Here is a 144179-nt window from a genome sequence, read left to right as displayed (position 1 = left end):
TCTTTGGGTTTTAGGCTATTTTATCAATCCTTCTAAAATTGTCCAGAATATACGTACTTAACCTAGACAAAACAAACCTTAAAGTATAACAACGCAAATAGAATTATGGATAATCTGGTCTATAATTGTAGATTTTTTTGAGACCGAGTCTCACTCTGTCACCCAGGCTGGAGTGCAGTGGTGTGATCTCAGCTCACTGCAACCCTCCGCCTCCCGGATTCACGCCATTCTCCTGCCTCAGCCTCCCTAGTAGCTGGGACTACAGGCGCCCGCCACTACGCCCGGCTAATTTTTTATATTTTTAGTAGAGAAGGGGTTTCACCGTGTTAGCCAGGATGGTCTCGATCTCCTGACCTCATGATCCACCCACCTCGGCCTCCCAAAGTGCTAGGATTACAGGTGTGAGCCACCAAGCCCGGCAACTGTAGATGATCTTAACAGCAGTAGGAAGTAGGAGACAAGAGGACAGAAAAAGTGCATATGCTCTTCTTTAGATTAACTTTAACACCACGTTAGAGAATCATGAGCTTATGCACTGATCTTATGTATTTTCAAAAAAAATTTAGGGTGACCTCTAAAAGAAAACTGGAGCATGTAACTTTCAAACAGCCAGAGGAAGTTTTTTTTAACAGATGTAATTAAAACAATCCACAAAAGGCAAGCAGATAAGGAAAGTAAGGAAGAAGGAAATGGAAAAACATAAGATAGAAAATAAATCCAGGGTGAATATACTCATTCTTTAAAGAATGACATGGGAAGTCCTACATGGACAAACTGAATAGTCAACCAGCCTTCAGTCAACATCAACTGGCAGACATGAGTAAGCAAACCTGCAGAGGATTGTAGCATCGAACTTTTGAGTCTTGCAGATGTCATGGGGCAGACAGAAGTTTGCCCTCTTGCTCTACACAAATTTCTGACCCATAGAATCCGTATAAAATGATTTTTAGTGTCACTAAACTTTGCAAAAATGTAGTATGTAGTTATAGCAACTGAAATACAGACACATATGTATACAAAGAAAAAGTAGTCATAATGCAAATGGGTAAAAAATTATAAGCAATTATTGAAGCCTGGTAAAGGGTAGAGAAGAGTGAATTTTACTATTAGTAATTTTTTGTAGAGATATGAGCTACATCAAAATTTAAAGTATACTAACACCCAAGCTGAAAGCCAAATCAGAAAGGCAATCCCACCCACACATGGCCACGAAAACAATAAAATACGTAAGAATTCAGCTCACCAGAGGTAAAAGATCTCTACAATGAGAATTTCAAAACACTGCTCAATGAAATCAGAAAACAAATGGAAAAACATTCCATGCTCATGGATATGAAGAATTAGTATCATTAAGATGGCCATGCTGCCCAAAGCAATTTAGATTCAGTGCTATTCCTATCAAACTACAAATGAGTCTTTACAGAGCTAGAAAAAACTATTTCAAAATTCACATAGAAACCAAAAAGCCTCCTAATAGCCAAAGCAATCCTAAGCAAAAGGCATAAAGCTGGGAGCCTCATATTACCTGACTTCAAAATATATTACAGGGCTATAGTAACCATAATAAGCAAGGTAGTGGTGAAAAAACAAAAACAAGCAAAAGAAGCAGCAAAAGAAGAAGAAAGAAGAAAAAAAAAAAAAAAAACAGGCATAGACCAATGGAATAGAATAAAGCCCAGAAATAAGGCTACACACCTACAACTATCCAATCTTTGACAAAGCTGACAAAAGTAAGCAATGGGAAAAAGACTTTCTATTCAACAAATGGTGCTGGGATAACTGGCTAGCCATATACAGAAAACTGAAGCTGAATGCCTTCCTTACACTATATAAAAATCAACTCAAGATGGATTAAAGACTTAAATGTAAACTCAAAACTATACAAATCCTGGAAGACAACCTAGCCAAAACCATCCTGCACATAGAAATGGGCAAAGATTTTATGACAAACACCAGAAGCAATCGTGATGAAAGCAAAAATTGACAAATGAGATCTAATTAAGAGTTTCTGCACAGCAAAAGAAACTCAGAGTAAATAGACAACCTATAGAATGGGAGACAATATTTGTAAACTATGCATTTGACAAAAGGTCTAATATCCAACATCTTAAATTCACAGGAGAAAAAAATTAAATGGGCAAAAGGTATGAAGACACCTTTCAAAAGACATACATGTGGCTGACAAGCATATGAACAAAAGCTTAATATCACTATTAGAGAAATGCAAATTAAAACCACAATAAGACACCATTTCATGCCAGTCAAAATAGCTATTACTAAAAAGCAAAAAAACAACAACAAAAAAAAACAGATGCTGGCAAGGTTGCAGGGAAAAGGGAACACTTATATACTATTGATGGGAGTATAAATTAGTTCAGCCATCTTGGAAAGCAGTATGGCAATTCCTCAAAAAACTAAAAGCAGAACTACCATTCAACCCAGCCATCCCATTACTGGGTTTATACCCAGAGGAATATAAATCATTCTACCATAAAGTCATATGCATGTAAGTGTTCATTACAGCTATTCACAATAGCAAAGACATTGAATCAACCTAAATGCCCATGAATGACAGATTGGAAAAAGAAAATGTGGTGTATATGAATCATGGAATACTATGCAGCCATAAGAGTAATATCATGTCTTTTGGTGGAAGATGGAGCTGGAGGCCATTTTCTTTAGCAACCTAACATGGGAACAGAAAAACCAAATACCACATGCTCTCACTTATACGTGGGAGCTAAATGATGAGAATCGTTAATGCAAAGAAGGAAACAGACACAGGGGTCTGCTGCTGGAGGGTGGAGGGTGGAGGGTGGAGGGTGGGAAGAGCCGAAAGGTAACTATTGGGTACGTACTGGGCTTAATGCCTGGATGATGAAATAATCCGTACCACAAACCCCAGTAACACAAGTCTACATGTGTAACAAACCTTCACATGTACTCCTGAATCTAAACAAAGGTTTAAAACAAATGCAGAAATTTAAAGTTACTGATAGAGACAGAAGAAATAGACATAGGTAATAGGATGAAAGGGTATACATATGCCTGGAAATTGTTTTAATGAGGAAAACAGATGCAGGAGGGACAAACGTGGTCAGATAAATAAGAGGAAATGTTAATTTCCTTGACACATTAGAGTGAAACAGTAAAATACCAAAGACAAAAAAGCAACCAGAGAAAAATAGGTTAGCTAAAAAAGAAATGACAAAGTGACCAGAATTTCTAAATAGTAGCAAAGAGGATAATGAAGTATCTTCAAAGTGTAGGAAAACAAAACAAAACTCAGCCAGACTTTTGTACCTAATCTACCTTTTAAGAATGAGGGTGATATAAAACATATTTGATTAAATGTACCTTTACTGAAGGAAATTCTAATTGATGCACTTCAAGGGAAAAAAAAAAAGACTCCAGAAGGAGTCTCATAGGAAGAAATGGTAAGCAAAACAAATGCTAAGCATGTTTTAAACTGTGGTAGACATGGTGATGCACTCCGAGTCCCTTTCAAGGAAGGGCTGCTTACTGGATAGCAGTCAAACAGCTTTATTCTATCAGCCCCTTCAGAGTGCCTCACGTTAAGCAAAGAACTTTGCTCAAGGTCAAAGAACAGCCCACACCTGATGATCAAGGCAGGAATACAATGGCCCAGTCATTTTGGTCAAACTTGGGACAACTCTAGCTGACCATGTTTGCTCCCAGTGGGGACAGCCAGGGCCCTGCATTACAGCCTAACTTCTCTCTCTACCCTTTTCTGCTTCCCTTCCTTCCCCTTCTGCAGGTGTTGATCCCAAGGACACTCCCCCTAAAAAGCCTCCTTCAACTCTAAAAATATAAGAGGACGGGAATGACGGGAATGACGGGAATGACGGGAATGACGGGAATGACGGGAATGACGGGAATGACGGGAATGACGGGAATGACGGGAATGACGGGAATGACGATAGAAAGATGGATGGAGGAAAGGAAGAAAGGAGGGAAAAAGAGGGGAGAGAGAGAAGGAAAGAAATAGAAAATCAATTAAAAATAAATGCAAAATGAGAACACTGCTTATCAAAACTTGTGAGATGTAAGTCCAAGCAATAATCTGTGGAAGATACCCTCAGTTGTACTTGCTGCAAATCAAGAAAAAAAATTAGTTGGAAATCTTAACAGCTAATTCTTAAAAAGTAAAGAAATGGAATAATAGAAGTAGAAATAATGACATCAATATAGCCAAAAGCCACATTTTAAAAAGCTGGATAAAATAATCCTTACCTGTGGGATCAAAATAAAAAAATAAAAACATTAATACATAATACAAAAGAAAACTGCAGACATGAAAATATATTTCTAATAGTAATAAAATTCGATGTACCACCCATTAGATTTTACCTTTAAAAATCTGTATAAATATGTACTGTCAAAATTATGCCAATCCAATGAAAAAATTCTGAATATATCAATAATCAAAAAACTGCAAAATGTTCAGATGAGGCCGGGCGCGGTGGCTCAAGCCTGTAATCCCAGCACTTTGGGAGGCCGAGACGGGCAGATCATGAGGTCAGGAGATGGAGACCATCCTGGCTGACACGGTGAAACCCCGTCTCTAACTAAAAAATACAAAAAACTAGCCAGGCGAGGTGGCGGGCGCCTGTAGTCCCAGCTACTGGGGAGGCTGAGGCAGGAGAATGGCGTGAACCCAGGAGGCGGAGCTTGCAGTGAGCTGAGATCCGGCCACTGCACTCCAGCCTGGGGGACAGAGCGAGACTCCGTCTCAAAAAGAAAAAAAAAAAAATTGTTCAGATGAAGGAAGAAGGCTCAGGTAGTTTTAACAAATCTTCAAGAAACAATTTCTATGTAAATAAACTTTTTTCTGAGTATAAAATAGAAACCTTCTTAAAGCATTCTTTAAGGTATTTCACAATTCTTATGAAGCCCAAAGATAGCTCAAAACAAGGAGGCTAACTTAAAAACATAGGTACAAAATTAATAATCAAATTATAGGTACATCAAATCCAAAGTGCAGATTTTTAAAAATCTTGACCAAGAAATGCTAGGGTGGTTCAAGGTAGCCAAACTATTAATGTAATTAGTTATATTATACTAAAGCATCAAAAAAAGGAATCATGTCAAGAAAAAGCTTAATTTGTTAAAAACTTTCTTAGTAAAATACACTCACATCCATAATGCCAGCACTTAGGCAGGCTGAAGCAGGAGGTTTGCTTGAGGGCCAAGAGTTTGAAGCCAGCCTGGGCAACAACAAGAGACCCTATCTCTACTTTTAAAAAAATTAATGCATGGTGGTGTGTGTCTGTTGTTCCAGCTACTTAGGAGGCTGAGGGAGGAAGATCAATTTGAGCGCAAGAGATCAAGGCTTCAGTGAGCTGTGATTGTGCCACTGTACTCTAGCAGCCTGGGCAACAAAAGACACTGACTCAGTAAATAAAATTTGGTAAAATATAAATTGAAAGCCCTAAACAAGATGGAGTAATTTTTTTTAGATGGAGGGTTGGAGTGCAGTGGTATGATGTCGGCTCACTGCAACCTCCAACCACCAGGTTTAAGCGATTCTCCTAGGTCAGCCTCCAGACTAGCTAGGATTAGAGGCACCCACCCTCGCCCGGCTAATTTTTTGTATTTTTAGTAGAGACAGGTTTCACCATGTTGGCCAGGCTGGTCGCAAACTCCTGACCTCAGGTGATTCACCCACCTCTTGAAATTTAATAACTATCAAATATTTCTAGCAACACTGCCTTACAAACTGTATTAGAAGTCCCCAGTGTGATGAGACAAGAGAAAAATTACAAAGAGGTGAATACCATTATTTATGGAAGAATTTTAGACAATCAGCCAAGAAATAATAAAAACTAAGAAGAAAGTTCTGTAGGGAACCCATAAAGATTAAAATATAAAGATCAATAGATCTCTAACATATTAGCAATGGTCAATTATAAAATAGGTCCCACTAATAGAATAAAGAGATATCTAAGAAAGATTCTAATAAAAAGTGAAGACAGGTCGTACCACTCTACTTATTATATCTGAAATTTTTTAGCATGAGGTAGACAACTTTTCTTTACAGTATTCAATTGTACCAAGAACATAAATTGAAAGATATAAAGTTTCTAGATAAGACTTAATGGTTTAAGTATGTACTGTCGTGCCAAATATAACAATTGAGACAATGAATAAGATTTTAACAGGATATGTTTTAAAAACCAAATCTGAATCTAAAATTTCTATAGAAAGAAAAAGTAACTTGGGTGGCCAAAATACTTTAAAAATAAAGAATACAAAACTTGCCCACAAGATATAAGAAGCATCTAAAAACTATTATAGGGTAATTTGGATCTTGAGATACTAGTACCATTTTCAAATCAGTGTGGAAAAGGTAAGCTACTGAACATTTAGACCATTAGCCATTCATTTGGGAAGAAAAGCAAATGAAACCATATAGTATAAAAAACATTGGATGAAAATTTTATAATCATGGAATGGGGAAGATCTTCCTAAGGAAGATGAAAACACAGCTTCTGTAAGATTAATGTATTTGAATATAAAAATTTAACTTTTGTCCAAAAAAGGATCTAACATTAAGAACAATTTACAATGCATAAAATACACAGTTAAAACCCTGAACTACTCTTACAGATCAACAAGACAGACAAGAACTCAATAGATAAAAGAACAAAAGCAGTGAGCAAGCAATTTTCAGAGGGGAAAATATAAATAGTCAATACATGTTAAGACTCTTCACTAATCAGGAAAACAAAACTAATGACAAAAATTTTCACCCAATTGGCAAAAATCATAATATTTAATATTCATAAAGATTTAGCTTTTAGGAGGATGCTGGGGAATGGACACTCTTGTCTGTTATTACTTAACATGTAAAAAAATGCTACACACAGTATACATTAATGTTCTTACTAAGTGGGATTTACTATGCTTAACAATTGAGAATTTAAGGACATTTTTATTTCTTAAGTTACCCTCATCCGATGGTGTACCACATTATGCCACAAGGGGACAGTATTTCTCTAAAAAAAATTCACTGTTAGTAATGTAATTTACTGGAGGTAGGGAGAAACAGCTATTAATGATATCAAGATTAAAATAATTTAGCCTCCATGTTCAACCAACTCACACTTTTTGAAAAAAAGTCTTACATTTCTGGAAACATGAATAATTCCTAAAATCAAATGTTCATGGGTTAACACCCAGCACTAGAGATGGAATGTTACCAACCAGAACAGAAATGAGTAGTGCTGGCCCCATAAAGCTGTCTTCATGCTAGAAGCAGGTTAGAGAGCACGCTGCCGCCTCAACAGTAGCAATTAGGTGTAAAAAAATAGTGTTAACCTCAACAAGCCAGCAGAGTCCATCTGGAAAATATCAGGTAGACAAAATGGTTTCCTCAAACAGGCAGCAGGATTCCTTGCAAAGAATTCCCCACCCCATGCTTAAAGCCCTGGCTTATAGGAACTTCAGTTTACTTATACACAGTACCAAAGATATACAGGCCAATTCCTTTCACGGCAGCCCTAATGGCATTTTATTCATGGGTCGAGTCATAAGCCAATGAGAATGACCGCTCTAATGGCCTGAAAAAGTAGAACACAAAACACTATAGCATGAGATGAAACTACTAACGGCTTCAATGATTCTAAACATAGTTCAAATATAGCAAAGCAGACCAGCCCTCTTAAGGCAACGTGGTGTCATTAACATCTATAGAGCTCTCACTATGTCAAGCTATCTTAAGCTTTATTTAGCTCAAATATTCTAAGACTGAGATGTTGGTACTGAGGCACAGGTTAAATAACGAGGGCTGGATGGAACCAAAATTAAACCTAGAAGGTCTACCTCCAGAGCCCATACATTTAAATACATGTTACACTACTTATCTCACGAGGCTGAATTCTGGACTAGTATTTTTAGGTAGCCTGGATTCCGAATCCTCCACTGCCACACCACCTCTGAGGCTGGAAAAAGTGCATCGGTTTTGGGTCTTAGGGTCCCCCCTACACGGCACTCACCAACTGCCCACCACCTTCACCCCCATAAAGGAACTGAACTAGATAATGTACAATGTCTTTCTCTTTAGTTCATCAACTCATTACGATATTATGAAAGCAGCTATCAGATTGATGCAAAGTGTAAGGTCTTGTATGTTTAGATATCTGCCTTCTGTGATCGCCAATAGCAGCAAAAAAAAAAAAATTGTTTTTTAATCTCTGTCAAAGGCATACAATAAGTCACCAGTTTGTTTAAATAAAAGTATAGTTGTCTCTTATCTGCAAACAGGTTTTTATGTAGAGGGCTATATATAAGCAGTATATGCCTATAATTAGATAAAGAGTGGGTGTACTGCCATCAAAGTAAGTGGAAAACCAAATATAGAAGTTCTAAGCAGAACTTCACAACTGTGACTTTAGCTGGCTCCAATCCCTCCACTGTGACTTAAGTAATGTGATCGCTTTGAGAAGCTTCATAACATAACAAATTGCATGTGCTTTAAAGACATTTGACTACAGCCGGGGGCGGTGGCTCACGCCTGTCATCCTAGCACTTTGGGAGGCCGAGGCGGGTGGATTGCCTGAGCTCAGGAGTTTGAGAGCAGCCTGGGAACACGGTGAAACCCCGTCTCTACTAAAAATACAAAAAATTAGCCGGGTGTGGTGGCGGGAGCCTTTAATCCCAGTTACTCGGGAAGCTGAAGCAGGGGAATAGCTTGAACCCGGGATGCTGAGGTTGCAGCGAGCCAAGATGGCGCCATTGCACTCCAACCTGGACGAGAGTGAGACTGTTACACACACACACACACACACACAGATCGACTACAATTTGCTGACATTTTCATTAAAATTTACAGAAATGTAATGCAAGAACACTGGATTATTAGGTGATCTTACAGTCATTTTAAGAGGCCTTTGAATTTATGATTTGTTTTTTAGATTCAGGGTACATGTGCAGGCTTGTTATTTGGGTATATTTGGGTACTGATTTTTGTACGTTAAAGTTTCAGAATACAAAATTAAAGTTGTTTATCTGTTCCAGGAGTTATTTGGCAGTCTTTAGGGTTTTCCAGGCATACAATCATGTCAGGAAAGGAATAAATCAAACTTTTTCTCTATTTGGATGTCTTTTCTTTCTCTTGCCTGGATTGCCCTGGCTAGGACTTCCAGTACTATGTTGAACAGGAGTGAGGAGAGTGGGCATCCTTGTCTTGGTTCCAGTTCTAAGAATGCTTCCAGTTCTTGCCTGTGGTCTTCAGCTATTCTAACATACTATCAATTCAGAATTATATGTTTCACATTTATCGTATTAACATTTAAATCTGTAATTTCAAACTAGACATTTCTACAAATTGAAGGAAACTCTTTAAATACATTTTTTAACTTTCACTATCTTAAAGTCTTAAGATTTTTATACGTTAAGTCAATTTATTTCTGCCATATTCCTATTCTGGTCTCAGACGTTGCCAGCGGCTTGTTCAAAAACAAAAAACCATTTTCAAATAAAATTGAGAGCTCAAGTTTCAAAACTGCTAAAATTTCAGAGTTGAAATAAATTCTAGGAATTAGAGAAAAATCCAAGGAATAATGGTTTATTTAAAAATCTTTAGTATTTACTACTCGATGTATCAAGTAGCAATATAATCACAGTAGACTTTATAGTTTGATTTATAAATTTACTTTGGCTTTTTCCCCAATAAAACTACCATTGAGAAAACTAAGTAGAGGGCAACTAGCTTCATTAAAGCTGAATAAACTTATCTATATTCTCAATAATTCACTTCTTGGTGTTTGGTGCATATACAAAAAATCAGGAGCTAGCTCCATAAAAATTAGTCCTATATGATAGCTGTAAGTTAAAGACGTTCTTTCAGAGGCTAAATAATATCAATAGAAATTTTGCCATTCAGATTATGTTGTATTTTCCTAGCTGTAAGTAAGCATATTATCTATGACATAAAAGCAAAAAGAACCTTATTATCAGTATAATCTTCTGTCAATCCTACAAATGTTAGGAAATGGTCATTTTACTTATCTTATAAATTTGCATATATGTTGGTGCCTTTTTAAGAGTAATGAAGAACTATGGTCAAAATGTTCACAGAATTCATCTCTGAAATCCATGTTTCCGGTTAGTTCTCAAAAGGCACATTAGACCAGACCATATAGCTTTTTCCAGAGTCAAACTAAACTAGCAAACAGGATCCCAGAGAGTAAGGATATAACGAGCAAACTAGCTCTATTTGTGCCAAAATGAATTGAAAAAGTTTAGATCGATTCTTAGCTTCATTTGAACTACATTTAAAACAGACAAAAACCAAAAGTATATTCTAGGCAAAGAATAATCAACCTTAATACACTTCAAGCCATTTTAAATTTTATTAGCATAGTCTACAAGATGAGAAGATTTTTTTTCTTAAGTTATGTTTGAAAGGAGAAAAGGAAACTAACATGTTTCAGCAAAGTGTCAAAACTGAATTCTCATTTAACATGCAACTTTCCAGCAAGGAATACATTACCTTTCAGAAACTTCTGATGAGGGACTTCACATTTAAAATCATGGTGCTATACTATTTATTGATGTGACTAAAAAGACTGACCTGGGGACAACAATCTTTCCATAGCGTATTTCTGAACTCTATGTGGGAAAAAAATGCCTGAACCAAGCTATTAATTCAAACATTAAAAGCCATGGGATTCACTGACAAGAGCTTACCATTCAACAAATGTCTATTGAATGCCCACAGAAGCCCTTGGGCCGGGAACTGGAACCAAAGGTAACATGTGGTCGCAGCCCTTAAAGGGCTTATAAGTTAGGATATGTGCATAAGCTTAAGACTTACGCACTTAGGTTACCATAAACATGTGTCCCCAGGAATGTTCTAACCCAAATTTCTCCCAAGTGCTTTCTAACTACAGATAACTAGAACAAATCTGAGACTTAATACTAAAAACCAGTAGTATCCTTCTAGATCTCTTACATATCACTATAAGCTGCCTCTTTTGAGCCCTGTGCTATTCCTTAGTGGTTGCAGAGACTGAGGGGTGATGGGGTCCAGTTATATGAAATCAAGGCTCTCTGAACTACAAAAAAGCTTAGTACTGCTGCTGGTGTCATACACAATTTGGATATTACATGTAACCGAGGTTGTGTGGTATCATTTGAGGACTACCACAATAGGTTTTCTAGTTCTCAGAGAATTCCTCAATTTGCTTTTAACAGTGCCTGCAACTGCAATTGCAGCCATGCTTTTTAGTAGGCCTAGAACAGAGAGGTATACCTGTTCTTTGACCCCTGTGCCACAGCAGGCATTATTCATTGTAGCACTCCCTCCAGATGAGAGAGGATTCCACCTTAGAGGACTTCCCAGTATAGCATTACACCCATCTATTGAAGGAGGTTCCTAGATATATCCCCAAATGTGGATATTGTTATCTACAAGACCAGCCCTGGCTGAAAAACACATGTTAAAAATGTAAATCTCGAAATCCAAAAGCGAGTTGCCATAGAAGACTCCAAATGAGGGCAGTGTTGCCAATGAGAAAGAGGGCATTGCCCTAGTTCACTCCAGACTGGCACAAATAAGCAGAGATCCAAAACTCATTTTCTGACCAGATCTAATGTTTTCCTCAGGACCCCAGAACTCCAATCTCTTAGCTCAGGAGCTTGACATGAGGACTGGTCCTAGGGCAGTTTTGAGGGGCAAAAGGTCAGCCCTCCTTAAAATTCCAGAAGAATAATTGGAGTCAGCACAAGGAGTGCTGGGGGTCCCACTTGGGGAAGGCAATGCAAGATCTCATTTGCCATAACAATTAAGTAATGCTTTATGATACTGCCTCTGGCTCTAAACAGCCCCCAATCTCGTTCTCCCCTCCTCTCACTGTCTAGGCAAAAAAAAGCCTTTAATCCATCAAAATAAAAAGTTTAAAAATTTTATTTGGAACCAAAACTCATTAGAAAGTCACACAATCTCAGTAGAACCGGTTGTGATTCCCACTAATAGGTATCTCTCCATGGAAGGATGAACACTAGCATATGAAAAGCTTTATTAAATGAAAATAAAAACATTGCCTTTTTGACCACATCTCCTTCACACTGTTCCAGGAACATTGTTTTCCTTGCTTCCCTTTGAACAGAGCATACATGTTTCCCACCCTGGTTCCTTTGTAGATGGCTCTTTCTGTAGCTATCCACATCATGGCCCACTGCCTCACCTCCTCCATGCCTTTGTTCAAATACCTCCCTTCAAAAGAAGCCTTCCTTGAAAAGCTACTTAAAATTATAATCTCCCACTGCCTCCCAACCTGGCACCTCCAACACCCAGCCTCTTATGCGTCATTGTTTCATGACATTTGCATTGAACTAGTATTTGTTAATTGTACAGGAAACAGTTGACATAGAAGATCTGATACTGTCCTATCAGAAATACCTGCTTGGTGGGGACTAACCCTTGGCTGAGCCTAGGAACTTGAATTTTTAAATGCTGTTTTACTAACTGACAAGGCTGCTTTATGAGCCCAAGGCACTGAGCTTCTGTTTGCCTGAGCTGTTTGTAAAAACAGTGATTTATGGTGAACATCTACTTTCCTTCAGGGAGTCTAGAACCTCTAATTGTGGCTGGTTGCACAGGCAAATGAACCCCTAATAAAAACTCTGCACTCTTAGTCTCAAGTGGGATTATCTGGGAAGAAACAATGCCACTCAGCATGTGTTGCTGCATTTCATTGCTACAGCAGGAAGTGGGTCCTGTGTAACACCTTGTACCTCCCATCTATTCTACCCCTCCCACTAGGCAACCCCTGTGGGAGAGAATGGTGGGAGGCTGTGTCTGGACTCCTACAGGCTGTTTTTTCTTCTTGCAGATCCTGATATTAATCCATAGCTATGAATAGTTACCTTCTTTGTCCTGTGAGGCTTCCAGCAAGTCAAACTTGTTGAGTGATCATGGAACCCTAAAAAAATTGTTTATTTTTCATCATGTTTCTTTCCCTATTAGAATAAGCTCCTCAGGGCAGGGATTTAAGATTCTTTAGTTCACGGATATATCCCCAGTGCCTAGAGCAATACTTGACATAATAAGTATTTGAATGAATGGATAAAGAATAAAGCATATATTCTCCAATAATTAAAATATCAATGTTTCCTAAGATGTGTAAGAGGATATTTCATCTACAATAGGAACACATTCTGCTATCAAGAAAAGCTGCTTTTAAGTGAAAGGCAAGAGCTGAATTACAAATGTTATGGTGACAGTAAGAAGATTGCACATTGCAGAAATATAAGAATGAGATCTGAAATTACCTTTAAACTCAGGATGGGAAACAGTTAAAAAAAAATAGACAATCAAAATCAAGAATCCAAGGAGAGATCCAGTTACCTACGCTATACATAGGCTCACAGCAATGGAATGAACTGAATGAAATAGAAAAAATAAAGTTGGTATTAATATCTCAAACATAAAAGCAATTGGAATGTTTTAGGGAAAAATAATGAAAATTCAGTAGACTCACAAGAGATATTTGAGGACAACAAAAAGATTCTCAGATATTTGGTAATACAGAAAGTATAATTAAACTCTTTAAAACATTCAAATAATCCTGCTAAAACATTAACCAAATAACAAGTCACAGAATAACCAGTACCAAGATAAAATTATGAAATAGTGCTTGTCAAATTAAGGGATAAGACAGGAATTTAACTATCATGACTATTTGGTTTTGGCCAGGTTTTCACCTTCGTAGGGTATTAAAATGAGATAAAATGAGGCTTATAGACCATATGACTAAATAATTAGCATCATTTGTTTGATTTGTAACTCCTAATTCAAATATTTGTCAAGCTATGGGACAGAACATACCACACTCCAAGGGAGTGAGGTCTCTGGCTTAGGGTGCTTTTTAAACAATGTTATAGTTTATTAAAAGTGACTCAGGCATCCATAGTCTAGAACCTATTTTGGGGTACCATCTACTTAGCCCTGGTGACAAGAAATATAAACTGGTGATTTTATATAAGTTATCAAAATATCAAAGACAGTTGAGCTTTATAGCTATCTTAGTATTCTATTGGTGAAATAAGATTTAAATGAGTAAAAAAATACATATAATTTATAAATTATGGGTTTATTCTAAAAATTCACTCTAATTTCAGTAAATTACTAATTACATTAGGTTTAATATTTTAATATAATTTGTATTCTATTGGCAGTAATACCAAGTTAGACAAACTTCCTCGAGTCACCGTAGATCTTAGTTTTTTTGCAAAAATTTCAGTTTGGAGAATTTCACGGCAACTGCAAGTGTCAAAAATCTTAAAACAATGTTTGGATTCAGAAGTGTCCATGAATTCTACACATTATGTTAAAACATTGTAATGGATCACATAAATTAGTGTCAATACTAGAAAATATTTTCATCATTGCAACTCACCTTTTAATTGTAATTTTCACTATTTTTAAATAGCTGATGTAAAGAATTAGTGTTCACATTATATCTAGATCTATACATATAGATGATTTAGAGTAATTGCTTAATATTGTAAAATATCCCTCAGCTGCCATCAGCAACTACAGCAAATATTGTGCTAATTCATAAGTACCTCCAGAACTGTGAATCAAGCTAGATACTTAGTGATTTATTAGTGGTACTGAAAAATTCGTTACACAAAATGCAATTGTATGTTATAATGACAAAAGATTTTTTAATGAATGTGTCCTTTCTATGACCAAGAACTTACACTGTTCAAAAGCCTCCTTTCACTACTTTGGAGTGTTAGCAGTGGCATAATCTTCAACTTTGACTTTTAGCTTCAAAAAGACATGAAGCAGGAGTTGGGGAGAAGCTTTTCTCTGCTAATTGTGTTAGAAAAGTGGGCTGCTATGGTTTTGGACATGGTTTGTCCCCCCCCAAAATTCGTGTTGAAATTCAAACCGCAATGTGGCAGTTTTGGGACGTGGGGCCTGGTGGGAGTTGTTTGAATCTCTCATGATCAAGTTAATGCCCTCCCGATATGGAGATTTGACCTCCCAAATAGCATATTGAATTGTAACTCCCACTATTCCCACATGTCATGGGAGGAACCTGCTGGGAGGTGATCGAATTATGGGGACAGGTCTTTCCTGGCTGTTCTGATAGTAAATGAGTCTCATGACATCAGATAGTTTTGAAAATGGGAGGTTCCTCTGCACAAGCCCTCTTTGCCCAATGCCATCTATGTAAGACGCAGCTTCTCCTGGCCTTCTGCCATGATTGTGAGGCCTCCCCAGCCACGTGGAACTGTAAGTCCTTTAAACCTCTTTTAGTAAAGACATACCTGAGACTGGGCAATTTATCAACAGCATGAAAACAGACTAATACACCTCCCCCTTCAGGGTTAGGGAGTTCCCACCCTCACAGGAATAGACTAGTTCCCAAGAGAGTGGGTGTTAACGAGTTCGGCCCCTTCAGTTTTTTAAAAAACTATGGACTTATTTACTTCTTGCATTTGAAGTACTCTGATGACATCCCTTAGCCTAAGATGCTTTGCCATAATTCTTTATTACTTACACAACTGCAACCAGTCAACTTTACAAGGTTTGCCCACTCTGTCCATTTTTCAGAGGTATAAGGATTTAGATGAATTTAGTGCCAAGCCCACCTTTGTGTACTTTTGTCTAACTATAGAGAGCCTTGGTTTCCCCCTCTCGCTTTCTATCTCACTAGGTGATCTCTCTGCACACAACCAACTCCCCTGCCATGAGTGGAAGCAGCTTGAGGACTGCACCAGAAGCTGAGCAGATGCCAGTGCCTTGCATCTTGTATTTCACAATTGTCAAACTAAGCTAAATAAACCTCGTTTCTTTGTAAGCTACGAGATAAACAGAAGCCTGGGACTTTCACAAATTACCTAGGTTTCGGTAATTCTGCAACACAAAATGGGCTAAAAACATGGGTATTTAAGTTCACAGATTATACTAAATAAAAGCATTGAGTGTAGAATCTCAAGTGATGGTGGCAATCAAACTCTTCAGTAAATTTATTCTTGTGTGTTCTTGAGATAGAGCCACATCAAGCACGATTCTTGAGAGGGCTTCCTTGGCAATGGTAACTGGTGCATCCAAACTTAAAAAAAAATTCATTTATGTTTTTCCTAAGTGAAATTCTCAATGTCTACACATGATTGACTAGAAAATACAATTGTACTGAAGACAATTATTTCAATGACCTGCTTAGTTGTATACATTTTGAATAGCCCTACATAAAAATGCTATTCACAGAAGCAATAAAGAAAACCTTTTAAATGTGTGAATAAAGAAGTTATGTGAACAAAGCTAATAGAACACTTCTAAATGGTATAAAAGTACACTCGAATGGAAAGATGCCATATTTTTTAATAGTGTACTAGTCCACTATTTTTAACTTGGTTAAGCTGAAGTCATGTTCCCAGATTAGAACTGGCCAAGTGAGGTATTTGCATGGGATTTGGGAAGTGGAAGTGAACCAGCAGCTATTGCTCTTTGAAGTTGGCAATGGATTATTTGCAGTGATGGGCAGAGGTTTCAGTGAGTTTCAGCTTGTCCTCTCTTCTGCTCCCTGACCTGCTCTTTGACTGATCCTACTAGCCAATGAGTCTCAGCCTATCACCAGACACCTGGATGTAGACCCACATGACTGATAGGTAGTCCCAAAGAGAGCCATCATCAATTCTCCCCTCCCTGAACATGTTATTTTGCTCCTTTAATCAACAGAATTTATTTCTTCTCCCTTTGGCATTGGGATAGACTTGTGACTTTATTTGACCAATAGAATGCAGTGAAGGTGATGCTTTGCAGCCCTGATCCCAGGCTTTAAGAAACCCATGACTTCTCCTCCCTTCTACACTCTTAGAAGCATGCTGCCATGCTTTAAGGAAGCCCAAGCTACCTAGCTGGACAGGAAGGCCCTGTGCAGAAGACTTGAGGCATCTGCCTTTGTCAGTTCAGGCTTCTATAACAGAACACCATAGAGACTTGATGACTTATAAACAGGAATCTATTTCATACATTCTTGGGGATGGGAGTTTGAGATCAGGGTGCCAAATATGGTCAGGTTCTAGTGAGGGCCCTCTTCCAGGCTGCAGACTGCCATCTCTTTGTTGTATCTTCACATGGTAAAAAGAATGAGAAAGCTTATTGAGGTACCTTCATAAGAGCACTAATCCCATTCATGAGGGCTCCACCTGATTAGCTCCCGAAGGCTCTACATCCTAATATCACATTGGGGATTAGAATTTTGACTTTTAAGTTTGGGGGGCATACAGACATTCAGTCTTTAACAGCATCCTAGCAACAATGAGCACGAAGGCTCCAGATACGTGACAGAGGCCTTCTTGGACTTTCCAGCCTAGCTGCAGCAGAGCTCCAAGTTTAATACAACTGCATGAGCATCTACACAACATGGAACACTGTATTGAATGAATTTACAAGGTCCATACATTGTATTGAATCAATCATTAGAACTGAAGAGGCTTCAGCCTTTTGAAAAGTCTCCCAAAGGATCTAGAACAATCTTGGCATTCATCTTAGGGGGAACAACAAAGAAAAAAAAAGATATTAGGACATCTGAAATCGAGTATTTTGCTGAGTAGCGTAGAAGAAGAATCACCAGGGCAGGTAAAGTATGATTTCTCTGCCTAGCACATACATTTTGCTTTCAGTGTTAAGAAAGCTCATTCCTTGGGCAAACAGGTCCCCTACATTCATAACTTACAGCTGAAGAAAATCCCTTTGAGCTCAAAGAAAAATGTTTATTTCAGATGAACTGATGCCCAATGGGTCATGTGATTTGTGCAAGGCCACATGGTGCCATAGCTATTCCCAAGACCCAAATTCCACTCTATTATCCCAGGGTAGTTCCCTCCCTATACTTTCTACACCAAACCCACTTAAGAATCAGCCTTCCCCAAGCTCCTGCAACTTTACTTTTATGAACTGAAAGCAACTCAGGAGGTAAAGTGCAGAGGCAGAGTGTGGTTCACATTGACTTCCAGCGCACTGTCCTTCTCCATAGAACACATTCAAAAAGCATTGATCAAGAGAAGTGAAGTGCTTACTTGCCAAGAGTTTAACTCTACTCAGCAAGGGCAATTTACAAAAGTAATTTTGTTGAATAGCTTGACATTTTACATGTTGAATCTGTTCACACACAATTATTGATTTCTATGCTACCAATGTACAAGATTTTATTCTTTGAAATTAAAGACTTATTTTTCCAGTATAACTGAGGGGGTGTGTTTGCTTCCCTAATATGGTCATAAAGTAGGAAGAATTTCTTCTATTTGTTACCAAAAAGCAAAGTGTTTACTTATAATAAAATGCTCCAAGGTGGACAGCCTACACTTTGAAGTGCCATTTCATCTGCAGGAATGTGACTCCTGTTTCAAGCAGCCAGATTAAAGCAATGTTTCTTTAAAGATGCCTGTTCACAAAAGGCAATGCCAGCATAAAATTAAAATTCAAAAAGATCAGAATGTATTACTAACAGAAAGGTGCTCCGAGGTCAACAGGTTTTTTACAACATCTTAAAGAAAATTCCCCCCTGAAGCCTTTAGACTGGTGAAATTATGCACCATGTTGGAATATTCTCTAAATAGGTATACTACTCATGTTTCTGGAAATTGTTCTGTCAGCATCACAGTGTCAAAGTATGGAGTCTCAGACATTTGCTAACCCTCCTTGGCATTCTCAGCAGTGAGTATCTTTCAGTATTTCTCACCAGTGACACCTGCACAATTCCACTAGAAAAAGTCTTTATTCAGGACTGTCCCATCAACTGCTGTCCACTAGATGTCTACAGCATCCTCAGTCATAGAGGCAACCAAACATTCTCATTCAATTCAGCAGTCTGCCAGACTATTTCAGAGTTCCACCTTACAGCATGCCATGACCTGGACACTCTCTCAAGGCAGTAAATTAGGGCAATTGTAGGGCTCACCTCATTTGTTTCCCGTTTCTCAGAAATTAATGTCTTGTATCATCTGATGTCTTGAAAAAACATTTCATATTTTTCCAAGTTTATTTCAGGCATAACTATAAATCAATCTGTTACTTCACCTTAGCTAGAAGCAAAAGTTTTTAATACAAATATGACTTTTTAAAAAGCAAGATACAGGCTGTGATGAAGATAAAAAGCCTTGTGGTTCAGGGTGAGGGGGAGAGGAGACTGGGGGTTAGAAACAAAGAATAGGAAGGCATTGGACACTAACCTGCTCTATCCCACAAATTTTTTCTAAGCATAGCCTGGAAAAAAGTTCAAGAACTTCAGGGTTTTGTCAAGGCTTGTTTGTGATTCAGCATTTGCAGTAATAAAGTGATCTCACTTTCTAAGACTACCCCAGCTTATGCTACACAAACAAGAAACTTACATAAAGCCACCTTGTTTGTGACTGGAGCTCTAGTCAACTGTCAATCTGCACTTGCAGATAGGCAGCTCCCTGCAAGGCATCAACACTTTAATGTGGAGACAAGGCCCACCAGCTCCCAGAAAAAATGAGATTTACAAGCACCTCATGTTCTGCGTCCTGACTGCCACCATCTCCTCCCAACAGCCTTCCTCAGGTCACAGAGCACGGAAGTTACTTACCAACCAAAATCCATCCTGGAAAGATGACTGTCATTCTATCCTCCACGGACTCATATCCCATTCTCTTGAATTAAGTAGGTATGGTATGAGTTAAGATGAACCTATATATTTCCAAAAGTAGATTTACCCAGTGCAGTGAGCAGAGGGAACATTTGAGGCTACTTTTTAATCAGCTGAGTGCAATCTCTAAGAAACTGTCACATACCCTGTGATGTTTTCTTTATAAAGATACTAGGGACCTTGGCTTAAATACATTGTAAGGCTAGATGAAAAACCGTTGGTAAAATAATGGACACTGATTAATTCCAATGAGATGTGAATCTTTCACTGGCCTGTGTTTAAAATGAACTAGTCCTTATTTATTTGAATAAAAACTAGGTTTCTGTCATCTGAATGTTAATCCATGCAAATCTCAGGTGTTATTCAAATGAATAGGAAACTTTGAATGGCTGCATTCAGGACAACCCATTTCTTGGACTTTGTGCATGAGAGCAGGGCTGTAGTGTGATGGATGTGACTACACCAGATGACACAGACCATGCTCAGGTGATAGGTCCAATGATGTCATTGAGAGGGAAGAATACCAAATATATGTTCTCCTTAAAGCACTCTTCATCACTTAGAGAAAAAGATCATGCTAAAGAATTGGGTTAATCGAGAATCTGCTGGGAAACAGCATGATACGAGGTCTAACCTGCTCTTCAACTAAGGAGTACAGCAGTGCTTACTGCACCATTTCTGTATGAAGTGGCTTAATGTGTGGCCTTTTATGTAAGGGAAAGAGCCTCTTTCATACCTTCCATACAACTGAACCCAAGTGCATATCCAGAAATAAAATGTACAAGCACCATCAACTCTCCTTCTCATCTTCAGTCATACTGAACTGCAGTCTCTGAAATTCTTTACCTACAGGTTTTTAGCTCAGGAATTACCAAGACAAGTATAGCCAGGGCATGAAAGTGCTTAAAGAATATCCTGGATCATTGTAAATCTAGTTTGCTGCCAAAAGTATGGTATATGACCAGCATAAACCTTTAGCTTCATTTGCCCTCCAGGTAGCACATATTCTCCAAATCCCTGCTGGGTTAGGCCAGGTTAGAAGATTTGGCTCGATTTCCTGCTTTGTATTCTAGTCAACTATTAGGGCTGTCCCGTTTAATGATTGTGTACTGTTAACTATTTGAAGCTGCTCATTTAGAGAGAAATGGAGCCCAGTCTCCTCCAGTCTCAGCTGCAGTCTGCAATCTGATTAGGAATATCAAATGATCTAGAGAATTTCACACATGTCTAGCTATGCATGTCAACACTGCCTACCTTCTTCCTGTCACTATTTTCCATCTTCCAGAGAATGGACCACCATGGACCAAGTGTATGCTGGGCATTCGACCAGCTTTGTTGGTGTCATCAGACCCAACACCAGGTCGTGGGGGTGACAAAGTCCAGAGTCAAAAGGAGAAAAAGTGAGAGAAAAAGGTGGGACACCAGGGGGCCCATCAGTATTACACAGAGGCTGCGAAGGCCCTGAGCTCTGGGAGCCCACGGTATTTATTGGTAATCCAACAAGAAACAGGTGGTGAGAACATGGAGGTCAAAAGGACACGCTACATTAAGCACACGATTTACAGCTGTGATGGTTTAGCATTATAAGGAACGTGTTCTGCTACTGGAGATAATGGGAGTGGGAGCCTAGGAAGGCTGGAAACAAGGAGCCAGCAAGTCTAGACACATTCCAAAGGATGTCATATGCAAGCCCTGCCTCAGTTTCCCTCCCAACACTCAGCTTTTTTGCAACATGTCCTTTTTTTGTAAGGGAGAATGTATCCCTTATTAACTAGGTATAATTAGCAAGGCGATTGCAGGCTTACAGCCTTTAATTGCCGGTGACCCAGCTTTTAGCCATTATTCAAACTGGAGTCACTCTGGTTCAAATGCTTCCCACATACCTCCCCCCGTTTCCGTTTTACAAGCGGACCCTTACTCCTAAGGGGTTGCAGAAGGATGAAGTTCCATCTTCTGTAACTTCATGCTGAATAGGGGCGGATGATACTGCTGCCTAACTATTAGGGTCTTGTATTCAGGTTAGAGGGGAGTTGAGTCAAAGCATTGGGGTCCGTTAAGCATCGCGACTCTGGTGAGTCCTCTGTTCTTCACATTCAGATTCAACCGTCTCATGGCTCGTACTAGGGGAACCTGGTCCATCCATGCGTCCCCCACTCCAGTCTCTGGTTCCATGGTTGTACACACATCTTGAGGTCATCCGCACGGTTCCTTCATCTCCTGCAAAAACAAAAAGCATACCCTCACCCCTAACACATTAGTAAATCTGAAACAGAAGCAAAAAAACTTTTGTGGTTGTAGCCGGGAGGCCACTGATGAGAAACAGGCTTTTTCGGATTAGGAGAAAGCAAATCGAGGCTTTTCAAACCTTCAAGTCGCACTGTACAGGCGGGTCCACTAGGATGCTGTGGCTCACGATAGGTCTTCAGATGTTTGCTGGGCACCCACACAGGCACCAGATTGTCGCCTGGACAAGCAAATCCTCTTTCACCATAAAAAATTGTCTTTAGGCACGGATCTGAGGAAGCAGACTCAGGGGTAAGGAGAATTTTGGGGCCTAATGGCTTCCTGATGTTTGATAGGCGTTCCCTTGGAAAGTAGGAATTCCCTTTCTCTCCACATTGCTGCATGGGCATGAGGAGGGACTAGGTAAGCATACTTAGAGTCTGTGTTATATTTACCCTTTTTCCTTCTAATTCTAGTGTATAATGGCCCCTGCCTGTGCTAGGATGTCTCTCCCTAACAAAGGAGTAGGGCTTTCAGGCATAATTAGAAAGGCACTTGAAGAGAGTCAAGTTCCCCAGTTACAACTCAGTGGGGCTGGGAGAAGTATCTCGTGACTGCCTGTTCTAGGACCCCTCGGATAGTGACAGATTTGGGGGGCAGTTGTCCAGGAGAAGAGATTAAGAATGAGAAGGCCGTGCCAGTGTCCAGGAGACAGTTAACCTCCTGGCCCTCAATGGTCAAGCATACGTGGGGAGGGCGATGGTATGATACCCTAGCTTGTTTTGACCTGATTGACTCTTAGCTGAGAGCCGGACAGACTTTTCTTCGCTTGCAGCCCCTTGTCCCCCTTTCCCTTAAGGACGTAACTGGTGTAAGCTGACTCCAAGTACATCCAGGAATGTACTTACTGATAAGCTACTGAAGCAAGCTGTACCAGCAGCTCCCGGGAATGCGCTCGGTTGATAGTACACAAAGCCGCTGCGTTTATCCCTTTGTGATAATTTAAAGCCCCTCCACCTGGAACTATTTTCCTGTAACTTTCTGTAACCATCTTTTCCTGTTCTGCTTCTATTTTTTTAAAAGATTGCTTCAACTAGTACTCCCCCCCCGCTCCCCTATTTTAGACCAAGGTGTAAAGAAATGTAGCCCCGTCTTCAGGGCCAAGAGAACTTCGAGCTCTAGCTGTCTTCTCGGTCGCCAGCAACAAAGGACTCCTGGAATTAGTCTCAGTGTGGTGTTCTCCAATTCAACTCGCGGTTACAACAATGGCATGGGCTGGCGCTTGTCCTGGGCACTCTCAAGTCCTGCTGCTGGATCATCTGGTTAGGGGCTTCTGACTCAGGACCTTCATCCCCTGGGGTAGTGGGCCTTCCAGCGATTCCCTTAACATAAGGGGCATGGACGAGGGGGCGCCTTATTCCTATTCGGACAATTTTTGAAGCGCCCTTGCAGATTGCACTGGAAGCAAGCCCTATTGGGCATTCCATTTACCCAGGCTTTCCCTTTTCCAGAGCCTCCAAAGTCTGCGCTTGCCTGAGGGCCATGACTAAAGCGGTGGCCTATTTTTTATCCCGTTTGTCCCGTTCTGCCTGCTCCTCCTGAGCTCTTTTAAAGAAAAAACAAAAAAAAAAAACCGAGGTTACAGAGTTCAATCGGGTTTCTAAGTTTTAGCTCCAGGCCTAAGGCGGACTTTTGAAGTTGTTTCTAATGTCTGCAGCTGACTGAATGATAAACTTATTCATTCTTTAAGACTAGTTGGCCTTCAATAGAGTCAAGTGACAGAGGTCTGCTTCCTCAATGCCTCCCTTTGTTTCTCCAGAAAAGCAGGATTTTCTTCCTTTCCTTGTGTTATATAGTGGACATCATCGAATAATTCATAGGCTTTTCCTTCCTACTTTTCCTTAGTCCTTCTGGCAAGCAAGTTAGTAAATGTCTGCAGCACCAATCTCCATGTAACGATCCTGAGTGCCAGTGAGGGTCTACACTGGGAACTGCCTGCTGGCCTGTGGGGGAATTGTCCTTTCCTCTGTTGTCATCTTATCGTTGACCTGAGATACCAGAGATCGCCAAACTCTCGGGCTGCAGTTATGACGGCACTTCCCTCAGTGGGGGTTAGTGTCTGATCCAGCAGTAACATATCTTTCCATGTCAGATCAAAGGATTGTCCTAACCCTTGTAAATCAGTGTAACCATCAGGGTTATCGAGAATTTACTTAGGTCTATTTTAATTTGTTTCAAGCCTGAGGGAAAAAGGTACATATGCTCTGGGCCAAGTTCTCTAGGATACATCTTAGGGCCATTTTTGCTTTGTGGGGAACATTTCCCATCTGAAAATAACATAGGGATGCCAGCACCTTAGTCATTTTCCAATGAGCATTGGTCCTAGAGCATCCTCTATGGTCCTAATGCTTATTCCTTTCCAGGGTGCATAACCACCCATGGACCTCAGCTTACCGGATTAGTTACACCCGATGTAACAGTCCTGCACCCGTTTTCCCACCTTGACCACAAAGAAAGGGGTCCAGGCTGCTGGATTCTAGTGGTCCTTTACCAGCATGCCCAACATTGTTTTTGCACTCAGAGGCGAGTTCTAGAACTGAGCTGGGTTCCTGAGTGTTTCATACCCACCCCAGCTGCCCCATCAAGATGCACTCCATGAACAGTTCTTACGAAAACTCATTTCAGAGAGTGCAGGTAACCGAGTCATGATTGAGTTTTGATTCTGTTTGAGTACTTTAAGGCTTTGCTGAGTGCAAATAGCTCACACGTTTGAACGGACCAATTAGGCAGTTTTCCTAACTCTGCTTTCTACGTGAGTTTCTCTATCAATTACTGAATACCCATTTCGTTTTTTTCTTTTCTGCCCCTCTCAGTCACCCTGGAGGAACCATCTATTTTCCTGTCCTGAAGGGAGTTCCTCCTAGGTCTGGTCAGGCCTTTGTATGGTAATTAAGGTTTAAATTCATCCTTAGGAAACCTGCTGGGTTAAGGTAATTTTTGGTGGTTAATGTTAAATCACTTTTCGAACCGAATAGCCCTATACCTTTAGATTTTTGAGTAAGCTACCTTTTTGCTTTTGACTTAAGACAGTTCTGAACTGGTGAGGTGTGCTCACAATGAGATTTCCTCTAAAGGTTATTTTTTCTACTTTCTTCTGTTAAGCAAAGCAGTTGCCGCTACCGATGGAATGCATTTGGGCCATCCGCGGGTTACTGGGTTGAGGATTTTTGATGGGAAGGCTACTGGTTATCAGTGGTCTCAGTGCTTTCAAGCACTGTTTACACTGACAAGGTTAAGTATTGGAGTGTTATATAGGGTCATGGAGACGACCTTCAATTATCAGTTATAGGTTTTAACTTTACCCTGGCTTTTAAACAGCATACCGTATTCCTTCACTTGTGTCTCTTTCTCTCCTGTGTAGACGGAATTTGGAAACACTGGAAAGACGTTTAGCTGTCCTCCCTGCTGGATTATAGTTACATGAAGTTGCCATGCTTCGAGGTCTCCCCCTCGGCTCCAGCCTTTTGAGTAGAATTTTGTATAACACTAATTGCTCCAGGTTTTAACATTGCAACTACAGGAGTAGTACATTTTGTAGGTAATCTTCTCGCCCATTAAGGTGAGACAGGAGGTGGAGCTGACGGGCTAGTAAGATTTTTTCAGTTTCCCTTTTAATTTCCTCCCTTTCCCGTTCCTCACATTCAGAATCTGAAATTATTTATACTCATCCTCCATCTTCATCTGACCCTGCCTCATGTTTGAAAGGGCTCAAGAGCTGCCTTTATTAGCGCCCACGATGACCAAATGGAAACGGATTTCTGTTCTCCCTCTTTATACGCCTTTTTAAAATCTCTTCTGATTTCCTCCCATTCATCCAACTCCATAGTCCCTTGTTCTGGGAACCATGGGCAAAACTGCTTTACTGTACTCAAGAGTGGCAAGTTCTGAGTACTGACGTTCGCTCCCCCTCTTCGTAATAAATGCTTTAAGAAATTTAAAGTAGAATGGCTGCTTTTACTTTGTCCCATTGTTATCCTGGTTCTATCTAAGTGCTCAGTTTTCCTACTGAGCTTCTTTTAGACATCCTCCGCTTAATCACACGCTCTAGCTATTCCTTCACTGGAGTCTTTGTCACCCCATATTGGACAGCCAGGAATGTTGAGGTGATCAGACCCAACAACAAAGTCTGACGGAGTCAAAGGAGAAAAAGAGCGAGAGAGAAAAAAGGTAGAACAACAGGGGGCCATCGCCATTACACGGAGACTGCGAAAGCCTTAAACGCTGGGAGCCCACGGTATTTATTGGTAATCCAACAAAGAAACAGGTGGTGAGAACGTGGAGGTCAAAAGGGCATGTTGCATTAATCATGTGATTTACAGCTGTGGTGGTTTAGCATTGTAAGGAACATGTTCTGCTACTTGAGATAATGGAAATAGGAGCCTAGGAAGGCTGGAAACAAGGAGCCAGCAAGTCTAGATACATTCCAAAGGACATTATAGGCAAGCCCTGCCTCCGTTTCCCTCCCAACGCTCAGCTTTTTCCCAACAAACTTCCCAGCTTAAAGGCAAACCATAGAGCAAGAGATCTTAAGACAAAGTCGAAAAAGCTTTAAATGACCCATTAATAAGTTTCAAGCAACCCCTCAACCCCGATATTAATTTTATGTATGGATCGTTTAGGTCATATGCAAATGCATTTTGATCAAAGTCTCTTAGAATCCATAGCCCCAAAAAAGTTTATGTCCACCATCCAAAAGACAGATATACTTTTCCTGTTCTGATCCTGCCCAGTCTTTCTCCTCCCTACTATTAAGGGCCACTAAAATTGCAGTAAGTATCATAAATGAGCTGGATAGAATTATAACAATTTCAGAGTAGGTTTCATAGGTCAACCACATCATTCAGGAATGTCCCCTTTACTTCAGTTTCTTGTTCACATTTTCCACTGTGGTTAAGAAAAAATCAGCAACTGCTATTACTTAATGATGCAGTATTCTGAAGCAGCTCCTTAATGGACGTTTAATTGATTTTTCATCCAATTAAGACATTTACTTTCAAATTGAACAGGATGTTGATGAAGGATATCAGTTTCTAAGAATATTCTCTGCTGTAAATTTTATGCTTTGCTTTTCCTGCTATTTAATTAAAAGCTATCATAGTCTAAAAGGGGAAACTGTCCAAACTTAATCCTGCTTGACATCGAAGAATGTAAACAAATGCCGAATTGCTTTTTTTATTTGAACAGCCATTCTCATACTGGATTTGTGATCTTCAGAAACTAAAGTTTTTCTATCAATTCATGACTCATGACTTGTCTCAGTTATTGCTGATTTCTACTGGATATTATTCACAGGTACAACAAAAATCACAATATTTTTATTTCATTTTCACCTCAAATGTTAAAATAATTAATTTTCCCCAGACGTATTGAGATATAATTCATCAATAAAAATTGCGTATACATATATATATGCAAAAGGTGTATAACCTAATGTTTTGATATATACATACACTGTGAAATCATTACCACAATCAAGCTAATTAACATATTCATCACCTCATATAGTTACCCTTTTAAATTTTTAAATTGGCAAATAATCGTACAATTCATGAGGTACATGGTGATGTTTTGATACATATACTGATCAGATAAAGGTTATTGCACATTTGTCATCTCAAACATTTATCACTTCTTTGTGTTGGGAACATGCACCATTCTCAGTTAGCTATTTGAAATTATGTATTATTGCTCACTATAGTCTTCTACAGTGGTATAGAACATCAGAATTTATTTCTCGTATCTATCTATAATTTCATATCCTTTAACAAATTTCTACATAGTTACATTTTCTGTGTGTGTTAGGCCATATGAGACCTAGTTTCTTGGCAAATTTCAAGTACATATATAATGTATTTTTTTTTTTTTCTGCTCTACATTTTTTTATTATACTTTAAGTTCTGGGATACATGTACAGAATGTGCAGGTGTGTTACATAAGTATACATGTGCCATGGTGGTTTACTGCACCCATCAACCCATCATCTACATTAGATATTTCTCCTGATGCTATCCCTCCCCTAGTTCCCCACCCTCCAACAGTCACCAGTATGTGATGTACCCCTCCTTACGTCCATGTGTTCTCATTGTTCAACTCCCACTTATGAGTGAGAACATGTGGTGTTTGGTTTTCTGTTCCTGTGTTAGTTTGCTGAGAATGATAAAGTTTCCAGCTTCAGCCATGTCCCTGCAAAGGATGTGAACTCATCTTTTTTTATGGCTGCATAGTATTCCATGGTGTATATGTGCCACATTTTCTTTATCCAGTCTATCAATGATGGGCATTTGGGTTGCTTCCAAGTCTTTGCTATTGTGAACAGGGCTGCAATAAATATACATGTGCATGTGTCTTTCTAGTAGAATTATTCATAATCCTTTGGGTATAGACCCAGTAATGAGATTCGTGGGTCAAATGGTATTTCTAGTTCTAGATCCTTGAGGAATCGCCACACTGCTTTGTTGATTTTTACAGGGAAATTTTCAGGAAAGAAGAAAGACTTTTTCTTACACTATTCTTAGACTTTTTAAAGTTCTTTATCTTTCATTTTTTGTTTATAGACAGTCACACTATCCACAAAATCTACCAGTTAATAGCCAGCAGTAAAAAGAAAATAGATTACATTTTCAGTTACAGTACAAATGAGGTTAAGATTTAAATTTCTTACAGTAATACTTTATTACATTAAAATTATAGATATTAAGAAAAAGTATGTATTTGAACCCCAATTGACAAATATTATCTTTTATTGAACATAAATAAATCTAAAACTACAACTTTCAACCAATAAGTTCTTTTTAGTTGAACTATTTCTGCTAAAGAAAAAAACTTATGAAGTCAGGGAAATGTGGGTGTGTCAGAATTTATATTGCTGTATTTTGTTGTTGATTTTTCAAAAGAAAGTATGTAAAAGTACACACATTTCTAGGGGGAATTCTATTCAGCATTTCAGCATGAACACTTTGTTAGTATAGCAAAATGTAAGCTTGAGTGTGAAAGGAGACAGACCACGGTTGAGAATGTAGTCTATGGGCCTACCTATAGGAGTTAAGTTTAAGAAAAACAAAATTAGAAACAAAACTAAATTGGGCATGGTAGCATGCACCTGTAGTCCCAATAACCTTGGAGGCTGAGAATGGAGACTTGCTTGAGCCCAGGAGTTTGAGATCAGCCTGGGCAACATAGCGAAACCCCATCTCTATTTTAAAAAAATAAATAAGAAGAAGAAAGGCAAATAAAACAATAAAACAACACTTATGGGGCATCAGAGAGCAACCCTTTCCCTTTTCCTCAATATAGGGTTACAAAAGACCCCACTCTACATAAACCCAGGGAGGAAGTAAGAATGCACCTCTCTATACTGCTTTTCCAGCTATGGAATTGTAATCAGAATCATAAATGCCTTCAACAATGGGCAGCCAACATAAATAATTGAAACTGTAATGTATTTGGTACCAGAGACTGGTGGGGAGAGTGGTAAACTGAAGAGTGCATATTCTATACCTAAAATCCTTCAAAGTAATAAAACAAAAAGACACTGTATTGGCCAAATGAAACACAGCAACACAGTAAAATCAGCTGTTGTTCATCAGTTTTCTCCCTAGGACCTTCTCCTACTCCTAGATCCCAGCACCTGATGCAGTTCTCATGGGCTAGGGAAGGCCTCCAGCAGCACGTGGTGGCTTGATAGAGATCTTGGTAACTGAAATCAGAGGCTCCTAGGAATGATGATAAATGAGGTTTCCATCTTGGACAGTGCCCTATCACCTCCTAAAAGCCTCAAGAATTGGTCAGGCTACTTCTACATTTAATACCACATCTTTTGCTTCTGTCTAGAGCCTTTCCCTCATCAAATGAGAAATTTGGTAATCTCACAGCATTTACCCTATTCTCCTGGTCTTAAGCATGAAACTATTTTTATGGTTTTTCTCACAGTTTTAGTAATTCAAGGTAATATGTGACTTTAAAAAATGCTTACTATCTATCTAGGGGTTTTTTTTTTTCTTTCTTCTGCTTCCACTCTAGTAGTAAAGATAATAATGATGCAGATGATAATGTAAGGTTTATGTAGTAAAATTTGCCTCATGTTCAGAAGAATCCCCAAGCATTTCATAAGAGCGGATGAGACATAGTTTATAGTTAGGAAGCTGAACAGGAAAAAGGGAGACTTGTGGAGAGGTGATGAGAAATACTCTGAAACTACCCTGAGGTGGAGAGAGGATAAGGGTAGGAAAGAAAACAGTTACATCAGTGGCTTACGGACTTACTCTCCCCTACATCTCCTCAACCTTTGTCCTCCTGTCTCCATGGAACCTACCTGAAAAGACACAGAGAATGAACAATGGATGAAACAATTTTGAGAAAGCTAGAGAGAGGAAAGTCACAGGTGAGAGAATAGCCTGGGCTGATGTACATAATAGAAAGGTAGAGACCTGAACTGAGGGACAATATCTGTATCTAGTCTTATGAACGGGACATCCATCACTGGGCTGATGTCCAGTGTTGCCTATGTCAGCCAAGCAAATGTTTTATGGTCTCACCTACATTTATGGCAGACATTCTGCAAACATCATAGCAGAGATGTTAACTAAGCATTTCCAAAGTAATGTTCCACTACTTAATTACATAATTAGCCACAGCTTTAGCAAAGGTTTCCTCTCTTACTTCCTGTCTTAATAGCACAGCTTCTGTTGTCGTATAATTCTAGACTCAAACAACTGAGAGTAACATTTGAAATATTCATTTGGCTTCAGACAGAAGGCTCTGCACGTGTGTGTGTTTGCATATGTGTGTGTTTCTGTGTGTGTGTGTGTGTGTGTGTATTCTGGCTGGTTTACATTACTGAAGTCAAGCAGACAATTTTTCCATATTCCTTTGAAAAACCAATTTAATAGTGAAAACAGCAAAAGGCAAAAATTATGTTAATCAGTAAACAAATCAGTGCAAGAAAGTGAAGAGAAAGGGCAGGATTTGGTCTGTAACATTCATTTCTGTAAAACTAACCAGGCCATATTAACTGGAACCAATGACCTTTACTATATCAACAGGATAAAGGAAGTCAGCATCTGAGTTTGACAATTTTTCTTGGAAGCTTCTCTTCATAATTTTTAACTTGGTTGGTACATTTATGTTTTCTGCCAGTTAAAATTATGCAACATTCTCAAAGATTAAAATATTCGCAGCAACTACATATCCTTGGAAAAAATAAAATTGTGAGTTTTTAAGTGTTTTATTTAAGAATAGCTTAAGTAGACCTAACCACTAAATATTCATTTTTAAACTCTCATAAGCATTTTCTAAATTACTATTTAGGAACATTGAGAATGAAGACCCAGAATTTCCTCCATTATGAAAACACAAAATATAAGAAGTAATTCATAATAGTTTACAACACAATAATTTTATAAGCTAGAAAACGTCTAAACATTATGAAAGCCATTTCATGTTAATCCACTACAAATTGGTCTTTTGATGTGCTACAAGTCCAAAGCATTGGAAACACAATCAAGAAGCATCACTCTGACTTTGGTAATAAAATTTCATCAAGCTGTTATGTAAATAAAACAAAGAAAAAAGGATAGGAATAGATCATTTAAGAAGAAATACTCCAAATGGACAATAAACATATAAATAAAGGTATCGTAACTCACAGTTCTTAAGGGTATGAAGCTTTAGACTCAGATGATCTAGATTCAAATACAGCTTTATCACTCCTAGCTATGTGGCCTTAAACAAGTCACTGATCTTTCTATCTCTCACTTTCATCTTTGAAATAAAGATGATTAGATAGCCTAGTTCATGGGGATACTGTTAGAATAAAAGAGACAATCCACAAAAAGGACTTAGCAAATAATTGTGATGGTATATGAATTCAATAATTGTTGGCCATTTCAGGTAGAGTATCCTTTATCCGAAATGCTTGAGACAAGAAGTGTTTTAGATTTTGGATTTTTTCAGACTTTGGAACATTTGCACTACCCTATGGGTGTTATGTAGGCCTTTTGACATTTTCAACAGTATCTTTAAACCACAAAGCAGAGAATTAAAAAAAAACAAACAGTGAGTTATACATGTAGGTCTTGGACTCATGTAGGACATCAGTGTGTCTGGCCTGCACACATAACATTTTATTACTCTTTGTCTTTTCATCCCCCCTCGCGTAGAGAAATTTGGGCATGTGCAGAAAAGATATATTGCAGCTGTGGGAAGATGGAAAGTTGGCACTGAAAGAGTTTTGGATTTTGAAGCATTTCAGATTTTGAATTTTCAGATTAGGAATGCTCAACCTATATTACTATTCTTGAGTTGATTTTTTTAATAAGGTGAGAGATGAAGATCCAGTTTCATTCTTCTGCATGTGGCTTGCCAATTTTTCCAGCACCATTTGTTTAATGGAGTATTCTTTCCCCACTTTATGTTTTGGGTTTTTTTTCTTTTCTTTTCTTTTCTTTTCTTTTCTTTTCTTTTCTTTTCTTTCTTTCTTTTTTTTTTTTTTTTTTTTTTTTTTTTGCTTTGTTGAAGATTAGTTGGCTGTAAGTATTTGGGTTTATTTCTAGGTTCTCTATTCTGTTCCATTGGTCTATGTGCCTATTTTTATATCAGTACCATGCTGTTTTGGCGATTATGGCCTTATAGTATAGTTTGAAATTAAGTAATGTGATGCCTCCAGATTTGTTCTTTTGCTTAGTCTTGCTTTGGCTATGTAGGTTCTTTTTTGCTTCCATATGAATTTTAGGATCATTTTTTCTAATTCTGTGAAGAATCATGGTGGTATTTTGATGGGAATTGCATTGAATTTGTAGATTGCTTTTGGCACTATGGTCATTTTCACAATATTGATTCTATTCATCTGTGAGTATGGGATGTGTTTCCATTTGTTTATGTCGTCTATGATTTCTTTCGGCAGTGTTTTGTAGTTTTCCTTGTAGAGGTCTTTCACCTCCCAGGAGAGGTATATTCCTAAGTACTTTTTTTGTAACTATTGTTAAAGGGGTTGAGTTCTTGATTTGATTCTCATCTTGGTCACTGTTGCTGTAAAGAAGAGCTACTGATTTGTGTACATTAATTTTGTATCTGGAAACTTTGCTGAAATCCTTTATCAGTTCTGGGAGCTTTCTGGAGGAGTCTTTAGAGTTTTCTAGGTAAACAATGATATAATCAGCAAACAGTTATAGTTTGATTCCTCTTTACTGATTTGGATGCCTTTTACTGAGGGCTCATTTTAATTCAACTATAGGCAGCACCTTTTCTCCAGTAAGTCCCTATAGATCTTTAAATTAAATCTATTTGGATTGACGCAAAAGTAATCGTGGTTTTGCCATTATTTTTAATGGCAAAAAAACAAGATTACTTTTGCACCAACATAATATATTTAATAAAACAACTATCAGGTATCTATTGGTTCTTTATTGTAAATAAGTCTTTGATATATAATACTTAATCTACATTTTTTTCTTTTCTCTCTCTCTTCCTTTTCTATTTGGAAATTTTCCTAAGACTTCATTCCTTTGACTTGAATCCGACTAACTTCATATGTTATGGTAGGGAAATTCCCTTGGCCACAGCCATTTTTTAAAAAATAAATGAAGCATGAAATAATAAAGTGCTAATAGTCATAACATAGTGGAAAGAAAACTGTAGTCCAGTCAAAAACCCTGAGTTATGCCATTTTGAGACCTCAGGCTCTTAACCTAAGATTCAGCATTCTCATCTGTAAATCATAACATCTTTAATTTCATCAGTTTCAATGTAGGCTCAGACTCTGGGGACAAAGCCCGGAAGACTGGTCTCTAATTTGTTTGTCCTCAAGGAGTGGGACAACATATTCTAAGAGCGTTTGGGGCTTTAGAAACAAAACTTTGGGTATTATTTTTACCTTTTTAAATCAATACCATCTCTATTGTGATTCTAAGGATAATTAGAGTACTACAAAGGATATTTCCTCCTAGAATTCTTGCTATAATCAGATAATTAAAAGTGCCTCTAAAGATTGCTAGGTTTCTAAAGACTCATTTCTCTAGCCAGAAAGCCCTACAGGCAACTGAAAGTGAACGTTCCATAGAATCCCTGTATTCCCAAAGACTTATTCTGAGTAACCCTAGGGAATAGCATGGGGAGAGTACATGGAACACTCATTTGGATCATTAAAAGTAATAAATGTGTATCATTACTTGCTGCCATGAATGATGCAATCTGAGAAACTGTCCCAAAGTAACAAGTGATGTTATTTTAAAATTAACTAGCTAACATAATATTTTGACTTTTATATGTCCTAAGATCCAGAAATTGTGATGTTCAGTTTGATGTCAACAGGGCAGAGTTGGCTGTAAGCAAATTTATGAAAAAGCAAAAGGTTTTTTGCCCCCCTGCAAATATTATCTACTCTCTGCTTTGTCTCTTTGTGAAGACCCCTCAGCACTCAAATCTCTCTTAATGCCTTCTGGTGGGCTGAGTCGTCCTGTGTAATGTCCTGATCTGATTAGCCCACCTCAAGCAGGCCTTGGTTACTGAGGTGCTTATTTCACACTAACTTCTATTCAAAAACTTATTATATATTCTACTCTTTTTAGACTTTTTGCTTAAAATTTGTTATTACTATTAAGTTAAATTCTTTTTTTTTTTTTTTTTTTTTTTTTGAGACGGAGTCTCGCTGTGTCACCCAGGCTGGAGTGCAGTGGCGCGATCTCGGCTCACTGCAAGCTCCGCCTCCCGGGTTCACGCCATTCTCCTGCCTCAGCCTCCGAGTAGCTGGGACTACAGGCGCCCGCCACCACGCCCGGCTAGTTTTTTTTTTTGTATTTTTTAGTAGAGACGGGGTTTCACCATGTTAGCCAGGATGGTCTCGATCTCCTGACCTCGTGATCCACCCGCCTCGGCCTCCCAAAGTGCTGGGATTACAGGCTTGAGCCACCGCGCCCGGCCTAAGTTAAATTCTTAATTTTAACTTTAATTCTGTGATTCTACTATTAAACACAAATATATTAAAAACAAATTCATAAGATCCACAGCATTTTTCTACAAGAACGTTTGCCAAGTTGGTGACCAAGCAATCTTCAGCAGAACCCCCACTTCAAATGCCAGAAGCAAAGATTCAGTCATTTGCCAATGCACAAAGCTACTTACAAAGAGTACACAGTGAGACCACCAGGAAATGATCCCTTGAACTCACTCCTTTCCCCAATACAAGCAGATGGAATGTTTTATCAATTAAATTAAAAGGAATGTGATGTTACATCCTATACCTTTTTTTTTTCTCTCCTGGGAAATGTTTGGTAACCCAGCCTTTTGTTTCAGGACAACCCTGACTATAGTTAGCTGAGGAGACTAGAGTACGGGGATACCCAGACCTAGTTCTTAAGGTAACTTAAGGAATCATTTTAAAAATGGTATTTATGTCTAACTCACCTGGAAAACAAAAAAGTGGAAAAAAAAAAAAAGATTAGGCATAGAAACCCTGTTTAGAAATGAAGAGTGCATTTGACTGGGAGTGTTTTCATTATTGTGTCTCCTGAGACTCTAAGTACAGAAATAGTGACTAGAGTGTATGTGGGTTTGATAGAAGCAAATAAGGCTTTTGAGTGGTTATCCGGTTCTTTCCCCTAGCAATAAATTACATTATTCTGTAATTATTTCTTGTTCTTTTCTTATTTTGTTGTTTCCATACATCATACCTAAGCAATAAATCTTCCTCTCTCTTTTTTCTCCAGCTCATACATAGAATGTCTTCTGGTTTTTAGCTTTTGGTAAGCTAAAAAAGCTTTTTTCTCCCTTTCTTCTTGCAACCAGAATTGGGGGCTCCCCTTTGATCACTAGATTGTAAATTAGATCACTGGAAATTCAGAAGTTTCAGCAGCAATAATTTTCACACAAAATAGTTTTATATCTATTGAGATATTTAGGCCTTGCCAGTGGGGACCTTTTAGCTTGCACTATTTTCCCATTAGGTAGCACGGTGACTATGGCCTAAGGACCTAAGAAAAGTGAGAATATGAAAGAGTTATTAACTGATGGATGTAAAAGGAAAAATAGACAATTCAATAATGATAGTTAAAGATTTTAATACTCAAATTTGACTACTGGATAGACAACCACACAGATTAATAAGAAAATAGAAGACCAAAATAACACTATAAACCAGCCATACTCAATAGATATCTATACAACACTTCATCCAGCAGCAAAAGAATACACATTCTTCTCACGTGCACATGGAAGATTCTCCAGGATAGTCCATAAGATGAGTCTCAAAAAAACCTTCAAAGGTAGAAATAATAAAAAGTATGTTTTTCAATCAAAACAGAATGAAAGTAGATATCAACAAAAGAATAAAAATTGGGAAAAATCACAAATATGTGGAAATTAAACAACATGCTCCTAAATAGCCAATGGGTCGATGAAGAAATCAAAAGATAAATAAGAAAATATTTGGAGATAAATGAAAATGAAGACATAACATATCAAAACTTATGAGAGGTAGCTAACACAGTGCTTAGATAAAAATTTATACTTAAAAATACCTAAATTAACAAAGAAGAAATGTATCAACTCAAAAACCTAACCTTTCACCTAAAATGCTGGAAAAACAAGAGCAAAATAAACTTAAAGCAAGCAAAGAAAGGAAATAATGAAGACTAGAATAGAAATTAGAAAAATGAGGATACAAAAACATAAGGAGATTAAATGACACTAAAACCTGTTTTAATAAAAAATCAAAATTTATAAATCTTTAGATAGATAAATCCAGGAAAAAGACTAAAATTACTACAATCATAAATGAAAGAGGAGCTATTACTACTGGACTTACAGAAATTAAAAAGTGTTCCACAGGAATACTATGAACAATTGTATGCCAATAAGTTAGATTACTTAGATGAAATGGACAAATTCCTAGAAAGACATAAACTACTGAAAATGACTCAAAAACATATAGACAATCTGAATAGGCCTATAATAAGTGAAGAGAGTGCATTAGTAATCAAAAAACTACCCATAAAGGAAAGCCAAGATCCATATGGCTTCACTGGTGATTTCTACCAAACACATAATGAATTAATACTAATTTCTCACAAACACTTCCAGAAAAATTGAAAAAGAGGAATACTTCCCAACTCACTTTATGAGACTAGTATTACCCTGATACCAAAATCAGACAAAGATATCATAGGGAAAAAAATCCCACAGAGTTATATCTCTTATGAATATGAATGCAAATATCCTCAAAAAAATGCCAGTACACTGAATCCAGTAACATACAAAAAAATTATACGTCATGACCACATGGGATTAATAAGTTAGCTTAACATCTGAAGATCTATTAATATAATGCACCATATCAGTAAAATTTTAAAAATCACATAGTCATCACAGTAAATGTGGAAAAGCATTTTACAAAATCCAATACATTTTTCATGAAAAGACGTTCAGCAAACAAGAAATAGAAGGAAACTTCAACTCAATAAAGGGTAAAAATTATATAGCTAACATCATACATAATGTCAAAAGACTACATGTCTTCTACCTAAAATCAGTGTAAGAGATAAACAAAAACTGAAAAGTTTCATCCTACTCTCACACAACTCACCACAGAGTGCAATACTCTGGTCACCAAAGTGTATGTAGCTTTTCTCCTCAACCATGGATTCTCCAATGAACTCCAACTGAGTGTCCTAAAATTTGTCTCAATTTTGACACTATCTAGCTGCCCCCCACCTTCAGGTGTCAATTGCAAGTAGTAAGCTGTCACCTATTTTGACTGACTGGCTATAAATTAGGGTTTCTAAAAACTCCCAATTTGGACCTGATTAATTTTCTAGGAAGACCCACAGAAACACTTATTTAGGGTTGCCAGGGATACACTTAGGTTTACATTTATTATAAATGGTATTACAAAGAATGCAGATGAATGACCAGATCAAGACATGCATAGGGGAAGGGATGGGGGTCGGGGGAGCAGGCAGAGCTTTCATGGCCCCTTTGGGCACACCTCCTTCCTGGGACCTCTGTGTGTTCAGAAATACAGAAGCTCTCTATACCCTGTCCTTTGGGTTTTTATGGTGACTTTGTTATATAGGTATGACTGATTAAATTATTGGCCATTGGTGATCAACTCAAATTTCAGCCCCTCTTACCTCCCAAGAGGCTGAGGAATGAGACTGAAAGTTCCAACTCTCTAACTATAAGACTGATTCCCCTGGCAGCCAACCCTCATCATGAGGCTATCAAGGAGCTCAGTAAGAGTTGCCTTATTAGAACAAAAGATGTTCCTACCCTCAAGGGCATTCCAAGAAATGTAGGGGCTCTGTATCAGATGCCCTTAGTTTATTTGTGCTGCTATAATAGAATACCACAGATAAGGTAATTTGTAAAAACCAGAAATTTATTTCTCACAGTTATGAAAGCTGATAAGTTCAAGATCAAGGTGCCATCATTTGGTGTCTGATGAGGGCCTTCTCGCTGCATCCTCAAATAGCAGAAGGTAGAATGGCAAAAAAAAAAAAAAGAGAGAAGAAGAGAAGGTAGGCAAAAATCGGGACAAACACTGGGTCCTTACATGGCAGAAGGGTAGAAGAGCCTTTTATAAGGGTGCTAATCCCATTTATGAAGGTGGATCTCTTATGATTTAGTCATCTTCCTAAGGTTACACCTGTTAATACTGTTACACTGGGGATTCAGTTTTAACATGAATTTCGGAGGAGATACCATCATTCAACCATATCACGCTCCTATCACTCAGGAAATTACAAAGGTCTTAGGAACTCTGTGTCAGCAACCAGAGTCAAAGACCAAATATTAGAACAAAAGGTTATCCTAACACCCCTACCTACAAGAGTTTTGGAGCTCTATGTCAGGGGCAGAGACCCATATATATTTCTTATAATATCAAAATCAGGAACAAGATAAACATATTCACTTTTACCACTTTTATTGAAAATTGTAGTAAATAAACCTCTACTTTATTTCATTTAGTCAAGAAAAACAAAGAAAAGGCATCCAGATTGGAAAGTAAGAAGTAAAATTATTTCTATTCACAGATGATATGATGCCGTGTACAGAAAGTCCTAAGAAATCTTCTAGAAAACTACTAGAACTAGTAAGTTAGTTCAGCGAGGTTGTAGGATATGAGGTCAATATACAAAAATCAGTATTATTTCTACACACTACCAATGAACAATCCAGAAATGAAAACAGCAATACAATTCCATTCATAATAGCATCAAAATAATTAAATATTGAGGAATAACAAAGGAAGTGCAAAACTTATACTTTGAAATCCATAAACATTTTTGAAAGAAACTAAAGAGGATACAAATAAATGGAAAAAGGTCCATAATCATGGATTCGAAGACAGTAGTGTTATAAGGGCAATACTCCCCAAATTAATCTACCAACTTTTAACACAATCCACATAATAATCCCAGCTGACATTTTTGTAGAAATTGACAAACCAATTTTTAAAATTCATATGGAATTGCATAGCATCCAGAATCGACAAAGGAATCTTGAAAGAGAACAAAGTAGGAGCTCTCACATGACCCAGTTTCAAAACTTGCTATCAAACAATGTTAATCAACACGATGTGACACTGGCAAAAGGACAGACATACACATGAATGGAATAGAACTGAGAGTTCAGAAATAAAATCATGCATCTATGGTCAACTGATTTTCAACAAGGATGTCAAGACCATTTAATGTGAGTATTTTTAAAAGAGAGTGCTGGATTTACTAGACAGCTACACACAAAAGAATGAGCCTGGACCCTTTCCTCACACCATATGCAAAAACTAACTCAAAATAAAGACCTAAGTATAAGAGCTAAAACTACGAAGCCATTAGAAGAAACCAAAGAGTAAATTTCATGACCTTGGATTTGGCAAAAGATTCTTGGAATATGACATCAAAAGCATAAGCAACAAAAGGAAAAATAAAGTGGACTTCATTAAAATTAGAAACATTTGTGCTTCAAAGGATACCATTGAGAAAATGAAAAGACAAACCACAGGATGTGAAAAATTATTTGCAAATCATATACCCGATAAGGGACTTGTATACCAGATATACAATGGACTTTTACAACTCAATAGTAAAATGACAAATAGCTTAATTTTAAAATTGGCAAAAGATTTGAATAGGCATTTCTCCAAGGAAGATGTACAAATGGCCAGAAAGCACTTGAAAAGCTGCTCAACAACATTACTCATCAGGAAAATGCAAATGGAAACCACAATGAGATACCATTTTGCATCCACTAGGAAGTTAGAATCAAGTGCCAAATATAACAAGCATTGGCAAGGATGTGGAAGAATCAGAACCTTCATACACTACTGGTAAGAATGTAAAATTGTGCAGACACTTTAGAAAAGAGCCTAACATTTTCTCAAACATTTAAACATAGTTATCATATTACACAGCAAGTCCACTCCTTGTATATGCTCCAAATAATTGAAAACAGGTATTCAAATAGCTGAATACAGATGTTCATGCAGCACTGTTCACAACAGCCAAAAGGCAGAAACAACTCAAATGTCCATCAACTGATGAATGGACAAATAAAATATGATATATCCATACAATGGAACATCACTCAACCATGATAAATAATGAACTATTGATACATGCTATAACATGTATGAATCATGAACACATTATGCTAAGTAAGTCAGTCAAAAATATCACATATTATATTATTTCATTCATATGAAATATCCAGAATTGGAAAGTCCATAGAGACAGAAGGTAGATTAGTGGTTACCTAGGGCTGGAGAGCTAGTGGAGGGTGAAAGCAATAATAGCTAAAGCACAGGGGGTTTCTTTCTGAGGTGATTAAAATGTCCTAAAATTGACTGTTATGATGATCTCATATATCTGTGAATGTACTAAAAACCATTGAATTGCAATTCACCACTTTAAATGGGTGAGTTGTGTGGTATGTGAATGACATCTCAATAAAGCTGCTTTCTAAAAAGCAGTGCTCTATTTTTTTTTTAAGTTATTGGTTTAAAACACAAAGCAAAATATATATCTACAAAAGGAATGCTATGTTTCTTTCATTAATCATTAAATTTAATATTACTAACAATTTTATCACCCTGGAGAGAAATCTGCAGGTCAAATTATCTCATTTGAAAATAATTCCCCAGTAAGCATGATAATTCTTTAGAAATTGGAACTAACTATAAATTAAACAATTTCAAAAACAAAACTATAAAAAGCATTTACATTCTGTTCACTGCACAGATATTGCATTTAATGTGGCATGTGGGCACATTTAAGTGAGTTTGATATAATGCGAGGCAGGATTTCCAAAAGTAAGTGTTAGGAACTAACAAAGTCTTAAAATGTCTCTACTTTTACCATGCTGTTCCCTACAGGCACATGCCCAGACCCTGTTTGCCAGTAAAAGAGGCTTACTGATTTCAATGCCATTCCTCTTAACTCACGTTTTGGTTTCCAGGGACTTTTAGCTCTTGCTTTCTCTTCCAGGTTCTGATCAGTAATTCTTTATTTGGTATCCTTCATACACTGACGTTTGTACTTTCATATTAGGAATAAGGAAAATGTGAGCAGATAAGCCACTAAGAAATTAGCTCATTTTCATGCAAATATCTTTGTGTCAAGAAAAAATTAATTAAAGGACCATTCTATGGATTACTGAAGTGAAATTGGGCATGGTATAGAAAATTATTCTTCCTTGAGGTAAAATTTTAGCTGTTTTAGTATTTTTAATTTGGCCAATCACAAACATAGAAAGCTAAGAGAGATAAGGGATCTAAACCCCTTATCTTTCATTTATTTGGTTGTGTGATCTTGAACAAGTTGCCTAACTCTTTGAACGTGAGTTCCCTTATCTGTAAAAACATGGAATAATAAATTTACCTGTCTCTTAATAAGGAAAACCAAGAATCTGCCTAAAAATAGTGAGTAAACAAAAAACTTTTCTACCTTGAAATTCTGAAATTCAATGTAAAATGACAATGTCAGTGATGGCACTATTGAACCATTCAAGAAAAGTTGCTTGCTCCCTAGCAACTAGGCAGATTTATTTTCTGCTCTAAATACCAGAGACAGATCACCAACTACTGGAAGTCTACATATGTACCATCTCTACTCCCTCTCACTCTCCAACCCTGTGTGATACCTAATAGAATAGTTCCAATAGAGCTCCCTGTGCAAATTGAGAAGAAGAAACTCTAGAGCAGGACAATCACTGGAGTACATCTGACAATAAATAAGCAATAGTTCCTCAATTTTGCTCGTAGTAAAAGAATATGTCTGGTCATTCCTTGCTTTTTGGTGTACTATTTAACCTTCAAACTGCATTATGTGACACAAATACTTTGAAAAATTAAAGATCTGCTAGAAACTCATTACTTGATTATAGGCACGCCATCCCTACTGAATTAATTAATACATAAACAAAACAGAAAAAAAGCTAAAAGAAGGAGAAAATGAAAGACCAAGTTATCCTCAGGTGACAACTAAAGAAAAAGCAACTTAATCGAGGTCAGAAAAACATGTTAATGGAATTGTTGAGCGATGTCTTCTAAATGTTTAATTTGCCAAATGTTGTTTTGGTTCTCTCTCAATTTACATTTATTTTTATTCCTCACTTTCTTTCACACATCAGCTTTATGAAACTGCACTGTACCTATAATGGAATGGTGACAAAAATTTTCTAATGGAGCATGGTAAAGAAAATAGGTTTTAATTCTTAATGCACCTACCATGTGCCCTTGAAAAGTTAAGTTTTAAAGTGCTAGCATCAGAGAGAGCTGGGGCTTAATTTAGTCAAGTCACTTTCTAATGCAGTCTGGAAATAAACCATGTGCGTGTTTGCTTTTTTGTTTTTATTTTCCCTTCTGCAACTAAAGACTGTATACTTCCTACTAGAGGAGAAAGAAATCAGTTAAAGATTTGAACTTGTCTTTATGGTCAAAATGAGTTGTGAAATGATCTGTAGCATATCTTCAACCAATACATCAGAATCTATAAATAGCTCTTAAACCTAAAATGTATTACTAAGTGTACAGTTCAGTAGTATTAAGTATGTTCTTATTGTTGCAAAAAAATTGCCAGAACTTTTTCATCTTGCAAATCTGAAAAGTCTATACTTATTAAATAACGTGGCTTTTCCTCTTCCATTTAGCCTCTGGTAACCAACACTGTACTATTTACATGAATTTAACTGCTTTAAATATCTCACATAAGTGGAATCTTATTGTGACTTGGTTACTTCACTTAACATGATGTTTCCAAAATTCATCGATGATGTAGCATATGATAAGGTTCTTTCTTTGTAAGGCAAAATATTCTATTGCATGCATATGCTACGTTTCGGTTACACCTTCATCTGTTGATGGACATTTGGGTTACTTCACCTCTATGCTATTATGAATGATGCTGCTATTAACATGGGTTTGCAAGTATTTCTTTAAGACCCTGCCTTCAATGCTTTCAGATATATGCTGAGAAGTAGGATTCCTAGATCACATGGCAGTTCAATTTTTGAGGAACCTCCATAGTGTTTCCTGTAGGGTTTGCACCATTTTATAATCCTACCAATAGTGCACCAGGGTTCAAATATATCCACATGCTTTCCAACATGCGTAATTTTCTGGGGTCTTTTTTATAGTAGCCATCCTAACGGGTATGAAGTATTATTTCATCATGGTTTTGATTTATATCTCTCAGATGATTAGTGACATTGAGCATCTTTTCATATGAATGTAGACCATTTGTACTTCTTCATCGAAGAAATGTCTGCTCAAGTTCTTTGCCCAATTTTTAATCAGGTTATTTGATTTTTGTTGTTGTTGTTGAGTTGTAGGAGTTCTTTATATATTCTGGATATTAACCTCTTAACAGTCATAGAACTTGCAAACATTTTCTTCCATTTTGCCAGTTGCCTTTTTACTCAGTTGATTGTGAGCTTTGACGCACAACAGTTTTTGATATAGTACTATTTGCCTAGTTTTGCTTTTGTTGTCTGTGCTTTGTGGGGGACATATCCAAGAAATAATTGCCAAGTCCAGTGTTATGTTATAAAGCTTTTTCTCTACATTTTCTTGTAAGAGTTTTATAGTTTGGGATTTTACATTTAGGTCTTTAGTCCGTTTTTCATTAACTTTTGTATGTAGTGTAAAAGAGGGGTCCAACTTCATTATTTTGCATGTAGAGACCCAGTTTTCCCAACACTGTTTGTTGAAGAAACCGTCCTTTTCCCACTGAGTCGTCTAGGCACTCTTGTTGAAGATCATCAACTATACAACCAGGGTTTATTTCTGGGTTCTCTATTCTATTCCATTGATTTATTTGCCAATGCCACACTCGGTTTTTGTTTGCTTGTTTGTGTGTTTGTTAGAGACAAGGTCTCCGTCACCCAGGCTGGAATGTAGTGGCATGATTATGGCTCACTACAGCCTTGAATTCCTGGTCTCCACTGATCCTGGCGCCTCAGCCTCCCAAAATGCTATGATTACAGATGTGAGCCACTGAGCCCAGCCCAAAATAGTTCAAAATTTAAATCTAAACCTAAAAAGTTAAAAAGTATCTCTTAATGGGGGGACATGCTATTGACATTTTTTCTGAAGTAATTCTTTATTATTCCTAATTATTCTTTACATCACAAAAATGTTTACCATCCCTGGCCTTAGGAATTAAATGCTGCTGACAGCAGCCCCCTACACAACCAATGTTTCTTCCCATGGTGAATAGTACAAAGCTTGGTTTAGAGCTGCTGCTAGACAGTTCAGCAGCACGCTACAGGTCAAGGTTAATCTCCACATTCAGAAGGCTAACAGTGTTTCTGCTCTCTTCAGTTTGTTCAGCTGTTCCTCCTTCAATGGCCTTTGTTCTCAGGTTGACCCCAGAATAACAATGGCTGCAGAAATTCTAGACTTCACATTTCTGCCATATCGTCCACAAGAAAATAGCATCTCTGCCCCAAGGTTTCTATCCAAATCCCAAGATTTGTTGTGATTGGACTCGTCTGATCACATCCCATGAGCAAAACAAGTATCCAGAGGGACGCAATGCTTTTATTGATCTAGTCTTGATCATAGGCTCCTCTGGTAGAGTGATGGATTAAGTTAGTGTCCCCAGATAAAGGTGCAATCCCCAAATAAAAATTAAAGACTATTGTGAAGGGGACAAGTTGGTAAATAGACATTGAAAATATAACTAACAAATGTATATTGTAAAAGTTCTACTCAAAAATGTCAGTTCATGAATTTTTTTTTTTTACCAATCAACAATAAGATTAAAAAAAACTTGCACCAGAGTAAGTCAACTATGTGAATGAGCAGACTCCTTAATTTAGTCAGTATTTATTTTATAATAAAACTACCTCCAATGAAATTGGCCTCTTGTGCCTCCTGATATGATCCACTGAGAAAATAGTTCATCACTTTTGTGGTATTCCTAAAAAAATGCATACATAACATGAATCTAATCATGACACAACACCAGACACATTTAAGTTAAAAAGCATTCTACAGAATAACCAGTGTGTATTCTCCAAAAATAGACACCGTATTCTCCATGTTATAAAAGACAAAAAGGAAAAGAAACTGAGGAACTGCTTTAAATTAAACGAGGCTTGAGCAAAGCAAGATGGCAGAGTAGAAGCTTAAACTGTTCACCACCCCACCCCCCACATGCTGGAACACCAAATTTTAACAACTATCTGCACACAGAAAAGCACCATTACAATAACCATAAATCAGGTGAGCAATCACAGTACCTGGTTTTAACTTCATACCATGGAGCAACCACAGTATCTGGTTTTAACTTCATATCATGCCCTCATTGAGGTGGGCAGAAGAGAGAGTCTTGAATCATAGATGCCACCCCTCCCCCATCCCCTGATAGCAGCTGTGTGGGGTAGAGAGAGAATCTGTGTACACTGGGGAGGGAAAATGCAGCAGCTGAAGGAATTTACATTGAACTTACGGCTGCCCTGTCACAGCAGAGAACAAAGCTGTGCTGGGTCAGCCAGTGCCCCCACATGAAAGGAGAATTTGGACCAGCCCTAGCCAGAGGGAAACTGCCCATCGCAGCAGTCATAAGTTGAATTTCTTGGCAAGCTTTGCCATTATTCCACCATGGGCTAAAGTGCTGTGGAGTTCTAGATAAACTTGAAGAACATTCTAGGACACAATGTCTGCAATTCTTAGGCAAATCCTACTATTAGGCTGGGCTTAGAGCCAGTGAATGAGAGTGGCACATGACCAAGGGAGGTATCAGGTGGCATGGCTAATGGAGGGCTTATGCTAACCCTCCCCCAATCCCAGGCCATACAGCTCATAGCAATAAAAGTGACTCCTTCTTTCTGCTTAAGGAGAGGAGAGTGAAGAATAAAGAGGATTTTTTCTCACATCTTGGACACTAGTTAGGAAAGGGGACCAGGCAGAGTTTTGAGGCCTCCATTCCAGCACTGAGCTCTCAGAAAATATTTCTAGACACACCCTGGGCCAACCAGGAACTTGCTGCCTTGAAAGGAAGGAACAAGTTGTGGCAGGATTTGTCACCTACTGACTAAAGAGCCCTTGAGCCCTGAATAACCACCTGGGATACCCAGGGAGTGCACTGTGGGCCATGGGCTCTGAGATGTGCTAACTCAGGGGGAGACCCCGTATATTCCCAGCTGTGGTGGCTATGGTGAAAAACTCCTTTTTGAGAAAAGCAGAGGGAAAAGTAAAGGGGACTTTGTCTTACACCCTAAGTACCAGGTCAATCATAGTAAAATAGAGCAACAATCTGGCTCTTGGGGTTGCCAAGTCCAGGTCTTGGCTCTTAGACAGCATTTCTGGACCTGCCCTGGGCCAGAGGGGAGCCCACTTCCTGAAAGGTGAGTCTAAGGCCTCACAGCATTCACCACAAGCTGACAGAAGAGCCCTTGAGCTTTAAGCAAATGTCAGCATTGGCCTGGCAGAATCCCCCACGAACCAGTGGTGGTGGTGGCCACAAGGAGACAGGGGCTCCTCTGCCTGTGGAAAGGGGAGTAAAAATGAGAATTTTGTATTGTGGTTTGAGTGCCAGCTTAGCCACAGTAGAATAGAACATTACATAAATTGCTAAGGTTTTTTATTCCAATCCAAGACCACATCTCTGGACATGCCAAGCACTTGGTGGAAGTTGCCACACTGAAGTGAAAGGTTTGGAGTAAGGCCCAGTGCTATGATGGTTTCATGTTCGACCCAGTCCCAGTAGTGGTGACCATAAAGGTGCTTCCATCACTACATTCCCAGTTCAGGTGGTTCAGCACAGAGAGCAAGAATCTGTATATTTTGGGATTAAAAAAAAGGAAAAAGAACAAGTGTCTCTGCCTGGTAATCCAGAGAATCCTTCCATATCTTATCCAAGGCCACCAAGGCAGAAACTCTATGAGTCTGTAAAACTCACAGCATTACTTATCGGGCTTGGGGCCCAGGTGCCTTCAAATCCCTGGAAAGCCTTCCGAAAAAGAACAGGCACAAACAAGCCCAAACTGTGAAGACTACAATAAATACATAACTCCTCAATGCCCAGACACCAAAGAGCATCTATAAGTATCAACACCATCCAGGAAAGCATGACCTCACCAAATTAACTACATAAGGTACCAGGGGCCAATCCTGGAGAAACAGAGATATATGACCTTTCAGACAGATTTAAAAATAGCTCTTTTTACTTGAGTCCAGGAGTTCAAGACCAGCTTGGACAACATGGCAAGACCCTATCTCTACATAAAAATGATATAAAAATACTCAAAGAAATTCAAGATAACACAGAGAAGGAATTCAGAATTCTATCAAATGAATTTAATAAAGAGAATCAAATAATTAAAAAGAGTCAAGAGGTAATGCTAGAGTTGAAAAATGCAATTGACATGCTGAAGAATGCATCAGAATCTCTAAATAGCAGAACTGAGCAAGTGTAAGAAAGAATTAGTACTCTGCAAGACAGGCTATTTGAAAATATATAGTCAGGAGACAAAAGAATAAGGAAAAAAGAAGCATGCCTACAAGATCCGGAAAATAGCCTCAAAAGGACAAATCTAAACGTGTTTGGATATAAAGAGAAAGTAGAGAAAAAGGTAGGTAAAAAGTTTATTCAAAGTAATAATAACTGAGAGCATCTCAAACCTAGAGAAAGACATCAACATTCAAGTACAAGAAGGTTATAGAACACTAAGCATATTTAACCCAAAAAGACTACCTCAAGGTATTTAATAATCAAACTCCCAAAGCGGGATGGGGGGATAAAGAAAGGATTCTAAAAGCAGTAAGAGAAAAGAGACAAATAATATACATTGGAGCTCCAATATGTCTGGCAACAAACTTTTCAGTGGAAATCTTACAGGCCAAGAGAGAGTGGCATGACATACTCAAAGTGCTGAAAGAGAAGAACTTTTACCCTAGAATAGTATATCCAGTGAAAATATCCTTTAAGCATGAAAGAGAAATAAAGCCTTCCCAGACTAAAAGAAAAAAAAAAAAAGCTGAAGGATTTCATCAGCACTAGACCCATTCTACAAGAAAAGCTAAAGGGAGTTCTTCAATCTGAAAGAAAGGGATGTTAATTAGCAACAAGAAATTGTCTGAAGGCACAGAACTCACTGGTAATAGTAAGCACACAAAAAAATATGAGTAGCACAACACTGTAAATGTGGTGTAAAACTTTTCTTGACTTAAAAGACTAAAAGATGAACCAACCAAAAATAATAACTACAACAACTTTTCAAGACATAGCGCAATAAGACATAAGGAGAAACAATAATGAAAAAAGGGGGGGAACAAAGTTTAACTGTAGAGTTTTTATTAGTTTTCTTTTTGCAAGATCGTTTCTTGTTTATGCTACCAGTGCTGTCATAAGTTTAAAACAATGGATTATAAGATAGTATTTGCAAGCCTCATGGTAATCTCAAGCCAAAAAACATACAACAGATCCACAAAAAATTAAAAGCAAGAAATTAAAGTATACTACCAGATTAAATAAACTTCACTAAAAGGAAGACAGAAAGGAAGGAAAGAAGGAAGAGGAAGAGAAGACCACAAAATAACCAAAAAATAAAGTAGCAGTAGTAAGTCCCCACTTGTCAATTAAAATTGAATGTAAATGGTCTAAACTCTCCAAACAAAAGACAGAGAGGGGCTGAATGGATGAATAAACAAGACCCAATTATCTGTTTCCTAAAAGAAACATACTTCACATATAAAAATACATGTAGGCTGAAAATAAAGAAATGGAAAAATATATTCCATACAAATGGAAAGCAAAAATGAACAGATTCACTATACTTATATTAGCCAAAAAAGATTTCAAGACAAAAACTGTAAGAAGAGACAAAGAAGGCCATTATATAATGATAAAGGTATCAATTCAGCAAGAATATATAAAAATTGTAAATATATATGAACCCTAAACTGAGCCACCCAGATATATAAAACAAATATTATTAGAGCTAAAGAGAGAGATGGACCCCAATATGATAACTGGAAACTTCAACATCCCACTTTCTTCATTGGGAAGATCTCCCAGACAGAAAATCAACAAATAAACATCAGCCTTAATCTGCACTCTAGAACAAATGGACCTAATAGATAGTTAGAGAACATTACATCCAATGGCTACAGAACACATTTTTTTTCCTCAGCACCTGAATCATTCCCAAGGATAGACCATATGATAGGCCACAAAACAATGCTTAAAACATTCAAAAAATTTGAAATAATGTCAAGCATATTCTGTAACCACAATACAATAAAGCTACAAATCAACAACAATAAGAATTTTGGAAACTATACAAACACGTGGAAATTACACAATATATTCCAGAATGACCAATAGATTAATTAAAAAATTAGAAGAAAACTGAAAAACTTCTTGAAATCATGATAATGAAAATATCACATATCAAAACCTATGAGATACAGTGAAAACAATACTAAGAGAGAAATTTATGGCTATAATTACCAACAGTAAAAACATGAAGAAAAATTTCTACTAAATAAAGATCAATATTAAAGAATGAGAAAACCAAGAGCAAACCAAACCCAAAATTAGTAGAAGAAAAGAAATACTAAAGATTAGAGCAAGAATAAATAAATTTAAAATGAAGAAAAAATACAAAATATCGATGAAACAAAAATTGATTTTTTGAAAAGATAAACAAAATTGACAAATACTTAACCAGAATAACAAAGAAGAAATAACCAGAATATCCAGAATAACTAAGAAAGAAAACCCAAATAAATAAAGTCAGAGATAAAAAGGAAAAATTATGACTGATACTGCAAAAATTTAAAGGATCATTAGTGGCTACTATGAGAAACTATATGCAAATAAATGGAAAAATCTAGAAGAAATTGAAAAGTTCTTAGACACATACAACCTACCAAGATTGAACCATGAAGAAATCTAAAACATAGGCATACAAGCAATGAAATTAAAGCCATAATAAAAAGTATCCCAGTAAAGAAGAGCCCGGGACCCTATGGCTTCACTGCTGAAGTCTACCAAACATTTAAAAAATAACTAACACCAATCCTACTCAAACCGTTTTAAAAAATGGAGGAGGTGGCTGGGCGCGGTGGCTCAAGCCTGTAATCCCAGCACTTTGGGAGGCTGAGGCAGGTGGATCACGAGGTCAGGAGATCGAGACTATCCTGGCTAACATGGTGAAACCCCGTCTCTACTAAAAATACAAAAAACTAGCCGGGCGTGGTGGCGGGCGCCTGTAGTCTCAGCTACTTGGGAGGCTGAGGCGGGAGAATGGCGTGAACCCGGGAGGCGGAGCTTGCAGTGAGCCGAGATCGCGCCACTGCACTCCAGCCTGGGAGACACAGCGAGACTCCGTCTCAAAAAAAAAAAAAAAAAAAAAAAAAAAAATGGAGGAGGAAGGAATATTTCCAAATTCACTCTCTATGAGGCCAGTATTACCCTGATAACTAAACCAGACAAAGACACATAAAAAAAAAGAAGGAAGGAAGGAAGGAAGGAAGGAAGGAAGGAAGGAAGGAAGGAAAGAAGGAAGGAAGGAAGGAAGGAAACCACAGGCCAATATCTCTGATGAATATTGATGCAAAAATTTTCAACAAAATACTAGCAAACTAGCAAACCAAATTCAACAATACATTAAAAATATTTATCATGACCAAGTGGGATTTATTTCAGGAATGCAAGGATAGTTCAGCATACCCAAATAAATCAATATAATACATTATCTCAACAGAATTAAAGACAAAAACCATATGATCATTTCAATTGATACTTAAAAAAAAAAGCATTCGATAATGTTCAACATCCCTTCATAATAAAAATCCTCAAAAAAGTTTGGTATAGAAAAAACATACCTCAACTTAATAAAAGCCATATATGACAGACCCATAGCTAGTATCATACTGAATGGTGAAAAACTCAAAGCTCTTCCTCCTAGATCTGGAGCATGACAAGGATGCCCACTTCAACCACTGTTATTCTATGAAGTACTGGAAATCTTAGCTAGAGCAATCAGACAACAGAAAGAAATAAAGGGTATCCAAATTGGAAAATGAGAAGCCAAATTATCCTTGTGTGTAGTTGATAAGATCAGATACAAAAGCAACAACAAAAAAGTAGCATTTCTATATACCAACATGAACAATATGACAAAAATCTGAAAAGTAATCCCATTTACAGTAGCCACAAATAAAATTAAGTACCTAGAATTCAACTTAACTGAAGAAGTGAAAGGTCTCTGCAATGAAACCTATAAAACATTGATCAAAGAACTTGGAGAGGATACAAAAAAATGGAAATACATTCCATATTCCTAGATGGGAAGAATTAATTTTGTTAAAATGTCCATACTACCCAAAACAATCTACAGATTCAATGCAATCCCTGTCTAAATACCAATGACATTCTTCAGATAAAAAGAAAAACCAATCCTAAAATTTATACAGAGTCACAAAAGACCCAGAATAGCCAAAGCTATCCTAAGGAAAAAGAACAAAACTGAAGGAATCACATTACCTGACTTCAAATTATACTACAAAGGTATAGTAACTAAAACAGTGTGGTAGAGGCATAAAAATGGACACGCGGAGCAATGGAATAGCACAGAGAACCAAGAAACAAATCCACACACCTACAGTAAACTCATTTTTAATAAAGGTGCTAAGAACATACATTAGAAAAAAAGACAGTGTCATCAACAATGATGCTGGGAAAACTGGATATCCATATGCAGAAGAATGAAACATGATCCCTATCTCTTGCCTTATACAAAAATCAAATCAAAATGGATTAAAGACTTAAATCAAAGACTTCAAACTATGAAACTACCACACAAAAACATTGGGGAAACTCTCCAGGACATTGATCTGTGTAAAAATTTTCTGAGAAATGTCCCATAAGTATAGGCAACCAAAGCCGAAATGGACAAATGGGATCACATCCAGTTAAAAAGCTTCTGCACCACAAAGGAAACAATTACTGAATTAAGAGACAACCCAGAGAATGGGAGAAAATATTTGTAAACTACACATTTGACAATGGATTAATAACCAGAATATATAAGGAGCTCAAACAACTCTATAGGAAAAACTCTGAAAATCCTATTTTAAAATGGATGAAAAATCTGAATAGACATTTCTCAAAAGAAGACATACAACTGGCAAACAGGCATATGAAAAAGTCCTCATCATTGATCATCAGAGAAATGCAAATCAAAACTACAAAGAGATATTACTTCATTCCAGTTAAAATGGCTTTTATCCAGAAGTCAGGCGATAACAAATGCTGGAGAGGATGTGGAGAAAAGGGAATCCTCATGTGCTGTTGGTGGAAATGTAAATTAGTACAGCCACTATGGAGAAGAGTTTGAAGGTTCCTCGAAAAACTAAAAATAGAACTATCATGTGATTCGACAATCCCACTGCTAGGTATATAACCAAAAGAAAGAAAATCAGTATAGAGAAGAGTGATCTGTACTCTCATGTTTATTGCTGCACTGTTCATAAATAGTCAACATCTGGAAGAAACCTAAGTGTCCATGAACAGATGAATGAATAAAGAAAATGTACTTACACACAATGGAGTACTATTCTGCCATTAAAAAAAAAGAGAATGAAATTCTGTCATTTGCAACAACATGGATGGAACTAGAGGTCATTATGTTAAGTAAAATAAGCCAGGTAGACAGAAAGACAAACACCACATGTACTCACTTATTTGTGGGATATGCAAATCAAAACAATTGAACTCATGAAGATACAGAATACAAGGCTGGTAACGGTAGTGAAGGGGGTGATGATGGGGATGGTTAATGGGTACAAAAAAAGACAGAAAGAATGAATAAGTTGTAGTATTTAACAGAACAAGATAATTATTATTGACTATAATCAATTATATATTAAATTATTATTATATATTAAATACATTAAATTATTGACTATAATCAATAATAATCATTTCCCCTCAGATGATTCAGATATGTGTGTCCATGAATGCACACACAAGTGCACATAGAGGCACACAGAGAGAGAGAGAAAAGAAGCAAATGTGATAGAACAATCTTCTTTAAAAGCATGTGAGAATTTGTATTAGTCTTATAATTCTTCTGTAAACCTGAAAATGTTTATTTAAAATTAGAATAAAACATAATTTCAGAATCCATAAAAAGCAGCAATAATGGATAAGTTCCTATTAAAATAGCAGATCAATTTGTTTAAAATTCATGTTATTACTTATAGTCAATAGTAATTATTGACTATAGTCAATAATTGAATTGCTCATTTTAAAATAATTAAAAAAGTATAATAGGATAGTTCGTAACACAAAGGATAAATGCTTGAGAGGATGCATACACAATTTTTCATTATATGATTATTACATATTGCATGCTTATACCAAAACATCTCGTATACCCCAGAAACATGTACACCTACTGTGTACCCACAAAAAGAATATTTTAAAGGAGGCTAAGGAGATGTGACAACTAATGCAACCTGTGATCTAAGATTTTTTTTTTGCTAGAAAGGATGTTACTGAGAAATGTAAAAATTTGCAGGTCTGTAGATTAGATTGTAGTGTTTGGTTAATGTTAGCTTCCTGATTTTGTTAACTGTCCTATGGTTTTATAAGAGAAGGTATTTGTTTTAAAGTATTTGATATGGCTTGGATTTGTGGCCCCACCCAAATCTCAGGTCAAATTTATAATCTCTAATGTTGGAGAAGGGGCCTGGGGGAGGTGATTGGATCATAGGAGCAGATTTACCCCTTGATGTTCTCATGATAGCGAGTCGGTTATCACAATTATCTGGTTGTTTAAAAGTGTGTAGCACCTCCCCCTTCACTCTGTTTCTCCTTCTAGGCCACATGTGATGTGCCTGCTTCCCCTTTGCCTTCCACCATGACTGTATGTTTCCTGAGGTCTCCCCAGCCATGCTGCCTGTACAACCTGCAGAACCATGAGTCAATTAAACCTTTCTTCTTTATGAATTACCCAGTCTCAGGTAGTTCTTTATGGCAATACCAGAATAGACTGAAACAGTATTTAAGTATAAGTAGGCATCATTTTTAGAGCTTCCTCTCAAATGATTCAGATATGTGTGTGTCCATGCATGCACACACAAGTGCACATAGAAACACAGAGAGAGAGAAGAGAAAGCAAATGTGGTAAAATGTTAATTTTGAAAAATCTTCTTTAAAAGCTTGTGAGAATTTGTTGTATTAGTCTTATAACTTTTCTGTAAACCTGAAAATGTTTGTTTAAAATTAAAATGTAATTTCAGAATCCATAAAAAGCAGCAATAATGGATAAGTTCCTATTAAAATAGTCAATCAATTTGTTTAAAATGCATGTTATTACTTTAGCTATTCCCTCAAAGTCTTATTTTTGGAATAAATAATTTGATATATGTTATAATTGTGCACATGTATGAAGAAAATCAACCATTTGGAATATATGTGCTCTTTTTTTAATTGGAAGCCAGAAAAACAGATATATAAGTGCAATCCTAGAATGTGGATACTGAAAACTTTGCACTCATTTCATGAAATCTGGGTCTGTAAATGCCTTTTATAATTTTCATTCAATAATACAACTTGAACAGATACATATTTGGGGCATCATAACATTTCTTCATAAAAGTCTTATGATCTGCCTTCACTACCTTCTGTTATTTAGCCTTGTAGAGAAGAGGCAGCTTTGATTCTTGTTCTTTGTAGGTAACCTGGTATTTCTATTCTGTACTTGTAGGATTTTTCCCTTTATCCTATTGTGGTATCCTAGGAAGATATTTGTTCTTTGTCCCCAATTTTTGGACCCTTTGGAGTGAAGAGTGTGTCTCTTGTATGCTAAGGACATGACTTGAAGGGAAGGCACCAGATGGCTTCAAGATTTGGCTGGTCTCCAAGAAGACCAAGCCTGGATTAGAAATTGAATTTTCAGTTCCATCTGAAACCTGCAAGGAGAGCACACAGACTGGAGATTGGGTTAATCACCAATGGCTAATGATTTAATTAATTATGCCTATGTAATGAAGCCTCTATAAAAACAAAACAAAACAAAACAAAAACCCTAAATGATGGGGTTCAGAGAGTTTCCAAGCTGGTGAGACACACTGAGATGCTAAGAGGGTGGTGCACCAAGAAAGGGGATGGAAACTTTACACCAGCCACCCTGACCCCTATACCTTATCTTAATGCAAGTTTTTCATTTGGCTGTTTCAGAATTGTATGTACACTTTGTAATAAACTGATAACATGAGAACACTTTCCTGAGTTCTGTGAGTCCTTCTAGAGAATTATCAAACTTAGAGTTGGGGAGTGGTCACAAGCCCTGGTGGAAAAGAACAACAGACAGAAGTACCCGAAATCCTGCATGACCTCCTGGATGGAGCACAGACACCCCACCAGCCTGGACCAGTCAAGCTTTAATGTAAAAGAGAAGTAAACCACTGTGCTCTTTAGATCTCTTTGTTACAATTTCTTAGCCTATGTCCTACCTAATACAAAAAGGGAACTTATTATAAGGAAACATGGAAGGACATATAAAATTAAATCTAGAAAATCGTAAAGAACTAAACCTTTGTCTGACTGTCTCTGGTTCCCACACCCCCCCCCTGGCAGCATGTAATATTTTGTCTCTATTTCTTTTTGCATGCCTATGTTATCCTGCTTCCTCTAGAGATTGGCTTTTTATGTTGTCTATATAACCTGTAGAGAATGACCATCTCACTGTCCCCAAGTTTGCATGTTCCTCCAAGTCTATCTAGTTTTCTTTTCAGCCCAATTCCAAGTTAACAGAAGAATGCAGTTGTATCAACTTGGGACTAGCACCTACCTCTGTCTCAAACTATAGTCCCAACCGCTGTGTCACACAGATCAAACATAGTTGTCAGAGGGCATGAAGAATATAGTAATTATAGAAATCAGGTCATTGCAAACTTAATCACTTAAAAAGTATAAAATCTGTCTTTCTGCACTCTCCCTCTTTCATCATTTGCATACAGAGGTACTATACTCAAACTATCCGCTTCCTCGACCTCACCATCCCCATGCTGTAGGTAAACAAGGACCGAGGTATTGAAATTGATGTAACTGTTCCCCTCATATCCTTCAGCTTCTAGCCACATGGAAGGTATCCTCTCTAAGAACCCTTAAATTATTATGAGTAAATCTAGTTTTGGGGTAGATTTCCAGGTTTTCACTGGAAATTAAATACAGAATGCCCAGTTAAATTGGGATTTCAGATAATTTTTTTTAGTATAAACACATTCTAAATGTTGTATGAGACATACTAAACATTTTTGTTGTTTACCCCAAATTAAAATGTGAGTGTCCTATACTTTTATTTGTTAAATGTGACAACGTTAACCCGTAAAAATTGTTCTTTTTCCTCAGCTTCAGAAGCTTCTTCCTGTAACGTCCTTGCTCTACAGTGATACTATTTTTCTCATCTTTTTCTAGGATGCCTGGATTCCACAGGCTCAAATGCTGCTTTCTCAGAACAAAAGTTATAGAACTCCTAGAGTTCAGTAGTCATGCCCTCCAAAGAGGTTCCCTAGCAGGCCATCCCTGTTCTTTCTTTCACTTTGCTGCCATGATCCAGGGCTTGCTTTATTTTCCCTCAGGGGCCGGGTCCCCAGCCCAACCCCAAACCAGCCAATAGCATCATAATTTCTACAGAGATAACACTTGTTCATAAAGAAAACAGAACATATTTCTTTCTCTTTGTCTGAAGCATTTCCATACCCAAAGCATTTCCATACCCATACCCTTTGCAAAGCAAAGGAGAAAGGAGGCTGCTTCCCTCTTAGGCTGAGATGGGATAGGATCCAGGGATTCCATCCCATCAGACTGAAGAGGTTAGTTCAAATGTCATTTCATCTCTGCAGGGCCACTTTCACTTCCCCAGTGCCATTCCACCAACAGCCTTTGCTGCAATGCTGGAAGGCCTTTGGTTTACTACGTTGGTATTATATGACTCTAACAGCTGATTCTGCACCACAAATCAATCATCCTGAAAGGAAGCTCCCAAATGTAACCCCAGCATCATGCTTCTTTTTCTGGAATGGGAGTACTATTCCTAACAAAATAAATTGAGAATCCAGGAAAATGTTCAAGTAATGCTTTACTTCCAGCAAAACAATAAATTCCAACTCACCAAGAGCTCATGGGCTGGTAGAATTAAGGAGTGGTTTTCCTCGTTTATTCAACGTGTTAGAGAAAGTGAAGGTGTTTACTCAGGAGAACAGGCTATTATGAAAAGACATGGTAACTGATACTTGTCTTCAGAGATCAGGTATGAGTTGTCTCCTTATAAAAGGAGACTTGGGTGCAGAATAAAAGTTATTGGGATATGGATTTGATTCATTATCTTACTCACCTTTTTCTACCCTGAAATACTGATCCAGGAATTGTGATACAGGCTATAATGAGGGTTTCTTGGATGAAGTTCGGAATAGGTGAAATCAGATTGAAATTTGTGTTTCTTGTTCTACGTGTGGCAGGATATTTATATTTGAGGAAAGACAGCTCTTTAGTAAAAATGCATTTTCTTGGGCTTTCAGGTTATGCAAAGCAAAAGAGAAACTGGGTATGGAAATGCTTGAGACAAGGAGAAAGAAATCTGTTCTGTTTTATGAACAAGTGTTATCTCTGTAGAAATTATGATGCTATTGGCTGGTTTGGGGTTGGGCTGGGGACCCGGCCCCTGAGGGAAAATAAAGCAAGCCCTGGATCATGGCAGCAAAATGAACGAAAGAACAGGGATGGCCTGCTAGGTAACCTCTTTGGAAGGGCATGACTACTGAACTCTAGGAGAAACGGTGCTTCTTTGTTTCAGGATTTCCTTTTTTGAATTATAGTCTTATATATGCTTATCTATGCATATATCATCTCATAATAAGCTTGAGTAAAGTTTTTATAAAATGCTACAGCTGTGCTATAGGCAATTAAAGGTTAGGAGTCATGCCAATCTTTGAGGCATACCTAAAGTAGGAAGCAAACAGTAACCAGATGAAGTGTTTACAAGAATATAATAGGTGATGACTAGAGAAGTCAGAAACAGTCTTTTTGTGGAGAAAAGTGAGCAACAACCAGCTAAAAATAGTATGCTCATGTTTATTGAGCCAGACATTTTCGAACTCACATGTTCTAAACATTTTCACAGATTATCTCATATAATCTAGGGAATATTATTATTCCTGCTTTCTAGGTAGGAAAACAGGCAAAAAGATGCTAAATAACTCAATCAAGTTCAAACAGGGCAGTAAGTGGCAGAGCCAAGGTACATATTCTGGCCGCCTTACCTCAGAGTCAGTAACCTCAACCAATATAATATCCTGTGTACATGCCCTCCCACCCCCTGTGATGTGGGTGTGATATTACCCTCTCCCACTGGATTTTATGAACCACCTCGCGTGGCGGGGCGGGGGTGTGTGTACATCCCTTCCCTGTGATGTGGGGAGTGGTATCACCCTCTCCCCCTACCCGGATATTATGGACCACCACCCTCCGCGAGGTTGTCCGTAATATCCAGGGTGAGACAGGGTGATATCACTCACCACATCGCTGGGGGGTAGGGTGTTGTACACCGATCCCGCGAGGTGGTTTGTAATATCCAGGGGGGAAAGTGTGATATTACTCCCCATATCGTGGGGAAGTAGGGTGTACACCCTCGACCACGATATGGTTTGTAATATCCAGGGGGGAGAGGGTAATATTACCCCCCATATTGTGAGGGGGGTGTACAATCCTTTGCAATACCTACCTTGGAATTAGGAGTAAACTTTTCCTAGAATATTTTGAATAATTTCATGGGGTGTACACCTACTGTGACATTAGGAGTAACATCTCCCTAAAATATCACAATTAATATCACAAGGTGTAAACCCACTATGACATTAGGTGTAATATCTCAGTAGGATATTACTAATATAACTGGGGGTGTACCCCGTGTGATATTAGAAGTAATAACATCTTTGGATAATACAAATAATAACAATAATTACAATAATAATATTTAATATGATATTCATAATACACTAGGGGAATCTTATTCCTAAAGTCACACTGTGTATACACCATGCATGTACACCCTGTGGTATTAGTCGTAGTATCCTAAAAAAATGTTACTCCTAATGTCACAGTGGGTGTACACTGTGTGTACACTCTGTGATATTATTTGTAATATCCTAGGGGGTGTTATATGGGTGTACACTCTGTGATATTATCTGTAATAACTTAGGTGATGTTACATTTAAGGTCACAATGGGTATACACAATGTTTGTACATCCTGTGTTATTATTCATAATATCATAAGAGGATGTTACTCCTAATGTCACGGTGAATGTACACAGTGTATGGGTACTCCCAGTGATACTAAAAGTAATATTCTAGAGCGGTGTTACTCCTAATGTCACAGTGAGTGTACACCATGTTTATACACACCCTGTGATATTATTTGTAATATTCTGATGAGATGTTACATTTAATGTCACAGTGGGTATACACCCTGTGATATTATTTGTGATATCCTAGGTGGATGTTACCCCTAATGTCACAGTGGGTGTACACTATGTGTATACAGTCTGTGATATTTTTTGTAATATCCTAGGGGGATGTTACTCCTAATGTCGCATTTGGTGTACACCATGCGTGTTCACCCTGTGGTATTATTTGTAAAATCCTACGGGGGATGTTACGCCTAATTTCACAGTAAGTGTACACCATGTGTGTGCACCCTGCGATATTATTTGTATAATTATAGGGGGTGTTATTCTAATGTCACTGTGGGTGTACACCATATTTGTACACCCTGTGATAATATTCATAATATTTTAGGGAGATTTAACTACTAATATCACAGTGGTTGTACAACCTGTGTGTACAACCTGTGATATTATTCATAATATCCGGGATATATTACTTCTGATATCCCAGTGAGTGTACACCCTGTGATATTATTCATAATATCCTAGAGAGATATTACTCCTAATATCACAGTGTGTGTACACCCTGTGATATTATTCATAATATCATTGGGGAATAGTACTCCTAATGTCACAAGTGATGTATAACCTGTGATATTATTCATTATATTATAGGGTGATGTTACTCCTAATGTCACAGGGGCAATACAACCTGTGATATTGATCATAATTTCCTAGGGAGATGCTACTTTTAATTTCACAGGGAGTGTACACGCTGTGATATTATTCATAATATCCTAGTGGTTTGTTACTCCTAATGTCATGGGGGTGTACACTCTGTAATATTATTCATAATATTTTAGAGGAATGTTACTCCTAATGCCACAGGGTATGTACACCCTGTGATACTATTTGTAATATCCTAGGGGGATGTTACTTCCAATGTCACAGGGAGTGTACATTCTGTGATATTATTCTTTATATCCTAGGTGGATGTTACTCCTAATGTCACAGAAGGTGTACACCCTGTGATATTACTGGTAATATCCTAGGAGGATGTTGTTCCTAATGTCACAATGGGTGTACATCCTGTGATATTATTCATAATATCCTAGGGAAATGTTACTTCTAATTTAAAGGGGGTTACATTATATGTGTGCAAACTGTGATATTATTCATAATATTTTAGAAGAAATTTACACCTAATGTACACAGGGTGATGTGATATTATTCATAATATCTTAGGAGGATGTTACTTCTAATGTTACTGTGAGTTTTCACCCTGTGATATAATTTGTAATATCCCGGGGAGATAATACTGCTAATATCACAGTGGGTGTACACCCAAATATATTATTCATAATATCCTGGGAGATATTACTGCTAATACCACAGTGGGTGTACACCCGGAATATTGTTCACAATATCCTAGGGAAATATCACTCCTTATATCACATGGTGTACCCCTGGGACATTATTCATAATATCCTGAGGAGATATTACTCCTAATATCATAGTGGCTGTACACCATGTGTGTACACCCTGAGACATTTTTCATAGTATCCTGAGAAGATACTACTCCTAATATCACCATGGCTGTACACCATGTGGGCACACCCTGGAATATTATTTGTAATATCCTGGAGGGCTATTAGTCTCCTAATATCACAGTAAGTGTACACCATGTGTGTACACTCTGGATATTATTCATAATACCCTGGGGAGATATTACTTTCCTAATACCACAGTGGGTGTATTAGGAAATACACACCATAGGATATCATTCATACTATCCAGGGGAGATATTACCCTCATAATATTACATTGGGGTACAATGTTTGTGCACAATGTGGGATATTATTTATAATATCCTGCAGAGATATTACCCTCCTAGTATCACAGAGGGTGTACACCATGTGTGTAACCCTGGGATATTATTTGTAATATTTTAAGGAGATATTCATCTCTCCTAATATCACAGTGCTTTTACACCTTGTTTGTACATCCTGGGATATTATTCATAATATCCTGGGAAAATATGACTCTCCTAATATCAAAGTGAGCATACACTATGTGTGTACAACCTGGAATATTATTCAAAATATTCTGGGAAAATATTACTCTCCTAATACCACAGTGGGTTTACACCATGTGTGTACATCCTGAGAAATATTCGTAATATTCTGGGGAGATATTACCCTCCTAATATCACATTACACCCAATATCGCAGAGGGTGTACATTCTTTCTTTGATATTATTCCTAATATACATGGGAGAAGAAAATGATATTGCTCCTAATATCGCAGGGGTTGTACACCCCACTTGTAATATTGTTTCTAATATGTAGGGGGAGAGAGAATTGTATTATTCAAGATATCTCAGGCGGTGTACCTTCCCCAATGATATTGTAATTAATATCCAATGAGGAGAGAATGACATTACTCTCAATATTGCAGGTGGTGTACACCCCTTCTGTGTCATTGTTCCTAATATCTAGGAGGGGAGTGGATGATGTTACTCCCTATATCACGGGAGATATACACCCCCCTTGTGATATTGTTCCAAATATCCAGATGGTGAGAGGATAATATTACTCCCAATATCGCAGGGGGTGTACACCTCCCTTATGATATTGTTTCTAATATCCACAAAGGGAGAGGATGATATTACTCCCAATATTGCAGTTGGTGTACACCTTTTCTGTGATATTGTTCCTAATGTCTTCAAGAGGAGAGGATAATAGTACTTCCGGTATCCTAGTGCATGTACACCTTCCTTGTAATATTGTTCCTAATACCCAGGGGAAGAGATGATGATATTACTGTCAATATCGCAGAAGATGTACACTCCCCCGTGATATTGTTCCTAATATTTAGAGGGAGAGGGAATAATATTACTCCCAAGATCACAGGAAGTGTACAACCCCTGTGACATTGTATCTAATATCCAGGTAGGGAGAGGATGATATTACTCAAAATATCACAGTGTGTGTATACCCTGTGACATTATTCATAATATCTTAGGGGAATGTTACTTTTAATGTCACAGGTGACGTATAACCTGTGATGTTATTCTTTATATTCTAAGGTGATGTTACACCTAATGTCACAGGCTGTGTACACCCTGTGATATTAATTGTAATTTTCTAGGGGGATGTACACCCTGTAATATCATTTGTAATATCCTAGGGGGATGTTAGTCCTAATGTCACAGTTGGTGTACACCCTCTGATATTATTTGTAATATATTAGAGGAATGTTACTCCTAATTTCAAAGAGGGTGAACACCTTGTAATATTATTTTATATTCTACGTGGATGTTACTCCTAATGTCACAGAGAGTGTATACCCTGTGATATTACTGGTAATATCCTAGGGGGATGTTACTCCTAACATCACAATGGGGTTACACCCTGTGATATTATTCATAATATCCTAGGGTGATGTTACAACTAATGTCACAGGGGTTGTACTTCCTGTGATATCATTTGTGATATCTTTGGGTGATATCACTTATAATGTCACAGGGGGCGTACACCTTGTGATTTTCTAAAAGTTTGTTACTTGTAATGTCAAAGGGGGTGTACATTCTGTGATATTATTTGTAATATTCTAAGGAGATATTGCTTCAAATATCACAGTGTGTGTACACCAATATTATTCATAATATTTTAGGAAGATGTAACTTCTAATATCACAGTGGCTATATACCATTTGTGTACACCCATTTGAAGTACACTCATGGGTGTGTGATGTTCCCCTTCCTGTGTCCAAGTTTTCTCATTGTTCATTTCCCACCCATGAGTGAGGACATGCGGTGTTCGGTTTTCTGTTCTTGTGATAATTTGCTGAGAATAATAGTTTCCAGCTTCATCCATGTTCCTACAAAGGACATGAACTCATCCTTTTTTATGGCTGCATGGTATTCCATGGTGTATATGTGCCACATTTTCTTAATCCAATCTGTCATTGATGGACATTTGGGTTGGTTCCAAGTCTTTGGTATTGTGAATAGTGCGGCAATAAACATACGTGTGCATGTGTCTTTATAGCAGCATGATTTATAGTCCTTTGGGTATATACCCAGTAATGGGATGGCTGGGTCAAATGGTATTTGGCTGATATAATTCTTTTTTTTTTTTTTTTTTTTTGAGATGGAGTCTCGCTCTGTCACCCAGGCTGGAGTGCAGTGGCGAGATCTCCATTCACTGCAAGCTCCGCCTCCCAGGTTCCCGCCATTCTCCTGCCTCAGCCTCCCGTGTAGCTGGGACTACAGGCGCCCGCCACCGCGCCCAGCTAATTTTTGTATCTTTTTTTTGGTAGAGACAGGGTTTCACCGTGTTAGCCAGGATGGTCTCGATCTCCTGACCTCGTGATCCGCCTGTCTCGGCCTCCCAAAGTGCTGGGATTACTGGCGTGAGCCACCGCTCCCGGCCTGGCGGATATAATTCTTAATATTGCACCACCTTGTACTGCCTTGTACACCACCCTGTGATATTGTTCCTAATATTTAAGGGAAAGAGGATGATATTACTCCCAATATTGCAGGGGGTGTTCACCCGCCCAGTGGTATTGTTTCTAACATCAAGGGAGGGAGAGGATGATATTACTCCCAATATCGCAGGGGTTTACACCACCCATGTTATGCTTTTCCTAATATTCAGGGAGAAAGAGGACGATATTACTCTCAATATTGCAGGGAGTGTGCACACCTTCGTTATATTGTTCCTAATATCCAGGAAAGCAGAGAATGATATTACTCCCAATATTGCAGAGGATGTACACCCCCGCTGTGATATCATTCCCAATATTCAGGGGTGAGAGGATGATATTACTCTCCATATCACAGGGGGTGTACACCCCGCCTGTGATATAGTCCCTAATGTCCAGGGTGGAAGAGAATGATATTACTCCAAATATCACAGAGGGTATACACCCCCTCACATTGTTTTTTAATATTTAGAAAGAGGATGATATGACTCCCAATATTTCAAGGGGTGTATATCCCTTCCATGATATTGTTCTTAACTTCCAGTAGGGGATAGAGTGACATTACTCCCAGCATCACAGGGGGTATACACCGTTCTCTAATATTTTTCTTAATATTCAAAGGTGGAGATAGTGATATTACTCCCAATATGGCAGAGGGTGCAAAACCCCCTGTGATTTTTTTTAATATTCAGGGTCGGAGAGGATGATATTACTCTCAACATTGTGGGGGGTGTACAACCACTGTGATATTGTTTCTGATATTCAGGTGAGGAGAGAATATTACTCCAAATATCACAGGGGGTTTACACCCCTCCTGTAATATTGTTCCTAATATCCAGGTTGAGAGAAGATATTACTCCTAATATGTCACTGGGTAGACATCCCCATTGTGATATTGTTCCTAATATCCCAGGAAAGAGAAGATAATATTACTCCTAAGAAGATGTACACTCCTGTACACCCCACCTGTGATAATTTTTCTATTACCAAAGGGGGAAGAGGATGATGTTACTCCTAATATTGCAGGGAGTGTACACTGCCCTTGCGATATTGTTTCTACTATTCAGGTTGGGAGAGGATGATATTATTCCAAATATGTTAGGGGTGTACATGCCCTTCATGATATTGTTTCTAATATCCAGAGTGGAGAGGATGATATTACTCCCCATAGTGAAGATGGTGTATGCCCACTTGATAACATTGTTTTTAATATATAGGCGTGGAAAGGATGATATTACTTCCAATGTCGCAGGAGGTCTACAGCTCCCCTGTGATACTGGTCCTAATATACATCTGGGGAGAGGATAATATTGATCCCAATATCGCAAGGGGTGTACACCTTCCCTTTGATATTTTTCCTAATATCCAAGAGCAGGAGAGAGTAATATTACTTCCAATATCACAAGGATGTACAACTCCCCTGTGATATTGTTCCTAATATCCAGGTGGGGTAAAGGATAATATTAGTCCATAATTCACAGGGGGTGTACACTTTCCCTGTGATACTGTTTTTAATATCCTGGTAGGTAGAGAATGATATTACCCCAAATATCTCAGGGGGTGTACACCACCACCTGTGATATTTTTCCTAATGTACAGCAGAAAGAGGAAGATATTACTCCCAATATCACAGGCTGTTTAAACACCACCTGTAATGTTGTTTCTTATATCCAGGGGGGGAGAAGATGATATTACTGCCAATATCACAGAGGAGGTACCATCCACCCTGTGATACTGTTTCAATAGCATGCAAGCAGGGAGAGAAAGACATTACTCCCAATATTCGAGAGGGTGTACACATTCCCTGTGATATTGTTCCTAACATCCAAAAGAAAGATATTAAGAGTAATATCACAGAAGGTGTATACTCCCCTCTGTGATATTGTTTCTAATATTTAGGGGAGGAGAAGATGGTATAACTCCCAATGTCACAAAGGGTGTACCCCCTCCCCCTTGTGATATTGTTCTTAATATCAAGGCGGGGGAGGAGAGAAAGACATTACTCCCTTACTCCCAATATTCCAGGAGGTAATGTCTACACCTCCCCTGTGATATTGTTCCTAATATCCAAAAGGGAGAGGATGATATTACTCCCTATATCGCTGGGGTGTACACCTCCCCTGTGACATTGACTCTAATTTCCAGGGAAGGAGAAGATAATATTACTCCCAATATCCGAGGGGGTGTACGCCCCCCCTTTAATATTGTTTTTAACATCCAGGAGAAGAGAGGATATTACTCCAGATATCTCAGGGGGTGTACACACTCCCCGTATATTGTTCCTAATATCCAGGAGGGAGAGGATGATATTACTTCCAATATTGCAGGGAGTGTACACCCCCTCTGTGATATTGTTCCTAATATTCAGGAAAGGAGAGTATGATATTACTTGCAATATCACAGAGGGTATAAATCACCCTATGATATTGCTCTTAATATTCAGTGGGGAAGAGGATATCACTCCCAATATCGCAGGGATGTACACCTTTGCTGTTACATTATTTCTAATATGCAGTGGTGGAGTAGGTGATATTACTTTTCATATCGCGGAAAGTGTACACCCCACTGTTATCTGGTTCATAATATGCAGAAGGAGTGGGGGTGACATTACTCCCCATACCGCTCATATTGCAGAGTGTGTACACCTTTCTGTGATCTGATTCGTAATATCCAAGGGAGGGGAGGATGATATTACATCCAATATCGCATGGGGTGCACACCCCTTTTGTGATATTGTTCGTAATATCCTGGAAGGGAGAGGATGATATTATTCCCAATACTGCAGGAAGTGTACACCCGCCCTGTGATATTGTTCCTAATATCAGGTGGGGGTGGGGAGTATTATATTATTCCCAATATCGCAGGGGGTGTCCAACCTCCTGATATATTACTTCTAATACCCACGTGGGTAGAGGATATTACATTCAATATCACAGTGGGTGTATGCCTCCCATGTGATACTGTTTCTAATATCCAGGGGAAAAGAGGATGATATTACTCCCAATATCTCAGGTGCTGTACACTACCTATGTGATATTTTACCTAACATCCATGGGAAAGAGGATGATATTACTCTCAATATTGCAGGAAGTGTACAGTGATATTATTCATAATATTTAGGGGGTGAGAGAACAATATAATTCCCATTATCACAGGGGGTATTCACCTTTCATGTGACATTGTTCCTAACAACCAGTGGGGTGGATAATATTACTTCCAAAATCTCAGGGGGTGGACACATTCCCTGTGATATTGTTTCTAACATCCAGAGAGAAGAGGATGATACTACTCTCAATATCACAGGGGGTCTACACCCCTTCTGTGATATTGTTTTCCATATCGAGGGGGGAGATTAGGATACTACACCCCAAATCGCAGGGGGTGAACACCTCCCCTGGGATATTGTTCCTAATATCAAAGAGGGGAGACGATATTATTCCCAATATCACAGTAAGTGTCCACCCTTTTTATGATATTGTTCCTAATATCCAGGGAGAGAGAGGATGACATCACTCCCAATATCACGGTGGGTGTACACCTCCCCTATAATACTGTTTTCAATATCTACGTGGGGAGAAGATAATATTACCTTTAATATTGCATGGGGTATACACCCCCCTTATAATATTTCCCTAATATCCAATGGGGGAGAGGATGACATCACCCCCAATACCGCAGCGGGTGTACACTCATTCTGTGATATTGTTTCAAAAATCCAACGAGGGGGAAGCTGATATTACTCCCAATATAGCAAGGAGTGTACAACATCCCTGGGATATTATTCCTAATATCCAGGGTGGGAGAGGATGATATTACTCCTAATATCGTGGGGGGTGTTCACCCCCACTGTGATATTGTTCCTAATTTCATGGGGGGAGAGAGGATGATATTACTTCCAATACCACAACAGGTGTACACCCCCTACGTAATATTGTTCCAAATATTAAGGAGGCAAAAGGATGATATTACTCCCAATATCGCAGGAAATGTACACCTCTCATGTGATATTGTTTCTAATATCCAGTACGGGAGAGGATGATATTGCTCACAGTATCACAGGGGTGTACACCCCCCGTGTGATATTGTTCCTAATCTCCAGGCGGAAAGAGCATGTTACTCCCAAAATCGCAGGGATTGTACAAACCCTGTGCAACATTGTTCCTAATATCCAATGGGGGAGAGGATGTTATTACTCCCAATATCAGAGAGGATGTACACACCCACTGTGATATTGTTTTTATTATACAGGGAGGGAGAGGATGATATTACTTTCAATATCGCAGAAGGTGTATATCCCCTTGTGATATTGTTTGTAATATCCATGAAGGGAGATAATATTACTCCCCAAAGAGTAAATACCCTGTGCGTCCACCCCCCTGTGATATGATTTGTAATATCTGGTGGGGAAGAGGGTGATATTACTCATCATATTGCGGGGGGTGTACACTCCCCGTTATATGGTTCATAATATCCTGGGTGGGAGAGGGTGATATTACTCCATATATCACGGGGGGGTGTACACCCCCCTGTGATATGGTTCGGAATATACAGCGGGGGAGAGGGTGATATTACTCCCCATATCATGGGGTGTGTAGACCCTCCTGTGATATGGTTTGTAATATCCAGTGAGGGGAGAAGGTGATATTCCTCCCCATATCGTGGGGGGGGGGTACACTCCCCTGTGATATGGTTTATAATATCAAGTGGGGGAGAGGGTGATATTACTCCCCATATCTCAGGGGGCGTACAGCCCGCTGTGATATGGTTCATAGTATCCAGGGGGTGAGAGGGTGGCCTCAAGGGATCCACTTGCCTTGGCCTCCCACAGTGCTGGGATTACAGGCATGAGTCATTATGCCCACCTGCATTATTTTTTATTGTTGCATTGTTATTTTGTTTTAAGAATATTTTTTATCTGCAGTTGGTTGAATCCACAGATACAGAACCAGTAACTATAGAAGGGTGACTATATTCACGCCCTTGGGTCATTCCCTACCCCTGAACATTGCCTGACCCTGTTGACTTGATTCTAACAAATGTAATATGGTAAAAATAATGGGATGTCACTTTCAAGATTAGGCTATGCCCTTTCTCACTTGTTCACCCTGATGGAAGTCAGCTGCTACGTTGTGAGCAGCTGGCATGGAGCCAATGTCCGTGGGCAACAGCTGGCAAGAACCTGAGCCCTGCCAACAACCACATGAGTGAACTTGAAAGCTATCTTAGTTTGGGCTGATAAAAAAAAGTTCATAAACTGGGTGGTTTATAAGCAATAACATGTGCTTTGCACAGTTCTGGAAGCTGGGGAGTATAAAATCAAGGCACTAGCTGATTTGGTGGCTTGTGAGTGTCTGTTCCTCATAGAGGGCACCTTCTTGCTGCATCCTCACATGGTGGAAGAGGCAAACAAGCTGCCTTGGGCTTCTTTTATAGGGGCACTAATTCCATTCTCAAGGGCTTGGCCCTCAAGACCTAATCACCTCTCAAAAGACCCCACCTCCTAATACCATCGCCTTTGAGGTTAAGACACCATCATGTGAATTTTGTGATGACACAAACATACAGACCACAGCAGATGCAGTCCCCTCCCAGTTGAACATTGAGGTGACTAAAGCCCTGGCCCACACCTTAACTGCAGACTTGTGAGAGACCAAGGGCAGGCCAGAGGACCCAGCTAAGCTATACCTGGATTCCTGCCCTACAGGAACTGTGAGATAATAAATGTTGTTTTAATGTGTTGTGCAGCAACCAATAACTAATACAGTTGACAAATTTAAACTTAGATAACCTGGCTTTGAACACCATGTTATAGCCACCATGTTCTACTAGGAATTGGTATTCTTGGCTTCCCTCACAGAGACCAACATTTACAGCCAGGCCTAGTGTGTTGCCTTTGCTTCCCAGGGGCCCAGATGGTCTAGCATGGGAGTCTAGAACACAGCATACACCACAATCAGCTCTAAGGTACTAAACAAAGATTCCTGTCTTCTTGCTTGCACCACAAGATCATACTGATCATTCCTGTTGGATTGTGACTCAGAAATTCAATTCTTCTTACCATTTCATTTGTTTTCGTTCTCCACTTTCTTTTTTCCATTGCTTTCATGCTCTATTTTGCTCTTATCTACCCTTAAATCTATTTTCGTCTTCATTTCTACCTTCTCTCTCCTGTAAACTGTTTTCTCCTGCTTCTGCTTTCACTTACAGAAGAAGGCACTATTTACTTTCTGGAGATATTAACATTGGTCTGAGAAGGACTGTTTTTCTGGAAATAGCATCAGGAAGAAAAACACAGGTGGGGGGTGGCCTAGGGGAGGGGCAAGAGAACCCTCTTTAGTGGTTTTCTTGTTGTTGTTTTTGTTCCCACCCACCTCTCATATCAAAACATCCCCTATGGCAGTTAAAAGCTGTTGGCTACCCCAATTAAAGTGTTTTTGTAGAAACTGTCAGAAATAGTTCCAAGAGCACTTTTAAGTTATTACATGTGGGTTGCATAAGCACTGGAGACTCATTAAAACATTCAACATATGATATGAATTAAGTGACAAATCAGTGAGTCAAAGCTTTGGCTCTTCAGTGTGACTAATGTGATCCTCTGAAATCTAGGTGCCCTGCAAAAAAACATATCTTAAAAAAAAAAAAATTAAAGAGTATGTTTTGTTCCCTCTAGGAATCCATACTCACAGCTTTAAAAAAATATGGATATAACTATTTTGCATTTGGATTAATCGTGCTTTTAAATATATCTGTAACTAACAGAACCAGTCACATTACAAATTGAATCTGGGACACAAAAGTAATTGTTTATTTTGTTGAAACAAATCTTATCTTCCTTCAGAGCTCCATCCACTGGGTTGTGCAAAGCGGAGGAAAAGAAATCTGTTAAGCCATTTCCCTAAACCCAATGGACTGTAAGATTTAATAGTACTTTTCCATATTCCTTATGATAACCCAAGGGGCATATTGGGTGGGACATTTCTTCCTAGAGCTGCACAGATATTTAGCACCCCTACTTTCCCCCTTACCCCACTTCCTTCCCCTACAAAATGCCAGCAGCTGCCTCTCCTGGCATGGGGGCAACCTTAACATTTCCAAACACTCCCTTGAGGGTAACCTTATATATTTCCAAACACTCCCTTGAGGGTAAGTACTGCCCTCCCCGCTAAACAAAAACAACAAAAACCCTAACTGATGCTGAGGTCAGTACACTAGCGTGTCCAATCCATCCTTTCCCACCTCCTCTCCAAAGTAGCTTCTGAACTTTACAGGAAAAGGGATTAGTGAGAGTTCTTTGATGAATTCAATGTCCCTGGGTGCCCCAGTCTCCAAAGAAATGGTCATTATTCAGCTTATTGACCTTCCCAGTAACGACAACAGCTGGTGTTATTTATGAGCTGGTCTCCACATATAAAGTCAACTCTTGTTCACATATACTTAAATGAGAATTATTTTCAAATATAACACTTTAAATATAGTCTTACTGCAAAATTGATTTGTCCAATTATACCCTGGTAAAAATGAAGACATATTCTTATTTATCCTACACAAAAATTATATCCCTATGAAAAAGTAAAGAGACTTGTAAAAATAGTTTTCTCAATTCCTATATGTCAGTGAAAATCAAACCCCAAAGGAAGAGTCTACTAAATTGAGAATTTAAGATAGCTTCAGAAGTAAAAGAACCTGTTATGTATCTATTAAAAAATAGAACATAAAATTAATACAAAAATATTCTGAATAAACCATATTAAAATTTTCCTCATTAGTGTAAGTATGCTGTAATTAATTCTTGTTCCACTGGGCCTTGGATCAAGCAGTTGGATTTGATAAAGCATAACTGTTTCTGAACAGAAAGGGGTTCTGGAAATCCTGACTTTGTCCACTAGTACAGCCTGAAAGTTTTCTAAGCAATCTTATCTTGGAAGATTATACTCAAGACTATTCTTTGAAATACCCATTGTTCAGAGTACCTAGCACAGTCTTTTCTGTAGGGCTCTGAGATTATATACTTTGGAGAAACAAAGTCTAACCTGTTGCCTAAACTAGGGTTTTTTTAGGCAAGCTTCAGAAGGAAACAGAAATTTACTTGAGAATGAGGCTGAATAGCTGTGATCAATTTATTATAATACCAATACTATCAGAATGAGAGGGAATAAAATGTTCCATTAGCTATTTCCTAAGTGTTTAATCAATGCTTCCTATAAACTGAGAACTTAATATGAACAGTGAGGGCAGTGATAACTCTCTGGAGTCTTTCCTTAAAATCTAAAATCTCTGAAATGTTTATATTAACTGAACTAAGGGAAGCTGAGTATCTCTTCCGATTTGACAGTTCTTCCCATGCAACTCTTATATTAGTGTTGAGCTAGTTTAAAAACATGGAGTATACCAAACAAATCGAATTACTTCTAGCATCTCCCTATGCTAATACCTATTGTGGCGGACATGGAAATGCACCCTTCCGACGTTCAGACTTGGGGCCTCCAGCTGTTAACTCCTTCAGATCTGCCTCAGTGCCCAGGTCATACTCTTCTTGGGGTCACCCCAGCCAAGGACCAAGCAAGAATGTGGTGTAATGATGTGTTAGTCTGTTTTGTATCACTATGAAGGAATACCTGTAACTGGATAATTTATAAAGAAAAGAAATTTATTTGGTTCACAGTTCTGCAGGCTGTATACGCAGGGGACCAGCATCTTCTTGACTTCTTGTGAGGCCTCAGGAAGCTTTTCCTCATGGCAGAAAGCAAAGGGAGAGTAGGTGGGTTACATGGCAAGAGACAGAGCAAAAGAGAGCAGAAGGGGCACTTTTTTTTTTTTTTTTTTTTAACAGCCAGCTGTCACATGAACTAATAGAGCAAGAACTCACTCATTTCTGTGCGGAGGGCACTAAGGCATTCATTTGGGATCTGCTGCCATAACCCAAACACCTCCCATCAGGCCCCCCTCCAACATTGGTGGGGGAAGTCGGGCCACATTTAAACCTGACATTTGGAGGGGACAAACATCCAAACTATATTAAATGGCCTAAAATTTCACCTAATGTAAGACTCTTCTAACAGGCAATCCTTGCTCTGGACCTCTCTGTTGGGCTTTCAAAGCCCTGTCAGATTTTCATCATGATCTGCTAAGTTTTTCTGCTCAATTTTGCTTCCTGTCTTTTCCTTTCACAGATATTACTCTTTAATACACCTTTTACACTCCTGTTTCTATCTCACTGTCTGCTTCTTACAGGATCCAATTGATACAGTGATTCCAGGAATGATTCAAAAAAACAAGTGGTAAGTTGAGACTTTGACACTGGACCCCTCATTGTCTGAATGACAAACAAGAGCCCACTGCAGGTGGCATATGGGGCATAATTAGTCCCTGGCACAATACAGTAGCCCAACTGCTAAAATACTTCACTGGTAGACAGTACTGGAACATAATACCAGATAAATAAGAATTTATTGACATTGGGGCATTCTCTTGGGATATGCGATTAAACTCCCCAGAAAATATCTGAGGAGGTAGAGCAAATTTGCTGCTAGGGTACCTCTAGACACCTGGAGAAAGTGATGGTCCATGCTGAGGAAAACTGAAATGCCTAAATTGTCATAGCAGACAATGGAGGAAGGCAGTAAGAGGCCTAGGAAAGCGGACATGCTGGAATGGATGTGAGATCAGAAAGCCTACCAGAAAAAATTATTTTCCACAGGAGGCCATGAGGACACATCATTCCCCAAGGTCATCAGGAATTTGCTAGTAAGTGGGGCACCAACATCACCAAGACATCCAGTTCTGGCTCTTCTCTACAGGTCAGTGCTGACTGTAGGAGAGGCTGTCATAGAACTTGACTCCTTAGTAACAATGAGGATCATGGGGCCCAAGAGCAAGAGAGGTTGAAGTAAAACTTAATCCTCAGTGCTGGGGGTGGGGTGGGTCACAATTATCATTGTGACCAACAATGTCAGAGCAGCAGCTAAGAGAGAATTGTGAAGATGGTTAATACAACACAGTGTCACTAGGAGCAAAATACATGGGCTTCCAATGAGGATGCTGCTTGATACATGCAATTAAAGGAAAGAATGGATGAACAGGAGGCTGAGGGTGGTCACACCAATAAAAAGTCACATTATCTTGCCCACTTCCTGGATCTGTGCCAGTTGTCAAGCTATCGAGACTTGTCTGGGTCTCAGGAAGAAATATCTTGTGATACCATGTCAAGTATGACATGTAATGATTCCCCTAGTCCTTTCCCAAAGAGATCCATTTCCACTTACTTGAATGACTGTACACTGGGAAAGGGAGTACCCATACTTTCTGGGAACTATTGCACACAGGATCAGAATTAACACTGATACCTAAAGATCTGAAGCAATATCATGACTCTCCTTTTGGAATGGAATCATACGGAGACCATGAGTCATGTCCATGAGTCTATTCAGAGTCTGCTCACAATGAGTCCACTGGGTTCACAAACCAATCCCGTGGACATTTACCCCACCTTAAAGTGTATAATTGAGATTGACATATTTCACAGTTGGAACAAATTCCATGTATTGTTCTTGGCCTATGGAGTAAGAACTATCATAGTGAGGAAGGCTAAAAAGAAGCCTTTAGAACTGCCTCTCTTGTTCAAGAGACATCTAAAGCAATATAATGTGCCTAGAAAATGGTGCAGATTAATGATACTCATAAAAATAAAAAAGATGCAGGGTTGATAGTTTCCATCATATCTCCATTTAATTCAACAGTCTGGCCTTTGTGAAAACTAGATGAACTATAACAGAAGAATGATTGTAGACTACCAAAAGTCTAACAAAGTAGCAGCCACAGTTGCAATTGACATGCCAAGCACAGTATCATTGATAAAGCAGGATAATATGCCTCCAGGTATATGGTATGCAGCTATTGGTTTGGAAAATTCATTCTTTTCTATCCTGATCAAGCAAGACAATTTAAAATAGCTCATGTCCTATGAAATAAATAGTTCATATCCATAAGAAATAAAATATCAATATACATTGAAACTTTTCCCCTGGACTATATTAACTATCCTACTCACACTTGCAGTCCAGAGATAGGAATCGTTTGGAAATCCTGTAGAATATTACATTGATTCATTATATCAATGACATCATGCTGATAAAACAGGTTTAGCAAGAGGTTATCAGCATGTTTAAGGTTTGTGCTCCAGAGAGTGAGAAATGAAACCTTGGAAGAATCACGGAGGGACCTGGTTCTTTATTAAAGACATTAAGGGCCCATTGTTCGGAGGAGTGCTACAATATCCCTTCTAAAATAAAAGACAAACTGCAGCATCTTACATCCCACATGAAGAAGGAAAAAGCACAATGCCTAGGAGGCTGCTTTGGGTTCTGTAAGGCACATACTCTACACCTAGAAATATTTTTCTCATCCATAAACCAGGTGACATAAAAAGCTGCCAATTTTGCAACCTGGCAAAGGAAAGAGTTCTATAGCAGGACTGAGCTGTAGTGAAAATAGCTTTGACACTGGACTATACGATCTGGCAGAACCTATGATGTCAGAGGTGTCAGTGGTGGAAAAAGATGCAGTATGGAGTTTATAGAAATCTCAGTGGGAAAATTACAGTTCAGGTGTCTGGGGATCTAGATGAAGGCTGCAAGTCTTTCGAAAAATGGCCCTTATAATGCTACTGGTAAAGAGGAAATGCTTATTGTGGGACACTAAGTGACACAAAACAAAATGTACCTTGACTCCAGTCTGGGCAACAGAGCAAGACTCCATCTCAAAAAAAAAAAAAATGTGACTTGTTGGACACACCATGTTATAAGTTCTGGGAAGCTCAACTGTAATCCATCATAAGATAAAAGAATTACATTTGGGATGAAGCCCAAAGAAGACCACAATCAATTTTTAGGAGCAGATAGCATACACTCTGACATCACCGTTAGAGTTGCATCAATACTTCTCCCTCAGCTCATACTGGTGACCATATGGAGCAGAGCTGTGGTCTTGATCAATAAGCTGAAGAAAGAAAAAAAATGGCTGAGCTTACTTTATGAATGTGTTGCCCACGTATGTGGATGAAAGCTGAAATTGGGCAGCAGCTTATATTACAATCTCATTAAAGAATAGCCTTGAAGACAGCGGAGAGAAACAGTCTTCCTAGTGGGCAAAGCTTTGGATGGTGCACCTTGTCATCTACTTTCTTTAGAAGGAGAAGTAGCCTGGGGTTAGAATATAAATATACTTACAGGAAATGACAAACATCCTGGCTGGCTGGTCAGAGGCCTGAAAAGAATGAGTTTAGAAGATCGCAAATAATGAGTCCTGAGGATCTTAGAGGAACATGGATATACATATTGGTGTGGGCAAAAGTGTGAAGATATTTTTATCACACATCAATGTCCACAAGAAAGTATAATCTAAGGAGTAAGCGCTAAAAACAAGTAGAAAAATTACTCAATTAGTTGACGTCAGCCTGTCTTTATTAGTGGCCACCTTGGTGCTGGTACAATCGGCACATGAACAAAATGGCCAGGGTGGCAAAAATGGAATATATGCACAGGTCCATCAGCATATATCCCCACTTACCACAGCTGATCTACCTACTTACTGCCTTATCTGAAAGCTTAACCTGTGAAACTGATCCTTGATTTGACACTGAATCTTTAGGAGATCGAGAAAACACTTGGTGGTAAGTAGACTGCATTGAGATCTTTCCATTCTAGCAGTTCAATTTTATGGGAATATTTATTTTGGGAATGCATTCGCATTTTATACTCACCAAGACTCATCCAGCACCAGTATCTGTGGACTTCCACCATGCTTGATCCACAGGTATGGAATATAATACAACATAGCATCCAAGTAGGACTTACTTCATAGCAAAGGTGGTGCAAGTCTGTGACCATAGGTTCCACTGGATGTATCACATGCTGCATGCCCAGAAGCTGGTGGCCTAACAGAGCACTGGAATGGCCTGCTGAAGGTTCAGTTGAAGTACCAGCTAGAAGACAATATTCTGCAAGAATGAGGTACTGTCTCTCAGGATGCAGAGTCCCTAGTAAGAACAATACTTGGGTCCAGGAAACAAGGGATGAAAACAGGAATATAATCCAACTTACCATTTTTCCCAATGACCTGCTGTGGGACATAGTATTTCTCATTCCTACAACTCTGAGCTCTGTGGAATTGGTAGTCCTAATCCCCAAATGTGGTATATTCTTGCTAGGGACACAGTGTCCCACTGAATTGAACTAAGCTCAGCAAGTGCCTGGGAACATGAGATTTCTAGAGTTCAGGGGCTAGTAGGCAAGAAAGGAATCAATGCTTTGTCAGAGGTAGCTAAATCCAAACAGCAGGAGGAGATAGGCTTGCTGTTACACAATGGGAGCAGGTAAGAATATATGTGGTACTTACGTGATCCACTTGAGCATCTCTTGGTAATCCCTTACCTTATAGTAATCATCAGTGAAAAAATGCAGCAGCACCTGCCTGAAAAGAAGATCACTACCAGGCGCTCAGACTTCCCAGGAATTAAGATGTTTACACCACCAGTATGACCACTGAGAGCAGTAGAGTAGTAGCTGACAGCAAGGGAAATTTAGAATGAATAGTGGAGAAGAGAGGCAATGGATTCAGTGTGGCCTCAGGACCCAAAGATGGGGAGTGTAGTTTGTCTCACTAACTTCCCACTTCTAAGATTTTTTTTTTTTTTAAGGAAGGAATGTGCGCTAGAACCCTGGAAAAGATGTTCCTGAAATGTGTATGGAGACTGGGTCCACATGGTGTAACAGGTGGACGGTGACAGGCATAGAGATATGCTGCTCAGATACCTCTTCAGGAAAGGACTTGTTTGTAGCCTAGCTGCAAGCAGTGTGGTTAGGTGGCAGCCTTCAACTGTTGACATCTTCATGTCCACCTCGGATTTTTAGTTGAGGCCACGCTCTTCTTGGGGTGGCTCTAGCCAGTGACTGAACAAAACTGTGGTACAAGGGTCTAGCCGTTTCAACCCATTGTAGGCCTCTTCATCTTTGTTCTGGAGCTACCCCTGCCCCATACTATTTCCTCCCTATTCCTTTCACCTTGTTTATTCATAACTCTTTCTCAGTGTCTGCTTCCTGAAGGACCCAACTGACAAGTCCATTCTTTTCCAGCCCCATCTAGTTCTCCTCTGCTCAACCCTAACTTTCCTATTTCTGTCAATAATTGTAGAGGTCATATATTCATCAGGGCTCCCTAGAGGGACAGAACAGGATATATATAAACATATATATGTATATATATATCCTATTACATATATATCCTAATATAAATATATATCCATACACACACACACACACACACACACACACATAAAGGGGAGTTTATTAAGTATTAACTTACACAATCACAAGGTCCCACAATAGGCTGTCTGCAAGCCTGAGGAGCAAGGAGAGCCAGTCTGAGTCTCACAACTGAGTAATTTAGAATCCAATGTTTGAGGGAAGGAAGCATCCAGCACGGGAGAAAGATATAGGCTGGGAGGCTAGGCCAGTTTCGCCTTTTCACGTTTTTCTGCCCGCTTTATATTCGCTGGTACCTGATTAGATTGTTCCCACCAGATTGAGGGTGGGTCTGTCTTCCCCAGTCCACTGACTCAACTGTTTGACAACAAACAGTTGTCAACAGTTTGGCAACACCCTCACAGACACACCCAGGATCAATACTTTGCATCCTTCAATCCAATCAAGTTGATATTCAGAATTAACCATCACAGATAGTATTGTGGGTTTTTAAATATATAAATACAAATGTTCATCTCCAGATCCATCTCCTGTGCCCTGTATTGGTACACCAAAGTGCACCATCAACAATGGCCAAATATCTTAAATATGAAATAAAATAGATAACACTATTGTATACTAGCAATTATCTTAAACGTATCTTGTGAATCAACTAATTCAATTCTTACAACTACTGCATGAATGGGTACTACTAGTATTTCCATTTAACAGATCAGGAAACGGCCACAGAATGTGAAGTTACTTGCCCCAATCATCCATAAATAATCAAAGGACTCAAGATTCAAACGTAAGTAGTCCAACTGCAGTGTTTTTATTCTTAATTCTCACACTTTGCCTCCAGAAAGGAGTGGAAGCACAGCACCCTAAAACTGTAATAGAGAAGTGTGTGGAGAAATCAGGCCTGGTTTATGAAAGATTTGATAACATAAAGATATTCTTGTTTTAGAAAGAGAGTTTCCAAAATAGTAAGTAGTTGAACTTTTACGTTTTGTTACTAGTGAAAAGTGAAGTTTAAAGAAACAATTTGTTTGATGCCCTAGTTCTGTATGCTGTACAAACTGCTACTTCCTACTCAGCCAGGCAATCTCCTTATTCTCAGGTCATACCAGTTGGTACCTTAACTTAAAAGACAGGCAACATAGTCTCTACAGAATTATTTTTTCCTCATTATTTCACTCTATTTATGATCTAATATTCTCCCATTCTCTTGGCTTGGATGTCTTGGAATTTATTAGGCACTTGACTCTTGGTCAAACTCTTATAAAAAAAAGTCTCAAGAAAATCTCTCACTTAAGATTTTCAAGGAAAGTGACAACTGACTACTAAAAAAAAAAAAAAATTCCCAAAATGCAGTGAAATACTTTTAGATTAAAGTAAATTTGCCTAGACCCTAAACACTGCTAGGCTGCCAGTCAGCAGCGTGGATGTTAACTCGCTGGCGCGCATCTGTATGAACTACAATTCCCATCGTACACCGCGCCATTTCACCGCTAAACTACAATTATGCTTTCGTCATTTCCGTCAGCACAGGTGCTGGATTTCGGACTTTGTAGTTCATGCCAACTTCTTTTTAGTCGCCATTTTGATAAGAATACAGTGTGCCTGGATCGACTGCTTTGACTCTGGCATTATGATATGGTATCTGAAATAAATTAAAAGGATAACGCGTCAAGCCAATTGAGCGTCAAGTTTTTATGTATTTCAGTATCTGCCTTGTTCCTACTGTCGGTGCTCGGGAAGAGGAAGTGACGTACATCCGGTGTAATGGCGGCGCGGTGCAGCTTTAGGTAATTATCGAACTCCGCGGAGTCCCCGTAGGCACCGAAGCGGAGCGGGGGTGGCGGGTTGCCGGGTTGGGTGGGAAGTGAAAGACCCTGAGGAGTGGGTGCGGGCTCACTGATACGGCTGTGAGCGGCATTGGAGTGTGCGTGGGTCTTCCCGCCACGCTCGGGCCCGCGAGAGGGGTGTGAGAGTGGCTGGGTCCGAGGAGTCCAAGCGGGTGGGGAGCGAATGGGCTGCGGTGAACTGACTGACTGCCTGAGCGGACCGGCTGACCTTCCTTGTGAGGTTCCTGCAGCTGTCTGAAGTCCTGCACCAACGCTGGTGCTCTGTTGTTTCGTGTGCAGTGTGTTTTATACTTAGAGCCTCTGGAGTCCATTGGGCTTGCCAAAGCCCCTTTCCCAGTGCCTGGGGAGTGGGATTAATGAGCTCTAGTTGATTAAAAGTTAGTTGAAGTACTTGCACTCTTATGCCTCTTTCCGGCGTTATATCCCTTTGGCTATTTGTTTTACGTTTCATTAGCGGTTTCTTTTTCATTTATTTGCCCTGTAAATACTGATAGTTTCTGGAGTTTAGTTTTGAAGACGCTTCGCTTCTCTTGTGTCCTCTTCACCTGTCATTCTTGATCCTTACATAACTTGAACTATCTCCAATGAGGTAATAACTGCTAAACTTGGGTGTCCAGACTCCACCTCTCTAAGGAGCTTTGGGTCCTGTAACACAGCATTATAGAACGGAAATATAATCGTTAATTTCACTGAGTTTAACTGCAAAAACTACCATACCTATTTCCACTTAATCCTAACAATTCTTTTGAGGTAATTGGAGAAGGCAGGATTTGGAGAAAGGCTATTCTAGATGCAAGAATTAGGTAAGAGTTTCCTTTGCATTTTTGGATGTGCAGAGACTCGAAATAGCAGATAAACAAATTGGGTCCTCAGCAGATCAGTTATCCTACCTCTTATCCGTATTTAGACTTATCTTCTTGTAGGATTGCTTGTGAATTCAGGAGTTAACACAGATTATCCTACTATGCAAGGGCAGATTTAAAATTGACATTAAAAGTGTGGTTTTGACCAGGAGAGGAGAAGCCTTGTTACAGGCCTTATCAGTAGGTTGAGGAAAGCTACTTTTGTTGGTCCTGGGTGATGGACTAGTAGACCAAAGATTTCAGTTTTATTTAGCTATTATTAGGTCTGTCACTTGGAGCAAGTTAAAGTCTCTATTATATATAGTCAGCTTCATCATCTGAAAACATGTAGGTAATAATACAATACCTGCCTCACTGTGTTGTCTTTTTTTGAGTATAAAGAAAATAATGCAGATGAGGCACTGAGCACAGTGCCTGATATACAGTGTTAGCTTTGTATTATTGTAAATTGCTACTATGATACAGTTGATGAGTTCTGTCTGTGCCTCAGTTCTTGCCCTCTGGGTCTGAGTGTTGCCTTTCCACCTTTAAGTGTCCTTCCAGGTTTTTTTTTTTTTTTTTGAGACGGAGTCTCACTCTGTCGCCCAGGCTGGAGTGCAGTGGCGGATCTTGGCTCGCTGCAAGCTCCGCCTTTCGAGTTCACACCATTCTCCTGCCTCAGGCTCCCGAGTAGCTGGGACTACAGGCGCCAGCCACTACGCCCTGCTAATTTTTTTTATTTTTAGTAGAGACGGGGTTTCACCATGTTAGCCAGGATGGTGTCTATCTCCTGACCTCGTGATCCACCCACCTCAGCCTCCCAAAGTGCTGGGATTACAGGGTGAGCCGCTGCGCTCGGCCAGTGCCCTTCTAGTTTTAAGTGTCCATGCCACTTTTATGGAGTCTTACCCAACTCAATTGACTGGGGCTCTGAGACCGTCTTGGTTATAAGTTAAAGGCCAAGAACTTTGATCTAATACCCTGGTCTAGTGGTTCCAAAAATGTGGTCTCCTGAATCAGCAACATCTCTTTGAAGCTTATTAGCAATGTAAATTACTGGGCTTCACCCAGTTCTGTTGAATCAGAAACGTAGAAATGCAGGCCCAACAGTTTTTTTTTTTTTTTTTTTTTTTTTTTTTTTTTTTTGCGCCAAAGCATTCGAGTGATTCTCATGCCAGTTAGTTTGAAAACTTCTGCTCTAGCCCATCTTTTAGGGGCATGCTATGGTTCATCCTCCCCCTGTCCTCAGAATCAGGTTTGTTTCCCTCCTTGCTCCAAAGTACTTGATCCATGGCCAGCCAGTATTTATTATTATGCCACCACATCCTTCCCTGCTTTGGATAGATTACCTCCAATCACTTTTTGGAGTTCTGACACTTCCTAGACTACCTGGTTTTTCTAAGCGAGCTTTCTTAGCTCTATTAGCTTTCCCAGCTGTTGAATTTTTAGAAGTTAATTCTTCTGTTGGGGCGCGATGGCTCATGCCTGCATTCCCAGCACTTTGGGAGGCCACGGCAGGCGGATCACTTGAGATCAGCAGTTCGAGACCAGCCTGGCCAACATGGTGAAACCCTGTCTCTACTAAAAATACAAAAATATGTAGCAGGGTGTGGTGCTGTGCATTTGTAGCCCCAGCTACTCGGGTGGCTGAGGCAGGAGAATCACTTGAACCTGGAGGCGGAGGTTGCGGTGAGCCGAGATCACTCCACTGCACTCCAGCTTGGGTGATAAAGTGAGCCTCTGTCTCAAGAAAAAGAAGAAGAAAAAGAAAAGAAGTTAACTCTCCTTCCCCATGATTGAACATTGTTGAATGACCTACAGTGGCTTGTACCTGAGACCACCCAGAAGACAGCACGGTGACACATTTTGTATTTCAAATGCCCATGCCTTAACTTGAATAATAATTTCAGTTTATTGTCCACCTGTATTTAGATGGAATTTTGTACTACCTATCATATCCCTAACTTGGTCATGGTTTGTTCATGGTGCCTGGAGCTAGTCCAAGAAAGAAGTGGCTATTAGTAATACATCTGATCCGACTTATAACTTTGAAGGCTCCCTTGTTGAATTTCCCCACTTTTCTGTTTATCTGAGCATGGGAGGGTGGTGGAACTGTAAAGCCAGAGAGCATACTAGTTTTGGCGAACTCCCAGACTTATGCTTTTTCTCAGTATATACATTTCCCAAGTGGACATTGGAAGAGACGTTTGAATGCCTATAACAAAGTGCAAACTTTAAGCATGGATTAAAGCAAGCCTTTACTATATATTGTCTGGTTAATAAGTCTTTCCTAGTGAACAGATACCAAAAACCAGGTATGCTGCCTTGGCCTTGGGACATATAAACTCCTGTAGAATGGATTAGCTAGTGGGAAGGATGAACTCAGTGGCGACTCATGTTTAACCTGTCTTTCAGCCTAACTTATAAATGGTTGGAGCTAGACAGAGCAGCACTTCCACCTGAAAAGTTACCCTGTGAATCCCTGAAATAATTTGTCAGTGTAGCTTTATTTTAGACCTGGCTACAGGAGCCTTTGTAGTAGAATGCAGTGCTTACATGTCTAGGGGCTCAGTTTCTCTATGGAGGCCAACACCTCCAAGTTTTCTTTAAACCAGAATGTGGTTTACTAAGTGGCTCTCTAATTAAATAATCAGGTGACTTTCAAAGCTGTGCCATGAAAATTGGCAGAATGTATTCACCCATGTACTTAATTAGGCAAGCTGAGGAACAGATTTGGGGCAGGAGAGAGTGGTTTGAATGTATGATGAAGGCATATGGCATATTCAGTAATTAGGGTTGATTTTGTAAGTTGAGAGAACTGCACCTTCAGGGATAGATTTCCTTTTGCAGTTCCTGCAAAGGAACTAGTATTTTTTTTCATCTCACCCAGCGAGGAAGTGTTTTCAAGCTGCTTACTCCACCGGTTAACATGGAGTGAAGACTAATAGGGAGTGGCATCTGATAGTGCTGTCTTGATGCACTAAGACTTGGAAATCTTAGTATTTCCAAGAAGTAGGAGTTAATAGGTGAGACAAGGCTGCTGTTGTATTCCTTGATGAGCAAGTTGACAAAATGGCATTGTAGGGAGTTCTGTGTGGGAAGAAATAGGAGTAATTGCAGAAATCTACACTCCCCATTTTTTTATTTAATTTTAGAGTTGGAACTTACTAAGTAGCAGACACTGTCCTAGGTTCTGGATACGTAGCAGTGACCAAAAACCTTGAGGATCCAGCGTCCTCATACAGAGGCTTTCATAGTTTAGCTTAATGAGTCTCTCATGTTCCATCTTATTCATGTTCATTTTTTCATATACACCCTGGAATCCCCAAATTCTCTGTCTCTGAGTCTTTACACATGCTTATCTTATTTCCTGAATGACCTTTTTCCCCTTTCTATATGGATAATTCCTACTTGTTCTTCAAGACTCAGCTTCAAGACCTGCTTCTTTCTGTATGTCCCAAACCCTCTTTGCCAGTAAAACTTAGTTTATAACATTGTTGTAGCACTTAGACATTTCTTCTTTACCCGAGGACAGAGTCCTTAATGCCTTGTCTGATGTGTAATGTATATATCTCCCCACCATACGTAGGCACTGCCTTTAGTAAAGACCATGACTGTACTTTATTTCTCTTGGCTTCATAATTCCTCATTTTCTCGGTAAGCACTTTTCTTTTTTCTTCTTCTTTTACTATTTTTTTGAGATGGGATCTCACTATGTTGCCCAGGCTGGGACTCTAGGCACATGCCACTGCACCCAGCTTTTCTCAGCCACTGAATGTAAATATCAATTATGGCCCTAGCCTAAATGGAACCTTCCCCCAGCCTCCTATATACAGTGACAGAATGAGGGGAAAACATGGGCAGATTTGATAGAATCAATAGGATTTGGTGACTTACGGGGAGTAAGGAAAAGGAAATTGCCCCCTGGGAAGCTTTGTAAGTCATATCTTAGAAGAATTGCTGATTTGAGATGGAGAGAAGGAAATAATGAGTTCCAGTGTGGATTTCCTTAGTTCAAATGGCCTTTGACACATCCACATAGAGGTTTCCTGTAGCCAATTGGACATAACGATTTGGAACTTCAGAGAAGATTGGCTGGAGTAAAAAGTTGTTTTCACATGTTAATTGAAGCTGTGGGGATGGAGATGATCTTCTACAGAGAATATGGAGAAAGAAAAGATAAGGACTATTCATTCATTTAACAAATATGTATCGAAAGCCTCTAGTGTTGGGTTGTCCCTAGTGTAGCAATGAACAATGAACAAAACATAAATTCACAAGCAAAGATTAAACTCTCAGGCATAATAAATAATAAAGGAGTGGACAAATGAAGGTGGTGTCCCTGTAAGTTGACAAGTGAGAACTTCAAGAAGGGGATTAGGTGCCAAATGCTAGAGCATTGTTCCATAAAAGAAGGAAGCCGCCCCTGGATTTAGCAACAAGAAGTTATTGTGTAACATTGGTAAGTGTTGTGAAGTAGTGGGAAGGGAAAGCCAAATTACAGTGGGTAGGAGAGGTTAAGAATTAGAGACATCAGACTGGACATGGTGGCTCACTCCAGTAGTCCCAGCACTTTGGGATGCCCAAGTAGGCGGATCACTTGAGGTCAGGAGTTCGAGACCAATCTGGCCAACATGGGGAAATCCCGTCTCTACTAAAAATACAAAAAATTAGCTGGGCATGGTGGTGCACGCCTGTAATCCTAGCTATTCAGGAAGCTGAGGCATGAGAATCACTTGAACCTGGGTGGTGGAGGCTGCAGTGAGCTGAGATCATGCCACTGCACTCCAGCCTGGGTGACAGTCAGACTCTGTCTCAAAAAAAAAAAAAAAAAGATTAGCGGCATCAAGTGTGAACTTACACATCAACATATCAAAAAATAGCTGTGTAGGGATGAAACAGTAGAAATAGAGAGGGGACAGGATGAAGGGAATTTGCCCCATAAATATCATAATTTATTTTTAAATGAATCATTAAAAAGTTCAACATGTAGAATTTTTCTTTAAAACCAACTTAAATAGAAATCAGTACTGTACTGTAAATCAAGAGACAGCTGATTGGAATGTTGAAACTAACAAAAATAGATAAATTCCTGTTCTCATAGATCCTGCATTCTGTTGAAAAGGAGCACATTGGGGAATCTTCCTATGCATTAAAAAAATTAAAACAATTAATAGTATTTCCAAATGATTGTATTACTTAACTCTTTGGTTATTTAAACAGCCTAAGATGGAACTAGCTTCATGATATAGGAAATGAATGGGGGGTAATACTACCTCCCAATTTATAATGTGAAGATTTCAGTATAAATAATGGTATCATTGGGTTCATTGAAATGTCTTTTTTTTTTTTTTTTCACTCATCTGTGTCTTACTGTTTTAAAGTGTCTCAAAATTTGGGCTGTCTACTCTCCACACAGAGTTGCAGACCAGTCAAATGCTTTTATATTACTTATTTCTTACAGAAAACAATGTCCAGAACTATCTGCACAACTTCCAGCCCCTGCACTAGAACCCGGCGGTCTAGTCATTCAAATGGTTATGAGTCCGAGAGCACACCTGGTGTATGCAATGACCAGGAAGCAAAGCGGAGTACAGCTCTGCAACTCTTTATTTGTAATTCTTGGAGCCAGAAGTGTTTTGACTTCAGTATCTTGTAGTTTTTAGAGAACTGCAGTACCTATACTACATATTAAGTAATCCCCCTTTTGGGATCTGGAGCAGCATCCTCTAATCAAGCATATTACTATTTCTGCACTGTATCAAGTGACATTAAGTATCAAGTCAGTATATGCTAAGTTTTGCTGTCAAGTGAGTTGCCACATGCTTAAGGATAATCTTTGTATTTTCAGAGCTTTACGGAGTTTAGAACTGCCGATAAGGGATTGCCAACCTGGTGACTTTTCTAGAAAGAGACAGGAGTATTTTGACTCTTTTATTTTCTTGAAATTGTGATTCTATGCTGACATCAAATTATAACTTTTTGGCCTTATGTGGTATATCATGAGGCAAATTTTTCACTAATATTTAAGTATTTTTAAGAAGGGAAAAAAATAGCAAGAAACGGTTTTTCTAAACAAATAAGTTTTCCTTCAGTACAGATATGGAAAGTATATAGCAATCTTGTTTTATATTGTTCAAGAGCAAAGCCAATCTGTTATTCCTGTTTGTTCCCTGAGAAGGAAAATCTGTTCCTTGGGGGCTTGGCTCTTGTTGAGGTATTTTCTGAGAATTCCATTGTCTCCCCTCCCGTTATATTTTGGCATTTAGAATAATTTTAAGACAGTTTTTATTTTGTATTGTGTAATATTACCACTTTCCCCATTGGGCAACTAAGGTGTTTTTATTATTTGTTTTTGTTTTAAATATGAACTCTGTTAAAATGTTTGAAATTCACCAAACCTGTTGTTACTATTTAGAAGCCGGAGGAGCCAACTAAAGGTAATTCACTGTTGATTCCCCCTTCCTTTAGCAATTTTACGATAGTATGTTTCAGCAAGTTCCTCTAACTTGAACTGAGGACACCAAAGTGACAATGGTAGAAGTGTTTTGCTACTGAAATCATCTGAAAAGCAGTGCATTTCAGCCATTAGTTGAACATTTTCTCATTTTCTTAATTTTTCAGATAATTGTAGAATTCACCATTTTCTGGTTAACAGTCTGAAGTACTTATAAATGCTATTAAATATTTTGCTTTCTAATGCTTGATGAAACTGAGAGAAAAACTGTCATTTTTTTAATAGTGCTTTCATGAGTACTGTATCTCCTATTGGAAAATATCCTCTTTCTTCAGGAGAGCAGGTGTGGTTTTGTTGAGTTGCTTTCTTGTGAGAATGGGACAGAAATTTAATAATTCACCATAAAATTCACATAGTGATGCTTAGAAGAGCAGAGAGTGCTGTAAACTCTAGATAAATTGCTCTCATTTCAGGAATTTCCAATTAGTGTAAGTATTAGCATGCATATGTTGAACTCAGAATTTCCGAACAGGCATATTCTGTATAAATCTGTACAATGACAATACTGTATTCATTTTTTGTTAGAACTATGATAGCAGTCTACTTTACCATATTGTCATTTTCACACTTACATTTTGAGACATGGAAATGTAACAGATTGTACTTTATTGCCATCAGTTATTTGCTGATGAAGATTGAAAGGGGAAAGATGATATCGATCAGAAAGAAAACTCATTAAATTTAAATATGTAAGGTAACCTGAAATAAAATGCACAGAAATTGCTTGTTTTGAAATGTATAAGTAGGTTGGGAAGAGGAACTGGGTTTAATACCCCAGGAGAATAGCAAAGGAAAATGCTAAATCTTGTGCAATAGGGTCAAATGATTTTTTATTTTTATTTTTTGCTCATAGTATACCTAGTCACAGTGAATTCTAGGTATGCTAAATTAAATAAAGGAATGCTTAAAATTACTATGAATGTTTGAAAAGAAGTAGTGCTTCGTTATATTAAATCACAGTCTTTGGTATCTGGAACTTTGAATGAATGGATCAATTAAGGCTAGGATAATTTTCTGGATAGTAGTCTGTACTTATTTACATTTTATAATTTACCATTTTGGCTTCAATTCATTAGTGTTGGCGTTTTCATTGGGACACGATATATGGCTTTGGCATCAGATAAACCTGGCTTTGAATTTTAGCTTCTGCCATTTACTAGGTGTAATTTGCTTGGACAAATTGCTTGAATTTGCTGTGCTTCATTTGTTTCATTGAAAAACATGGCTTAAAAAAAAATCACCAGAGCAGGGTAATTATGAGGATTGAGTAAGATTGTATAAGTAATTATAAATTGTGGCCATAATTTCTCAGGTTTAAAAAACACTTCTTACCTGTGAATTGTTAAGAATTAATTCATTTGGAATTTCTGTGTCCCTTTTCAATTGATCTACGACTAAGTTCTTCACTATAAAGTAGGTAGGATGTGGGGTCTCTCTATTCTGCCTAAGTGGCTTATGGTTTGAGAACAAATTGAGAACCTATTTCTTATGTAGAATTGAAAAACTGAGGAGACTTGGGGAAAAGTTGGATTTTGGAATTACCTTGGGAATACTTTCATAAATCAAGTATGTGTGGGTTTCTCCTGTACTTGCCCATTTTCTGATTTAGTAAGTCAGCGGTGGGCCCCAATATATGTACAAGTAATTCTCCTCTCATGCATTTTTTCTTGATTTGGGTTGTTTTTAATATAGTGATATCAAACTAGTTTTACACTGTTAAGTAGTGATTTAAAACTGATGTGTAGGCAAAAAACCCAGCCTGTCACCTTGCTTGAGTGGCTTAGTGTTTTGCTTATCGTTATAGATTTGTTTCTTATACCTAGAATGTAAACTTCATGTGAACAGGAGATTTTGTTGGAGTAGTTCATTGCTGCCTGTCCAATGCCTAGAAAGATGCTGGGCAAATAACAAAAGTGCTGCAAGTATTATTTGTTGGGGAACAAGTGTATGTATAAATAACACTGGGTTTAAAGGTAGTGAAGGATATGTTAGAAATGTTAAATGGTTGTGCTAGTAGAGGTAGGGAAAAAAATACCAATATCTTTGAGCAGATGTAAGTCGAGTAAAGTTTTGAGTTTTATGGCTCTCTAAACCTTTATAGCCATTAAAAACAGGACCTTTGGAAAGAATCATGCAATTTGGTTTAAACAGAGTCATCTTGTTGAGGCAAATGGTCCTAAAATCCAGCTGAGATAAGGGTTATCCCTACAGGGATCTCATCTTCAGGTGAGGGAGGAGGTAGCCTCTGTTTTAAATATTTTTAAAATTCTATTTTAATTTGTAGGCTTTTAAGCTATATTTTGTACATTTTTTTTTTAGTCATTACTCTAGGAAACAGTATATATATATCCTTAACTTTTCATGTGCTACTTAGAGTCGATATTGTATCACCTCACAAAAGATACAGAAACATTGCATAGTGTAGATCCATTTTGGTCACTAATTCTGTATACTATACATACATATACTCTGGCTACATATATTATAACCCCTTAAGACATAATTTTTGCTGTAATGAGTCCTATGTATTTTAGATAAATTAAAATAAAACAGTATTTTGTATTTCCTGAGAAAGGTATCATTTACAGTGTTCTTCATTTCTTTCTGAAAAACAGTTTCTATCTAGTATCATTTCCCTTTAGCTTGAAGAACTTATTTTAGCATTTTTTGTAGTGCAGGTTTGCTGGTAATAAGTTCTCTTAGTTTCTCTTAGTTGTTTTTGTTTAATCAGTAAATGTGTTCATTTTGTCTTCCTTTAAAGAGTGCTTTTTCTGGAATTCTAGGTTAACTGTTTTTTATCTTTTAACACTTTTAAAAATTGTTTCACTATTTTCAAGTCTCTCTCGTTTCTTTTTCAAATTTTTTAATATAAAAATATATAGAGATGTAATTTACCATCTTTACCATGTTTAAGTGTACAGTTCAGTGGTAATAAAAACATTTATACTCCTTTTATTTCCTTCATCCTCCACACCCCACTCCCCTTTCCGGCCTCTGATAATCACCAGTCTGCTTTATCTTCATGAGATCCAGTAAGTTTTTAGCTTCATATAAGTGAGAACATGGTCTATTTAGTTTCTGATGAGAAGTCAGCAGTAATTTGAATTGTTATTTCCTTGTATATAATATGTTGTTTTTTTCTTTTCTGCTCTCAAGATTTTTCTCTTATCTTTGGCTTTTAACTATTAACCATTCTGTTAAGCGTATTCAGTGAATTTTTTATTTCATATATTTTTCAGTTTTAGAATTTGTTTGGTTCTATTTTATCGTTTCTCTTGGCTGAAATTTCCCAGACATATTTTTCTTTGCATCGTTCCATATGTTTTAAAAACCATGCTTTAAAAACCTTGTATACTAATTCCAGGATCTGGGTCATCTCAGCATTGATCTGTTTTGATTGTCTTTCCCCTTAAGATTGGGCCACATTTTTAAAATGTTATTTTTAATTGTCTCCTGAATATTGTTATTTTTATGTTACAGAGATTCTGGTTTCCTTACATTCCTCTAAGGAGTGGTAACTTTTTAGGGAGTTAACTTGGTTGGACTTAAATTGCAAACTCTAGTCTCTTTAGCAACAGTTCAAATCTTAGTTCAGTTCTTGGCAGGAATCTGTATTGTACATGTGTTGGTTCAGAGATAGAGATGTGGGAACAATTTATACCCAGCATATGGGGTTCCCCTCCACTGACTGTCTTCCCTCCTGGAGTCCCCCCTCAGTTTCCAGCAGCTGTGGTTGTCTCAGACTCTGCTTTTCATCAGTTTTAGCCACCCTTGTGTGGTACAGACTGCAGCTTGCCCTCAGACTAAAGCTATATTAAATGGGATAACTCACTCATATTACTCCTTTCTCAGGGCATCTACTCTCCTCTAGACTGAGCCTGCTTTTGTTCATTCTCCAGTGCCTTCAGGTGGATGTTGTATGTTTTGTCAGGAGTTTATGGTTGTTATCGGTGAAAGGATTGGGTTCAGTAGGAACTTCCTAGCCATTTCAGAAATGGAAGTTCAGTTACGGTTTTTAAAAACTTGTTCAGAAGTGCCACATAAACTACCCAGTGTGGCCCTGGGAATCAAAACACCCTTATTATTTAAGTTCTTAGGGGAAAATAGTGTAATTTTTCTAGATATGAAACTTTCTAATCTCGAACCTCTCCCCTTTGAAGCACGTTTTTTATTTGACTTTTCATAACATAGGCTTATTAAGATAGTAACTCTTGCATGGTATCAGAATAGACGGTTAAAGTTAGAGGTACATGCCTCTCCTCTCTGCTACTGTCACAAAGTCTGATTTTATGAAGTGTTTTACATAACTTATTTTGGATTTTCTCAATTATTTATCCAAGGTATAGCATCCAGTAGGAAAAGTTACTCTGAAACTAAGTTCAAACAATAATGTCACAGTTGTGGGCATAATAAGGTCCTAGATAGGCTAGTCTGTGGGCATTAGGATTTAGGACCCAGAGTAATCTTTTTTGGTTGTTGTTGTTGTTTTTTGTTTTGTTTTTTTTTTTTGGGATGGAGTCTTGCTCTGTCACCCAGGCTGGAGTGCAGTGGCGCAATCTCGGCTTAATGTAAGCTCCGCCTCCCTGGTTCGTGCCATTCTCCTGCCTCAGCTTCCTGAGTAGCTGGGACTACAGGCACCCGCCACTAAGCCTGGCTAATTTTTTGTATTTTTTTTAGTAGAGATGGGGTTTCACCATGTTACCCAGGATGATGTCGATCTCCTGGCCTCGTGATCCACCCGCCTTGGCCTCCCAAATTGCTGATACACTTTAAAAAGATACATAAAGAAAAGATTTGGGAACAACTTGCCAGCCAAAAACAAGGTTGAGCTTTCTAAACAACTGCAACTAATTGAAGAAAGAGCCTATTAATAAGCATATTATGTAAAGTTACTCACATTTGTCTATTTAACTATAGGCCTCGTACATAAGCAGTGATGTGCTTTAGATTGCAGTTATATTTTATAGATTGATAAGTTTGCCTTTACTAACCGTGACACCATGCCAACCATGGTAATAGAAACATTTCTTGACTTAGTAATTTGTATACATCCCCATCTGCATTAAATGATAGCAGCTCTGTCTCACTTTATAATATCAAGACTATTTGTATATGTGTGCTGGTGAAAGGAATACTTAACAGGGTGTCCTTATTGTAGGTTTCCAGTTGTACGTCTAACTGGTATTATAATTTAATTATTATAATTATATTTGAAATGGCTTATCTGACTTTCAGTGTTCTCTTTTAAAAGAAAGAATTGGACCAGATAATCTGTTATACCCCTTCTGACACTCAAATTAATTTTTTTCCAGTTGTATTCAGTTATTTTGGTACTAAGCACATTGCGTTCTCTGTATCTTTTAATCCTTTTATTTTGTTTTCTATTTTATTTTTGGGATTTCATTGCCTTATACTATAAACCATTTAGAGATGTACTTCCAATAAAATACTTGAATGCAAGTTCTTTGTGAACATAAGTATCAATTGAGCATCTTGCACAAAATTACTAAAATTTACTTAGAATATTAAAAGACATCTGAAAATTTTAGATTTAATGCTGATGACTAGGTTTATTCTGAGCCAAATACTTAGTTCTCCTATGTGCATATATCTGAAGCTTTGTGCCATTAATGGATCACATTGAGACATAATTATTGTAGTTTAGCACCTTAAATTTCTATGTGGATTATATTTATTTCTTAATGATCATTATTGCAAGGATATTGGGTATTTCATTCTTAGTCTATATAGAAACATTGGATTTTTATACTCAGTTTTTATAGAGTTTCCCTTCTGTCATTGTTTCCTCAGTTTTTTAAAAAATAATACCACACTGCTATTTTATGATGTAAGTATATATTTCCCTCACTGTGAGAACATTTTTAATAAAATTATAGGACATCTCTTTTTCAATTAACTTTTGTTCCCCTTAGTCCTTAGAATAAAACCTATTTGCTCTCTTGTTCATGGATTTTTTTTCTACTTATATGTGTTAGGTATACATTATTATGTGTAACTACTTAAGGATTTTTAAATTATTTAGTTATTATATTTGTTTTATAGATTTAGAAAAATAAGGCGGTCAAATGTACATTGTGTAGAAAAAAAATCATCATTTTACACACTTTATTAGTGTTAACAAAGCTTTCCTTGGTATATTTTGTAGGTGATGTTTGCAGACAGAAAAAGCAAACTGTCAAGGAATTCAGAGCATTGAGTACTTGTTCTTTGGACCAGTTTGAGGAGTCTTTGATTTATTGGACCAACTGGCAACAGAAAATGAAAAGTAGTGTGGCACAGATAAAAGTAAGTGTTTGAAACTTAAAACAGAGGATGTAAACTTATAGTCAATTACCTATTATTTAAATATAAATGCATTTATGTAATTAGGACATTAGAGCCAGACAGTAGAGTGGCACTTAGATGGATGCAAAAGCAATTGCAGTTTTTGCAGTTTTAAAAACCACAATTACTTTTTGCACCAACCTAATACATCCATCTAACTTAAACAATTTTCAATGCAGATACTTAGCTCTGTGTAAGTATTAGTGTGCATGAGGGCAGTTGAGAGAACATACAAGAGTGTGTGTACATGTGTGTGTGTGCATGTGTGTGTGTACACATGGATGCATGCATCAGGGCCTGCATATATGTTGTGAGTGATCACATGTAAAAGAAAAACAAGTGACAAACAGTGCAGGGAAATTTCTGCGTATCTGTTTACAATGTGAGCCTCTTTTTGTGTATTTCTTATGAATAGATGGTCTCTTTATTCTGTGCTGTACTTTAGACAGTGTGCGTTCATTTATCTAACAAATGCATATTGAGTTTTAGTGATTGTTCTAAGAACTTTGAACAAAATAGTGTTATATGTGTTATATGTTATATTGATCGTTATATGTTATAGTGATTGTTCTAAGAACTTTGAACAAAATAGTGAATAAAACAAATACTTGTTTTCGTGGAGTTTACATTATAGTTGTTGTAGGGAGGAGACAAATTATAAACTTGATAAGTTATATAGTATGTTAGCATGTTAAGTAATAGAATTGTCCTGTGGAGAAAAGAAGTAGAATAGGGTAGGGGGATTCAACATTGAGGGGCTGCAGTTTTAATAGAGGAGTAAGTAGAGCCCATTGAAAAGATAGCCATTTGAGCAGAGACTTGAAAATGTGAGAGTTAACTATGCCGCTATCTGGGGGAAAGAGTGTGCCTGGCAAAAGGAACAGCAAAGACAAAGAATCTAGAGTGGAGCAGGTATCAGAAGGGGAGAATTGTAGCAGGTGAGGTCAGGGCAGTAAAAGGGACCAGTAATTCCATCTGCTTTCAAAACTGTTCTGCCTGTGAGTGGACTTGGCAGGAGAGCAAACTACTCAACTTCCTTCTCTTTCCAGTTGCATGGATTTAAAACCAGGACATCACTTTTTGGGCCGTGGAATCAGTAAAGGGGGAACTGTATTTTTATTTGGTTATAAATATAGGCACTCCTCCCCTCCTCTCCTCTTACAGCTGTGCACACCTAAAGTTCCTTCTTTAATGAGAAGCAATAGATTGCAAGCTCCTTGACAGTAGGCCCTGTGGTAGGTGCTTATTAAGCTGAACTGATAGACTTTTAGAGTACGGCAGCCTCTGCTGCAATCTTTTCCAACCTCTGTCAAGTGTGAGAAGACACCCACCTCCCTGCTGGGTAGACATCCAGCCTTTGCTTGCATATCTCTTTTGGCACAGGGCTCACAGTTTCCTAAGGTAGTTCCATCTGTCAGTAACCCTTGTATATTGTTCTGAAATCAGCTTTTTGGGGGCTTGTACTCATTGGTCCATTGTTACTTAAACAGTTAATTTATTGAGGACCTAGTAGGTGGCAGGTTCTGTGTTAGGAGCTGGGGACATAAAGAAAGGAGACCTTGTGCAGAACTGGCTCTTGACAGAGCCGTGTTAGACAAGAGCACTCAGATCTTTACACTAATGCCTTTTACTCAAAGGGAGAAATGTTTAGCCTTTCTCAGACTCCTCTTTTGGTTCCTCTTAGCCTCTGCTTCTCCACGCTTCCCTCTTGTGGCCCAGATGGGTCTCCTGTGGCATTTTCTCCCCCAGCCTGTGAGTGGGTGACTTCATTTAGCATGCCCTTGACACTTAGTGTCTTGGTTCTCCCTGCCAGCTCTCTTTGGTCTGCTTCCATTTCTCTCCTTTGTGTTAGCCACAGTGGGTCCACTAGCTGGGTTGATGCTCATTCTTTCTTTAGGTGAAGCTCAGCTCTTCCTTTGATGTTCTGAGGACTCACCTGTTAGGTTCATAAGGCTTCAACTGAGAATCCCCTGTTTTTGCCTTGAACCTTACTGGAGCTTCCTTAGCAAGCTCCCTACCTCTTCCAGCCCCTCCTCCCTCTTTCTCTTAAAGTCTAATGGATCCTGAAAGCCACTGGACTCAGGCTTCTTGTTCCCCTTGTCTCCTTATACTGCTCTCTCTGCGTTGTTGGAGACTATGAGTTACTGCATGATGTCATCATATTTGTTTTGCTTCATGAACAATTTATAAACATTTTAAAGGTAATTCTGACTGTATAGTATTTTCAACTACTGCACTGACTTACAATCTAAACTCTGTGATAAAAGAAATGGGAAATTCAAGTTCTTAATATTTGATTCATACCCAAAAGTGATTTTTAACTTGGTGAAATCCTATTCATCTACCAAAGCCAAATTCAAGTCCCGGTTTTCCCACTTTCATCCCTTAGCACTCTATGCTACAGTGATTGTTTCCTACTCAAGATCTCCTTTTAGCACTTAGTATGTGTGCCAGTCATTTGTTACTTGATCATATTTATGAAATCCTTCTTCTTCACAACTTCAATATTTTTGGTCTCTTCCTCTTGCTCACAACAGATGTTGCGGAGATGTGTTAAAAATCATTAGCACAGAATTGGGGCCTTCTCCTTAATGTAATCAAAATAATTTTTTTGACTTGTAAAAGAAAAAGGAGGTAATGCAGTTTTATTGTTCTCTGTCTTCTCCCCTCTCCTCTCCCCCGCCACCCCCCGCCACCTTCTTCTGCCTCTCTCTCTCTCTCTCTGTCTCTCTGTCTTACTCACTCTCCTTTTGGGGAACATATAATCTGATGTGTTTAATTATGGAAATTTTTATAAGCCTCTCTGTCTCCTACAAGACCATAAGCTCCTTGGCCTTTCTTATCTATTGTAACCTTCAGAATGTCTACACAGGAAGGGCTATGTTTTGTAATAAATGATCAGTATAAATACTGTATTTTATGTTACTGTTGAATTTAATGAATCTCATGCTGTTTATTTGACCTAAGAGCTTTATGTGAAGTTTTATGGAAACCTATGTCATATATATTGAACAATTCTATTTCACGGTGTTGCTAAGTGAAATAAGTTTTAAAACTTTCTTATATTAGACACAGAATTTTAAAATGGTTGAATTTAGTGCAGAGTAACAGCTAAACTATGGTTACTTTAAATCATCAATTTGATTACATGCTTATTCACCTATATAGATTAGGTAGTGGATACTATTCAAAAAATTCAATAGTTAATGAGACTATTTTGCATTGTACTTGTGATTATGTTAGACTCAAACTGCTATTAATTAGATAGTCATAAAATCAGAGGAAGTTGGATCTTATATTTCTACTCAGAATAATTTTCTATTTTAAAATATATCCATTCTGCATTAAGGAGGCAAGCACGTAAGTTTGCAGAATAGTTACTCATTGTTTGATTTAGTTTATCTTAGATTTCAAGATTAAGGTATGTTAAATGCTATTTTTCTTTACAGTATGGTTAATTAAAATTATTTTAATTCTTAAAGGCTTGTCAGTATTTGAATGTTGACCAGTTATATAAAAAATTTTACCTATATACAGAGGTAAACATTTTGGTTCCTTAATGTATTTGGATTTTTTAATTAGGATATAGTCTCAAACTGGATGGTTTACATCTCTGTCTCATGTCAATCTCATGTTACATGAAGTTACTTATTTGTATATTGATAGGAGATAGGAGGTACAAATCTTTTTTCAAAAGATTTGGAATAGTGCTTATACCCTAAAGTAATGTTGTTCGATTCCCTAGAACCTACCACAGTATAATACATATCAGACACTCAATTGATGTTTGTTGAAAACAAAAACGAATTTTTTAAAATTTTTTATTTTATTTTTATTTTTTTGAGAGACAGAGTCTCGCTGTCTCACTCTGTTGCCCAGACTGGAGTGCAGTGGCGCGATCTTGGCTCACTACAAGCTCTGCCTCCTGGATTCATGCCATTTTCCTGCCTCAACCTTCTGAGTAGCTGGGACTACAGGTGCCCGCCACCACGTCTGGCTAATTTTTTTGTATTTTTTAGTAGAGATGGTATTTCACCGTGTTAGCCAGGATGGTCTCGATCTCTTGACCTCATGATCCGCCCACCTCGGCCTCCCAAAATGCTGGGATTGCAGGCATGAGCCACTGCGCCCGGCCAAAAATGAACTTTTATAAACATGTTAGAGTCAGTTTCTTCCCGCTATTTTACCCGGTACTGAACTTGTGGTTTTCATAAGCCAACGGAGATAGGAGGTAAGTACAATATCGTGGCTGAGGCAAGAAGATCACTTGAGCCTGGGTGATTGAGTCTGCAGTGAGCCGTGATTGTGCCACTACACTCCAGCCTGGGCAACAGAGCGAGACCCTGTCTCAAAAAATAATAATAATAAAAATTACAACTTACTACATAGAAGTAAAATATAAACTAGGTGTCATCAAAAATTTGAGAATTATCTTTTTCTACTTTGAATTGTTTTGGCTAGAAAGAAGTATTTGGTCCAGCAAAGGCATAAGAATGATACAATTAATTTTAGGGACTCCGTGGAAAGGATCGGGGAGGGTAGCGGTGGCGATTAGGGATAAAAGGTTACACATTGGGGTACAGTGTACATTATTCATGTGATGGGTGCAGCACAGTCTCAGAAATCACCACTAAAGAACTTAACCGTGTAACCAGACGCCACCTGTTCCCCATAAAACTATTGAAATAAAAAATAAAATAAAAAGAAATAAAAAATAAAAAGAAATAGAAAAAAAAAAAGAAGTATTTGGTCCATAATGAAAACAGGTGCCTGCCACAGACAAGCCCATCTGGGATGGTCTGAAAATTTCGTTTTATCTTACAGATTGTTTAGGTTACATGAATTATTTTTAATGATTTAAAAAATGTTTTGATATAATTTCTAAAGTACTTCCAACTTTCTAAGCCATGTGTTTCAGTCTATGTTTTTTAACATAAATAATTTTTGGAATGTTTTCTCCTTTTTTTTCCTCTTTTAAAGCCTTCTTCTGGTCATGACAGAAGGGAAAACCTTAATTCATATCAGAAGAACTCCTCTCCAGAAGACAGGTAAATAGTTTAATGTGCTCTGAATGCAATGTAAATTTTTTTTTTTTGAGATGGAGTCTCGCTGTGCTGCACAGGCTGGAGTGCAGTGGTGCACGGTCTCTGCTCACTGCAAGCTCCGCCTCCTGGGTTCACGCCATTCTCCTGCCTTAGCCTCCCAAGTAGCTGGGACTACAGGTGCCCGCCTCCACGCCCAGCTAATTTTTTGTACTTTTTTTAGTAGAGACGGGGTTTCACCATGTTAGCCAGGATGGTCTCGATCTCCTGACCTCGTGATCCGCCTGCCTCGGCGGCAATGTAAATTTTTATAGTAAGGTTTATGTAATAATTTAGCTCTTAGATTTCTGATTTTAGGGTGGATAACTTCTTTTTGATGGTTTTATAGTCAATATTACTTGAATGGGCTGTAGGAGAAATCATCCTTAAATGACTCTTCTAAGGGTTTCTAGTAAATAATTACAGATATTATGTAATTTTTATATGAAAGGGAGTAATTTTTAATGTTTCAAATACTAATGGAATGAAAGTGTAAAATGGAAATCTGAGTTGAAATTACACTATTTAGAAGTGCTGCTTTTGCTACTGTCAGTATTATCCCTTACGTGTACATAGCTCTGTATTGTCTTTAAAATGTTTTTATATAGATTATATCAGGGGTCCCCAACTCCCAGAGCCATGGACCAGGCCACACAGCAAGAGGTGAGCAGCAGGCCTGCCAGCATTCCTGCCTGAGCTCCACCTCCTGTCAGATCACCTGTGGCATTCCATTCTCATAAGAGCACAAACCCTATTGTGAACTGCGCATGCGAGGGATCTAGGTTGTGTGTTCCTTATTAGAATCTAATGCCTGATGATCTGAGGTGGAGCAGTTTCATCCTGAAACCATCCCCTCACCCGCCACCATCTGTGGAAAAATTGTCTTCCACAAAACTGGTCCCCGGTGCCAAAAAGGTTTGAGACTGCTGGATTATATCATATTATAATTATGTTAAGATCAGCGATCCAAAAATGTTACCATTAATGTTCATTATGAATTCATATTAGCATTATAATTATCTCATTTATGATCATTGAGAGACCATTAAGCATATGGTCTATTAAAAATAATGACTGTAAAAGTATTTTTTTATGCCCATTAAAAATAATTTATGAAGGAAGAAGCACCCTTCAGACTTTCTTTCAGTTGTCTAAGCTTTCTTACTCCATATGTACTTTGTTATTCTACTCTGCTAAATATCTCTAAAAACTTTGCTTTGTGAACATCAAGTTAATTGTCCTGATTCATGATTACTTACTACCTTTCACCAACTGACTACTCCCTATATATTAAAAAAGATAATAATAATAACTCTTTACACACAGACACATACACACACAGGTATATGTGTATATAACTTAATTGTAGATGTGTATATAAAATATGGATTATGTTACTATATATCTATTATGTATATGTTTAACTTCTCTTAAGGTTTTCTGATTTTATTGACTTTTAAGATTCAAATAATAGATCTGATGCTATCCATCCTTGTTTGCTAATAATTTCAATCCATTCTCATTGCTATCCAATAATGCATTTTAAAATTAACAGCTGATGAATATGATCTTTTGGTATGGAATTAAACTGATCCTTATGGAGGCCAACCAGTGACATTGGTCTCATACATTCAGTATTTTGATAAACAAGCCAACTAAGCAAAAGCAGTCATTTTTGGATAGTCTTTTTCATGCTAACTATATATGATATCCAGATATATGTCTCCTACTAAGAACAAAGTGAATCAGGATAATTCACTAAACAAATAAGTTTGGTTAAGTGAATCCTAGGAGTTGTTTTGCTGTGTACAAACTGAAAGCTTTTGTAATTCTGATGGAATGAATGGGTGTTAGCAAAATGAGCTGTTAAGAACAGTTTGACAAGATGTTGTTCAGTCAGAGAGTTGCTTTGCCCTTACCAATATATGACTTTCCTAAATATTTATAACATAGTTGTTTTTAATTTGCAACTTGGTTTTCTTATTTTGTGTTAGATATGCAGAACAAGAAAGATCCCCCCGGGATAGAGATTACTTTGATTACAGCAGATCAGACTATGAGCATTCAAGAAGAGGACATTCTTATGATAGTAGCATGGAGTCACGGTTAGTGTTGGGAATGTCTAACTTGTAGATAATTATATTTGTTTAAACTTTCTTTATGCTATATTTATAATAAAACCAAAAAAAATAGTAGCCAATATTAATTGGATGTTCTTAGGTGCCAGGCTTTCTAATAAGGCTTCATGTGAATTAACTTGTTATTGCAGCAAATATGTGAAGTAGATACTATTATGTCTGCTTTACAACTGAAGAAACTGAGGCCTAGAGAAGTTTAGTAATTCGTTCATGTTGTGAAACATAATAGTGGCAAGCCCAAGTCTGTCTGACTCTAAAGCCCAAGCTCAGTCATTATATTGTACTGCAAGAGGGGTTAGCTTATGTGATTTTTTGAGATTTTTTTACTAAATGAAAGAAATTGATATTGTATGATATAGAGTGGTCTAAAGTTCCTTTCCTGCATAATGGCAGAGGGACATTGAGACTAAAGTTTCCAATTTGTAGTTTTTTTCTACATGTAAAGGATTCTTACTTGAGCTTTAGAGAACTTGGTTACCCACCTTTCCTCTGGCTAACAAGACTTACAAGATTTACTTGGTTGAGAAATGGGCAGGGGAACTGAATGGAAGGCAGATAGCAAGAAACATTGGAATGAGAGTGTTTGGAAACTCTTAGGGGTAATATTTAAGAAGAGTCAGACATTAAGTGCCATTCACATTTCATTGAAAACTTGGCAGAGTATTATAACCCCTTGTTATTGATTTGTATTTATTTTCAATTCTTTTTCTCTCTTGTAGAAATTAGTAATAGTTTTTACAATGAGAATACATTGGTCCCCACTTATCCATGGGGAATGTGTTCCAGGACGCCAGTGGATGCCTGAAACTGCGGATAATACCTGAACCATATATATACTATGTTTTTTCCAATACATACATACTTATGATAAAGTTTAATTTATAAATTAGGCATAGTGAAAGATTAACAACAGTAACTAATACTAAAATAGAACAATTATAAGAATATACTCTAATAAAAATTATGTGAATGTGGTCTCCCTCTCTCAAAATATCTTATTGTACTGTAGTCACTTATTTTTGGACTGTTGGTTAACCACTGGTAGCGGAAGCCTTGGAAAGTGAAACCACAGGTAAGGGGTGACTACTGTGTTAGAAAGATGTCGGCGTTTTAAACATTCCCTTTAAAACTTCACTAAAGGGCCTCTGTGTTTGCTCAGAAGAAAGTATAATGCAATTAAAAGTTACTTAGTACCTGTGGGGAGAGACTCTCCAGGTAGAAGTAATGGTAGTCTCAAAGAAAGTAGTGAGACAGATACTTGAGATGCTCAATATAGGGAAGAGATGTTAACTAGAATTCTGCAGATGGACATACTCTCAAGTACTTAAAACAGAAGTCACTATATGGGTAGTATTCCCTTAACTTGCATGTATCTTAGCTTAGGAGAGAAGTAGTGATGCAGACAATTTCTAGGTCATTTGAAATTGACTTTAGAATGTCTATATTTTAGACTTTTTAATGAGGCAGTGTTGCATAGTAGAAAGAGAATAGTCTCCATGTACATGCAGATTAGAGTTCAAGTTTTAGTTACTAGTTATGGAAATTTGGTGACATTTCTTAACAGATTTCTTCTGAGCCTCAGTTTCCTCATCTATAAGATGATGATGATGTGCATCTTGTCTGGTTGTTTAGGTTTAAAAATAGTATCTGTCCTACTACCATGTCTGAACATAGTAGATACTAAAAAAAATTTTAACTTATTTAAAATATTAGTTTCTTGAGCATATCAGTTTGAGTAGTGATAAGCGGCGAACCGGTGGGACTTTATATAGAAAACAGTGGAAGAGTTCAGGTGAACTATTGTTGAACATGGTCGATTCTGAATGTATTTCTAATTAATCTTGCAAAATTAACATTATTTTAGTATTTTATAAAGGAACTCTGATTTGTCTCTCTAACAACCATTTTCATTATCCCTTCAAAGACAACTTTCTGCCTTTGTCGTTGTTTTCATAAAACCAGCTTTCTCCTGATTTTCCTGTATTCCCTTATTAGTCATCTAGTTTCCAAAACTTGACTCTCATGTTTTATTGTTCACTAAGATCTATACCTTTTTTGATGTTTCTCAGATATTATCCACCCCTTTACCACCAATATTATATCCCCCACAGGAATTTTGACCAAATTCCTCTGCAGTTTGAAGTTTGGAGCTAAGCACATTCTTTGATATCTACAGCCAAAAATTTCCTTCTCATCACTTTCTAGTATATACCTAATCCTATAATGTCAGATTATATTAACCTTCAAAATCCAGGCTTGTCTACTGCCACCTTAGTGAAAACAACTACTATAACCATAATTGCTAAGCTAAGCTTTTTGCATATTTTCCCAAACACTGTTAAAACTCTTAGAAACTAGATACTATTTTTTCCAATTTACAAATAAGGAAATGGCTTTGAGTTTATTAAATAGCTTACCTGAGGTTGCGTTTAAACATCTGGTAGATGTTGAAACTGGAATTTGAACTCAGTTCTGGCTCCAAAGCCCATGTCTTTTTCACAATCCCTGACTGTACTACTTCAGTATAACTCTATGTTAGGTCTAGTATACGAAAATGAAGTCTCATGTTATCCACACAGTCACACTGTGAAGTCAGCAGGCTAGGTATTATGCAGAACATAAAGGCTAACAGTCCAAAAATGTTTCTGTTTAGACTCTTAGAATATTTTGTTACTTCTGCACTTTACAAACACAATAATGGTAAGGATCTGATTTTCTCAGCCAGCTATCTCTCTTACCTGATATTTCTCAGAAGAATCATAACCAATCTCAGGAAATCCCTGCTGTATCTACTCTCTTGGAACATGTATATTCACAAGAAGAAGCAACTCAGTTGCAAATTAGTGCAGAGAATTTAGAGCATCTGCCTTTGTGACTAATTGAGGTTTATATTTGAAATCACTCTTTCCCCTGTCTGTTCACTCTTGGTATATACAGATTGTGTGTCCTCCCTAGGGGTCATTTAAGTCTCTTATACTTCAGTTTCAAAACTGTTCACTTGACCCAGCAATCTCATTACTGGGTATATACCCAAAAGAATATAAATAATTATATTATAAAGACACATGCATGTGTATATTTATCACAGCGCTGTTCACAATAGCAAAGCCATAGAATCTACCTAAGCGCCCATCAGTGATAGACTGGATAAAGGAATTATGGTACTTATACAGGAATACTATGCAGCCATAAAAAAGAATGAGATTATGTTCTTTGCAGGGACATGGATGGAGCTAGAGGCCATTATCCTTAACTAACACAGGAACTGAAAACCAAATGCCACACGTTCTCATTTATAAGTGGGAGCTAAATTATGAGAACACATTAACACATGGAGAACAACACACACTGGGGCCTTATGGAAGGTGAAGGGAGGGTGGAGGGTGGGAAGAAGAAGAGAATCACAAAAAACAACTAATGAGTACTAGGCTTAATACTTGGGTGACAAAATAATCTATACAACAAACCCCCATGACACAAGACACAAGTTTACCTATGTAATAAACCTGCACTTATACCCCTGAACTTAAAATAAAAGTAAACAAACAGAAAATACCTGTTCCTCCACAGCTACCTGGGAAGATGACTGCTTTTCAATCTCCATGTAGGTTCTATTACTATGTATTTAAAAAGACCATCTCAAACATACCCCTTAGATTTAGCTAAAATCTATCCCATAGTTTCCTGGTAATGCAGTGATAATATGAAATTTACTTCTATTTACTGTGTCATATAACTCATGGTTACCCAAAATATGAATAGAATGATGTGAGTTTCCAAGGCAATATATGTAAAAAACAGCTCAGTGGATAAACTTTGCTGTGGGGAAAGATCGCAAAAAGCAAGGATTCGTTCTTTCCTGTTAGTTCTTGATGGTTTCAGAGAACTATACCTTGATTGTTTTAAAAGCCTTAGCTTAAGAAAGGATAATCAGGTACTTTGGTAGGGAAGATTTATTGTGGCTAGAAAAATTTTTCCCCCCACATTGTCTCAAATAAGCAGAAGCTTCCGATATTCTGAGATTTCTAATAAAAATATTAGTTCTATCAAGAAACAATTTCAAATACTATATTCTATAGCAGTCTTACAACTAAAGTAACCACTATTGAAGATTAACTCTGGTTTCTTCTCCTTTATACAATTTGTCATAAACACCACAGGCTAATTTGTCTTCTTAAAACACTCCATTCATAAAAGCCACTCTCCTACTCAGAAACTTTTAATGATTCCCCATCACCTCCAGTAAAAAACCTTCAAGTCTTTTGCATATGTTTTAAGATTTTAGTCTAACTTTAACTCATCTTTCCAACTACCATCACACATAATTCTTTGTTTCCTGATTATGCTACTCATTCTGACCTTAGCACCCCTGCTCAGTCTTTCAATAGTTATTCCCTCTTCTACTCATTGCAGAATGCCATCCTTCCTCTCCCCTTCCTCCTCCCGACTTGCCCCCAGGGTAGATCCTGTCAAGCTTTCAGGACCTAGTTTGTTGAATTTTCTCTGTGAAGCACTTTCTCACCATTCTAAACCATTTTTCCTAGTCTGAATTTGTGGGACCCACTTATGGTCTCACTCATTTGTGTGCAGTTAATTGTTAAGAGTGTATTTTATATTGTCTCTTCTGCTCTTAAAAAAATTTGTATTACAGAAGCAGGGACCGAGAAAAACGCAGAGAAAGAGAAAGAGAGATGGATCGGAAAAGGTCCCGGAAATCCCCATCTCCTGGGAGGAGAAACCCAGAAACATCAGTAACTCAGAGTTCCTCTGCTCAGGATGAACCTACTACAAAGAAAAAGAAGGATGAGCTGGATCCTCTTCTTACTCGCACTGGTGGAGCATATATTCCCCCTGCAAAGCTCAGGATGATGCAGGAACAGATTACAGATAAAAACAGGCATGTTGATATCAATCAGTATATAAAGCCATTATATTGTCATTGAAAAATAAGTCAGCTATGGTTTAATGAACCCTGGCTCTTGAGAATTTACATTAGTCTTCAATGATAGAGACCTAAAATTAGAGACCTCTTTACTTCATAGCTCCATTGGAGAGCCACACACCACTTGCCCTTATATTAGCTCATTACTTTTTGTTTTTTTGCATGAATGAATTAAAAAGTTTGAGGAAAAGATTGCTTACCCTTTTTATAGTATTTTCAAACTATTGTTCCTTTCATAGTTTCATGGATGCATTCCTATTGATAATGTTTATTTTTTGTAGAAAAGATTAATAATTGACATTTTAGTTCTAAAATTGACTTTTCCTGTTGTAAACCAGGAGTCAGCAAACTTTTTCTGTAAAAGCCCAGCTAAAGCGGGTGGGCAGCTGCATTTGGCTCATGGGTCTAGTTTGCCGACCTCTGTACTCATCTATAAAACTGAAGCTGGCAGTTATCTCTTTTTGTACATTTTCTTTAGCCCACAATATCTTAGACTATACATTTTTGCTACTCTAAGGCAGACAGACAAAATTTATATATGAACAGTCACACTTAAAACACTCCTCCTTCCCTTTTCAGAGTAATTGAGATGGTGAGGAGCTATTTAGGAAAGTACAGCTAAGTTTTTAAGGTATTTTCTCTAATAGGATGAGTTGATAACTAGGGAAAGTATGGTCCCAGATTGAGATGATTATTCAGTTGCCAGATAACTAGTTAAAAGATTGAGAAAGAAGGTATTAATAGTTATAATTTAAGAAAAACAGATGCAAGGTGAGCCAGACAGGAGTATTTCCACATCCTTTCATGAGTGTTTTAATGGCAATTTGAAAAGTGCTTGAGAACCTTATTTAAGTTAAATCTAAATTTGTTTCAAGGGTTAGCTTGAAGTAGAAATGTCATGATCTGCCCACCTCGGCCTCCCAAAGTTCGAGACCAGCCTGGCCAATGTAGTGAAACCCTCTCTCTACTAAAAATACAAAGGTTAGCCGGGCATGGTGGTGGGTGCCTGTAGTCCCAGCTACTCAGGAGGCTGAGGCAGGAGAATGGCGTGAACCTGGGAGGCGGAGCTTGCATTGAGCCGAGATTGCCCCACTGCACTCCAGCCTGGGTGACAGAGGGAGACTCTGTCTCAAAAAAAAGAAAAAGAAAATAAAAGAAATGTCTTTATCTAAAAGAAGCCATGAAGATTTGAAATAAAACCAAATTTAAGAGCCAGAAAGGGGTATTTGATGACATTAAATTAAAAACTAATAAGTTTTTCGTTATGTGTCCTGTTTTAGCACTTGCCAGTGATATTTGAAGTGTTAGGTTGAAAAGGAATTTGGAGATGGCTTCTGTGGTTAATAGGACTTTCATTATCATGTAAGCGTTTTGCTCATGCACAAGGCAGTAGTGGCGGCATTACTGAAAAGTAATCACTTTCTCCAGTCCAGTCCAAAGCAATCCTGATCATAAAAGACTAGAAACTATGTCAGTCCAAGTCTTGCTTCCTTTTAAATAAAGCAGACAGGAGAGTCAGCAATACATGCAATTTAAAGCAGATTCCTTTAAGATAATTGTGTATACAGTTGAAGTCTGTTAGTAGGCTACTGTAAAGGGTTCAAAACATCTGGAAAAGAAGGCCATAGTCTTTGCTTTCAGTAGATACATGAACTGTGGGCTTCCTAATTAGGATGTATAATTGTAGTTGATGTAGCTGTTTGATTAGTTTAGTAAGATAGGTTGTGATTGTATATAAGCAACATCTTATTAATCAGGCCACTTGTTAAGGCATACATCTTGTTTCTAGAGATAGTGGGATACCAAAAGGTTGGAGTTATGAAACAGTGGAATAGTCCACCTTGGGTACAGGCAGTAAGGGGGTATATAATTTATAGAGAATTTAGAAATAAAATAAGATTAACTGCAAAGTGAGTCTGTTTTTTATCCTCACCATGCTGGCAATACTAAACAATGTCAGTGATACAATACTTGTTCCCACCAGGAACTGCTCTCACCAACCTTCCTTGTTGTACCACTCCAGAACAGGGATTCTTAACCTATGAGCCCCTCAAGAGGTCCATGGATAGAATTCAAGCAATCAGTCCATTAATGTGTTTGGGAAAAAAATTGAATCCTTAGTTTTGCTATTCTCTAAAGTTTAGCTTTTTTTTTTTTTTCTTTTGAGAATGTAGGCAATAGATTGCCTATTGTATTGACAGTCTGTTACAGATATTTCATGATATGGATTATGGCCATGCTACTTAGAAATTTAAGTAGTTACTAAGCATACTGCTAGTTCTTGTTTAGTGTGTTATGAAGCACATAGAATATTATATCAAACTTTTGTTCTTTTCATGTTTCAAAAACTGAATTTCAGTATGATTAGTATCCTTTGTAATCCTATTCGTTGTATATATCATTCCAAAAAGTCTACTGGTTTCACCAGGCTTCCAGAGAGAGACGTGTATAGAAGAAAAAAGGTTAAGACTTCCTGCAGCTGAAATCAGATTCCACAGAAAAGCAGTTACAAAATCCATAGAATTGTAGAGCATTGAAAGATCTTAGACATTGTCCAGTTCAACCTAAAGAAACTCAACGAGGCCAAGTAATTTCCGAAATCTAGGGTAAAAAGCAGTACAGCTATCTAACATTCAACTGGTATAGCTGTAGGACTCCTACATCAGCATAGAGATTGTCTTTAAAATACTCTGAACAATATTTCAGCCCCATGACTTCATGTGACTCCCTTTTTCTGTAGTTACCATTTATTTGTGGTTTAAAACATTTAATTTTGTTATCTCTGTATCTTTTTATGAGATGGGACATACAGATTTTTTTTGTGGCTTATATTCGGGCATTTCATGTTACCATTTACATTTTTTTTCATTGCATTTATTTTAAAGGTCTTCATTAAAGACAAGTTTAAATCAAGCATTATATGTAAAATAAGCATGTATTGAATTAGACTAATTAAATGTATTAGGCCTAAGAACAAAACATTATCCTTATATGTCCTTACATAATCTTATTGTATTATTAAAGGAAAATGGTGTGTACTTAAGCATATGTACAGAAAATCAAATATGGTTTAGGATATAATCTGTTTATCCTGATAGGCATCATATATTTTACTGTACTTGGGGGTCATTTCATGAAAATAATGTTAAAAATTAAGGAACACTATGTAGTTTTTATGTTCTTATAACTTATTGTAATTATTGAAAGAGTTTTAATCTTTATTAAAATCACTTCTTTTTAGCTTAGCATACCAGAGGATGAGTTGGGAGGCCCTAAAGAAGTCAATTAATGGTCTTATCAACAAAGTCAACATTTCCAACATAAGTATTATTATTCAAGAGCTTCTTCAAGAAAATATTGTTAGAGGAAGGTAAGTTTTTTTTTATTTCTAGTATTTTATTTGTAGTATTTCTAAGTAATTTTTTCAAAGGTGTATAATATCTACATGAACAATAATCATTGATTTATTGTGCTACTTCATTTCAAAGGTCATTGAGAATATTTATTTAAAATGCAGTACTTATAAAAATGTAGACTGCTAAGAAATAACTTGTGCCTTGCTCTTAGAGGTTGTATGCAATTTTTGCTTTTTGAGAAGCTTCGATTTCACATAATGGTTTTTGCAGACATTCACTTAATGCTTCCATTAATTTAAACTCGTGAAGAATAATGAATATCACAATATACTCCGTCTAACTAATTTAATTTTTTATTTCTTTCTAAAATTGATGAGTAAAAATTGTATATATTTGTGGTATGCATCATGATGTTTTGATATATGTGTACTTTGTAGAATGGCTATATCAAGCTGTTTAACATGCATTCACATACCTGTCATTTTTTTGTGGTGAGAACACTTAAAATGTACTCTATTTTCAGCTTTCAAGTATATAATATATGGTTATTAACTATGGTCAAAATATTGTAGAATGGATCTCTGGAACTTATTCCTCGTGTCTAACTGAAATTTTGTGTCCATTGACGAACATCTAAATTCCCCCAACCCCCAGCCTCTGGTAACCATCATTTTATACTCTGATTCTATGAGTTCAGTTTTTTTTAGATTCCTCATATTAGTGAGATCATGCATTATTTGTCTTTCTGTGCCTGGCTTATTCACTTAGCATAATGTTCTCCAAGTTCATCTGTGTTTTTGCAAATGACAGGATTTCCTTTATGGTTGAATAGTATTCCATTATACATATATACATTTTCTTTATCCATTTATTCACAACAGAGACTTTTGTTGTTTCCATATTTTGACCATTGTGAATGATGCTGCGATAAATGTGGGAGTTCAGATACCTCTTCAACATACTGATTTCATTTTCTTTGTGTATATATCCAATAGTGGGATGCTGGATCAAATGGTAGTTATAATCGAAAAAAATGTTTTTAGTGTTGATTTATTTTAGAGATGTGGGTGTTGCTTTGTTGTCAGGCCAGAGTACCATGCATGGTCATAGTTCACTGACCCCTTGAATTGCTGGGCTCACGGAATTCTCCCACCTCAGCATCCTGAGTAGCTGGGACTGCAAGCACTCATCACCATGCTGGGCTAATTTTTTAATATTTTGTAGAGAACGAGGTCTTGCCATCTTGCCCAGGCTGGTCTCGTACTCTTGAGCTCAAGCAGTCCTCCCCACTTGGCTTCCCAAAGTGTTGGTATGACGCGCGTGAGCCAGTGCACCTAGCTGGTAGTTCTGTTTTTAATATTTTAAGGAACCTCTAGACTATTTCCATAATGGCTGTACTAATTTATATTTCTACCAACAGTGTACAAGGGTTCTCTTTTCTCCATGTCCTTGGCAACACTTGTTATTTTTCATCTTTTTTGTTACAGCCATTGTAACAGTTGTGAGGAGATCTCATTGTGATTTTAATTTACATTTCTTTGATAATTGGTGATGTCAAGCATTTTATATATATATATAATGCTATTTGTACATCTTTTGAAAAATGTCTGTTCTTGTCATTTGCTCATTTTTTAAATTGGGTTATTTGTTTTCTTACTATTGAGTTGAATGCCTAATGTATTTTGGATATTAACCCCTTATCAGGTGTATGGTTTGCAAATGTTTTCTCCCATTCCGTAGGCTGTCTCTTCACTCTGTTGATATTTTCCTGTGCTGTGCAGAAGCATTCTAGTTTTTATGTAATCCCATTTGTCTCTTTTTGCTTTTGTTGCCTGTGCTTTCGGGGTCATATCCAAAAAATCATTAACCATAATACAGTAGTTTCACAGTTTCAGGTCTTATGTTTAAGTCTTTAATCTATTTTGCATTGATGTTTGTATATGTTTTGGGACTAAGGTCTCTTTTCATTCTTCTGCATCTGGATGTTCAGTTTTCTTGGCACCATTTATTGAAGACACTGTCTTTTCCCTATTGTGTCTTCTTAGCATCTTTGTTGAAAATCAGTTGACTGCAAATGTCTGGATTGATCTCTGGTTTCTTTGTTTTCTATAGCTCTCTGTGTCTGTTTTTATACTAGTGTCACGCTGTTTTGATTACTATAACTTTGTAGCAGATTCTAGGTCAGGGAGTGTGAGGTCTCCAGCTTTGTTCTTTTTGTTCAAGATTGCTGTGGCTATTTGGAGTTTTTTGTGGTTCCATGTGAGTTTTAAGATTGTTTTTTCTATTTCTGCGAAAAATGTAACTGGAATTTTGATAGGGATTGAGTTGAGTCTTTATGTTGCTTGGGTACTATGGACATTTTAGTATATTATTTCAGTCCATGGACAAGGGATGTCATGCATGTTCTTCCATTTTTTCATCAGCAGTTTGTAGCTTTTAGTGTACAGACCTTTCATCTCCATGGTTAGATTTATTCCTAAGGTTTTTTGTTTTTGTTTTTGTTTTTTTTATAGTTATTGTAAATGGGATGTTTTCTTGGTTTCTTTTTCAGAAAGATAGTTCATTGTAAGCATATGGAAGCACTACTGATTTTTATATGTTGATTTTATGTCTGCAGCTTTACTAAATTAGTTTATTAGTTCTAACAATTTTTTGGTTAAGTCTTTAGGGTTTTCTATATTAAGATCCTGTTTACAGCAAACAGACTTCTCTATTTTTGATTTGGATGCCTTTTATTTCTTTCTCTTGCCTCATGGCTCTGGCTAGGACTTCTAGTACTATGTTGAATAGAATTGGAAAGAGTAGGCACCCTTTTCTTATTCCTGATCTTAGAGGAAAAGCTTTCAGCTTGTCACTGTTGAGTATATTAGCTATGGGTTCATCGTATATGGCCTTATTCCAATTTAATTTCTAGTGAGAGTGAAGTGGGAATGTGAGAGAAATGGGAAAGATAAGCAATAAATTTGAGAAAAGCGGAAAGGAATCACCATGTTCTATAATATGTGGTTTTAAGCAATTGGTGATATTTAAAAGGGTCAGAAAATAGAAGTACTCCATGTTCTACTTATTATTTTAAAATCTGAGGGCTGTTTTCTCTTGTCATTTTACATGACTATGATTCATCTTTTAAAAAATATGGAATTTAGTGGCCAGGCATGGTAGCTCAATGCCTGTAATCCTAGCACTTTGGGAGCCTGAGGCAAGAGGATCACTTGAGTCCAGGAGTTTGAGACCAGCCTGGGCAACATTGTGAAAACTCATCTCTATGAAAAATACAAAAATTAGCTGGGCGTGGTGGCACGCAGTACTCCCAGCTACTCTGGAGGCTGAGGTGGGAGGACTGCTTGAGCCCAGAAGGCAGAGTTTCCAGTGAGCCAAGATCAAGCCACTGCACTCCTGCCTGGGTGACAGAGTGAGACCCCGTCTCTCCCCAACCTCACCAAAAAAGGTGGTGGTATAAAGTAGGTGCAGCGAGTTGTAGAGGTACAGAAAGGTGATCAAGAGACAGCCATTATCCATAAAAGTGGGCAGAGATCTCTCCATTTTACTTACAAAAAAAGTAGACTCAGAAGACTTAATGGATTGCTAAAGATATTATAATTTATAAGCTGCATCCTTTTTCTCATTTTCTACTCTAGTGATTCTGTTGTTGTATCTAAAACTACCATTAAGACTTTTTTTTCCTGACTTTTGGCAATCCAATAATTACTTGTCATTACATTGCTAAAAATAACTTCAGTTTGCCCAATTTGCCTTTCCCCTTCCTCATCAAATGCATATAGAAACATGACCATTTTCAAAATGAGTTACAAGTAGGTACCTTTTAATTTCCTGTTATTGTTTTAGCATTAATCTTGCATTGCTTTTAATTCATGTCTTTATTTCTCACAGGAATTTTCCAAATCTTCATTTTATTCAACTAAAATTAGACTTAAAGATTTAAACCCAAATTTGTCTTTAATCACAAAATTAATTTTATAAGAATGACGGATTCATAGTAGAAACTTTATGTTGTCTAGCTTTCGTACTTTTGAAGCAGGTCTGCTTTTGTTTACTTTTTTGAAAATGTTGAATTTATTTATATGAACCTTAAAAACCTCAAATTCATGATTTGATATAACAGACTGGGAAAAGAGGAATTATATGTAGAGAGAAAAATTTTGGCGATAAATTGCAGCAAAATCTTCATTCTATTTTACAAAATTACAAATTCACATTTCATTTTCTGAAAAACAATTTTTATTTATTAGTAAGGTGAACTCTTTCCATTTAGTTCTGATTTAGATTTTATGATTATTTATAGAGATGTATTACTGAATTTTAATAGTTTTTGTTTCATTTAATTCATTTGGTTATTGTTGACTCCTTTTTTTATTCTTTTTTAAACAGAGGACTGCTCTCCAGGTCTGTTTTGCAAGCACAGAGTGCTTCTCCAATCTTCACCCATGTTTATGCAGCATTAGTGGCAATTATCAACTCAAAATTTCCACAAATTGGAGAATTAATCCTCAAGAGGTTAATTCTTAATTTTCGAAAAGGCTATCGAAGAAATGATAAGGTATATATGAATGGCTTGTAGGTAGAATGATACATAGGAACAGACTAATAAACCAGTATCAACAAAAGTAAGCAAGGTTGATTTTGACACAGGTACATAACATAATGCTTTTTAAAAACTGTCTTTCATGAGAACTTCTTTATTCTCTTAAATATCCCTGGCCACTATTGATGAGCCACAAAAATGATGGCTCTAACTGTAGAATTTTAACTGTTTAACCAGAAGTGATACTCTTTCATGTGTTTTATCTTATAACTTTCTGGTAATACAAAAATTATACTTGTGTGGTACATGTTTTAAATAGATTGTTAGTAGGCCATAGATTAATGTAAATAAATGAAAATTGGGTTTAGTTTATGGATTAACTCTCCACCTTCACTTTTCAGCAACTTTGCCTGACTGCTTCAAAATTTGTGGCGCATCTTATTAACCAAAATGTGGTAAGTAATTATCTTCAATACTTGTTCGCATTCAGTGGCATTAGACCACAGGGTTGATGCCACCTCACTGATACCTCTCTATTTTTGCTTTGCTTTATAGTCCTTAGGATAAATATGTTGAATGATATTTTCATTTGAAAACTATAATAAACGTATTTAATATTCTTTTTTTTTTTCTTTTTCTTTTTTTGAGACAGAGTCTTGCTCTGTCACCCAGGCTGGAGTGCAGTGGCACAATCTTGGTTCACTGCAAGTTCCGCCTCCCGGGTTCACGCCATTCTCCTGCCTCAGCCTCCTGAGTAGCTAGGACCACAGTTGCCCGCCACCACGCCGGGCTAGTTTTTTTTTTTGTATTTTTAATAGAGATGGGGTTTCACCGTGTTAGCCAGAATGGTCTGGATTTCCTGACTTCATGATCCGCCCACCTTGGCCTCCCAAAGTGCTGGGATTACAGGCGTGAGCCTCCGCGCCTGGTCGTATTTAATATTCTGTAACATAACACTTTGATGCTAATCAAAACACTTTTAGATATTTTATCAGATTAATCTGACTTAATACTATACATGGTTACTTGACTGCAAACCATTCCTTTGAAGAACCATTCTGTTCACTTTTATAAAACAATAAAGTTGGTGTCTCCTCCACTTCATTCCCTGGTGTTCATGAGAATCTAATAAATACCTGCTATTTTACAAAAACCTCTATTCCTTGCCACCACATAGGTATAGTCATATATGTTTAGAATCACTTTGTAGAATAGAGTTGATCAATTTTAATCTGTTTCAAATGCAAGTAATTTTATCATGCTATTATTCAGTTTGTGTTTATTTTATATTCATTATTTGATGGTTTTGATTTAGCTTCTGTTTAACCATGAAAGTGGTAAAATTGTTCTTGCTCATACTCAAAAGTTTCCTTCAGATATATATTATCATTTCCAGTTTAATATCATGTACAACAGGAAGAATTTTAAAATCCTGCCTAGTCTTATTTCACTAATACTAAATGTTTTGACTCTTATTTATATGAAGATTCTTTCACTCTTAGAAATCTTTTAGATTTTGACCTAATTAGTCATATTATTACGGTGATAACTTGCTACTTAAGACCAAGGAAACTTAATTTCATATCTGTAACCACAGAGATATATTTCCATTTTTAAATGTGTATTACACTTAGGCTAGAGATTGTTGGCATTGCCATAAAACACTTGATATGATAAATGTTTTGCATCTTCTCAACTGTGGTAAAGGGCAGTATTTTCTTGTCACTGATAGAAGACTGTTTGACACCCCTCCTCCCCTAGTAAAAAGAAGTAGCGGGTGTCTTTGATGTTGTGCACAACTGGAAGAAGGTATCTCCTGAGTTGAGATTTAGACTTATTTCCTCACCATCTCAAATCATTGTCTGGCTTTAGAAAGGTGTATGTGTGGTGGTTTAAACATTCTTTGTAGTTCGTTTTCTTCTCATAGCAAAGCTTCTCAGTAGAATTTTGTTCCCTCTCTTCCTGGTGTTGTTTATAAATGTCAGTTTTTGAACATGGCCAGTAGAAATAGTTTGATATAATTTTTTTTTAAAAAGATGGAATATTCAAAACTGTTTTGTTCCAGAAGTTATTAAGATATTTTGTGATGAAATTAGTATTCGTGTAACTTAAGGACTATTTGCGTCTAATAGAGTTGCTGATAGAATGAATTGGGAAATGTATATAAAGAATTATGGTCATGAAGAAGGGTACTATAAATCATATTACTATTTCTCATGTAGTAATTATGAAAACAATTATCTTATTAGAAAGTAGTATATGATTTTTAACATATTTTATCTATGACACTTTCCGTACATAATGGCTAAGAATATTTCTTCTAAAGATAATTCAGATAGTTGTATTCAGCATAGAAAATTAAAATTTTTGGAACAGTCATCTGAAAATTCTTAGTAGATAGATAATAAAAGTGATAGAAAAATTGTATCCCGTATTTGGAGTATTTCCATGTACTTCATAAAACTTTGCCCATCATATGTGCAATATATTTATTGTAACAGATTTACTAATTTTTAGAAATCATAAAAATATTTTAATGTATGTAAAAGCATTTTCTTTCTTCCATCTATATGTATTCTATTTAAGGCACATGAAGTTTTATGCTTAGAGATGCTCACTTTACTCCTGGAAAGACCAACAGATGATAGTGTTGAAGTAGCTATTGGTTTTCTTAAGGAATGTGGCCTCAAATTAACACAAGTGTCACCAAGAGGAATCAATGGTAAGTGTACATTTTTAATTTGATGTTAAGTTTTTGTTTATTGTAATATTTATTGCTTATTTTATTGTCTTTTCTTTCTGTTAACCTTTAGCTATATTTGAACGCCTTCGAAACATTCTTCATGAGTCTGAAATTGACAAAAGAGTTCAATATATGATTGAAGTGATGTTTGCTGTACGGAAAGATGGATTCAAGGACCACCCCATTATCCTAGAAGGTCTTGATTTGGTGGAAGAAGATGATCAATTCACTCATATGCTCCCTCTGGAGGATGACTATAACCCAGAAGATGTTCTTAGTAAGTCTGGGGCATGTTAGGTGGAAAGAGGTATACCAACAAATGTAAATATAGAAAATAAACATTAACTTTAAAATTTTTTTTAGATGTTTTCAAGATGGATCCTAATTTTATGGAGAATGAAGAGAAGTACAAAGCTATTAAGAAAGGTATGTAAAATTTTATAAAATTAATTTGGATAAGTAGAAGCAATTTAAGTAGTTATGTAATACTGATAGGAAATATTTAGAGATCGTTGATACTTGCCTAATGAAATCTCTGCTCTTATAAAGTTATTCTCTTAGCTATTTCCTTGGGCATTATTTTTTTCCTGGTACTTGCCCATGATTTTTTACTTCATTCTGAATTACTGACCCCATTGTTCCTTTCCTCTTTCCCTTTAAACTATGCAACCCTTACATCTCACCCATCTTAAGAAATATTCATAGATTAGTAGTAGCCTTTATTTAGCTTCTCTACCACTTACAGTCTGTGCCACCCAGTTTAATATTCAATTAAGTGGTATACTTTATTGTAAAGTGCTATACTTTATTGTTTCTTGAGGTCAGGTTGATATCCTTCTGGGAAGATGAATTATAGTATTGGTGCCTCTCTGATAAAATAAATTGATCATTTTCATTTGTATATCATTGGTATACTGTAAGCACTAACTTTGGACAGGTTTTGATTTGTAATTTGTCTTTGACATTACTAGCTGAGTGACCTGTAGCAAGTTACTTGTTTGATGGAAGACTAAATGTTACCTTTCTATGGAAGGATATATAAAATACAGTGTTGTGTATTATCACAGACAATGATAGCTATTATTACTGTTACTATTTTCACATTTGTATTATTTTCCTCCTAAAGCTAACACTCAGGCCTATTTACATAATAATTTCATGGGCTTATTTCTCTTGAGTTGTAATTTTACTGGAGAAGTATTTATTGCTGTGGAAGCAATAAATATTTACCTTTGTATTAAACCCCAAAAGTTTGTATTAAAACCTCTCTGATTATAATAGAAATGTAGAGTCGGTTAGGTTTGTAAAATCTTTTATCAGGCTAACAGAGCACCATTGGGCAAAATATAATTTTAGTTTTTGTCATTTGTTTGCTTTTAACATAAAGACCAGCCTTGTGTAGTCTAATATACAGAGAAAGCAGAGACCTAGAACTCTGTCTCTGTCTGCATTCCATTGGTCAGTAGTGCTTAGAAGCAGAAGGTTGAAAGTAAAAGTAAAAATGGGAGAAATCTTCCATTCCTATGCATTATCCTAAAAATCTGTTATAATAATAATAATGGGTTTCTCTTCTTAGATGCTGATTTCCTAGGAGCTTTTCACTGTAATCTGTCAGATTCTTTTTTCTGTTATAATTTCATTTCCAAACAGAGAACTCCATAGATCCATTTTGCCTTCTTTTCTTATGAACCTCTTTTCCTGCTGTCTCCCTGAAAGATGCCAAATGTTTTTTTGTGAAATACTTGTATACACCTGATTTGATTTCTTTCTTTTTTAAACTAGAGAATTCTCTATCCATTTCTTTAGCGTCTAGGCAATTGGCCAATGCCTGGAAAGTAGTACATTATTTTGTTATAGCAGTTCTCAAATTCTTTGGTCTCAGAATCCCTTTACACTCTTGAAAATGTTTGACAACTCCAAAGAGCTTCTTTTTATGTGGGTTATATCTATTGGTATTTACTATATAAAAGGTTAAAACACTATAAAATAGTATTTATTAAATTATTTCAAAATAATAGCAAACCTAGTATATGTTAACATAAATTACATATTTTTATGAAAATCGTTGTTTTACGGGCCGGGCGTGGTGGCTCATGCCTGTAATTCCAGCACTTTGGGAGGCTGAGGTTGGCGGATCTTGAGGTCAGGAGTTTGGGAGTAGCCTGACCAACATGGTGAAACCCTGTCTCTACTGAAAATATAAAAATTAGCCGGGTGTGGTGGTGCATGTCTACAATTGCAACTAGTCAGGAGGCTGAGGCAGGAGAATGGCTTGAGCCCGGGAGGTGGAGGTTGCAGTGAGCCAAGATCACGCCACTGCACTCCAGCCTGGGCGACAGAGTGAGACTCTGTCTAAAAAAAAAAATAAATAAATAAAAAATAAAATGTTATGTTACAAAACAAATTTAGTGAGAATGATGTTTTATATATTTTGTATTATATATATATTTTATAAAATTTTTTATTTGTAAAGTTTACTGTCTGGCCTAATGGGAAGCAGCTAGACTCTCATATCTGTTTCTACATTCAATGTATTGCAGTAGGTTGTTTTAATTGAAGTACATGAAGAAAATCTAGCCCCAGATAAATACATAATTAGAAAAAGGGAGCAGTATTTTAACAGCCTTTTCAGATAAATGCCAATATTTAACAACTAGTAGTTTTAAGATTAATTGCGGTGTAAATTCTGAAACAATATCAATGAACTTTGATAGTGTTGCGTTAGAATCCATTTATCTGTCACTTTAAATAAATCTTTTACTCATGCATGATTTTGTAATGTTGCATTAGTCATTTAGAAAATACTAATTCACTGAGTTATGCACATCTTTTAAATGTTAACATTGATGTTATCAAAATCAAATTAACATGTTGATATAATATCTACATAGCACATTTAATAATATTACTACCGCTCTCGTCCAAAAAATCTAAATATTGGGGAGCTCTCAAGCTCACAGAGATGGATATAGGTTTTTCAAAATTCTTGAAAACCCTAATGTTATCATCGTCGTAGATATCGTTAGTTGTTTTCCCCAAAGTGACAGTCTCAAGTTTGTTTGCGTTTGAGAAATTGTTGGCCAAATATCTAACAACTGTAGTTAGTTGGCCATTTTTTTCAAGTAAAAATGAAAAAAAATAGCTAATTCATCTTGCAAAGCAAACAATCACACAAGTGGTTTTCCTTGACATAACTGTCACCATTGTATATCTAACAGAAGGGCTATATATATGAACTTTATATTTCATCACTCAGATTAGGAGAAAGGCCTATATTCAGGGCTGAGATTTAATAAAATTCATCAAGGACATTCTCAGATGAAACTGGCTTTCTACTTCAAGAGGGTGGCAGTAAAGAATACACTGATTACTAGAGAAGTTTGATGCCTTGGGTTACAGAAGTTTTAACCTCCATTGCTTTTGGATCATCATCACAGATGTCAGCACAGTGAAAGGGCAGATACTGTCTTGGTATTATTATGAAAATAGTTTTGACCTCACAGACCACGTGACAGGTCTCAGTGATCCCCCATAGACTCCTAGACCATGCTTTGAAACCACTACTTTACTCAGTTAATGAAATCCAGTTGTCCTTGCCTAAGTGATTCTAATAAGTAGAATCTAAAGTGGAGAGATGAGAAAAGGATGATGTAAATGATTAGACAATTCGTTTGACCTTCATTGTTTTATAAAGCATTCTTCTAGAGCTGGCATAAAAAAAGGGTCCCAGCAGGAAGTGGGCACAGCTTTAGTAATTAGCACCTTCGATTGACCCAGGTGTACTTGTGTTTTAGATCTTAACAGCATTTGGGAAAACAGCAGGAGTGCCTATCTTCCTGCTATTGAATACTAAATAGTTTCTTCTTTTAAAAGTCTGTTGAAGCCATGTTACATAGTAATAAACCAGATACTTTAGATTATCTCTTGAATTCACATTTGTTCGAAATATTCTTGAGATTTATATTTCAGATAAGGGCTGAATGACTACTCTTCATTTTTGTAAAATGATTTGTTTCTCATAATGTGAAGTTCTCTGCTAACTTTCGTTATGTGTCTCCTGATTTTTACTGCTTAGTTAAATATAAAGAAATTAGAATTTTTCTTAAAGTGAATTGATCCCAGAACTTTGTATTAAAAGCCCTCTGATTATAATAGAAATGCAAAAGTAAAGAGTTGGTCCTGTTTGCAAAATCTTATCAGGCTAACAGAGCACCATTGGGCAAAATATAATTTTAGTTTTTGTCATTTGTTTGCTTTTAACATAATGACTGGCCTTATGTAGTCTCATATACATCACTATTTTCATCCAGTTCTGAATATATCATTTGTATTTTTAAAAGTGATAATCTAATACGGTGCTTGTCTTACCAATTGTCTTAAAGGCTTTTAAACTTCTGTTTCTGTTTTATGTATGAAAAATCTTTGAATTTCTTGTAATATTCAATTTAGTAGGTATATATTTTAATAAAAATCTCATTACTATTTATTTCAAGTGAACACTAAGTTATGCAATTATTTTCTCTCCCTTCTTTGTCTTTCCAAGTACATTCTTAGCGTAAATTCTTGTTTTCTGTATCTAGCCTTAACTTTTTATAATGGACTGTCTTCTTTCTGATGATGAAACAATATTTTGACTCCCATATGCTAGCTTCTATTCCTAATATTTTTCCAGTGCTCTTGTTCTTTTCAAAAACCTTCATCTACTTTTTGTTTTTCTCATCTCCTTGTTTCGTGGGCACTTTTTATGTGGCAGAAAAGTGATACATACAGCTCTCTCTAGTCAAATCAGTTATAATGCTTTTTGACCACCTAGGCAATAACACGAGGCTTGGTGGTTATGTTTGTTGGCTAATAAACTGTTACACCACAGTGGATTTCAACGAACTGAGAATTATCTTCTTAGAATAAAATACATGTATATTACTTGCACATTGTTTTTTTCCCAAACTTACTTTGTACTTTACAGAAATTCTTGATGAGGGAGACACTGACTCAAACACAGACCAAGATGCTGGGAGTAGTGAAGAGGATGAGGAAGAAGAAGAGGAAGAGGGAGAAGAAGATGAAGAAGGTAAACATGTAGTGTATTCAAATAATATTATGAGACACTCTAAAATTAATTCTAATGTAATCTTCTAAAACAATAGTTCTCAATCTTTGGGGAGAGCAAGGAGGGCTGCTGATGGCATCTAGTGGGTGAGGACTAGAGCTGCTGTTCAATAGCCCACAAACCACAAGACTGCCCCCTGCAACAAGGTGTAATCTAGCCCAAAATGCCAGTGTTGCCAAGATTGAGAAACTGCTCAAAAAGTATTAAATTCTTTTTTTAACGTCAGCACAATTTTAATTTAGTATATTATGCCTTTGTGTATAAGACAGTGAAAAACATGTTTTCATATTGAGTTCATGTGATTTATGTAGCCATGGCAGGAATGTGACAAATGAGAGTGACTGCATATTTGCTGTTCATTTTGGCAAAATAGAGTGAAGAGGCCAAAAGCTATATTTACACAGAAGTAGTATGTTCTTCCTCTTCAGCTGTGATTACATTATTTCACAGAAATAAGCTCAGAACTTTACTGTGGTTAAGGCACAGTTAGTACATCAGAACATACATAAACTGGTCATTATTTACATGTATTGCATGTGTGAAGATATTAAAAGTATACATTTGCCTTTTAGGATATAATAAATACTTCTGTCTTATAGTACAATTGTTCTATAACATATTTTGTAAAAATAGGTTTAATTTTTTCCAACTTTTTTTATTAAAATTCTATCCATGTACTACATTTTACTTTAGAATTTCCTTGTTTTATTTGAAAATACTGTTCAAATAAAAACTATTAAATATTTATAAGGAAAGTTTTCGTGCATTAAATAAGAGAAAATTTTAACAAATACACCTATTTATATTGGACTCATCCAGCCTGTTGTGATGATCCAGTGTTCTCTGAAACTGAATTTTTACCCATGATTTATATAGTGTGTCTGAATTATCAAGATATTGTTTATAACTCTAGAAATAATATTTTACCAAACAACAGCAAGAGTACAGCCTTTTATAGTGTCTAAATGAGCAGATAACAGAGAAACAAAAATAGTTTTCTTGGCTTGGTTCTGGACTTCTTTGAGCTAACATGATATAGCAAAAAACTTGAAATAGTTACTTTGAATTCTATAAATACTTACACAGTAAAAAATAATTATTAAATTTATATTGATTCTAAATAGGTTTTTGAAGAAAATGCTATACAGAGATACATTTTAAATTCTTCACATTTATTTTTGCAGTTTTGTAATTTTGTTATGGTTCTTTCAGGACAAAAAGTGACTATCCATGACAAAACAGAAATTAACCTGGTCTCATTTCGTCGTACAATTTATCTTGCTATTCAGTCAAGGTAAGGCATCATGTCTCAGTTCATCCTTTTTTTGTTTTTGATAAGGGATGGGTAAAGAGATCAGGGATTCATTTTAGGGTCTCATAACAGAAAACCGAACGCCATTTCAGCATTCATAGACTACCTACCTCTCTCCCCCATCCCATGCCCAAGCTCATGGTACCCTTCTGTTGGTTCTTTGCTTTATAGGGAAATTGTCTTTACTTAATTGGAAGGTCTAATTGTGTTACCTAATTAAATGGGTTTTTAACTATATCATTTCTTATAGTTAAGTGCCGCTAATAAAAACCTGAAAATAATTCTGTTTTACAAGATAGCAGAGTACCTAATTGTATAATGAAAATTTAATATTTAACATTTTTAAAATTTGGTTTCTAGTTCTGATTCTAGGCAAAGAAGCACTGTTGCAAAGACTGTTGGATAGTGATTTGCTCTGCAGATGTAAATGAGTATGAACAGAAATAGGAATTAGACTTAGGAAGATTTTGAGGACTCTTTGAAGTAATGCTAAGTAAGAAGTAGTGTGATGTGATGTCATGAAAACAAAACCTATTCCCTTTGAAGGCTGTGAATTTGGTTTTGAAGAGAAATAAACGAGGATGTTAAATCTTAGTACATCTGGTACTTTGTATGTGAATCAACCTATTGATGTAATGGGCACAGTGTTTACATTTTACACTGGAGGAGAAATGTTTCCTCAGTTTTGTTTCATTACTAGGTTTAGTATATTTCCATTTAGTATGATGTAATAGCAATAATGATTCATAAGTAGGAGTCATCTGTTTTCAGTCTGAACATTTTTTGGCTTTAGGTTTATCTTCAAATAGAGGAATGTTAAACAGCAAAACATTGGTTGGGAATTTTTTTGCTTTATCCTTTACCTATTTTCACTTAAAAAGTATTAAATATTTTTTCATATACACTTGAAGTGAAAGGTGAGAAATACTTGTGGTTTGACCTTTCATTCGTTTGTCCTTTTTAAGAAATTCAACAGTCATCGGTTGTGAGCAGCAGATTTACTGTGTTAAGTGTTACAGTTAACATTAACTTTGAAGAGTTACAGTGGAACTCTTTGAATAATTATTTAAAAGAATCATAACCTTGATAATCTCTGAATCACACAGAAGACTTGAAAAATTAAAGCATTAAAAAACAAGTAATAGCCACTATTACATAGTGGTATCCGTGCTAGTAGCAGTAATTCCTGTCCTATATGATTTTCTCTGGGGATTTTTTGTTATTTTTTTTTAAACATTATTCATTTTAATTAGTTAATTTATATTTATAATTGGCATATAATAATTGTACATGTTTATACCCTATGGATGATTATACATTGTGTAATCAAATCAGGGTAATTACCGTATCTGTTTCTTTAAACATTCATCGTTTCTTTATGGTAACAACCTTCAAAATCTGGCTACATTGTTATTTGCTATAGCCACCCTGCTATGTAATATGAATCAAGGGCTTATTGTTCATGCTATTTGACCCTTGTTTTTCATTACTGTATTTCCTAAAGATGTAAATATGGACACATAATTATATACAGAATTGTTTGGTGCAAAAAAAAAAAAAAGAAAATGGAGACAGTCTTATTTTCTACCACAAATAGTCAAAATGTCCAGTCTGCCACCACTGAAAATTACGTTAATAGAGAGTTGTTTTAAATGTGAACAAACAGTCTGATGTAATATTAAGTGGGATAAAAACTATATAACTATATAGAATTGTGCTTGTAGTATTTTCTTAGCTGTCAAAATAGGCAGATTCTAGAAATAATATGTTAATATATCAACACTGATTATCTTAAGGAGAGGTTTATGTTTATTATATACCAGGCTAAAAATCAGAAATAGGATGTAATCATCAAGCCAGGTGGCTATGAGGGTATCTTAAACGGTCCAATGTTGAAAATCTTGTGAACAAAAACTAAGTTCTGGCAACTGAACTGTGTGGAAATTTTATTTTTTAAATTTGTTTGTGTTGACTAATCTCACTAGTAGTCTTATCTTCTTTCTGTTATGGCTCCTTAAATACCCTTTTTTATATGCATAAAACATTAAACTACACAATTGCCTTTGCTATTAAAAATAAAGCATTCCTGTTTGTTCTTGCTTTTAAACGATATTCTAGTCTGATTTTATTTTATTGAAGTTGTAACATCAGAGGGAGATGGACTACCACGTCCCCACCTGTTTAAAGTTTCTGATATTGGACACATCAACAAAACTGTGTAAACACAGCTTGAAATCTGGCATCATGTAAAAGAAGACAGTGATTGAGTAAATGTCTTCTTTTTTCTTTACCCTCTCCTCAATTGCTATTAATTTGTGTTAAACCTGAAACTCATTTGGTTTAGTAACCTAAGATGAGAACTAAAATATCAAGAAAATTTAATTCATTTAATATTTATAATTAGTATACAACCTAAAAACCATGTTGGTGTAGGAGGTCATTAAATACTTTCAAAATAAAACGAGAACAAGAAAACAGACTGTCGTTTAGCTAACTTTCTCCCTGATACTTCACTTAGTAGATAAAAGGGAAGTAGTAATATTTCTTCATCAACTACTTGATTGTTTTTCAGAAATTTCAGGATTTTGTTGCAGTGCTAATTTCTTTTTCTTAAAAAGCTGGAAAAAAAAAAGACACATCTGTTTTAAATGTTTTTGGTTTTACTGTATTATTAAAATGTATCAATTACTGTTTAGTATTTTAATCTTAATGTTATATACTGTTTAATATTATCTGTTATATAATCTCTTTCCTGGTAGATTTCTTTTTTATTTCATTGCCTTGTACCATCCTGGATTATTACCCTGTTGTGCTTAGGAAACCCTATAAGTAATAGAAGCTGAGGAATACGGATGAACTGCAAAACTAAGTCCATAATCATTAGTTAGTGATGATTTTAAGATATGTTATCAAAAGTAAGGATGTGGGCATTCCACAGAAATGCAAATATAGTAGCATTATTTCTGAATCAATAAACAATTAACAAATTGAGTTTGCTAATTCTCTTTGAACTATACTGATGACATTTTAAATTCTGTTCATATGAATAGTGGGTAAAAGCATATTTTTTCTTGCAAGTTGTTTTATATTTATTATTTTCACATGTGGTATTTATAAAATGTGGATGCCCTGTGTTTTAAGATGAACCAAGCTAACTTGTAAAAGTAGAGATTAAGCGCTAACGTCATGCTGAGCTCCTGGAACGTCTTTCATCTCTTGGAATCAGTATAGAAAAATATAAGAAATTGGCAATATCTAGTAAAAGTAGATAGAGTTATGATAGAATAATATATCATTTACTCTTCCACACTGAGATTTTAATGTAAGCAGGGAAACTTGACCTGTGCTTGCTCCTGCCTTAATTAGGACTTTTCCTGGCTTCTCTAAACATGTAATATACATTTCAAGAAATGACTTTTCAAATTAAGTATTAATTATAGCCTTATGAAATATTGGGTGAGAAAGTATAAATATTCTTGTGTTCAAGTTCTACTTCTGGGACTATATGGCCAGGAGCAAGTTTCAAATACAAATACCTAAGTCTCATTTTTCTCATCTGTAAAAATGAGTCAAATTAGATTGTCTCTAAATCCTTCTAAAATCCTATGTATAAACCTAAATCAGTATAGTATCCTATAGGTGTTTTTACCTCCAGTTGTTTCTAATTTAGGTATATATTTGTGAATAAGAATGTATTTCTTAAAAATTTTAGGTAGTTACAATTATTTTTTAAAGTATTTACTTTTAAAAGCTTTTATTTCTTTGTCCTCATTGTTAACCATTCTACTTGTCGTTTTATCTAAGCTTTTGAATAGAGTTATTGATCATTTTCTTTCTTAGATTTGTTTAACAACTAAATGTAGAACAGAACAGCCAGATCTCTTGAAAACCTTGAGCATTGGGAAGCACTCTTCGAGATCTGGACCTGGTTACCCAGATTTAGAGTACTTAGATTTGTCCTGTAATATGGGATTATCAAGTCAGAATATTTAATAAATTCTTTATGTACAGTTATTATCCTCCAATGCTTGAAGGAAAAGGTATTGCTGACACTTAAGAATTTACTACCGTCATACCTGAGTGACCGGTTTGTAGTGGGAAAACATTTGATAAGCATTATATGATTGCAGAAATGAGAGAAACTTACACATTATGTGTTTTGTTTCTTAAAATGAAGAAAATCACATAGAATAGAAACCCTTTTATCTGATTAGTTATGGCTTGAAGTTGGTTGGTTTGAGAGAGTAATACAATTCACTGCATATGCCTCTTTTTTATTTTTGCCTTTTTAAGATTGAGATTTTATTCACATGCTATGATACCCTTTTAAAGTGCACATTTACAGTCATGCGCCATGTAACGACTTTTCAGTCAACAATAGACCACATAGGCAATGGTGGTCCCATAAGATTATAATACCATATTTTTACTAAACCTTTTCTATGTTTAGGTGTGTTTAGATACATAAATACTTACCATTGTGTTAACAGTTGCCTACAGTATTCAGAAGTACACTAACATGCTGAACAGGATGTAGCTTAGGGGCAACAGCCATAGCATATAGCCTAGATATATTAGGTTGTACCATCTAGATTTGTGTAAATACACTCTATGATGTTTGCACATGAAAAAATTTCCTAAGTATGCATTTGTCAGTAGATAACCGTGTCATTAAGTGATGCATGACTGCAAGTGGTTTTATTATATTCACAAAGTTATACAACCATCATCGTTGTCTAATTCCAGAACATTTTTATTACTCTAAACTAAACCCTGAGCCTTTTAGCAGTCACGTTCTACTCATTTAATCTACTTTCTGTGTCCATGGATTTGTCACTTCTGAACATTTTGTATAAATGGAATCATACTATATGTAGTCTTTTGTGTTGGGATTCTTTCACTTAGCATAATTCAAGGATTCATCCATGTTGTATGTATTGGCACTTCATTCTCTGTAGAGTTAAGAGCTATGTTTTCCTTATATATGCAGTACAACAATATGAAATTGCAGTAAAAAAAGATGATTTAAAACTGTTATTAAAGTAAGATTCTTGTGTGTAAGAGTGTACAGTCTATGTTGCAAGCTTTTAACCTATTGTGATCATTTCCACAGTTTAGATTTTGAAGAATGTGCTCACAAATTGCTGAAAATGGAGTTTCCTGAAAGCCAAACAGTATGTTAATACTTTTTCTATTAGGAAATGCATATATTGGTTTTAAAAATGTTTAAGGCTGTTAATGGGTAAGTTTTGTGGATTGAAGCAATACCTCAGTACTAAATATTTATTTTTTAATGTAGGTTTTATATCACTTTAAGATAACACAGAGCTTAGGGTGTTTCAGATATATTGCTCACTCTAGGGAATTAAATTTTCTGCTCAAATGGGATATGGTAAAAAGAGAGTCTCTGAAACACTGCACTTTACGTAGAATTTCTGAGTTGCCTGTAAATCAAATTTTGACTTAAATATAGTAGGAAATTTGTTCTTTAATGGATTATGTGGTCCATCTTCTGGATGCACTGCAGGGGTATCCAATCTTTTGGTTTCTCTGGGCTACATTGGAAGAAAAATTGTCTTGGGCCACACATAAAATACACTAACACTAAAAATAGCTGAGAAGCTAAAAAAAATTGCAAAATAATAGCATAATGTTTTAAGAAAGTTTATGAATTTGTGTTGGACCTCATTCAAAGCTGTCCTGGACTGCATGCAGCCTGTTGGCCACAGGTTGGACAAGCTTGCGACTAATGCATTCTTTGCGGTAGAAAAGATAAAGATCACAGCACATATTACATTGCTCTAGTTGGATGTAGAAGAATTTATATAATTTTTTCGTTTTTTTTTTTGAGCCAGAGTCTCCCTCTGTCGCCCAGGCTAGAGTGCAGTGGCATGATCCCAGCCCACTACAACCTCTGCCTTCCAGGTTCAAGCAATTCTCCTGCCTCGACCTCCCTAGTAGCTGGGATTATAGGCACCCTCTACCACACCTGGCTAGTTTTTGTATTTTTAATAGAGATGGTATGGTGTTTCACCATGTTGGCCAGGCTGGTCTCAAACTCCTGACCTCAGGTGATCCGCCCACCTCGGCCTCCCAAGCAGTGGGATTACAAGTGTGAGCCACCACTCCCAGCCTTCATTCATTATTCCTTTAATGAAAATTTATTCAGCAGATACTATATGTCAAGTCACACCACAAGATAGCTCCATCTTGGCCCCATGGGACTCACTGTCTTACAGCTTGGTATACTTCACTTTTCAAAGTATCAGAACCCTAATGCCAAGGATAATGAAGATCAGATTAAGTAGATAAAGTTGCTCTTTCTTCTGTTTTTTTTTCTCTAATGTGTATTATATATATTACTTCCTTCCCATCTAGATATTACATCCTTAGAAACTGAGCCAAAGCTTTTGTGATTGTATTTTTCTCACTTTGCTTTACATGCGGTAAACCGGGCACAGATGCCAGAGTGAATGTATCAGCTCTGATGGGCTGTTCAGTTTCTAGTTCTTCTAGGTCTTCTTGATTATCTGAGCTAAGTTACTGTTAGATATAAATTCTTTGTCTTAAGCCTTTAAAAATGTTTATGTGTTACAGAGGTTGGCAGCCTGCGGCGGAGGCCTGCTGCCTGTTTTTATGAATAAAGTGTTACTGGAAAATAAAAAGACTCATTCATTGACATATTGACAATGGCTGTTTTCACACCACAGCCACAGAATAAGTAGTTTTGACAAGAGATCATACGGACTCTAAAGCCTAAAATATTTATTATCTGGCCTTTTACGGAAAAAGTTTGCCAGTCTTTATTCTAGAATATACATTAATTATTGAAATATAGTGATATGGAATTTTTAGAAAAAATTATCTGTTTAAATGTAAAAGATTCCTTTTTTTCCCTTTCAAAGTTTTGTTATTGGTATATTAGTAATAGTGTGCTTGTTTGTATGCTGGCCACACTTGATATGCCATCGCTGGAAGAAAATAAATTAATACATTAAAACCTTTACAATTATAATTGTCACTGAAATTACCGTATGATCTTGTCATGTTATTTGAGGAAGATAATTAAGCCATTATAAATTGTATTAATATTAATCGAGAAGATAGTTATTCCAGAAATAACCTCAGTGTATTTTGATAATATTTGGAAAAGTATCTTAGTGCATTTATTTTCAAAAGACTCCTAAAATTGCTGTAACACTTAATTAAAATGTTAAAATATTTAATTATTATAAGCTAGAGGGAATAACTCTTATAATTGCATTTAGTCTAGGGAAGAAGGTAATTTGTTTTGCAAGTAGTGCATAGCAGTGCTATCAGCATATTACCATGCTCTGTTGCTTAAAACCTGATTAACTGTTATATTACAAAATATGATGTTGGTAAAAAAAAGTTGAAAGTGAATTTTCATATATGAAGTTAACATAATTTGGTAGAATTTAGAAAAACCTTATTTTTTTAGTTTTTAGTACTGTATGAAATTTTGATAATGTACAGCTTTTCAGAACTTACACATTTATAAACATTTAGTTGAGATAACTTGACACTTATCTTTATTTTTATATATATTTTATATTTTCATATAATATATAATATATGATATATATCATATAATTTTATATATAATATAATACATATTATATTTTTAATATTTTTTACTTACATATATGTAGCACAATATAATGGCATCTGAAAGTAGGCAGCTCTATGTTGTAAAGTGAGGCCTTTCAGCTTTGAGTAGATTGTTCCCTAAGTATCAGTATCTAAAGCGGTGCTGTCCAATACAACTTCCTGTACTGATGGAAGTATTTATATTCTGCACTTTCTAGTAAAGTAGCCACTAGTCACATGTGGCTTTTAAGTACTTGAAATATGACTAGTAACGTGGCTGAAGAACTAAAATTTTAATTTTATGTATAATTTAACATAATTTGAATTTAAATAGCCATTAGCTGTAATGGCTAGCGGCTACCATGTTGGACAGCACAATTCTAAAGTATCTGTTCTGTGCTTCTCCAAGGTTCCCTTCCTACTTCTTGCCCTAAGTCCTCCTCTGGAGTCTCTGACATGTCCGTTAACATAGATATATGCAGTAAATACTTAATGATATAATTTTTAAAAATATTTACTATTTTTACTTAGGTTGTATCCTGTGTTAGTAAATAAGACAAAATGTCAAAATTGTTAATTGAAAATATAAAGGTCAAAATTAAAAAGCAACACGTTTTTATAGGCTTGCTTTCTGTTTGTACAATGCAAGTATATTACAGTTACTCTATTTGGAAAATTGTTTTAAGTTTCTGATAAATCTTTATAGAAAGAGATTACTCTAATCAGATGAATTAATACCTTTTTTCATTTTGTCTCTTCACCTTATGTTGCTGAGTTTTTTCATCTATGACATTGCTATAATCAATACATATTTCATTTGAATTATTTCAGGAATTAATATATTAATTTAAAAACTAATTTGTTAATTAGAAATCATCTGTGGTGATAGTATTTTTTTACTGGGGATTTATCCATTAGTTTAACAGAATTTTCAGAGAGGTTTACATGGCACCTGAATAGCTAATTGGAACAATATACTAGTAGGTATGGAATGATTCCATTTATTCATATAGATCCATATAGATAAGTCTATGTGAATAACATTTATTTTGAGGTGAGAAAATTCATCCACAGAGTGTTTTTTGATGTTTCTTTATCAACCAAAGGGTGGTTTATGTTAACGTTGAAGTTGTACTCTTTTATGCCTCTGTAAAGACTAATAATGGTCTGCCTTTTCCATACTAAATATATTCCTTAGCAATTGAGTTTATATCCTTGGGACATATGTAACTGAATTGTTAGATGTTGTGTTGGTGAGTCTGTATTTAAAAGAATTCTGCATAGAATCCTTAAAGAATGCAGTGTATTAAATCTCTCCCTTATATGTCTGTTTCCTATACTAGGTTTCTTGATATGGTTCATACTTATCATGAATTTAGAATTTTATAATTAATATAATTAGTATAATGACTGTGGAAGCATAAATGACTGTCAGCCGGACCCAAGGCTTTAAAAAATTATGAGTTTAACATAGATTGAGGTTTTTATTTTATTTACAAAGTTTTTGAAGTGTTTTAAACCCTTATTTAAAAATGCAGGCAGTCACTATCATACTAGTAAATTATATAATATTTAGTCTCTTTGTGTTTTTAATCATTAATGTATTTTTTTTTCCCAAATAGAAAGAACTCTGCAACATGATACTTGATTGCTGTGCCCAACAGAGGACATATGAAAAATTTTTTGGCTTATTAGCTGGGGTGAGTTCCAGCATCTACTAAGGGAATTCTTAAAACAAATATTGTAAATTAATTATTTCTGCTTTATGGTCTGGCCTCATATAACAACATATTACCATTTTTGCTAAAAGCAAATTATTCTCTCCTTCCTCAGGTTTCCTGCTGTCTTCACCTTCCTCTTTTTCTGCTTCATTTCTGCAGTCCTTTAACTTTGCATATCACTTTTCCAGAACTTTTTGGAATTTTCCATGCTTTGTAACAATTTCCCAATAGAGAACAATTAAATACTGTCTTTTCAAAATCTCAGAGCAGTTTCTAAAGTCAAGTACATGTTCAGGCAGCTCAATTAAAGCATGATCTACAATATTTCTTTAAGCTCTACCCACATGTGATCAGCTATATGTATGATTTTGTTTTAACATGTAAATCTCAGATAATTATAAACCATGTATATTAACTTCTTTTTTGAGCATCAAATGGCACAAAAGGATTTAGTGATATATGCTCTTTGAAAATATAAAACATATTAAGTTTTGATTCAGTAAATTTAGGATTTAATATGCTCATAATTGTATTAACATTCAATTTTTAATGGTACTGATTTTTTATTTATTAGCGATTTTGCATGCTGAAGAAAGAGTACATGGAATCCTTTGAAAGTATATTCAAAGAACAGTATGATACCATCCATCGCCTGGAAACAAACAAATTGAGAAATGTTGCTAAGATGTTTGCTCACCTTTTATACACCGATTCACTTCCATGGAGTGTAAGTACATGGGTCAATATTTATACTTCCTTCCTAATTCCCTATTATTCTCAAATAGATTTTGGTATAAGCTAGCTATATTTATCCTATTATGAAATGTGCTTTAAAATGAAATGTGTAGAACTGCTGTCTTTGAGATTATCTTCATGTAATAAGGAATCAGAAAGCTAGGTAAGTAATACACGAGAAATACTGTCTTTGTATTATATTAACTGTCCAAACATGCCAGTGTTTCAATATGATGGCTAGGAGTGTCTTCAGGAAAAATACTGCAGATTTTCGTGTTCTCTTTGTACACACACATGCACGCACACTCACATCCACATATGCCACTATTTTGATGGTAAATGTGTCTCTGAATTACTCTCCCTTGATTCCTAAGGGAATAGCTCTCCGTGGATCCTCTTGTTGGGTTTAAGAAAAATGATTGTCTTAGAAAGATACGTTCTTTTTAGCAGACATTGAAGTTGGGTAAGCTATAGAGAGGATATCCTATAGTCATAGAAGAAAGAAAGATACATTCTTGATGGGGAAATGTGCACTGGATTGAAATTTAGAATGCTTTCATTAAGTTGGCATTTATTTTACAGCTGTTATTCAACCACTGTTAGTTAGCCACCACTTATATACTGAGTCATTGAGAGAGGTGCTGGGTATTCAAAGTGAATTATACATGGCCCCTTCTTTCAGGAGGGTTACTGTGTAAGATCAGAAGTAAGATATGCCCATAGCAATGATACAAAATAAAAAGTCTTAGATTCTAAGAAAAGCAAAATTGCTAAAGGAATAGAAAGAAAGAAAGAGAAGAGAAGAGGAGAGGAGAAATTACATCCAGGAGGCAGGAGGAAAGAACAGGATTATCTTGTAGAATGCCATCCTACTAATGGTAGAATGCCATCGTACTAATGGTAGAATGAAGCAATATCTCAAACTTATAAACATTGGTTAGATTTTTATAGTACTTTTAAGTACCAAGTATGTCCAGCTGCATTAATAGGCATTTGTAATCTAACCTAGGAGACTAATTGTAATAATTTTTGACTTCTTTTTTCCCCTCTTTGAGAAAATGAAATGAGAATTTTAAACAATTAACTAATGGGCCCCCTGAACACATAACCCATAAAAACTGGAGGTTACTTTTATTTTTATTTGCCCTAAAAATATTTCTTTAGGCATTTCAGTTTTTAAGCCACAGTCTTAATATTCAGAATAAACCATCATACTTTGTCTTTTTTTTTAATCATATGTGTGGTAAACAAAATTGTAGTCTAATGTGCTAAGTGGCATTTTGCCCCAAACCCTCATATACACCACATTTTGATGAGTAAGGTATAGGAGCTAGTAATCTTTACCATTATATGCTCAAGAGAGGATATCTTCCCTGCTATAAAAAGCACATTACTCAAAACAGAGAATGAAATCTATTTCTGTAGCATCTTAACATTTTGAAAGTTAGTATAGAGAAGTTTTAAACTTTGTATCAGCATAAGGGGAGATATTCAGAGATAACTCTGGTTGAAGATGGGAATAAATAGTAATTTTGAGAAACAAACCTACAAATATTGGTCACTCTGTCCTGTCTTTTATAAATTTAAATATACTTGTCTTTTTAAACTTTAATTTTCAGGTTCTTGAATGTATAAAACTGAGTGAAGAAACCACTACATCATCCAGTAGAATTTTTGTCAAAATATTTTTCCAGGAACTGTGTGAATACATGGGTCTTCCTAAACTTAATGCAAGATTAAAGGATGAGTAAGTTTGCCATTAAGCACTTTTTATTCTTACTGACCTCTGGTTTTCTCCCATTGTAGCAGACATAAGCCCATCCAAGATTGTAAAAACAAGTACTAAGCCCCCTAGGACTTTATTCATCCATTAATCACTATGAATCTCATGTTATGTCTCACAGGACAACGTGCAACTTTTAATGGTGGTTTTTAGTTTAAATGGAGTTCAAATTAATGCCTTTTTAAATTTTCTTAGAAAATACAGAATTATTTTTGTATGCTCACTTGAATTCTCCAGTGATATTTATAATTTTATTTTCTTTTTACCCTAATTTTAAGCCTTAGAATGATAACTAATATTATCAGTGGACAATTTTGAATATATATTTCATCTATTAATAATTTTTCAAGTCTATTGCATGGAACTAGAGCCTTATTTCAGGACTATTATGTAATCCTCTCTCACCTTTCTTATTTCCTATTTATTCAGATTGCCACTTAGATTGACTTCTACTCCATTGACACTACTGAAATCATCTTTTCAGATTTCTCAGTGACCACCTGTCATATTCAGTTGTCTTTCTCAGGCCGCATGCCTCTTTACTTCTGTGCCTCACTTACGCAGTTGACCACCTGCTCACTGTGGCTCCACACTTTCTTCTCACTTCCTCTCTCAGTCTCCTCTTCAGCCTGCCTCTTCAGTGTTCCTGAGTTCCACACACTGTCTCTGGACTATTTCATCCACTTCTCTTGGCTTCATATACTTACTTATTTGGTCCCTGTCTACTTGACCAGGTTCATCTTCTCTCTCTTCAGCAAGCTGTACTCCAGCCACACCAACATTGCCAAGTTTGTGAAACACATCTGGCTCTTTCATGCTTGCTTACCTCAGTTTCTACTGTTGGCATTTCCGTGTCTTCTTGATCTCTCTGGCAAGCTCTTAATCATTCTTTTTATATTTTACCGTTTTCTATGAGAAAGTTTTTTCTGACTCCACTGAGTAGTTATTCAGTGCATTGCTGAAAACCAAATGTCCAAAACCACCTTGTTTTGTTAGTGTCTTTCTGTTGTCTCAGTCCATAGATATTGTAATTACATGGTCTTCATCCTTGATTTCTCCCTTTTGTTGACTACTTTCACCTCTCCCCCAGTACTTTGCACAGTTCTACATATGTGTATGTATGTGTACATACAACAGAGGAGGTTTTTAACATTTTTTGTACATATACTTTATATACATATGTGTGTATATGTATACTATATATTCATACGTGTATATATTTTTCTTTGTGTGTGTAAAAAAGGTTTTTTTAAAAACCTCCTACATTGTATAATGATAGAAATCAAGTTTGGTACATTATTACTTGACCCTACTCATTTCATTTAGATAACACGTAGCCTAACCTAATAGGTGACATCAACTAGTTACTTGGTTGTATTTCATTTAGTAATTTAATATTTCAAAAATCTGAAAAATGACTAAGGATTTTGCCTTTTTATCTTTAAGCAATCTGTTCTCTTTTATTTTTTTCCTTTTTAGAACTCTACAGCCATTCTTTGAAGGATTATTACCCCGAGATAATCCAAGAAACACTCGGTTTGCCATCAACTTCTTTACTTCTATAGGTCTTGGAGGTTTAACGTAAGGATTGTTCTCAGAATTTTATTTTCAGATTATAAAATTATCTCATAATTGTCTTTGAAATAGAATCTAACAGATTATATTTTAAATTAGGGATGAACTGCGTGAACATCTCAAAAATACACCAAAAGTCATCGTGGCACAGAAACCAGATGTTGAGCAAAGTAAATCCTCCCCATCCTCTTCCTCTTCAGCGTCCGCCTCTTCAGAGTCTGACTCATCCAACTCTGATTCTGACAGCAGTGATAGCAGTTCAGAGTCTTCCAGTGAAGAGAGCGACTCTTCATCCATCAGTAGTCATAGCTCTGCCTCAGGTATTGAAGCTCATTTGTAATTTGGCTTGCTCTTTTCTAATAAATACATTGCTGATATTTATAAAGGAAGAAAATAATTTGATTGCTTATTTGTTTTAGAGATCAGTTGTTTAAAAGCCACAATTAATATAAATGGTCCCATCTATCATTGTTGCAGTCTGTAGTACAACATTTATAATGCTGGGATTACCTTTTGCAATCCTCATAATAGAAATGAAAGTATTTCATTGGCAAATACTTATCTGAGTGATGACTGATATGAAACATCCATTCATAATGTTTGTAATCTAGTTTATAGGAGCTATCCTGATGTTTTTATTTTAAATAAATGTTAGTGTTTTAATATTAAAGCTTTCTGTTTGTAATTGACATGTACATTCAGTGTGGATCTCAGATGCTATATGACGTTTTATAGAGGGAACACATCCGCAGAGCTAGCACACAGATCAAGATATACCAGTGCCCTAGAAGTTCTCTGCATTTCCTCTCCCAGTTACTACTCCTTCCATCCTCATGGCAGCTACTATTCTGATTTATAATTTCATAAATTAATTTTGCCTGTTGTTACCTTTAGCATTATGTATTATAGGCTCCTTTTTTATGTGTGGCCTTTTTTTTTTTTACCATTATGTTTGTGAGATTTAGGTGCATTACTGCATTTAGTTATAGTTAATTCATTCATATTGCTGTGTATTTTTCTACTATATGAATATACCACAATATATATTTATCATTTTTACTCAACAGACTTTAGATTTACAAGTGATATTTCCATGTGTATTCTTGTACATATTTTTTGATGACCTTATTTATTTATTCACATTCCTACTGAGTATGTACTTATAGGTGGAGTCACTGTGTCATAAAATGTGCATATATTTAGCATTAGTGAATACTGTCAGTTTTCCAAGTGGCTATTCCAATTTACACTCCCACCGGCCATGTATGAGAGTTTCAGTAGCTCCTATCCTCATTAGTACTTCAAATTGACCATCTTTTTCATTTCAGCCATTCTGGTGGATGTGTGATGGTACTACATTGTGGTTTTAGTTTTAATTTGCATTTCAACTAATGAAATGTTTAACTTCATTAGTTTTTATACATTATTGGCCATTTGGATTTTTGTTGTCAAGTGACTGCTCAAGTATTTTACCAATTTTTTTTTAATTAAGTTGTTTTTTCTGTTGATTTATAGGTTTTCTTTGTGTATTCTAGATATGATATCTTTTGCACATATACGTATTGCAAATAACCAGTCCCATTCTTGTCTGCCTAGCCCTGCAGGGCTACCAGAGCTCTGGTGTCTTTCTGTCCCTCAGTTGCATCCCTGAATCAGCAGATGCTCCCAGGGAGAAAGTGGCTGTAGAACATCGCTTACTTCTCAATGTTTCGGCCTCCTCCTGCATCTTGGCCCCTCTAGTCCTTGTTTTTCCACTAGCTCTCTAATGCCTTTATGTTTTTTAGTTTGTAACTGTAACCTTTTATTTTGAACTAATTTTGGACTTAGAAAAGTTGCAAAAACAGTACAGAGAATTTCCATATTCATCCAACTTCCCCTAATGGTAGCATCTTACATAACCCTGGTTCATTTATCAAACTAGGAAATTAACATTGGAACAGCATTATTGACTAGACTATAGATATGATTTGAAAACCAGTTTTTCCACTAATGTCCTTTTCCTTATTTCAGGTTTCTGCTTGCATTTAATTGTATTCTCGGTTTTCTGTATTCTATGATAGTTCCTCTTGGACTTTCCTTGTTCTTAATAGCCTTAACACTTTTGAAGTCCTCTGGTCACTTATTTTGTAATCTGTCCCTCAGTATGGAGTTTCGTCTGATGTCTTCTCATTATTAGAATGAGATTAGACATTTTTGGCAAGAATACACTAGAAACAATATATTGTTCTTAGTGCATCTTATCAACAGGTTCATAATTTTATTCTGGGTGGCAACCTTGATCACTTGAGTAAGGTGGTGGTCACTGGATGTCTTCAGGGAAACTATTTTTCTCTGTGAAAATATCTTGTAGGGAGATAACTTGATACTATGCAAATCTCTTTTTCCTCCAGCTTTTACTCACCAATTTTAACATCAATCTTTGGATCTTGTCTACAACACTTATTTTTACTATGGTGTTTTCCTAATGGTGATTTTTTATTTGTCTGTTTTCTTCTACATCTAGTAATTGAATTTCTTCTGTAAGAAAGCATTGTCCCTCTTCCCTCATTTATTTATTTAGTCAACTGTGTATATCAATATAGACTCATGGCTATTTATCTTACCCTGTGGGTTAAAGTCCAATACTGTCATTTATTTTGTTCAAATCATCTTAGCTTTGGCAATTAGGAGTTCCTTCAACTTGATTTCTGGGTGCTTTTCAACGTTTTTCAGTGGAACATTTTAAAATTGTATCTGGCATTTCTAGTTATTTTCAGCAGGTCCACAGGTTTGCCACAGTCTTCTCTATCCTACCTGTAAGTGGAAATGCTGTAGTAAAAGATGTTTTCAAAGTTTGATCTGGTTCACAGTTTCTGAAAAGATCTGTGTTGTTTTACCCAAGGTCAGCACTACTTTCTTTCATCGCAGTATCTTGGTCCAAATAAGGGATTGTCTGCTTATCCTACGTGCATGTCATTTCATTTCTCATTTTGTTTTGTTTGGCTGCAGTATTTCATCAAATGTGGCATCAATACTTTCTTCTGTAGCCTGAAGTTGAAAGGCTAGTCTTTACACCTTTGTTCCAAGGCTTGTTATGTTTCATAGTGTTTTACATACTGTGTAACATCCAGAATTGTGGGGCTGTTTTTTATATTATCAGAGAAAGATTGTTTGCTTACAGGAACTTTTATTCTTGAGTTGACGTATACAAACATTGTTCATTTAACATTCACCATTTTATATTCTACAGAATTTGTTATTTCATGGTATCCATTTTGAGAACAGATGATAACACAGCATGAATTGCGGCAATAAGGAAGCTTGCTGATTCAAAATTAATTTGCCCTCTCATACAATTTCAGTAGAGAACTTTGTTTTATTAATAAAATATTAAATAGCATAAAAGCTGTATGAACTGCCCCAAAATTAGGAAACCATAATGCAAATATAGCAAAGGGAGAAGAGATTGCCTGTTGTTATATGACTGGGTTTTAATATCAGTAAAGCCTGACAGTGGTGTACAGTAGAATCAGGGGGACATTGGTTTAGCACAGAGCCAGATGGTTTCTGCTTGGGTAGCTGCAGCTCAGCTGAGCTGTTTGATAGGAACCAGAGAAATAGGTCCTTAGTGGCAAACCAACTGACCGTACCATGTGCCAAAGATAGGCATTTAGTGGAAGAAATAGAGGCTGGTACAGTGAGATTTAGGTAGAGTTAGGGTGACAAGAGGCACTTTTCTATCATATTTTCTCTTTCTTGCATATGTATGAATTTGACGGAAATTTTTGTTAGCATCTTTGATTTATGCACCCAAATTAAATAACAGATAAACTGATTAAATTTGTTGTATTGCTTAAAGTGGTAAGTTATTTCAGTATAACCATTTTGTATTTATAGTTGTGATTATATCAGCAAAATCAAATTGTTCGAGGTCTTTTCAGAAGAGTTTCTTCAGAAATTAAGCCTTTGTGTCTCTAATAAAGCCTGTGACTGTAAATCTTAACTTGTCTGCTCTTGTTGGTACTTCTCTGATAACCAGAGGGGAGAAGTGTTGTTTTTACAGGAAGAGGCCTTTCATTGAGAAATACATATTCATGCTGTTGAGCAAACCCAGTTGTTCTACTCCTCCTATGTTTAGGAAGTGAATGCTAGTTTGGGTGATCATTGTATTTTGATCTCACATAATATTCCTATGAATAACACACTATGGGCTGGAATTTCAGTTTTTGAATTAAATTTGATAAGTAGAAATGTACCATTTGAGTCACTTTCTAAAATTTTTACATTTGCTATAAAATTTCTGTTTACTGTCTTAAATCTAAAAATCAAAACACTACTTTAGTAACTCATGTTGAGATACTATATATTCCCCTTCCTCCCTCCCCTCCCCTTCCCTTTTTGTGTGTGTGTGTGTGTGTGTGTGTGTGTGTGTGTGTGTGTGTGTGTGACAGAGTCCCACTTTGTTACCCAGGCTGGAGTGCAGTGGTGCATTCTTGGCTTACTGCAACCTTTGCCTCCCAGGCTCAGTTGATCCTCCCACCTCAGGCTCCTGAGTAGCTGAGACTACAGGCTCATGCCACCACAGCTGGCTAATTTTTGAATTTTTTGTAGAGAAGGAGTTTCACTATGTTACCCAAGCTGGTCTCCAACTTCTGTGCTCAAGCAATCTGTCCCCCACCCACTCTGCTTCCCAATGTGCTGGGATTACAGGCATGAGCCACTGCACCTGGCTTGAAATATTGTATATTCTTAAAAGGCAGAGGCGGGCAGATCACCTGAGGTCGGGAGTTCGAGACCAGCCTGACCAACGTGGAGAAACCCTGTCTCTACTAAAAATACAAAAATTAGCCAGACATGGTGGCAGATACCTATAATCCTAGCTATTCGGGAGGCTGAGGCAAGAGAATTGCTTGAACCCAGGAGGTGGAGCCGAGATTGTGCCATTGCAATCCAGCCTGGGCAACAAGAGCAAAACTGTCTCAAAAAAAAAAAAAAAAAAAAAAAAGGCCGTGTGCAGTGGCTCAAGCCTGTAATCCCAGCACTTTGGGAGGCCGAGATGGGCGGATCACGAGGTCAGGAGATCGAGACCATCCTGGCTAACACGGTGAAACCCCGTCTCTACTAAAAAATACAAAAAACTAGCTGGGCGAGGTGGCGGGCGCCTGTAGTCCCAGCTACTCAGGAGGCTGAGGCAGGAGAATGGCGTGAACCCGGGAGGCGGAGCTTGCAGTGAGCTGAGATCTGGCCACTGCACTCCAGCCTGGGCGACACAGCGAGACTCCATCTCAAAAAAAAAAAAAAAAAAAAAAAATTAAGCATTTGGTAAGACCCTGTGTCATCAGACTTTCTATTCAATCAATTTGGCTTTGCATCCAGTTTATCTGAGTTAATAAACCTACAGTGTATCGGTAAATGTGATTGTTATAATTATGAAATTAAGATTGAAATAAAAGCTAACTGTCTTTTATTTTACACATGCAGCTAATGATGTAAGAAAGAAGGGACATGGAAAGACCAGAAGTAAAGAAGTAGATAAATTGATCAGAAACCAGCAAACAAATGATAGGAAACAAAAAGAAAGAAGACAGGAACACAGGCACCAGGAAACAAGGACTGAGAGAGAAAGGTCAGAAAAACACAGAGATCAAAATTCAAGAGATTCAAATTGGAGAGATCCTATAACAAAGTACACATCAGACAAAGATGTTCCTTCTGAACGAAATAACTACAATAGAGTTGTGAATGACAGAGACCAAGAAATGCATATAGATTTAGAAAATAAGTATGGTGATCCCAAAAAGAAGAGAGGAGAGAGAAGAAATTCTTTTTCTGAAAATGAGAAGCATAGATACCGAAATAAAGACAGTGAAAATTTCAGAAGAAAAGATAGATCAAAGTCAAGGGAAATGAATAGAAAGCACTCAGACTCAAGAAGTGATGAAGATAGATATCAAAATGGTGCCGAGAGACGATGGGAAAAATCTAGCAGATACTCTGAACAATCCAGAGAATCAAAGAAAAATCAGGACCGGCGAAGAGAAAAGTCTCCAACAAAACAAAAATAATTCTACAAAATGACATAAACTGGACATGCCTTATATTCAGTTGAAACAAATTATTTTTTACTTTGATTGACAAACTTTATAGAGAATTCTTGTATAAAGTACTGGTTTGTATTTGTAAATTTAAAAAATGTTTTCACTTTAACATGTTTTATAATTGATACATCTCAAGGCCCTATACATAAAATTATTTGAAAAGATTCACTAGAAAGGGATGTAAGTCTTGCTTATATTTTGTGAATAAAATGATCAAATGCTCATTGATTCAGTGATGTTTTTTCAATTGACAAAATATTTTTTTGAATTGTTTAAGAAGCTGTTATAGTGAATTATCAGTGCTTTTTTGTTTGTAACTGAAGACCAAAACAGGTGAACCTTTTCAGTTTAACATTTTTGCTTTGTTAATGAGATGTTATGAATATTTTTCAGGTGGTCACTTTTTTTTTCAAGTAGAGGATTTATTACAATTTTCATATTAGGCTTTGAACAAAGTATGTAATGTGTAATTTTTTTCACAAGTGTTGGTAAAGCTAGGTGTATGTTAGTCTTTAAACCAATACACAGTTTATAATTAGAACTTCTCCCACAGGAAATTTCTTCTCTCTGGACTCCTTGATATCATTTAATTGAAATTCTTTGTGATTAGTGCATTTTTCTCAGCCTTGAAGTTATATCACTGTTGATGAATTAATGTGTATTTAATTTTTAGTTTAGATTAATAGATCACTGGCAAACATATAGTTGTGAAATATGCAAGCAGCCTAACTGTAATTTCTGGTTTTTATACGAATTTTAAGGGTTTCCATCATTGTAACTGTTAACCGATTAATTAATATGACATTAGTTACTATTTTTGAAATAAATATTTCCTCTAAGATCTTAGACTTGCTGACAAACATTTGACCTTCCTTGCTAAATATAGACTTCTTGTGTTTGCTCACCTTAAAGGTGCATATAGTTCATTTTAGCCAATGTTTGGTTTCAGGAATAGTGGGACCACCATTTTAATGTTTAGTTTTTGGGCATATGCTTATTCAAAATGTTTCCTATTTTTGTTGTTTAACTTGAATATAAATAACAATAAAATTCATGTAAATAAATATTCTCTCCTCCCCACCAACTCACAAAAAGCATTCATTTGAATGAGACAGCTTGGATACATTCCTTTTAGTGTTTTTTCCCTTTGTGTTGGTTAAAATTTGGTCTCATTGGAAGGGACTATCATGGACAGTGCATTCCACAGAACTACAAGCTGAGCAAATTGGATTTAACAAACATGTGGGCCATGAGCCCTAAGAGAAATAGTTTATTTTTTTTACCTGAATCCTCATCTTCAGGGTTGGTAAAAAGTAAAA

General features: G+C 36.9%; 1 protein-coding gene across 1 annotated transcript; it reads left to right on the top strand.

Annotated features, from left to right (window-relative positions):
* The first annotated feature begins 80329 nt into the window (after positions 1-80329).
* CWC22 (CWC22 spliceosome associated protein homolog) lies at positions 80330-143720 on the top strand. Its single transcript, XM_028830903.2, has 20 exons — positions 80330-80369; positions 93955-94094; positions 99114-99181; positions 101209-101319; positions 106004-106249; positions 109536-109664; positions 114040-114208; positions 114595-114648; positions 116780-116915; positions 117007-117213; positions 117300-117362; positions 121903-122007; positions 123259-123340; positions 128472-128532; positions 132592-132669; positions 133265-133417; positions 135045-135172; positions 136688-136789; positions 136883-137103; positions 142244-143720. The coding sequence occupies exons 2-20, from the start codon at positions 94068-94070 to the stop codon at positions 142825-142827; spliced, it is 2724 nt and encodes a 907-aa protein (XP_028686736.1). The 5' UTR covers positions 80330-80369; positions 93955-94067; the 3' UTR covers positions 142828-143720.
* Positions 143721-144179: the final 459 nt, after the last annotated feature.

Source organism: Macaca mulatta, chromosome 12 (genome assembly GCF_049350105.2).
Source record: "Macaca mulatta isolate MMU2019108-1 chromosome 12, T2T-MMU8v2.0, whole genome shotgun sequence".
Lineage (NCBI taxonomy): Eukaryota > Metazoa > Chordata > Mammalia > Primates > Cercopithecidae > Macaca > Macaca mulatta.
This window is presented reverse-complemented; position numbering and strand designations above follow the sequence as displayed.

What these genes read in the sequence shown, in the direction of transcription:
- CWC22 (XM_028830903.2), top strand. Translation starts at nt 94,068, where the DNA reads ATGAAAAGTAGTGTGGCACAGATAAAA. An exon ending in GATAGTAGCATGGAGTCACG is followed by an intron (nt 101,320 to 106,003) that starts GTTAGTGTTGGG and finishes TTTGTATTACAG; the next exon opens with AAGCAGGGACCGAGAAAAAC. An exon ending in ATCTTATTAACCAAAATGTG is followed by an intron (nt 114,649 to 116,779) that starts GTAAGTAATTAT and finishes ATTCTATTTAAG; the next exon opens with GCACATGAAGTTTTATGCTT.